Source organism: Oncorhynchus nerka, linkage group LG6, assembly GCF_034236695.1.
Source record: "Oncorhynchus nerka isolate Pitt River linkage group LG6, Oner_Uvic_2.0, whole genome shotgun sequence".
NCBI lineage: Eukaryota > Metazoa > Chordata > Actinopteri > Salmoniformes > Salmonidae > Oncorhynchus > Oncorhynchus nerka.
Genome location: NC_088401.1, coordinates 68,478,174 through 68,600,069, shown reverse-complemented (window position 1 = coordinate 68,600,069; position 121,896 = coordinate 68,478,174). Strand labels below are relative to the sequence as shown.

At 46.0% G+C, this 121,896-nt stretch overlaps 1 protein-coding gene across 1 annotated transcript; it reads left to right on the top strand.

Annotated features, from left to right (window-relative positions):
- The first annotated feature begins 533 nt into the window (after positions 1-533).
- LOC115130881 (GDNF family receptor alpha-4-like) lies at positions 534-108,943 on the top strand. The gene is made up of 8 exons (XM_029662437.2): positions 534-978; positions 94,730-95,005; positions 96,131-96,211; positions 102,326-102,671; positions 103,460-103,569; positions 104,796-104,930; positions 107,089-107,252; positions 107,572-108,943. The coding sequence occupies exons 1-8, from the start codon at positions 936-938 to the stop codon at positions 107,710-107,712; spliced, it is 1,296 nt and encodes a 431-aa protein (XP_029518297.1). The 5' UTR covers positions 534-935; the 3' UTR covers positions 107,713-108,943.
- The last annotated feature ends 12,953 nt before the right edge of the window (positions 108,944-121,896 follow it).

Here is a 121,896-nt window from a genome sequence, read left to right as displayed (position 1 = left end):
AATTACACATTTATTTTCCCTCTTGCATGTTTTCTTATCATTCTGTCACAGTGTAATTTAATGCTTTATTGTGTGTAGACCTATTTACAATTGTCTTCAATCTGAATAAACAATGCTGGCCTTGCCAGTTGCCACGCAAAGTTGGGATAATAAAACATTTAAAAAAATATTTAAATTCAACACCACTCCTAAAGTACAGGGACATTTGTATGCATCTTGTTGAATTCAGTCAGACTATCTATTATGGTGTTGTTCATCCATCATTGTTAGTCAGTTTCACTTAATTGGTAGGTATATCTTCTTTTCCAATCGGGACTGAGAAAAATTGGGAAACAAATAGTACAATATAACTTGACCTACATGCCTGTAGCATTGTAGAGGCGATATTATGCTGCGTGATTTTTTTACACGAGCATTGCATGTCATGTGTCACTGTCCCTACCACTCTACGTAACCCCTTTTGCTCCCCCACCCTCTCCCATTCCCTCATGCTCACCTACGTCGCTCTCAGCAGTTAGTCCATCCGAGCCACTCTCTTTCCCACTTACCAACAGAAAATACGTTCGAAGAGGACTTGCTTTCGGCGGAGAAAGAACAGCGGCGGGCAACCACAAACTCTCACATACCTGATCCTAGATGAAGCCTAGATAACTTTTCAGGGTCTATAACACGTTTTACATGATCGTTTACATAACGATTACGCCCGTATTCTAATTTATTTATGTCCATGACATTTGATTAATCCATCCACTTTTCGGGAAACTTATGGAATTCTGAAACATTTAGTGAACAAGGAGTTATTTTGGTTATCAATCCCTTTGTAACAATTCAGTCCACTTGTACAGGAGGATGTATTTGAGTGTAATTTCAAAGGTGTAGGTGTAGTGGTGCGTTACCTGGAATCATTTAAACAGAATTTTACATCGGAAATCAAAATGGATCTTTGGGGAGTTTACCTATTTCATCTCGTCTTCTTCGGTAAGTAAACATGCGTACTTTCTACCTGTACTGCCCTACGAGATATTGCAATTCATGAGTATTGATAGACACGTTCCTCTGATAAAGATTTAATGGAATACAGAAACCAAGGAGATTTTCAGTTTTGCAACCTGTTCGCAATATGCAGCAAACCCGCATATTTGGATAACTCTTTCTGTTGAGCAAATAGGCTACTAAAGTATATTTAGGAAAAATCAAGTATGCTTTTATTTTCTATCACTGACCTATGTATATTTCAATAAAAAAATGATCCCACTAGCACAATTATATATTTCGGTGGAAGTTGATTTTATGGTAGAAATTATGAGGAGTGATTTAGTTGTTGCAATGCAATAATTTAGCTTACATTTTAGTTGTCGGATATTATGTTTACGCCATTTGGAGAATCTGTGATGACTTCCTTGCAATGTATGCCACATTGAATCTCAATATGAGGTCGAAATTTAGTGACTGACTAGCACTTCATAAGTGTTCTATGGTGTCCTGATACCTATATAAATAATTTATATGGCCCAATAATCCGCATACACCATTATGACGGGATATTGTCAACATGTAGGCTATTGTAGGAACTCATTGAAATTGTGTGTGTACGTGCGTGTGTGTACATCAACTACTCTCTGACAACATTAGGCTACAACCTAGCCCAAAGACCTGCAGATGATGATAATGAGTTGTTTCATTTTAGCATTCAAACAGGGCCAGATTAAGAAATTGCCTGACCACCACCCCTGTAAACAAATCCATGCATCAAAATGCAATTCGATGGGTAGTATATTTACTGTTGAAGAGAAAGCCACTTTATAATAAAGCCATAATAAAAATCTGCCTTTTTAAAAACGCATGTCATGCAATTCTACCTCATGTACATGACAGAACACATTAACTGAATGTTTTTAATACCACAACTTGATTTAATGGCTGGGGGAAAAAACGGGGAAAATTCGCACACTTTTTTTTTAATGAAACACCATTTTCCACCACCATGCAAGAGTGGCTAATGCTACTTCCAGATTTTGTGCCCGCTTTCAGCCAGGGGTAAACAACAGACCACTGCGACCTGATTGGCTGAACGCAATACGCAACATCCTGTGCTATCATTCTTAGGCATTAACCACTCTATCATTATGGTTGAAAATGGTGTTTCATAAAGAAAGTATGCATATTCTTCCTGTTTTTTTTTCTGCATTCGCACCATTCAATCGAGTTAAGGAGGCAATCGAAGCCTTTTTAGCCCGAATGGAGAATGGTTAATGTACGAATTGGTCCACGGGGATACGAGTCTTGTCCAATCTAGCTGTAGCATTCATAGGACTCTATGAATCCTATGAATATCTTTCTATCTAATACTACTTGGGCATATATTTACTCAATTCAACAAGATACATCACATTTTTCCTTCACTTTATGAGTGGTGCTGGTGAAACCTTCACAATTTACTGGTACCCACATTTACTGCCACGGCATTGAACTGTTCTACTGATCGTTTGACTGCTCTACACTGAACTGTTCTACTGATCGTTTGACTGCTCTACACTGAACTGTTCTACTGAACGTTTGACTGCTCTACACTGAACTGTTCTACTGATCGTTTGACTGCTCTACACTGAACTGTTCTACTGAACGTTTGACTGCTCTACACTGAACTGTTCTACTGAACGTTTGACTGCTCTACACTGAACTGTTCTACTGAACGTTTGACTGCTCTACACTGAACTGTTCTACTGATCGTTTGACTGCTCTACACTGAACTGTTCTACTGAACGTTTGACTGCTCTACACTGAACTGTTCTACTGAACGTTTGACTGCTCTACACTGAACTGTTCTACTGATCGTTTGACTGCTCTACACTGAACTGTTCTACTGAACGTTTGACTGCTCTACACTGAACTGTTCTACTGAACGTTTGACTGCTCTACACTGAACTGTTCTACTGATCGTTTGACTGCTCTACACTGAACTGTTCTACTGAACGTTTGACTGCTCTACACTGAACTGTTCTACTGAACGTTTGACTGCTCTACACTGAACTGTTCTACTGAACGTTTGACTGCTCTACACTGAACTGTTCTACTGATCGTTTGACTGCTCTACACTGAACTGTTCTACTGATCGTTTGACTGCTCTACACTGAACTGTTCTACTGAACGTTTGACTGCTCTACACTGAACTGTTCTACTGAACGTTTGACTGCTCTACACTGAACTGTTCTACTGAACGTTTGACTGCTCTACACTGAACTCTTCTACTGATCGTTTGACTGCTCTACACTGAACTGTTCTACTGAACGTTTGACTGATTTCAGAGTAACAGTATAGAAAAGGTGACACATTCCCCCATATTAATAATTTCAACCAATTTCACAGAGGTACCTGGGTGGCTTCGTCATCATTGTTGAATGGCAGACTCTCTCAGTGTGATTGGATGAAGTCGCTATCGATTTTTTGCCTCTGATGCGTGCAAGTGAGAAAGGAGAGCCACAAGTTGTAAACTATCAATGTCTATTAGTCAAGACAACACTGACATGTTAATCCTGACCTTGTTGCAAGGCGGGGGTAATACCATTATGGTTATTGACACGGCCATGACACCAGAGTTGATCATTCCTATCTCAATTGGGAACTGGCATTCCCAACTTATCAACAGCTGGCTAACAGGAGAACAGACATTTACACGAAATCCTGCCTCAGTATTGATATTCTCTTCAGCAACTCCAGGACTGTCTTCATTAGAGAAATGAAGGGGTTGGAGGTGGGGAATTCTGAAAGGAAAGGAATACAGTTATGCATTGAGAATCATAACATGATATGATTCAATGTCTATTCAATAGACATAAAGTGGAGAAGAGGTCTGTTTAAGCCAATTGGATGGTCTGCCATTTTCTTCTCTGAAAACGCAAGGTCAATGGTCTGAAGATCCTTGAAACTAACCACATCATGTAATTATGCACAAGCGATAGTTAGTTCCTTTGGGTTAGTGTATACCAGCCTTTGAATTTGATTTTGAATTCAAGGTAAGGTAGCTAGAACTGATGAAGAAATGAGGTGTTTGCAGTTGTCATTGATAACAGATGGATCTTGCCGGTATGCATCCACAACTGTAGCTTTACCTCAACAGAAGCATAATGGTGCAATTTTCCAGCTTAAGTATTCAATCATTGTCTTTTGTTCTCACACAAACTTGCTGTATTTTAGGTGTTTTGTATTTACATTGGCACATTTCTGAGGTAATTGCATTGTTGTTGAGCCACTTGTCCAACCTAACGAGCACAGGCAACAATTCACAGCACAGGCACAGTGTACATAGATCACAATTTCTGTAGATGACATTATGCATTTATGTGGCCTACTGACGAGGCAGCAGTGTGGTTGATAAGACTGGGGTTTAACTCACATAACCATGTCCAACAACAACATATTGATAGAACAGCCTGTTTGATCAAACTGCTCCCATTGCACATCGCTAACACTGGGGATTCATAATGATGTCAATTTCCAGGAATGCAATAAAAGAGCACATACTGTACTAAAGGAAACACTCGGTCTGGGATGGAATCAGTGACCATCTGTAAGAACTAGACCTACACATATTACCATCTTTACATTTCCACGGAGAGCATTATGACAATATATGGTTAAATATAGAAGAATATTCTACAGCTGAATTTACACTGAGTGTACAAGACATTAAGAATACCTGCTCTTTCGATGACAGACTGACCAGGTGAAAGCTATGATCCCTTATTGATGTCACTTGTTAAATCCACTTCAATCAGTGTAGATGAAGGGGAAGAGAGAGGTTAAAGAAGGATTTTTAAGCCTTGAGACAATTGAGACATGGATTGTGTATGTGTGCCATTTAGAATATTTAGAATATAAAATAATATAAATATAAAATATTTAAGTGCCTTTGAACAGGGTATGGTAGTAGGTGCCAGGCGCACCTGTTTGAGTGTGTCAAGAACTGAAACGCTGCTGTGATTTTCACTCGCAACAGTTTCCCGTGTGTATTAAAAATGGTCCACCACCCAAAGGACAACCAGCCAACTTGATATAACTGTCGGAAGCATTGGAGTCAACATGGGCCAGAATCCCTGTGGAACGCTTTCGACACCTTCTCGAGTCCATGCCCCGACGAATTGAGGCTGTTATGAGGGCAAAAGGGGGTGCAAGTCAATATTAGGAAGATGTTCCTATTGTTCTGTACACTCAATGTACAGTATATACAGTGCCTTCATAAAGTATTCACACCCCTTAACTTTATCCACATTTCAAATCAAATCCAATTTTATTTGTCACATACACATGGTTAGCAGATGTTAATGCGAGCGTAGCGAAATGCTTGCGCTTCTAGTTCCGACAATTCCAAAACTACTACCTTATACACACAAGTGTAAAGGGATAAAGAATATGTACATAAAGATATAAGAATGAGTGATGGTACAGAACGGCATAGGGAAGATGCAGTAGATGGTATCGAGTACAGTATATACATATGAGATGAGTAATGTAGGGTATGTAAACAAAGTGGCATAGTTTAAAGTGGCTAGTGATACATGTATTACATAAAGATGCAGTAGGTGATATAGAGTACAGTATATACATATACATATGAGATGAGTAATGTAGGGTATGTAAACATGATATTAAGTAGCATTGTTTAATGTGGCTAGTGATATATTTTTACATCAATTTCCATCCATTTCCATTATTAAAGTGGCTGGAGTTGAGTCAGTGTGTTGGCAGCAGCCATTCAATGTTAGTGGTGGCTGTTTAACAGTCTGATGGCCTTGAGATAGAAGCTGTTTTTCAGTTTCTCGGTCCCTGCTTTGATGCACCTGTACTGACCTCGCCTTCTGGATAATAGTGGGGTGAACAGGCAGTGGCTCGGGTGGTTGTTGTCCTTGATGATCTTTATGGCCTTCCTGTGACATCGGGTGGTGTAGGTGTCCTGGAGGGCAGGTAGTTTGCCCCCATTTTGTTATGTTACAAAGTGGCAATCAAATAGATTTAATTGTCATTTTTTTGTCAACTTGGAAGATTTTGGATGTATTATAATTTTTATTCATGGAAAACGAAACACTTCATTAGAGAAGTTTTCAACCCCCTGAGTCGATACATGTTAAAATCACTTTCAGCAGCGATTACAACTGTGAGTCTTTCTGGATATGTCTCTAAGAGCTTTGCACACCTGGATTGTACAATAATTGCCCATTATTCTATAAAAAATGTGTCAAGCTCTGTCAAGTTGGTTGTTGATCATTGCTAGACAGGCATTTTCAAGTCTTGCCATATATTTTCAAGTTGATTTAAGTCAAAACTGTAACTAGGCCACTCGGGAACATTCAATGTAGTCTTGGTATGCAACTCCAATGTATATTTATTTGCCTTTTGTTTTAGGTTATTCTGCTGAAAGGTGAATTTGTCTCTGAACCAGGTTTTCCTCCAGGATTTTGCCTGTGCTTAGCTCTGTTCTGTTTCTTAGACTCCCTAGTCCTTACTGATGACAAGCATACCCATATCATGATGCAGCCACCACCATTCTTGAAAATATGAAGAATGGTACTCAGTGATGTGTTCTGTTGGATTTGCCCCAAGCATAGCGTTTTATATTTAAGACAAAGAGTTCATTGCTTTGACACATTTTTCGCAGTATTACTTGTATTAAATGTTTTATAATATTTTTTATTCTGTACTGGCTTCCTTCTTTTCACTCTGTCATTTATGTTAGTATTGTGTAGTTACTACAATGTTGTTGATGCATCATCATTTTTCTCTTATCACAGCCATTAAACTCTGTAACAGTTTTAAAGTCACCATTGTCCTCATGTATAAATCCTTTCTCTCCAGCAAATGAGTTAGGAAGGACGCATGTATCTTTGTTGTGACCTGGTGTATTGATACACCTTCCAAAATGTAAAATGAATAACTGCACCGTGCTCAAAGGGATATTCAATGTCAGGTTTCCATCTTTGCGAACCATACGAAGACCTCCCTGGTCTTTGTGGTTGTGTGCTTGAAATTCACTGCTCGATTTAGGGACGTTACAATTATCTGTATGTGTGGGTTACAGAGATGGGATAGTCATTTAAAAATCATGTTAAACACTATTATTGCACAAAAGTTAGGTCCATGCAACTCATTATGTGACTTGTTAGCACGTTTTTACTCCTGAAGTTATTTAGGCCATAACAAAAAGGTTGAATACTTACTGACTCAAGACATTTAATTTCTAATTAATTTGTAAACACTTCTAAAAACACAATTCCTCTTTAACATTATTGTGTGTAGATCAGAGACACAAAATTTGTAACACAGCAACATTTGGAAAAGTCAAGCGGTGTGTGAATACTTTCTGAAGGCACTATGTGTGTGTGTATGTATGTATATACACTGCTCAAAAAAATAAAGGGAACACTTAAACAACACAATGTAACTCCAAGTCAATCACACTTCTGTGAAATCAAACTGTCCACTTAGGAAGCAACACTGATTGACAATACATTTCACATGCTGTTGTGCAAATGGAATAGACAACAGGTGGAAATTATAGGCAATTAGCAAGACACCCCCAATAAAGGAGTGGTTCTGCAGGTGGTGACCACAGACCACTTCTCAGTTCCTATGCTTCCTGGCTGATGTTTTGGTCACTTTTGAATGCTGGCGGTGCTTTCACTCTAGTGGTAGCATGAGACGGAGTCTACAACCCACACAAGTGGCTCAGGTAGTGCAGCTCATCCAGGATGACACATCAATGCGAGCTGTGACAAAATCAAATCAAATCAAATGTATTTATATAGCCCTTCGTACATCAGCTGATATCTCAAAGTGCTGTACAGAAACCCAGCCTAAAACCCCAAACAGCAAGCAATGCAGGTGTAGAGGGACGGTGGCTAGGAAAAACTCCCTAGAAAGGCCAAAACCTAGGAAGAAACCTAGAGAGGAACCAGGCTATGTGGGCTGGCCAGTCCTCTTCTGGCTGTGCCGGGTGGAGATTATAACAGAACATGGCCAAGATGTTCAAATGTTAATAAATGACCAGCATGGTCGAATAATAATAAGGCAGAACAGTTGAAACTGGAGCAGCAGCACGGTCAGGTGGTCTGGGGACAGCAAGGAGTCATCATGTCAGGTAGTCCTGGGGCATGGTCCTAGGGCTCAGGTCCTCCGAGAGAGAGAAAGAAAGAGAGAAGGAGAGAATTAGAGAACACACACTTAGATTCACACAGGACACCGAATAGGACAGGAGAAGTACTCCAGATAACAAACTGACCCTAGCCCCCCGACACATAAACTACTGCAGCGTAAATACTGGAGGCTGAGACAGGAGGGGTCAGGAGACACTGTGGCCCCATCCGAGGACACCCCCGGACAGGGCCAAACAGGAAGGATATAACCCCACCCACTTTGCCAAAGCACAGCCCCCACACCACTAGAGGGATATCTTCAACCACCAACTTACCATCCTGAGACAAGGCTGAGTATAGCCCACAAAGATCTCCGCCATGGCACAACCCAAGGGGGGGCGCCAACCCAGACAGGATGACCACATCAGTGAATCAACCCACTCAGGTGACGCACCCCTTCCAGGGACGTAATGAAAGAGCCCCAGTAAGCCAGTGACTCAGCCCCTGTAATAGGGTTAGAGGCAGAGAATCCCAGTGGAAAGAGGGGAACCGGCCAGGCAGAGACAGCAAAGGCGGTTCGTTGCTCCAGAGCTTTTCCGTTCACCTTCCCACTCCTGGGCCAGACTACACTCAATCTTATGACCCACTGAAGAGATGAGTCTTCAGTAAAGACTTAAAGGTTGAGACCGAGTTTGCGTCTCTGACATGGGTTTGCTGTGTCTGTCAGCGTAGTGTCCAGAGCATGGAGGCGCTACCAGGAGACAGGCCAGTACATCAGGAGACATGGAGGAGGCCGTAGGAGGGCAACAACCCAGCAGCAGGACCGCTACCTCTGCCTTTGTGCAAGGAGGAGCAGGAGGAGCACTGCCAGAGCCCTGCAAAATGACCTCCAGCAGGCCACAAATGTGCATGTGTCTGCTCAAACGGTCAGAAACAGACTCCATGAGGGTGGTATGAGGGCCCGACGTCCACAGGTGGGGGTTGAGCTTACAGCCCAACACCGTGCAGGACGTTTGGCATTTGCCAGAGAACACCAAGATTGGCAAATTCGCCACTGGCGCCCTGTGCTCTTCACAGATGAAAGCAGGTTCACACTAAGCACATGTGACAGACGTGACAGACGTGAGTCTGGAGACGCCGTGGAGAACGTTCTGCTGCCTGCAACATCCTCCAGCATGACCGGCTTGGCGGTGGGTCAGTCATGGTGTGGGGTGGCATTTCTTTGGGGGGCCATGTGCTCGCCAGAGGTAGCCTGACTGCCATTAGGTACCGAGATGAGATCCTCAGACCCCTTATGAGACCATATGCTGGTGCGGTTGGCCCTGGGTTCCTCCTAATGCAAGACAATGCTAGACCTCATGTGGCTGGAGTGTGTCAGCAGTTCCTGCAAGAGGAAGGCATTGATGCTATGGACTGGCCTGCCCGTTCCCCAGACCTGAATCCAATTGAGCACATCTGGGACATCATGTCTCGCTCCATCCACCAACGCCACGTTGCACCACAGACTGTCCAAGAGTTGGCGGATGCTTTAGTCCAGGTCTGGGAGGAGATCCCTCAGGAGACCATCCGCCACCTCATCAGGAGCATGCCCAGGCGTTGTAGGGAGGTCATACAGGCACGTGGAGGCCACACACACTACTGAGCCTCATTTGGACTTGTTTTAAGGACATTACATCAAAGTTGGATCAGCCTGTAGTGTGGTTTTCCACTTTAATTTTGAGTGTGACTCCAAATCCAGACCTCCATGGTAGGATAAATTTGATTTCCATTGATAATTTTTGTGTGATTTTGTTGTCAGCACATTCAACTATGTAAAGAAAAAAGTATTTAATAAGAATATTTCATTCATTCAGATCTAGGATGTGTTATTTTAGTGTTCCCTTTATTTTTTTGAGCAGTGTATATATATATATATATATTCCTGACTATTCTACAGTATTTCGATATATATATAATAATTTCGATATATATATAATATATCGAAATACCGTATCTTAGGTTGCTGTAAACCTGATGACTCATTAAGACTAGCTGGTTTTGTGAAACTACAGTAATCTCTACCTCTTTGGGTTCGAGAGAGATGTAGACCAAGAGGGATGATGATCTTCCTTCCAGGGCCTAGGGTCTCAAAGAAGACATTCATCTAACAGGAAGGCCAGATACTGCATTCAGATGAGTTGGAGCTCAGTGTGAATAACCACCTTGTCCACCCCAATGAGAAAGGAGAAGAATTTAAAAAGCCAGAATAGACTGTCCAAGCATTGATAGTATCTGCATGATGAATGTGCACACGGTTTGCCTTTGACAGATCCATATGGGGGCCAAAACGATACAGGATTGAATACGTTTGTGCAATGCAATGTTCCCTTTTTGGTTTTTCTATTTATTCGCCCACCATGTTAACTTAGAGATACCATCTATGGTACATCAGTCAGATCACTACCATTTGATATCAAGGAGCCAAGTCCAACTGTAGCGCAAGGTGATTGCATTGAATATTATTGGTTCATATTGAATGGGTAAGAAATGATATCGGGTGGCATCGAGACTAGGAACCATTTCAATTTGAAAATGATTGACAACTACTCCATAGCAGGAGTGAGAGTTTTGAATTGGTAGGGATTAATCTAATGGCTGCAAATTAGCTTTAAACTATCAAATTTATGACATTTCTGCTTTAGAAAAATACAACAGGCACTAATCACGGATAAATGAGCACTTTTACAGTGTGTAATGTTCACACCTGATTCTGTCTGCTTTTCAATATGAGTCAGACGAACCGAAATGCAGACAGAATCGCTTCTAATGGATTCAATGGGTTCCTCACTATTCTAATGGAGTCAATGGGTTCCTTACTATTCTAATGGAGTCAATGGGTTCCTTACTATTCTAATGGAGTCAATGGGTTCCTGACTATTCTAATGGAGTCAATGGGTTCCTGACTATTCTAATGGAGTCAATGGGTTCCTGACTATTCTAATGGAGTCAATGCGTTCCTTACTATTCTAATGGAGTCAATGGGTTCCTGACTATTCTAATGGTGTCAATGGGTACCTCACTATTCTATCATATAGGTAATGTGAGGTTTAAGGGTTTTGACATTGTGGGGCATGACTCGTGTCTTTAATGGAGACAGATAAGCCATCCCCAAGCATGCTATCACCAAGCATATTGGCTGTGCTCTTGTAAGGGATTTGTCACAAATCTCATTTGAGGCAGGTATTACCCATGATGAGCATATAGCAGATGTGCACGGCTTTCTCATGTGGGAGAAATGGCCAAGTCATTACAATCACATCAGATGCTCATATGTATCATTGTTGATGATAAAAAAAACAACTCCTATTGTTGTCTTCATAATAAGACTTGTCCTCGGGAGTAGGTGTGACCCTTTGTCCTTGTGAGGTAGAACAATAGAAAATGCATCACTAAAAACTGCAACTGATCTTCACATTATAAAGAAATATTAGGAAGATATCAATTTCAATATTGGATTGTAATGCCTATAATAACCAATATAACAATATTATACTATTGTCACAAGCGTCACATCATAAAATGATGTGATTTTGATGTCTTTGAGTAGGTCACATGAACAGATTTCATTCAGATCTTGTTTTTATACAGTAGTGGAAACAATTTCCTCCTCAGATTTGTATCATTTCAGTTAAGTACCGTAGCCGTTTCATCCCATGAATAAAAATAAAATCATCAAAAGGATACATACTGTAGCATCCACCTAGTTATCCACCCATCCAGACCCAGTCATTAGTGTTTGAGATGTGATCATCATAATGTTCTTCCTGGTAGAACCTGACGTTAAAAGCTGTTAGCTGCCTCTGTTCCCTTGCTATTGTCTGGGCCTTATAGATGCTTTAAAACCCATTGTCTGGGCCTTATAGATGCTTTAAAACCTATTGTCTGGGCCATATAGATGCTTTAAAACCTATTGTCTGGGCCTTATAGATGCTTTGAAACCGATTGTCTGGGCCTTATAGATGCTTTAAAACCTATTGTCTGGGCCATATAGATGCTTTAAAACCTATTGTCTGGGCCTTATAGATGCTTTGAAACCGATTGTCTGGGCCTTATAGATGCTTTGAAAACAATTGTCTGGGCCTTTTAGATGCTTTAAAACCAATTGTCTGGGCCTTATAGATGTTTTAAAGCCTATTGTCTGGGCCTTATAGATGTTTTAAAGCCTATTGTCTGGGCCTTATAGATGTTTTAAAGCCTATTGTCTGGGCCTTATAGATGTTTTAAAGCCTATTGTCTGGGCCTTATAGATGTTTTAAAACCTATTGTCTGGGCCTTATAGATGCTTTAAAACCTATTGTCTGGGCCTTATAGATGCTTTAAAACCTATTGTCTGGGCCTTATAGATGCTTTAAAACCTATTGTCTGGGCCTTATAAATGCTTTAAAACCTATTGTCTGGGCCTTATAGACGCTTTAAACCTTGTGATCTTCATGATGTTCTTCCTGGTAGAACCTGACGTTAAAAGCTGTTAGCTGCCTCTGTTCCCTTGCTATTGTCTGGGCCTTATAGATGCTTTAAAACCCATTGTCTGGGCCTTATAGATGCTTTAAAACCTATTGTCTGGGCCTTATAGATGCTTTAAAACCCATTGTCTGGGCCTTATAGATGCTTTAAAACCTATTGTCTGGGCCTTATAGATGCTTTAAAACCCATTGTCTGGGCCTTATAGATGCTTTAAAACCTATTGTCTGGGCCTTATAGATGCTTTGAAACCGATTGTCTGGGCCTTATAGATGCTTTGAAAACAATTGTCTGGGCCTTTTAGATGCTTTAAAACCAATTGTCTGGGCCTTATAGATGTTTTAAAGCCTATTGTCTGGGCCTTATAGATGTTTTAAAACCTATTGTCTGGGCCTTATAGATGCTTTAAAACCTATTGTCTGGGCCTTATAGATGCTTTAAAACCTATTGTCTGGGCCTTATAGATGCTTTAAAACCTATTGTCTGGGCCTTATAGATGCTTTACAACCTATTGTCTGGGCCTTAGAGATGCTTTAAAACCTATTGTCTGGGCCTTATAGATGCTTTAAAACCTATTGTCTGGGCCTTATAGATGCTTTAAAACCTATTGTCTGGGCCTTATAGATGCTTTAAACCCTATTGTCTGGGCCTTATAGATGCTTTAAAACCTATTGTCTGTGCCTTATAGATGCTTTAAAACCTATTGTCTGGGCCGTATAGATGCTTTAAAACCTATTGTCTGGGCCTTATAGATGCTTTAAAACCTTTTGTCTGGGCTTTATAGATGCTTTAAAACCTATTGTCTGGGCCTTATAGATGCTTTAAAACCTATTGTCTGGGCCTTATAGATGCTTTGAAACCGATTGTCTGGGCCTTATAGATGCTTTGAAAACAATTGTCTGGGCCTTTTAGATGCTTTAAAACCAATTGTCTGGGCCTTATAGATGTTTTAAAGCCTATTGTCTGGGCCTTATAGATGTTTTAAAACCTATTGTCTGGGCCTTATAGATGTTTTAAAACCTATTGTCTGGGCCTTATAGATGCTTTAAAACCTATTGTCTGGGCCTTATAGATGCTTTAAAACCTATTGTCTGGGCCTTATAGATGCTTTACAACCTATTGTCTGGGCCTTAGAGATGCTTTAAAACCTATTGTCTGGGCCTTATAGATGCTTTAAAACCTATTGTCTGGGCCTTATAGATGCTTTAAACCCTATTGTCTGGGCCTTATAGATGCTTTAAAACCTATTGTCTGGGCCTTATAGATGCTTTAAAACCTATTGTCTGGGCCTTATAGATGCTTTAAAACCTATTGTCTGGGCCTTATAGATGCTTTAAAACCTTTTGTCTGGGCTTTATAGATGCTTTAAAACCTATTGTCTGGGCCTTATAGATGCTTTAAAACCTATTGTCTGGGCCTTATAGATGCTTTAAAACCTATTGTCTGGGCCTTATAAATGCTTTAAAACCTATTTTCTGGGCCTTATAGACACTTTAAACCTTGCTGCCCGGAACTTTGCCATTCATTTAGTGTCAATCAGCTTGATGGCTTTGACCTTTCCTCCTGACATTATTCAATACTACACGTAATCATCTGCCTACAATATTAAACCCTACTAGCTCCAGACAGCACATCATGAAAGGAGTTAGGAGCGAGTCACAGTTGAAGAACTCCTGAGGTCCTTGGCTCAGGATTCATCTTTGTGGTCATTTGGAAATGACTGTTGATACCGGAGCTAAAAATGCGAAGTTGGACTGAAATGGTACTTGTTAAAAGTAGGGCTCTTGGTAGGGCTAAAAGCTGTGGCTCTCACCTCACCAGGCCTGTTAAGAAATTCAGGAGATGGCTCTGGGGTTATAGACATACAGTGGCCTCCAAGGGCCAAACAGAGCCTCATTAGTTCGGAGTCTGTCGGCGGTTATCCAGAGAGAAAGCCTGTTCCAGACAGGTAGACACAGCTCCTTTGTGACACAACTTCAAATGGAGGGCTTAAGCTCGGCTACCAAATAGCTACCCAGTCTGCCACTGTGTTTCTGGGACATAGCTATCTTGGGATGACTGACTGAAGTTTTATTTAGGTAGATAGGTTTGTTGGAAAGAGAATGGCCGTCAATTGTCCAAGGACTTACATTTCAAAGTTCCTGTAGTAAGCTGTGAAATGTATATTTAGATTGCACCTAATGTAGACAATATGGTCTTTGAGTGAGAATGAGTATGTTTACCTAATATTCCATCTGTGATGAAGAGGAAATGTGAGGAAGTGTTTCAAGGAAGACTGACTCCCCTTCAGATGTGACATCAGCAGCCGGTTTACCTGCGTCAATCGGAAACAGAGCTGCGGACCTATGGTCCACTATAGTTTTGTAAGATCCTCAGAGAAATAATTTATTTAATTAAATGTCAGACTTGAAATTGCAGACTGTTACTGGTTTAAAAAAGGTGAGATTGGAGGTGAAACCATGGACCTCTTTCTGTTCCTGCTGGGATAAATTTGGACTCTTTTGATAACTTTCATCATAGTGTTGTTTCAATGGAGTTATTTTTGTTTCACGTTCCTTTTAACTTCTCTTGCATCAGTAAACATGAGAGGTACTGTGTACAGTTGGTATCTTTAGGATTACATTTTTGTTTTCACCAGGTATCCCTCTCATCTTTACTACCAGAAAATCTAAAACGATTTATGACAGTATTCATCCTTTCTTCATCCCTTTTTAATCCCTGAAGTTTTGGAGATGTAAGCCAAAGAAATTGAGGAAACAGGGGGAAGAATACACAAAATACATAATTGAAAAACGGGAGATAGAGCCCGGGAGTGAGCTCTAAGAAGACATCGCTGGCAAAGCCGTGATGGATGCAGCTGTCTAATTTCATTGTGGTCGCAACACAGCTTTTATGACAGGCAGGATGAATGGGATCCACTAACTGAACAGGTTTTATATCCATCACTATGCATGTATTATTTGGTTTGTTATTATTTTATTAAACATAAATGTGGCCTCAATCTCCATGGCATGTAATTACTATGGGGCCGTTCAAATGTTTGCCTACATGCACAGTGAAGTGAATTACACTGCAGTTCAGCAACCCAATAAAATCCAGTCTAGTCAGTAGGCACAGCCAGAATACCAGTGGCACCAAATAGTTTTTTGCCGAAATTAATCCAGTGACGTTTATTTTCATGAGGGGCTCTTCAGTTAATCAAATCCATTAAACCAGTCTAGTGGCCTCATTGTGGTTGTAGATATAAAGTCTGATCTGAAATGTTTGTCTCCAAATAATAAATCGTATCAGTACTGTCTGGCCTGTACCAAGAAATCAGAGATCTTAGCTTGACAGCAGCCCAAATACAGGAAATGGCATAATGGCAACAAGAGGCAGACATACCGGTAATCCTTTGACCCCACAGGCCGAACTGTCTTTACTCTGGCCTCTCAGTAATTGTAGCCGTTATAAAGCGGAGTCATAGGACACCACTGCCAGCATTGGAAATGCTGTATAACCTTGTAATGTGGAGATGATAGAGGTTGGAGTGGTGCTGCCTGATTTCTCCAGTGTTCCAGGAAAGGAAACAAACCATTACCAAGGCAGCAGACAGGAACCGGCTGGAGGGCACCTGTCTCTGGAAGATTCCGTGGATTTACAACATCTGGTCCATGCAGGAGAGGCTGCCACCTCCGCTCACCGCTACTTGATTCATTATTTCAGACTCAGGGAAGAGGAGGCAAACTGTAATTACAAATCCTCTATGCACAGAACACGTCTTCCTCTTGTTCAACATTGGGATGTGGCCTAAATATTTCTAAAACTAAAGCATTGTATTTGGGACAAATCATTCACTAAACCCTAAACCTCAACTAAATCTTGTAATAAATCATGTGTAAATTGAGCAAGTTGAGGTGACTAAAATGCTTGGATCTACCCTGGATTGTGAACTGTCATGGTCAAAACATATTGATACAACGGTAGCTAAGATGGGGAGAAATCTGTCCATAATAAGGTGCTGCTCTACCTTCTTAAAAGCACTGTCAACAAGGCAGGTCCTACAGGCCCTAGTTTTGTCACACCTGGACTACTGTTCAGTCGTGTGGTCAGGTGCCACAAAAAAGGAAAATTGCCATTGGTTCAGAACAGGGCAGCACGGCAGGCCCTTGGATGTACACAGAGAGCTAACATTAATAATATGCATGCCAATCTCTCCTGGCACAAAGCGGAGGAGAGATTGACTTCATCACGGCTTGTAGTTATGAGAGGTATTGACATGTTGAATGCACCGAGCTGTCTGTTTGAACTACTGGCGCACAGCTCGGACACCCATGCATACCCCTCAAGACATGCCACAAGAGGTCTCTTCACCGTCCCCAAGTCCAGAACAGACTATGGAAGGCATACAGTACCAAATAGAACCATGACTAGATGGAACTCTATTCCACATCAAGTAACTCATGCAAGCAGTAAAATTAGACTTAAAAAACAGATAAAAAACACCTTATGGAACAGCTGGGACTGAAGGAACACTAACATAGGCACAGACACATACGATAACATACGCACTATACACACACGTACACATGGATTTTGTACTTTGTATATGTGGTAGTGGTGGGGCCTAAGGGCACACAGTCTGTGAATGTATTGTAATGTATTTTATTATTGTATAAACTGCCTTAATTTTGCTAGACCCCAAGCTGCCAAGGCAGCAGCTAATGGGGATCCATAATAAATAAAAATACTTTAAAAAATATTATGTCGCAGCTATGCTCTTTGTTTCAGTTTGGTGACTGTTTCACAAAGCCATGCAGTGCGTTCATAGCATTACTATAACTGTGATTAGAAATTTAAGCACTCTACCAAAGTATTACAGGGGGAGAAAGCCCAGATTTCCCACAGACGTCACCAGCAAATGTATCCTCTAGGTGAGCCAAGGCACATGACACGAGCCACCAAGTTCCTTCAGCCACCTCATTACTGGGCATCCTCTGAAATGCTGACGGTTGGATCTGTAAAAGGGTTGTGCCTCTGCCATCACTCCGTACCCAATCCCACCCATTCCCATAGCTTGTTAGGCCCTAATTAATTGGATTGAGAGAATGTCAGTAAGCATTTGACAGGTCTGTGTGAGTGGCGGCTAAGAACACAGGCCCACTACCAGGGTTCTGCCCCTGGAGAAGATCACTCCATATTAGGCCCATTGACTCTCTCTCGTTCTCAGAGGCAGGGGATATAACACAGATTTCGTGTTAACCAGTCAAATGAAGCAGCACCAACCACACTTTGTTTGCTAATGACTTTCATGACTGGCTTGCGATATAGGTATCAACAATTATGGTCTGGATGACTGGTCATAATGATGGTAATATTAGAGGGCAGATACTGTATGCTTTTTTCATGCAAGAACCAAGATTGTTGATAAAGTTCGACAGATTGTGTGATTTTGCACAAATGTATACTTTAATTGCACCGTACAGTCAGTGCTTCTGATCTTCTCGAAAGACGTGAGGAGGAATGACATTTCACAGATTGGAGGTAAGCCATGCGTGACCAATCCTATGGTCCATATACAGTGCATGGCATCCATCCATATAAGGCAGTAGCTGAGGAAGTTTGGGAGGCCCTCGTGCCAGCCTGGGTCTGCCACCGAGTTAGACTCGATAACATTACCGGTAGGAGCTGTGACATCACATGGGGAAAAGCCTTCGGCAACCAATCCTTTCATCAGCCTCCCAAAAATGGGCAGTGGAAACTACAAGAGCCTGAGTCTCAGTCCAAGTTTTTGCCAGCTTTGTTATTTCTTTGCGGGGGTTGATCCATTGCCCTGCATTGTAATGAGTCTGCGCCTCATATTCCAGCTCACAGCATCACACTCAGGGAAAAAAGGGCGTGCAGTGCCTGAGCCATGTTGGAGGAAGGCAGCAGTGTGGATGAGCCATGTTGGAGGGAGGCAGCCGTGTGGATGAGCCATGTTGGAGGAAGAAAGCAGTGTGGATGAGCCATGTTGGAGGGAGGCAGCAGTGTGGATGAGCCATGTTGGAGGGAGGCAGCAGTGTGGATGAGCCATGTTGGAGGGAGGCAGCAGTGTGGATGAGCCATGTTGGAGGGAAGCAGCAGTGTGGATGAGCCATGTTGGAGGAAGGCAGCAGTGTGGATGAGCCATGTTGGAGGGAGGCAGCAGTGTAGATGAGCCATGTTGGAGGAAGGCAGCAGTGTGGATGAGCCATGTTGGAGGGAGGCAGCAGTGTGGATGAGCCATGTTGGAGGGAGGCAGCAGTGTGGATGAGCCATGTTGGAGGGAGGCAGCAGTGTTGGATGAGCCATGTTGGAGGAAGGCAGCAGTGTGGATGAGCCATGTTGGAGGGAGGCAGCAGTGTGGATGAGCCATGTTGGAGGGAGGCAGCAGTGTAGATGAGCCATGTTGGAGGGAGGCAGCAGTGTAGATGAGCAATGTTGGAGGGAGGCAGCAGTGTAGATGAGCCATGTTGGAGGGAGGCAGCAGTGTAGATGAGCCATGTTGGAGGGAGGCAGCAGTGTAGATGAGCCATGTTGTAGGGAAGCAGCAGTGTGGATGAGCCATGTTGGAGGAAGGCAGCAGTGTGGATGAGCCATGTTGGAGGAATGCAGCAGTGTGGATGAGCCATGTTGGAGGGAGGCAGCAGTGTGGATGAGCCATGTTGGAGGAAGGCAGCAGTGTGGATGAGCCATGTTGGAGGGAGGCAGCAGTGTGGATGAGCCATGTTGTAGGGAAGCAGCAGTGTGGATGAGCCATGTTGGAGGAAGGCAGCAGTGTGGATGAGCCATGTTGGAGGGAGGCAGCAGTGTAGATGAGCCATGTTGGAGGAAGGCAGCAGTGTAGATGAGCAATGTTGGAGGAAGGCAGCAGTGTGGATGAGCCATGTTGGAGGAAGGCAGCAGTGTAGCTGAGCCATGTTGGAGGAAGGCAGCAGTGTGGATGAGCCATGTTGGAGGAAGGCAGCAGTGTGGATGAGCCATGTTGGAGGGAGGCAGCAGTGTGGATGAGCCATGTTGGGGGGAGGCAGCAGTGTAGATGAACCATGTTGGAGGGAGGCAGCATTGTAGATGAGCCATGTTGGAGGAAGGCAGCAGTGTAGATGAGCCATGTTGGAGGGAGGCAGCAGTGTAGATGAGCCATGTTGGAGGAATGCAGCAGTGTAGATGAGCCATGTTGGAGGGAGGCAGCAGTGTAGATGAGCCATGTTGGAGGGAGGCAGCAGTGTGGATGAGCCATGTTGGAGGGAGGCAGCAGTGTGGATGAGCCATGTTGGAGGGAGGCAGCAGTGTGCCTGAGCCATGTTGGAGGGAGGCAGCAGTGTGGATGAGCCATGTTGGAGGGAAGCAGCAGTGTGGATGAGCCATGTTGGAGGAAGGCAGCAGTGTGGATGAGCCATGTTGGAGGGAGGCAGCAGTGTAGATGAGCCATGTTGGAGGAAGGCAGCAGTGTGGATGAGCCATGTTGGAGGGAGGCAGCAGTGTGGATGAGCCATGTTGGAGGGAGGCAGCAGTGTTGATGAGCCATGTTGGAGGAAGGCAGCAGTGTGGATGAGCCATGTTGGAGGGAGGCAGCAGTGTGGATGAGCCATGTTGGAGGGAGGCAGCAGTGTAGATGAGCCATGTTGGAGGGAGGCAGCAGTGTAGATGAGCCATGTTGGAGGAGGCAGCAGTGTAGATGAGCCATGTTGGAGGAGGCAGCAGTGTGGATGAGCCATGTTGGAGGGAGGCAGCAGTGTGGATGAGCCATGTTGGAGGAGGCAGCAGTGTGCCTGAGCCATGTTGGAGGGAGGCAGCAGTGTGGATGAGCCATGTTGGAGGAAGCAGCAGTGTGGATGAGCCATGTTGGAGGAAGGCAGCAGTGTGGATGAGCCATGTTGGAGGGAGGCAGCAGTGTAGATGAGCCATGTTGGAGGAAGGCAGCAGTGTGGATGAGCCATGTTGGAGGGAGGCAGCAGTGTGGATGAGCCATGTTGGAGGGAGGCAGCAGTGTTGATGAGCCATGTTGGAGGAAGGCAGAAGTGTGGATGAGCCATGTTGGAGGGAGGCAGCAGTGTGGATGAGCCATGTTGGAGGGAGGCAGCAGTGTAGATGAGCCATGTTGGAGGGAGGCAGCAGTGTAGATGAGCCATGTTGGAGGGAGGCAGCAGTGTAGATGAGCCATGTTGGAGGGAGGCAGCAGTGTAGATGAGCCATGTTGGAGGGAGGCAGCAGTGTAGATGAGCCATGTTGTAGGGAAGCAGCAGTGTGGATGAGCCATGTTGGAGGAAGGCAGCAGTGTGGATGAGCCATGTTGGGGGAGGCAGCAGTGTGGATGAGCCATGTTGGGGGGAGGCAGCAGTGTAGATGAACCATGTTGGAGGGAGGCAGCATTGTAGATGAGCCATGTTGGAGGAAGGCAGCAGTGTAGATGAGCCATGTTGGAGGGAGGCAGCAGTGTAGATGAGCCATGTTGGAGGAATGCAGCAGTGTAGATGAGCCATGTTGGAGGGAGGCAGCAGTGTAGATGAGCCATGTTGGAGGGAGGCAGCAGTGTAGATGAGCCATGTTGGAGGAATGCAGCAGTGTAGATGAGCCATGTTGGAGGGAGGCAGCAGTGTAGATGAGCCATGTTGGAGGGAGGCAGCAGTGTAGATGAGCCATGTTGGAGGAAGGCAGCAGTGTAGATGAGCCATGTTGGAGGAAGGCAGCAGTGTAGATGAGCCATGTTGGAGGGAGGCAGCAGTGTAGATTAGCCATGTTGGAGGAAGGCAGCAGTGTGGATGAGCCATGTTTGAAGAAGGCAGCAGTGTAGATGAGCCATGTTGGAGGAAGGCAGCAGTGTAGATGAGCCATGTTGGAGGAAGGCAGCAGTGTAGATGAGCCATGTTGGGGGGAGGCAGCAGTGTAGATGAGCCATGTTGGAGGAAGGCAGCAGTGTAGATGAGCCATGTTGGAGGAATGCAGCAGTGTAGATGAGCCATGTTGGAGGAAGGCAGCAGTGTAGATGAGCCATGTTGGAGGAGGCAGCAGTGTGGATGAGCCATGTTGGAGGGAGGCAGCAGTGTGGATGAGCCATGTTGGGGGGAGGCAGCAGTGTAGATGAGCCATGTTGGAGGGAGGCAGCAGTGTAGATGAGCCATGTTGGAGGAAGGCAGTTGTGTAGATGAGCCATGTTGGAGGGAGGCAGCAGTGTAGATGAGCCATGTTGGAGGAATGCAGCAGTGTAGATGAGCCATGTTGGAGGGAGGCAGCAGTGTAGATGAGCCATGTTGGAGGAGGCAGCAGTGTAGATGAGCCATGTTGGAGGAAGGCAGCAGTGTAGATGAGCCATGTTGGAGGGAGGCAGCAGTGTAGATGAGCCATGTTGGAGGAAGGCAGCAGTGTAGATGAGCCATGTTGGAGGAGGCAGCAGTGTAGATGAGCCATGTTGGAGGAATGCAGCAGTGTAGATGAGCCATGTTGGAGGAGGCAGCAGTGTAGATGAGCCATGTTGGAGGAGGCAGCAGTGTAGATGAGCCATGTTGGAGGAGGCAGCAGTGTAGATGAGCCATGTTGGAGGGAGGCAGCAGTGTGGATGAGCCATGTTGGAGGGAAGCAGCAGTGTGGATGAGCCATGTTGGAGGAAGCAGCAGTGTGGATGAGCCATGTTGGAGGAAGGCAGCAGTGTGGATGAGCCATGTTGGAGGAGGCAGCAGTGTAGATGAGCCATGTTGGAGGGAGGCAGCAGTGTAGATGAGCCATGTTGGAGGGAGGCAGCAGTGTAGATGAGCCATGTTGGAGGGAGGCAGCAGTGTAGATGAGCCATGTTGGAGGAATGCAGCAGTGTAGATGAGCCATGTTGGAGGGAGGCAGCAGTGTAGATGAGCCATGTTGGAGGAGGCAGCAGTGTAGATGAGCCATGTTGGAGGAGGCAGCAGTGTAGATGAGCCATGTTGGAGGAGGCAGCAGTGTGGATGAGCCATGTTGGAGGGAAGCAGCAGTGTGGATGAGCCATGTTGGAGGAAGGCAGCAGTGTGGATGAGCCATGTTGGAGGGAGGCAGCAGTGTAGATGAGCCATGTTGGAGGAAGGCAGTTGTGTAGATGAGCCATGTTGGAGGGAGGCAGCAGTGTAGATGAGCCATGTTGGAGGAATGCAGCAGTGTAGATGAGCCATGTTGGAGGGAGGCAGCAGTGTAGATGAGCCATGTTGGAGGGAGGCAGCAGTGTAGATGAGCCATGTTGGAGGAAGGCAGCAGTGTAGATGAGCCATGTTGGAGGGAGGCAGCAGTGTAGATGAGCCATGTTGGAGGAAGGCAGCAGTGTAGATGAGCCATGTTGGAGGGAGGCAGCAGTGTAGATGAGCCATGTTGGAGGAATGCAGCAGTGTAGATGAGCCATGTTGGAGGGAGGCAGCAGTGTAGATGAGCCATGTTGGAGGGAGGCAGCAGTGTAGATGAGCCATGTTGGAGGGAGGCAGCAGTGTAGATGAGCCATGTTGGAGGGAGGCAGCAGTGTGGATGAGCCATGTTGGAGGGAAGCAGCAGTGTGGATGAGCCATGTTGGAGGGAAGCAGCAGTGTGGATGAGCCATGTTGGAGGAAGGCAGCAGTGTGGATGAGCCATGTTGGAGGGAGGCAGCAGTGTAGATGAGCCATGTTGGAGGGAGGCAGCAGTGTAGATGAGCCATGTTGGAGGGAGGCAGCAGTGTAGATGAGCCATGTTGGAGGGAGGCAGCAGTGTAGATGAGCCATGTTGGAGGAATGCAGCAGTGTAGATGAGCCATGTTGGAGGGAGGCAGCAGTGTAGATGAGCCATGTTGGAGGGAGGCAGCAGTGTAGATGAGCCATGTTGGAGGGAGGCAGCAGTGTAGATGAGCCATGTTGGAGGGAGGCAGCAGTGTGGATGAGCCATGTTGGAGGGAAGCAGCAGTGTGGATGAGCCATGTTGGAGGAAGGCAGCAGTGTGGATGAGCCATGTTGGAGGGAGGCAGCAGTGTAGATGAGCCATGTTGGAGGGAGGCAGCAGTGTAGATGAGCCATGTTGGAGGAGGCAGCAGTGTAGATGAGCCATGTTGGAGGAAGGCAGCAGTGTAGATGAGCCATGTTGTAGGGAAGCAGCAGTGTGGATGAGCCATGTTGGAGGAAGGCAGCAGTGTGGATGAGCCATGTTGGAGGGAGGCAGCAGTGTAGATGAGCCATGTTGTAGGGAAGCAGCAGTGTGGATGAGCCATGTTGGAGGAAGGCAGCAGTGTGGATGAGCCATGTTGGAGGGAAGCAGCAGTGTGGATGAGCCATGTTGGAGGAAGGCAGCAGTGTGGATGAGCCATGTTGGAGGAAGGCAGCAGTGTGGGTGAGCCATGTTGGAGGGAAGCAGCAGTGTGGATGAGCCATGTTGGAGGAAGGCAGCAGTGTAGATGAGCCATGTTGGAGGGAGGCAGCAGTGTAGATGAGCCATGTTGGAGGAAGGCAGCAGTGTAGATGAGCCATGTTGGAGGAATGCAGCAGTATAGATGAGCCATGTTGGAGGAAGGCAGCAGTGTAGATGAGCCATGTTGGAGGGAGGCAGCAGTGTGGATGAGCCATGTTGGAGGGAGGCAGCAGTGTGGATGTGCCATGTTGGGGGAGGCAGCAGTGTAGATGAGCCATGTTGGAGGGAGGCAGCAGTGTAGATGAGCCATGTTGGAGGGAGGCAGCAGTGTAGATGAGCCATGTTGGAGGAATGCAGCAGTGTAATTGAGCCATGTTGGAGGGAGGCAGCAGTGTAGATGAGCAATGTTGGAGGAAGGCAGCAGTGTAGATGAGCCATGTTGGAGGAAGGCAGCAGTGTGGATGAGCCATGTTGGAGGAAGGCAGCAGTGTAGATGAGCCATGTTGGAGGAATGCAGCAGTGTAGATGAGCCATGTTGGAGGAAGGCAGCAGTGTGGATGAGCCATGTTGGAGGAGGCAGCAGTGTAGATGAGCCATGTTGGAGGGAGGCAGCAGTGTAGATGAGCCATGTTGGAGGAGGCAGCAGTGTAGATGAGCCATGTTGGAGGGAAGGCAGCAGTGTAGATGAGCCATGTTGGAGGGAGGCAGCAGTGTAGATGAGCCATGTTGGAGGAAGGCAGCAGTGTAGATGAGCCATGTTGGAGGGAGGCAGCAGTGTAGATGAGCCATGTTGGAGGGAGGCAGCAGTGTAGATGAGCCATGTTGGAGGAATGCAGCAGTGTAGATGAGCCATGTTGGAGGGAGGCAGCAGTGTAGATGAGCCATGTTGGAGGGAGGCAGCAGTGTAGATGAGCCATGTTGGAGGAAGGCAGCAGTGTAGATGAGCCATGTTGGAGGAAGGCAGCAGTGTAGATGAGCCATGTTGGAGGGAGGCAGCAGTGTAGATTAGCCATGTTGGAGGAAGGCAGCAGTGTGGATGAGCCATGTTTGAAGAAGGCAGCAGTGTAGATGAGCCATGTTGGAGGAAGGCAGCAGTGTAGATGAGCCATGTTGGAGGAAGGCAGCAGTGTAGATGAGCCATGTTGGGGGGAGGCAGCAGTGTAGATGAGCCATGTTGGAGGAAGGCAGCAGTGTAGATGAGCCATGTTGGAGGAATGCAGCAGTGTAGATGAGCCATGTTGGAGGAAGGCAGCAGTGTAGATGAGCCATGTTGGAGGGAGGCAGCAGTGTGGATGTGCCATGTTGGAGGAGGCAGCAGTGTGGATGAGCCATGTTGGGGGAGGCAGCAGTGTGGATGTGCCATGTTGGGGGGAGGCAGCAGTGTAGATGAGCCATGTTGGAGGGAGGCAGCAGTGTAGATGAGCCATGTTGGAGGAAGGCAGCAGTGTAGATGAGCCATGTTGGAGGAAGGCAGCAGTGTGGATGAGCCATGTTGGAGGAAGGCAGCAGTGTGGATGAGCCATGTTGGAGGAAGGCAGCAGTGTGGATGAGCCATGTTGGAGGGAGGCAGCAGTGTGGATGAGCCATGTTGGGGGAGGCAGCAGTGTAGATGAGCCATGTTGGAGGAGGCAGCAGTGTAGATGAGCCATGTTGCAGCAGTGTAGATGAGCCATGTTGGAGGAGGCAGCAGTGTAGATGAGCCATGTTGGAGGAATGCAGCAGTGTAGATGAGCCATGTTGGAGGGAGGCAGCAGTGTAGATGAGCCATGTTGGAGGGAGGCAGCAGTGTAGATGAGCCATGTTGGAGGGAGGCAGCAGTGTAGATGAGCCATGTTGGAGGGAGGCAGCAGTGTAGATGAGCCATGTTGGAGGGAGGCAGCAGTGTGGATGAGCCATGTTGGAGGGAAGCAGCAGTGTGGATGAGCCATGTTGGAGGGAAGCAGCAGTGTGGATGAGCCATGTTGGAGGAAGGCAGCAGTGTGGATGAGCCATGTTGGAGGGAGGCAGCAGTGTAGATGAGCCATGTTGGAGGGAGGCAGCAGTGTAGATGAGCCATGTTGGAGGGAGGCAGCAGTGTAGATGAGCCATGTTGGAGGAATGCAGCAGTGTAGATGAGCCATGTTGGAGGGAGGCAGCAGTGTAGATGAGCCATGTTGGAGGGAGGCAGCAGTGTAGATGAGCCATGTTGGAGGGAGGCAGCAGTGTAGATGAGCCATGTTGGAGGGAGGCAGCAGTGTGGATGAGCCATGTTGGAGGGAAGCAGCAGTGTGGATGAGCCATGTTGGAGGAAGGCAGCAGTGTGGATGAGCCATGTTGGAGGGAGGCAGCAGTGTGGGTGAGCCATGTTGGAGGGAAGCAGCAGTGTGGATGATCCATGTTGGAGGAAGGCAGCAGTGTAGATGAGCCATGTTGGAGGAATGCAGCAGTGTAATTGAGCCATGTTGGAGGGAGGCAGCAGTGTAGATGAGCAATGTTGGAGGAAGGCAGCAGTGTAGATGAGCCATGTTGGAGGGAGGCAGCAGTGTGGATGAGCCATGTTGGAGGGAGGCAGCAGTGTGGATGTGCCATGTTGGGGGGAGGCAGCAGTGTAGATGAGCCATGTTGGAGGGAGGCAGCAGTGTAGATGAGCCATGTTGGAGGGAGGCAGCAGTGTAGATGAGCCATGTTGGAGGAATGCAGCAGTGTAATTGAGCCATGTTGGAGGGAGGCAGCAGTGTAGATGAGCAATGTTGGAGGAAGGCAGCAGTGTAGATGAGCCATGTTGGAGGAAGGCAGCAGTGTGGATGAGCCATGTTGGAGGAAGGCAGCAGTGTAGATGAGCCATGTTGGAGGAATGCAGCAGTGTAGATGAGCCATGTTGGAGGAAGGCAGCAGTGTGGATGAGCCATGTTGGAGGGAGGCAGCAGTGTAGATGAGCCATGTTGGAGGGAGGCAGCAGTGTAGATGAGCCATGTTGGAGGGAGGCAGCAGTGTAGATGAGCCATGTTGGATGAAGGCAGCAGTGTAGATGAGCCATGTTGGAGGGAGGCAGCAGTGTAGATGAGCCATGTTGGAGGAAGGCAGCAGTGTAGATGAGCCATGTTGGAGGGAGGCAGCAGTGTAGATGAGCCATGTTGGAGGGAGGCAGCAGTGTAGATGAGCCATGTTGGAGGAATGCAGCAGTGTAGATGAGCCATGTTGGAGGGAGGCAGCAGTGTAGATGAGCCATGTTGGAGGGAGGCAGCAGTGTAGATGAGCCATGTTGGAGGAAGGCAGCAGTGTAGATGAGCCATGTTGGAGGAAGGCAGCAGTGTAGATGAGCCATGTTGGAGGGAGGCAGCAGTGTAGATTAGCCATGTTGGAGGAAGGCAGCAGTGTGGATGAGCCATGTTTGAAGAAGGCAGCAGTGTAGATGAGCCATGTTGGAGGAAGGCAGCAGTGTAGATGAGCCATGTTGGAGGAAGGCAGCAGTGTAGATGAGCCATGTTGGGGGGAGGCAGCAGTGTAGATGAGCCATGTTGGAGGAAGGCAGCAGTGTAGATGAGCCATGTTGGAGGAATGCAGCAGTGTAGATGAGCCATGTTGGAGGGAGGCAGCAGTGTAGATGAGCCATGTTGGAGGGAGGCAGCAGTGTGGATGTGCCATGTTGGAGGGAGGCAGCAGTGTGGATGAGCCATGTTGGGGGGAGGCAGCAGTGTGGATGTGCCATGTTGGGGGGAGGCAGCAGTGTAGATGAGCCATGTTGGAGGGAGGCAGCAGTGTAGATGAGCCATGTTGGAGGAAGGCAGCAGTGTAGATGAGCCATGTTGGAGGAAGGCAGCAGTGTGGATGAGCCATGTTGGAGGAAGGCAGCAGTGTGGATGAGCCATGTTGGAGGAAGGCAGCAGTGTGGATGAGCCATGTTGGAGGGAGGCAGCAGTGTGGATGAGCCATGTTGGGGGGAGGCAGCAGTGTAGATGAGCCATGTTGGAGGGAGGCAGCAGTGTAGATGAGCCATGTTGGAGGAAGGCAGCAGTGTAGATGAGCCATGTTGGAGGGAGGCAGCAGTGTAGATGAGCCATGTTGGAGGAATGCAGCAGTGTAGATGAGCCATGTTGGAGGGAGGCAGCAGTGTAGATGAGCCATGTTGGAGGGAGGCAGCAGTGTAGATGAGCCATGTTGGAGGAGGCAGCAGTGTAGATGAGCCATGTTGGGGAGGCAGCAGTGTAGATGAGCCATGTTGGAGGAGGCAGCAGTGTAGATGAGCCATGTTGGAGGGAGGCAGCAGTGTGGATGAGCCATGTTGGAGGAAGGCAGCAGTGTGGATGAGCCATGTTGGAGGGAAGCAGCAGTGTGGATGAGCCATGTTGGAGGAAGGCAGCAGTGTGGATGAGCCATGTTGGAGGGAGGCAGCAGTGTAGATGAGCCATGTTGGAGGGAGGCAGCAGTGTAGATGAGCCATGTTGGAGGGAGGCAGCAGTGTAGATGAGCCATGTTGGAGGAGGGAGGATGAGCCATGTTGCAGCAGTGTAGATGAGCCATGTTGGAGGGAGGCAGCAGTGTAGATGAGCCATGTTGGAGGAGGCAGCAGTGTAGATGAGCCATGTTGGAGGAGGAGGCAGCAGTGTAGATGAGCCATGTTGGAGGGAGGCAGCAGTGTGGATGAGCCATGTTGGAGGGAAGCAGCAGTGTGGATGAGCCATGTTGGAGGGAGGCAGCAGTGTGGATGAGCCATGTTGGAGGGAGGCAGCAGTGTAGATGAGCCATGTTGGAGGGAGGCAGCAGTGTAGATGAGCCATGTTGGAGGGAGGCAGCAGTGTAGATGAGCCATGTTGGAGGAATGCAGCAGTGTAGATGAGCCATGTTGGAGGAGGCAGCAGTGTAGATGAGCCATGTTGGAGGAAGGCAGCAGTGTAGATGAGCCATGTTGGAGGGAGGCAGCAGTGTAGATGAGCCATGTTGGAGGGAGGCAGCAGTGTAGATGAGCCATGTTGGAGGAGGCAGCAGTGTAGATGAGCCATGTTGGAGGAAGGCAGCAGTGTAGATGAGCCATGTTGGAGGAAGGCAGCAGTGTGGATGAGCCATGTTGGAGGAAGGCAGCAGTGTGATGAGATGTTGGAGGAGCCATGTTGGATGTTGGGGAGGCAGCAGTGTGGATGAGCCATGTTGGAGGAAGGCAGCAGTGTAGATGAGCCATGTTGGAGGGAGGCAGCAGTGTAGATGAGCCATGTTGGAGGAAGGCAGCAGTGTAGATGAGCCATGTTGGAGGAAGGCAGCAGTGTAGATGAGCCATGTTGGAGGAAGGCAGCAGTGTAGATGAGCCATGTTGGAGGAGGCAGAGTGGATGAGCCATGTTGGAGGAAGGCAGCAGTGTGGATGAGCCATGTTGGAGGAAGGCAGCAGTGTGGATGAGCCATGTTGGAGGGAGGCAGCAGTGTGGATGAGCCATGTTGGAGGGAGAGCCAGTGTAGATGAGCCATGTTGGAGGGAGGCAGCAGTGTAGATGAGCCATGTTGGAGGAGGCAGCAGTGTAGATGAGCCATGTTGGAGGAATGCAGCAGTGTAGATGAGCCATGTTGGAGGAGGCAGCAGTGTAGATGAGCCATGTTGGAGGAAGGCAGCAGTGTAGATGAGCCATGTTGGAGGGCCATGTTGGCAGCAGTGTAGATGAGCCATGTTGGAGGGAGGCAGCAGTGTGGATGAGCCATGTTGGAGGGAGGCAGCAGTGTGGATGAGCCATGTTGGAGGAAGGCAGCAGTGTGGATGAGCCATGTTGGAAGGCAGCAGTGTGGATGAGCCATGTTGGGGAGGCAGCAGTGTAGATGAGCCATGTTTGGAGGGGAGGCAGCAGTGTAGATGAGCCATGTTGGAGGGAGGCAGCAGTGTAGATGAGCCATGTTGGAGGAAGGCAGCAGTGTAGATGAGCCATGTTGTAGGGAAGCAGCAGTGTGGATGAGCCATGTTGGAGGAAGGCAGCAGTGTGGATGAGCCATGTTGGAGGGAGGCAGCAGTGTAGATGAGCCATGTTGTAGGGAAGCAGCAGTGTGGATGAGCCATGTTGGAGGAAGGCAGCAGTGTGGATGAGCCATGTTGGAGGGAAGCAGCAGTGTGGATGAGCCATGTTGGAGGAAGGCAGCAGTGTGGATGAGCCATGTTGGAGGAAGGCAGCAGTGTGGGTGAGCCATGTTGGAGGGAAGCAGCAGTGTGGATGAGCCATGTTGGAGGGAGGCAGCAGTGTAGATGAGCCATGTTGGATGAAGGCAGCAGTGTAGATGAGCCATGTTGGAGGGAGGCAGCAGTGTAGATGAGCCATGTTGGAGGAAGGCAGCAGTGTAGATGAGCCATGTTGGAGGGAGGCAGCAGTGTAGATGAGCCATGTTGGAGGAATGTAGCAGTGTAGATGAGCCATGTTGGAGGGAGGCAGCAGTGTAGATGAGCCATGTTGGAGGGAGGCAGCAGTGTAGATGAGCCATGTTGGAGGAAGGCAGCAGTGTAGATGAGCCATGTTGGAGGAAGGCAGCAGTGTAGATGAGCCATGTTGGAGGGAGGCAGCAGTGTAGATTAGCCATGTTGGAGGAAGGCAGCAGTGTGGATGAGCCATGTTTGAAGAAGGCAGCAGTGTAGATGAGCCATGTTGGAGGAAGGCAGCAGTGTAGATGAGCCATGTTGGAGGAAGGCAGCAGTGTAGATGAGCCATGTTGGATGAAGGCAGCAGTGTAGATGAGCCATGTTGGAGGGAGGCAGCAGTGTAGATTAGCCATGTTGGAGGAAGGCAGCAGTGTGGATGAGCCATGTTTGAAGAAGGCAGCAGTGTAGATGAGCCATGTTGGAGGAAGGCAGCAGTGTAGATGAGCCATGTTGGAGGAATGCAGCAGTGTAGATGAGCCATGTTGGAGGGAGGCAGCAGTGTAGATGAGCCATGTTGGAGGGAGGCAGCAGTGTAGATGAGCCATGTTGGAGGGAGGCAGCAGTGTGGATGAGCCATGTTGGAGGAAGGCAGCAGTGTGGATGAGCCATGTTGGAGGGAGTCAGCAGTGTAGATGAGCCATGTTGTAGGGAAGCAGCAGTGTGGATGAGCCATGTTGGAGGAAGGCAGCAGTGTGGATGAGCCATGTTGGAGGGAAGCAGCAGTGTGGATGAGCCATGTTGGAGGAAGGCAGCAGTGTGGATGAGCCATGTTGGAGGAAGGCAGCAGTGTGGGTGAGCCATGTTGGAGGGAAGCAGCAGTGTGGATGAGCCATGTTGGAGGAAGGCAGCAGTGTAGATGAGCCATGTTGGAGGGAGGCAGCAGTGTGGATGAGCCATGTTGGAGGAAGGCAGCAGTGTAGATGAGCCATGTTGGAGGGAGGCAGCAGTGTAGATGAGCCATGTTGGAGGAAGGCAGCAGTGTAGATGAGCCATGTTGGAGGAATGCAGCAGTATAGATGAGCCATGTTGGAGGAAGGCAGCAGTGTAGATGAGCCATGTTGGAGGGAGGCAGCAGTGTGGATGAGCCATGTTGGAGGGAGGCAGCAGTGTGGATGTGCCATGTTGGGGGGAGGCAGCAGTGTAGATGAGCCATGTTGGAGGGAGGCAGCAGTGTAGATGAGCCATGTTGGAGGGAGGCAGCAGTGTAGATGAGCCATGTTGGAGGAATGCAGCAGTGTAATTGAGCCATGTTGGAGGGAGGCAGCAGTGTAGATGAGCAATGTTGGAGGAAGGCAGCAGTGTAGATGAGCCATGTTGGAGGAAGGCAGCAGTGTGGATGAGCCATGTTGGAGGAAGGCAGCAGTGTAGATGAGCCATGTTGGAGGAATGCAGCAGTGTGGATGAGCCATGTTTGAAGAAGGCAGCAGTGTAGATGAGCCATGTTGGAGGAAGGCAGCAGTGTAGATGAGCCATGTTGGAGGAAGGCAGCAGTGTAGATGAGCCATGTTGGATGAAGGCAGCAGTGTAGATGAGCCATGTTGGAGGGAGGCAGCAGTGTAGATTAGCCATGTTGGAGGAAGGCAGCAGTGTGGATGAGCCATGTTTGAAGAAGGCAGCAGTGTAGATGAGCCATGTTGGAGGAAGGCAGCAGTGTAGATGAGCCATGTTGGAGGAATGCAGCAGTGTAGATGAGCCATGTTGGAGGGAGGCAGCAGTGTAGATGAGCCATGTTGGAGGGAGGCAGCAGTGTAGATGAGCCATGTTGGAGGAGGCAGCAGTGTGGATGAGCCATGTTGGAGGAAGCAGCAGTGTGGATGAGCCATGTTGGAGGAAGGCAGCAGTGTGGATGAGCCATGTTGGAGGAGGCAGCAGTGTAGATGAGCCATGTTTGGAGGGAGGCAGCAGTGTAGATGAGCCATGTTGGAGGGAGGCAGCAGTGTAGATGAGCCATGTTGGAGGAAGGCAGCAGTGTAGATGAGCCATGTTGTAGGGAAGCAGCAGTGTGGATGAGCCATGTTGGAGGAAGGCAGCAGTGTGGATGAGCCATGTTGGAGGGAGTCAGCAGTGTAGATGAGCCATGTTGGAGGAAGGCAGCAGTGTGGATGAGCCATGTTGGAGGAAGGCAGCAGTGTGGATGAGCCATGTTGGAGGAAGCAGCAGTGTGGATGAGCCATGTTGGAGGAAGGCAGCAGTGTGGATGAGCCATGTTGGAGGAAGGCAGCAGTGTGGATGAGCCATGTTGGAGGGAAGCAGCAGTGTGGATGAGCCATGTTGGAGGAAGGCAGCAGTGTAGATGAGCCATGTTGGAGGGAGGCAGCAGTGTGGATGAGCCATGTTGGAGGAAGGCAGCAGTGTAGATGAGCCATGTTGGAGGGAGGCAGCAGTGTAGATGAGCCATGTTGGAGGAAGGCAGCAGTGTAGATGAGCCATGTTGGAGGAATGCAGCAGTATAGATGAGCCATGTTGGAGGAAGGCAGCAGTGTAGATGAGCCATGTTGGAGGGAGGCAGCAGTGTGGATGAGCCATGTTGGAGGGAGGCAGCAGTGTGGATGTGCCATGTTGGGGGGAGGCAGCAGTGTAGATGAGCCATGTTGGAGGGAGGCAGCAGTGTAGATGAGCCATGTTGGAGGGAGGCAGCAGTGTAGATGAGCCATGTTGGAGGAAGGCAGCAGTGTAGATGAGCCATGTTGGAGGAAGGCAGCAGTGTGGATGAGCCATGTTGGAGGAAGGCAGCAGTGTAGATGAGCCATGTTGGAGGAATGCAGCAGTGTAGATGAGCCATGTTGGAGGAAGGCAGCAGTGTGGATGAGCCATGTTGGAGGGAGGCAGCAGTGTAGATGAGCCATGTTGGAGGGAGGCAGCAGTGTAGATGAGCCATGTTGGAGGGAGGCAGCAGTGTAGATGAGCCATGTTGGAGGGAGGCAGCAGTGTAGATGAGCCATGTTGGATGAAGGCAGCAGTGTAGATGAGCCATGTTGGAGGAGGCAGCAGTGTAGATGAGCCATGTTGGAGGAAGGCAGCAGTGTAGATGAGCCATGTTGGAGGGAGGCAGCAGTGTAGATGAGCCATGTTGGAGGAATGCAGCAGTGTAGATGAGCCATGTTGGAGGGAGGCAGCAGTGTAGATGAGCCATGTTGGAGGGAGGCAGCAGTGTAGATGAGCCATGTTGGAGGAAGGCAGCAGTGTAGATGAGCCATGTTGGAGGAAGGCAGCAGTGTAGATGAGCCATGTTGGAGGGAGGCAGCAGTGTAGATTAGCCATGTTGGAGGAAGGCAGCAGTGTGGATGAGCCATGTTTGAAGAAGGCAGCAGTGTAGATGAGCCATGTTGGAGGAAGGCAGCAGTGTAGATGAGCCATGTTGGGGGGAGGCAGCAGTGTAGATGAGCCATGTTGGAGGAAGGCAGCAGTGTAGATGAGCCATGTTGGAGGAATGCAGCAGTGTAGATGAGCCATGTTGGAGGAAGGCAGCAGTGTAGATGAGCCATGTTGGAGGGAGGCAGCAGTGTGGATGTGCCATGTTGGAGGGAGGCAGCAGTGTGGATGAGCCATGTTGGGGGGAGGCAGCAGTGTAGATGAGCCATGTTGGAGGGAGGCAGCAGTGTAGATGAGCCATGTTGGAGGAGGCAGCAGTGTAGATGAGCCATGTTGGAGGGAGGCAGCAGTGTAGATGAGCCATGTTGGAGGAATGCAGCAGTGTAGATGAGCCATGTTGGAGGGAGGCAGCAGTGTAGATGAGCCATGTTGGAGGGAGGCAGCAGTGTGGATGAGCCATGTTGGAGGGAAGCAGCAGTGTGGATGAGCCATGTTGGAGGAAGGCAGCAGTGTGGATGAGCCATGTTGGAGGGAGGCAGCAGTGTAGATGAGCCATGTTTGGAGGGAGGCAGCAGTGTAGATGAGCCATGTTGGAGGGAGGCAGCAGTGTAGATGAGCCATGTTGGAGGAAGGCAGCAGTGTAGATGAGCCATGTTGTAGGGAAGCAGCAGTGTGGATGAGCCATGTTGGAGGAAGGCAGCAGTGTGGATGAGCCATGTTGGAGGGAGGCAGCAGTGTAGATGAGCCATGTTGTAGGGAAGCAGCAGTGTGGATGAGCCATGTTGGAGGAAGGCAGCAGTGTGGATGAGCCATGTTGGAGGGAAGCAGCAGTGTGGATGAGCCATGTTGGAGGAAGGCAGCAGTGTGGATGAGCCATGTTGGAGGAAGGCAGCAGTGTGGGTGAGCCATGTTGGAGGGAAGCAGCAGTGTGGATGATCCATGTTGGAGGAAGGCAGCAGTGTAGATGAGCCATGTTGGAGGGAGGCAGCAGTGTAGATGAGCCATGTTGGAGGAAGGCAGCAGTGTAGATGAGCCATGTTGGAGGAATGCAGCAGTATAGATGAGCCATGTTGGAGGAAGGCAGCAGTGTAGATGAGCCATGTTGGAGGAAGGCAGCAGTGTAGATGAGCCATGTTGGAGGGAGGCAGCAGTGTAGATGAGCCATGTTGGAGGAATGCAGCAGTGTAGATGAGCCATGTTGGAGGGAGGCAGCAGTGTAGATGAGCCATGTTGGAGGGAGGCAGCAGTGTAGATGAGCCATGTTGGAGGAAGGCAGCAGTGTAGATGAGCCATGTTGGAGGAAGGCAGCAGTGTAGATGAGCCATGTTGGAGGGAGGCAGCAGTGTAGATTAGCCATGTTGGAGGAAGGCAGCAGTGTGGATGAGCCATGTTTGAAGAATGCAGCAGTGTAGATGAGCCATGTTGGAGGAAGGCAGCAGTGTAGATGAGCCATGTTGGAGGAAGGCAGCAGTGTAGATGAGCCATGTTGGGGGGAGGCAGCAGTGTAGATGAGCCATGTTGGAGGAAGGCAGCAGTGTAGATGAGCCATGTTGGAGGAATGCAGCAGTGTAGATGAGCCATGTTGGAGGAAGGCAGCAGTGTAGATGAGCCATGTTGGAGGGAGGCAGCAGTGTGGATGAGCCATGTTGGAGGGAGGCAGCAGTGTAGATGAGCCATGTTGGAGGAAGGCAGCAGTGTAGATGAGCCATGTTGGAGGGAGGCAGCAGTGTAGATGAGCCATGTTGGAGGAATGTAGCAGTGTAGATGAGCCATGTTGGAGGGAGGCAGCAGTGTAGATTAGCCATGTTGGAGGAAGGCAGCAGTGTGGATGAGCCATGTTTGAAGAAGGCAGCAGTGTAGATGAGCCATGTTGGAGGAAGGCAGCAGTGTAGATGAGCCATGTTGGAGGAAGGCAGCAGTGTAGATGAGCCATGTTGGGGGGAGGCAGCAGTGTAGATGAGCCATGTTGGAGGAAGGCAGCAGTGTAGATGAGCCATGTTGGAGAAATGCAGCAGTGTAGATGAGCCATGTTGGAGGAAGGCAGCAGTGTAGATGAGCCATGTTGGAGGGAGGCAGCAGTGTGGATGAGCCATGTTGGAGGGAGGCAGCAGTGTAGATGAGCCATGTTGGAGGAAGGCAGCAGTGTAGATGAGCCATGTTGGAGGAGGCAGCAGTGTAGATGAGCCATGTTGGAGGAATGTAGCAGTGTAGATGAGCCATGTTGGAGGGAGGCAGCAGTGTAGATGAGCCATGTTGGAGGGAGGCAGCAGTGTAGATGAGCCATGTTGGAGGAAGGCAGCAGTGTAGATGAGCCATGTTGGAGGAAAGCAGCAGTGTAGATGAGCCATGTTGGAGGGAGGCAGCAGTGTAGATTAGCCATGTTGGAGGAAGGCAGCAGTGTGGATGAGCCATGTTTGAAGAAGGCAGCAGTGTAGATGAGCCATGTTGGAGGAAGGCAGCAGTGTAGATGAGCCATGTTGGAGGAATGTAGCAGTGTAGATGAGCCATGTTGGAGGGAGGCAGCAGTGTAGATGAGCCATGTTGGAGGGAGGCAGCAGTGTAGATGAGCCATGTTGGAGGGAGGCAGCAGGGTGGATGAGCCATGTTGGAGGAGGCAGCAGTGTGGATGAGCCATGTTGGAGGGAAGCAGCAGTGTGGATGAGCCATGTTGGAGGGAAGCAGCAGTGTGGATGAGCCATGTTGGAGGAAGGCAGCAGTGTGGATGAGCCATGTTGGAGGGAGGCAGCAGTGTAGATGAGCCATGTTGGAGGGAGGCAGCAGTGTAGATGAGCCATGTTGGAGGAGGCAGCAGTGTAGATGAGCCATGTTGGAGGGAGGCAGCAGTGTAGATGAGCCATGTTGGAGGAATGCAGCAGTGTAGATGAGCCATGTTGGAGGGAGGCAGCAGTGTAGATGAGCCATGTTGGAGGGAGGCAGCAGTGTAGATGAGCCATGTTGGAGGGAGGCAGCAGTGTAGATGAGCCATGTTGGAGGGAGGCAGCAGTGTAGATGAGCCATGTTGGAGGGAGGCAGCAGTGTGGATGAGCCATGTTGGAGGGAAGCAGCAGTGTGGATGAGCCATGTTGGAGGGAAGCAGCAGTGTGGATGAGCCATGTTGGAGGAAGGCAGCAGTGTGGATGAGCCATGTTGGAGGAGGCAGCAGTGTAGATGAGCCATGTTGGAGGGGAGGCAGCAGTGTAGATGAGCCATGTTGGAGGGAGGCAGCAGTGTAGATGAGCCATGTTGGAGGAATGCAGCAGTGTAGATGAGCCATGTTGGAGGAGGCAGCAGTGTAGATGAGCCATGTTGGAGGAGGCAGCAGTGTAGATGAGCCATGTTGGAGGGAGGCAGCAGTGTAGATGAGCCATGTTGGAGGGAGGCAGCAGTGTGGATGAGCCATGTTGGAGGAAGCAGCAGTGTGGATGAGCCATGTTGGAGGAAGGCAGCAGTGTGGATGAGCCATGTTGGAGGAGGCAGCAGTGTAGATGAGCCATGTTTGGAGGAGGCAGCAGTGTAGATGAGCCATGTTGGAGGAGGCAGCAGTGTAGATGAGCCATGTTGGAGGAAGGCAGCAGTGTAGATGAGCCATGTTGTAGGAAGCAGCAGTGTGGATGAGCCATGTTGGAGGAAGGCAGCAGTGTGGATGAGCCATGTTGGAGGAGGCAGCAGTGTAGATGAGCCATGTTGTAGGAAGCAGCAGTGTGGATGAGCCATGTTGGAGGAAGGCAGCAGTGTGGATGAGCCATGTTGGAGGAAGCAGCAGTGTGGATGAGCCATGTTGGAGGAAGGCAGCAGTGTGGATGAGCCATGTTGGAGGAAGGCAGCAGTGTGGGTGAGCCATGTTGGAGGGAAGCAGCAGTGTGGATGATCCATGTTGGAGGAAGGCAGCAGTGTAGATGAGCCATGTTGGAGGGGAGGCAGCAGTGTAGATGAGCCATGTTGGAGGAAGGCAGCAGTGTAGATGAGCCATGTTGGAGGAATGCAGCAGTATAGATGAGCCATGTTGGAGGAAGGCAGCAGTGTAGATGAGCCATGTTGGAGGGAGGCAGCAGTGTGGATGAGCCATGTTGGAGGGAGGCAGCAGTGTGGATGTGCCATGTTGGGGGGAGGCAGCAGTGTAGATGAGCCATGTTGGAGGAGGCAGCAGTGTAGATGAGCCATGTTGGAGGGGAGGCAGCAGTGTAGATGAGCCATGTTGGAGGGAGGCAGCAGTGTAGATGAGCCATGTTGGAGGAATGCAGCAGTGTAATTGAGCCATGTTGGAGGGAGGCAGCAGTGTAGATGAGCAATGTTGGAGGAAGGCAGCAGTGTAGATGAGCCATGTTGGAGGAAGGCAGCAGTGTGGATGAGCCATGTTGGAGGAAGGCAGCAGTGTAGATGAGCCATGTTGGAGGAATGCAGCAGTGTAGATGAGCCATGTTGGAGGAAGGCAGCAGTGTGGATGAGCCATGTTGGAGGGAGGCAGCAGTGTAGATGAGCCATGTTGGAGGGAGGCAGCAGTGTAGATGAGCCATGTTGGAGGGAGGCAGCAGTGTAGATGAGCCATGTTGGAGGGAGGCAGCAGTGTAGATTAGCCATGTTGGAGGAAGGCAGCAGTGTGGATGAGCCATGTTTGAAGAAGGCAGCAGTGTAGATGAGCCATGTTGGAGGAAGGCAGCAGTGTAGATGAGCCATGTTGGAGGTATGCAGCAGTGTAGATGAGCCATGTTGGAGGGAGGCAGCAGTGTAGATGAGCCATGTTGGAGGGAGGCAGCAGTGTAGATGAGCCATGTTGGAGGGAGGCAGCAGTGTGGATGAGCCATGTTGGAGGGAGGCAGCAGTGTGGATGAGCCATGTTGGAGGGAAGCAGCAGTGTGGATGAGCCATGTTGGAGGAAGCAGCAGTGTGGATGAGCCATGTTGGAGGAAGGCAGCAGTGTGGATGAGCCATGTTGGAGGGAGGCAGCAGTGTAGATGAGCCATGTTGGAGGAGGCAGCAGTGTAGATGAGCCATGTTGGAGGAGGCAGCAGTGTAGATGAGCCATGTTGGAGGGAGGCAGCAGTGTAGATGAGCCATGTTGGATGAATGCAGCAGTGTAGATGAGCCATGTTGGAGGGAGGCAGCAGTGTAGATGAGCCATGTTGGAGGGAGGCAGCAGTGTAGATGAGCCATGTTGGAGGGAGGCAGCAGTGTAGATGAGCCATGTTGGAGGGAGGCAGCAGTGTGGATGAGCCATGTTGGAGGGAAGCAGCAGTGTGGATGAGCCATGTTGGAGGAAGGCAGCAGTGTGGATGAGCCATGTTGGAGGGAGGCAGCAGTGTAGATGAGCCATGTTGGAGGGAGGCAGCAGTGTAGATGAGCCATGTTGGAGGGAGGCAGCAGTATGGATGCGGAAAACCGGCTGCTGCTTGAGATTACCTGCCTCAGTAGTCTTGTACATGCCCTTTGAACCTGAGAATCACCTGTTTGAGGTTAGAGACAACATATGGCAGTGGTGTGCGAAACAAAAGGTCATGTTGAATTTGCCAAAGCTTTCTCCCTTTTCTGTAAGGCCGTTGGTGAAGCAACAAACCTTCCAGACTGGTGTTACTGCTCCTGAAAGAAAGTTCAGTATTCTTGGTCGATGTGAGAAAACAAACTAACGAGTCCAAAAGTTAAGAATAGCTATTTAAGAGTTGATTGCTGTTTACCATCATTTTATGACGCAGGTCTAATCAAATCAAATCTAATTTATTTATATAGCCCTTCGTACATCAGCTGATATCTCAAAGTGCTGTACAGAAACCCAGCCTAAAACCCCAAACAGCAAGCAATGCAGGTGTAGAAGCACGGTGGCTAGGAAAAACTCCCTAGAAAGGCCAAAACCTAGGAAGAAACCTAGAGAGGAACCAGGCTATGTGGGGTGGCCAGTCCTCTTCTGGCTGTGCCGGGTGGAGATTATAACAGAACATGGCCAAGATGTTCAAATGTTCATAAATGACCAGCATGGTCGAATAATAATAAGGCAGAACAGTTGAAACTGGAGCAGCAGCACAGTCAGGTGGAAGTTGAAACTGGAACAGCAGCATGGCCAGGTGGACTGGGGACGGCAAGGAGTCATCATGTCAGGTAGTCCTGGGGCATGGTCCTAGGGCTCAGGTCAGTTGAAACTGGAACAGCAGCATGGCCAGGTGGACTGGGGAGAGCAAGGAGTCATCATGTCAGGTGGTCCTGTGGCATGGTCCTAGGGCTCAGGTCCTCCGAGAGAGAGAAAGAAAGAGAGAAGGAGAGAATTAGAGAACGCACACTTAGATTCACACAGGACACCGAATAGGACAGGAGAAGTACTCCAGATATAACAAACTGACCCTAGCCCCCCGACACATAAACTACTGCAGCATAAATACTGGAGGCTGAGACAGGAGGGGTCAGGAGACACTGTGGCCCCATCCGAGGACACCCCCGGACCGGGCCAAACAGGAAGGATATAACCCCACCCACTTTGCCAAAGCACAGCCCCCACACCACTAGAGGGATATCTTCAACCACCAACTTACCATCCTGAGACAAGGCTGAGTATAGCCCACAAAGATCTCCGCCACGGCACAACCCAAGGGGGGGGCGCCAACCCAGACAGGATGGCCACAACAGTGAATCAACCCACTCAGGTGACGCACCCCCTCCAGGGACGGCATGAGAGAGCCCCAGTAAGCCAGTGACTCAGCCCCTGTAATAGGGTTAGAGGCAGAGAATCCCAGTGGAAAGAGGGGAACCGGCCAGGCAGAGGCAGCAAGGGGAGAAATGTGTCAGGTAAATGTTGGTTGCTGGCTAGCTTGCATTTGCTTAGATTCTTGCTCAAAGCTCTTGCTTTACCTCATTTGGTGACTCGCTGTGGGCAGTGATGGACATTCATTTATCTGGTCTGTTACAATGATGCAGTCATTACGCAAGTGGCAAAACTAAAACAAACGAAATAGTCCCATATGTTCCTCGTTTGACCTGCTGTTTCCAAGGTTAGGTGGAAAACAACTATATTGGTGAGAGATCCTTGAGTTAGCTAGTGACCTACCTAGCTTGCTAGCTGCAGAGGTGCACAAAGCAAGCTAACAATGAGTTTTCTTTCCAGTGAATAAAATGGGTGTGTGTTAGTATTATCTTCTGCTGCAAGTAGCTGCGTTATAATCAACACTGGGCTGTGCAATTAAATACAAAATAAAGGCAACCATTTTGGGTTACGATTCGGCATCATTTCGGGGGAGCCATATCACATCCGCGTTGTGGTATAGTTAAGCAATAAGGTCCGAGGGGGTGTGGTATATTTAAGCAATAAGGCACGGGGAGGGGGGGGGGGGGGGAATATGGCCAATATACCACGGCCAAGTGCTGTTCTTAGGCACAAACCCCCGAGGTGCATTATTGCTATTATAAACTGGTTACCAAATTAATTAAAGTAATACAATTAAATGTTTTGTCATACACGTGGTATACGGTCTGATAAACCATAGCTTTGAGCCAATCAGAATTCAGGGTTCAAACCACCCAGTTTATAATGGCCATTATATCAATGTTAAAGACTGTTCTTACACATGGCGCGAAGTGGAGTGACTGGATCCAGACTTTAGCCGTGGTATATTGGCCATAAACCACAAAACCCTAGAGGTGCCTTTTTGCTATTATGAACTGGTTGCCATCATAAATATAACACTTAACAAGTATTTTTTCATCATACCAATGGTATATTCAATGTTTTGTCATTCCCGTGGTATACGGTCTGATATACCACGGATGTCAGCCAATCAGCATTCAGGGCTCGAACCGCCCAGTTTATAATGTTTGATATTCCACAGCTTTCAGCCAATTCAGCATCCAAGACCCAAACTACCCATTTTATAATTTTATAGAACTGCCCAGCTTGCTGTCTTATAGTAAAAGGTTCTAGGTTATAGTAAAGGGTTCTAAGTTATAGTAAAGGGTTCTAAATTATGGTAAAACCGGAATGCACTGTGCAGGTCAGAATGTACTGGAAGCTACAGTATGAATACGACATAATTTTTTTATGCTTTATCCACATACCCAAGGATGAAGAGTTGAAAATACATCAAGAGGAGTTATTTTGTTTATATATATATATATAAACAGTATATTTTTTAATCTAGACCCCCCCCCCACCACCACCCCTACCCTGATTGGAGTATACTAACGGACAACAATACTTATTCTGATACTTACATCAAGAAGAGTTGAAGGTTTCAAATGTTTAAAATAAGAATAGGATTATCTGTATGAATTTTAATTGACAAAACATCCTTTACATCATTAAAAAGTATCAAATGAAGGAGGACCATATAAAATAGTATTATATACACAGATAACTTAGAACCCTCATATACATTCAAGTTTCAATACCCAGAATCCTTGAAAGGCTGCAGAGGCCTCAAATAAATATGAGCTATAGCCTTGACAGCCTCTGTATTCATGGACAAAGAACCCATGCGGGAAAGCAATCTATGTGATTATCATAAAATTGTAATATAGAGGCAAATTAAATTAAACCAACTAACCTGTCGGCTGAAGTACAAAATACCATTTTATAGATTTCATTTGAATAGAAGACCATATTTACATTGATTTTCATTGTATAAGAGTTGGTTGGAAAGTATAGAACCAGTCATAAGTTTGGACACAACTACTAATTTCAGGGTTTTTCTTTATTTTTAGTATTTTCTACATTGTAGAATAATAATTAAGACATCAATACTATGAAATAACACATAAAGAGGAGGACATACAGAAGTCAGAAGTTTACATACACCTTAGGCAAATACATTTAAACTCAGTTTTTCACCATTCCTGACATTTAATCCTAGTAAACATTCCCTGTCTTAGGTCAGTTAGGATCACCACTTCATTTTAAGAATGTGAAATGTCAGAATAATAGTAGAGAGAATGATTTATTTCAGCTTTTATTTATTTCATCACATTCACAGTGGGTCAGAAGTTTACATACAGCCAATTAATATTTGGTACCATTATTGCCTTTAAATTGTTTAACTTGGGTCAAATGTTTTAGGTAGCCTTCCACAAGCTTCCAACAATAAGTTGGGTGAATTTTGGCCAATTCCTCCTGACAGTGCTGGTGTAACTGAGTCAGGTTTGTAGGCCTCCTTGCTCGTACACGCTTTATCACTTCTGCCCACAGATTTTCCATAGGATTGAGGTCAGGGCATTGTGATGGCCACTCCAATACCTTGACTTTGTTGTCCTTAAGCCATTTTGCCACAACTTTGGAAGTATGCTTGGGGTCATTGTCCATTTGGAAGACCCATTTGCGACCAAGCTATAACTTCCGGACTGATGTCCTGAGATGTTGCTTCAATATATCATTTTCCTACCTCATGATGCCATCTATTTTGTGAAGTGAACCAGTCCCTCATGCAGCAAAGCACCCCCACAACATGATGCTGCCACCCCGTGCCTCACGGTTGGGATGTGTTCTTCGGCTTGCAAGCCTCGCCCTTTTTTCCTCCAAATATAACGATGGTCATTATGGCCAAACAGTTCTATTTTTGTTTCATCAGACCAGAGGACATTTCTCCAAAAAGTGCAATCTTTTCCCCATGTGCAGTTGCAAACCATAGTTTTGGAGCAATGTCTTCTTCCTTGCTGAGCGGCCTTTCAGGTTATGTCGATATAGGACTCGTTTTACTGTGGATAAAGATACCTTTGTACTTGTTTTCTCCAGCATCATCACAAGGTCCTTTGCTGTTGTTCTGGGATTGATTTGCACTTTTTGCACCAAAGTACGTTCATCTCTAGGAGACAGAACATGTCTCCTTCCTGAGCGGTATGACGGCTGCGTGGTCCCATGGTGTTTATACTTGCGTACTATTGTTTGTACAGATGAACATGGTACCTTGAGGCATTTGGAAATTGCTCCCAAGGATGAAACAGACTTGTTGAGGTCTCCAATTTTTTTTCTGAGGTCTTGGCTGATTTCTTTAGATTTTCCCATGATGACAAGCAGAGAGAAAAATTACTTGTCATGCACAAAGTAGGTGTCCTAACCGACTTGCCAAAACTATAGTTTGTTAACAAGAAATTTGTGGAGTGAAAATCGAGTTTTAATGACTTTCAACCTAAGTGTATGTAAACTTCCGACTTCAACTGTATGTAATCATGTAGTAACCAAAAAATATATTTTATATTTGAGATTCTTCAAAGTAGCCACTCTTTGCCTTGATGACAGATTTGCACACTCTTGGCATTCTCTCAACCAGCTTCACCTGGAATACTTTTCCAACAGTCTTGAAGGAGTTCCCACATATGCTGAACACTTGTTGGCTGCTTTTCCTTCACTCTGCGGTCCAACTCATCCCAAACCATCTCAATTGGGTTGAGGTTGGGTGATTGTGGAGGCCAGATCATCTGATGCAGCACTCAATCACTCTCCTTCGTTGTCAAATAGCTCTTACACAGCCTGGAGGTGTTTTGGGTCATTGTCCTGTTGAAAAACAAATGATAATCCCACTAAGCACAAACCAGATGGGATGGCGTATCGCTGCAGAATGCTGTGGTAGCCATGCTGGTTAAGTGTGCCTTGAATTGTAAATAAATCACTGATAGTGTCACTAACAAAGCACCATCACACCTCCTCCTCCATGCTTCACAGTTGGAACCACACATGTGGAGATAATCCATTCTCCTACTCTGTGTCTCACAAAGACAGCGGTTGTAACCAAGAATCTCAAATTTGGACTCATCAGACTTCTTATTGGTGTCCTTTAGTAGTGGTTTCTTTGCAGTAATTCGACCATGAAGGCTTGATTCACCCAGTCTCCTCTGAACAGCTGATGTTGTCACGTTCTGAACTTTATTCCCTTTGTTTTGTATTTATTTAGTATGGTCAGGGCGTGAGTTGGGTGGGCCGTCTATGTTTGTTTTTCTATGGTTTGGGGTATTTCTATGTTTCGGCCTAGTATGGTTCTCAATCAGAGGCACGTTCTACGTTTATTGTTTTGTAGTGTTCATGTTTATCTGTTTTTATTAAACATGAATCAATATAACCACGCTGCGTTTTGGTCCGCCTCTACTTCACCACAGGAAAACCCTTACAGAATCACCCACCGCAACAGGACCAAGCGGCGTGGTAACGGGCAACGGCAAAAGCAGCAGCAGGAGAAGGAACAGAGGCAGCAGCAACAGGAGCAGCAGCAGCAGTGGGAGAGGCTGCACTACTTGGAGAAATGGACTTGGGAGGAGATTCTAGACGGGAAAGGACCCTGGGCAGAGCCAGGAGAATATTGCCGCCCCAAGGCCGAGCTGGAGGCAGCAAAAGCAGAGAGGCGGCATTATGAGGAACTAGCACGGCAGAGCGGATGGAAGCCCGAGAGTCAGCCCCAAAAATTTCTTGGGGGGGGTCTCAGGGAGTATGGCTATGCCAGGTAGGAGACCTGAGCCAACTTCCTGTGGATACCGGGGGGCTAGAGAGACCGGGCAGGCACCGTGTTATGCTGTGGAGCGCACGGTGTCCCCAGTGCGGGTGCACAGCCCGGTGCGGTACATTCCAGCTCCGCGTATCGGCCGGGCTAGAGTGGGCATCGAGCCAAGTGCCATGAAGCCGGCTCTACGCATCTGGTCTCCAGTGCGTCTCCTTGGGCCGGCTTACATGGCACCAGCCTTGCGCACGGTGTCCCCGGTTCGCCTGCATAGCCCAGTGCGGGCTATTCCACCTCGCCGCACTGGCAGGGCGACCGGGACCATTCAAACGGGTAAGGTTGGGCAGGCTCGGTGCTCAACAACTCCAGTGCGCCTGCATGGCCCGGTCTATCCGTCACCACCTCCACGCACCAGCCCTCCGGTGGCAGCCTCCCGCAGCAGGCTGTCTCTCAGGCTCATCCTTACAGGGGCTCCCGCCTGTCCAGCGCTGCCGGAGCCTTCCTCCTCTCCAGCGCTACCAGAGCTACTCAGTCCGGCGCTACCAGAGCCTTCCTCCTCTCCAGCGCTGCCGGAGTCTCCCGCCTCTCCGGCGCTACCAGAGCTTTCCTCCTCTCCAGCTGATAGAGGAAAATATGGTTGAAATGACTAATTATGTATACATTCCAATCAGAAACTGACTAGTCCAAATGCTATAATGTACGGTACATGTGAGTTTTCCCTCTTGCTCCCTTTCCCAATTGTATATAATGTAGTCAGGAGTTAGTAACAATATAGGTCTGTTCCTTAGTTCATTCAGTTGTACAAATCTCCAGGTGGTGGGAACGGGCCATCTCCAAATGGTCGGGAATGTTGATTTATGCTGACTGGCCTTGACTTCGTGCTGATAACGTGGAGGCTTGAGAGTTAAGAGGGGCCCTCTGTTTGTGAAACGGAACGTTTGGAAAACGCTGACGTCATTTTCAGTTTATAACCTGTGGAAATGTGTGTAAGCATTCAGTACTCTCTCGTAATAAACGCTCTTTACCTGGCTTTTAAGACTGGTCTCGATCTACTTCATGCATAATTAATGAACTTACAATTCATTAATGAATTAGAAATGAGTGCTAATTGATTTTGGCAATTAAAGCATAAAGGAATTTAGAATTCCTCTATCACCAGCGCTGCCGGAGTCTCCCGCCTGCCCGGCGCTGCTGCCGGAGTCTGAGGCACCAGAGCCCCTCAGCCCAGAGGCGCCAGAGCCCCTGCCCCTCTGTCCCGAGCTGCCCCTCGGCCCAGAGCTTCTGCCCCTCTGTCCAGAGCTTCTGCCCCTCTGTCCAGAGCTTCCGCCCCTCTGTCCCGAGCTGCCCCTCTGTCCAGTGGGGTCATTGAGAGGGGTGGCCATGGTTAGAAAACAAGGCACACCTGTTAATTGAAATGCATTCCAGGTGACTACCTTATGAAGCTGGTTGAGAGAACACTTTTTTGGTTACTACATGATTTATTTCATAGCTTTAATGTCTTCACTCTTAGTCTACAGTGTAGAAAATAGTAAAATAAAGAAAAACCCTGAAATGTGTAGGTCTCTCCAAACCTTTGACTGATACTGTACTTTACTGTCTCTTATCTGGTCACTTCAGATGTTGATTATGACATCATAATGTATGCATCTACACTATATCTACACTGATTGTACAAAATAATATGAACACCTGCTTTTTAGAAATCCAGCTATGCCCTCCGACGAACCATCAAACAGGAAAAGCGTCAATACAGGGCTAAGATTGAATTGTACGCTCCTCGGATGTGGCAGGGCTTGCAAACTATTATGGACTACAAAGGGAAGCACAGCAGTGAGCTGCCCAGTAACACAAGCCTACCAGATGAGCTAAATAACTTCTATGCTCATTTCGAGGCAAGCAGCACTGAAGAATGCATGAGAGCATCAGCTGTTCCGGATGACTGTGTGATCACGCTCTCCGTTGCCAATGTGAGTAAGACCTTTAAACAAGTCAACATTCACAAGGTCGCAGGGCGAGACGGATTGCCAGGACGTGTACTCCAGGCCTGCGCTGACCAACTTGCAAGTATCTTCACTGACATTTTCAACCTGTCCCTAACCGAGTCTGTAATACCAACATGTTTCAAGCAGACCACCATAGTCTCTGTGCCCAAGAACACCAAGGTAACCTAATGCAATCTCTTTTGCTCTCCACACTGCCCTCTCCCACCTGGACAAAAGGAACACCTATGTGAGAATGCTACTCATTGAGTACAGCTCAGCGTTCAACACCAGAGTGCCCTCAAAGCTCATCACTAAGCTAAGGACCCTGGGAGTAAACACCTCCCTCTGCAACTGGATCCTGGACTTCCTGACGGGCCGCCCCCAGGTGGTAAGGGTAAGTAACAACACATCCGCCACGCTGATCCTCATCACAGGAGGCCCTCAGGGATGCGTGCTCAGTGCCCTCATGTACTCCCTGTTCACCCATGACTGCATGACCAAGCACAACAACACCATCATTAAGTTTGCCGACGACACAACAGTGGTAGGCCTGATCACTGACAACGATGAGATCTGGCAGTGTGGTGCCAGGATAACAACCTCTCCCTCAACGTGATCAAGACGAAAGAGATGATTGTGGATTACAGAAAAAGGAGGACCGAGCACGCCCCCATTCTCATCAACGGGGCTGTAGTGGAGCAGGTTGAGAGCTTCAAGTTCCTTGGTGTCCACATCATCAACAAACCGTCATGGTCCAAACACACCAAGACAGTTGTGAAGAGCGCACTACAATGCCTATTCCACCTCAGGAGACTGAAAATATTTGGCATGGGTCCTCAGATCCTCAAAATGTTCTACAGCTGCACCATTAAAACCTGTTGTGACTAGGGGACAGTATTTTCATTTTTGGAGAAAAAAAACGTGCTAGAATATGCATATAATTGACAGCTTAGGGTAGAAAACACTCTAAAGTTTCCAAAACTGTAAAAATATTGTCTGTGAGTATAACAGAACTGATGTTGCAGGCGAAAGCCTGAGAAAAATCCAATCCGGAAGTGCCTCATGTTTTGAAAGCACTGCGTTCCAATGTGTCCCTATTGAGCAGTGAATGGGCTATCAACCAGATTACTCTTTCTCCGTATTCCCGAAGGTGTCTACAGCATTGTGACGTAGTTTTACGCATTTATGTTGAAGAATACCCGAAAGCGGCTACATTGCGCAAGGGGTCACCTGATGCTCCCAGAGAGATTCTCGCGTAAAATACAGAGGTAGCCATTACTCCAATCGGTCCTACTGAAAAACGAATTGTCCCGATGGATATATTATCTAATATATATTTGAAAAACAACTTTAGGATTGATTATAAACAACGTTTGCCATGTTTCTGTCGATACTATGGAGCTAATTTGGAATATTTTTCGCCGTTTTTGTGACTGCATTTTCCGGGCGATTTCTCAGCCAAACGTGAAGAACAAACGGCGCTATTTCGCCTACAAAAATAATATTTTTGGAAAAAAGGCACATTTGCTATCTAACTGGGAGTCTCGTGAGTGAAAACATCCGAAGCTCATCAAAGGTAAACGATTTAATTTGATTGCTTTTCTGATTTCCGTGACCAAGTTATCTGCTGCTAGCTGGACAAAATGCTAGGCTATCGATAAACTTACACAAATGCTTGTCTAGCTTTGGCTGTAAAGCATATTTTGAAAATCTGAGATGACAGGGTGGGATTAACAAAAGGGTAAGCTGTGTCTCAATATATTTCATTTGTGATTTTCATGAATAGGAATATTTTCGAGGAATATTTATGTCCGTTGCGTTATGCTAATTAGTGTCAGGCGATGATTACGCCTCATGCGGGATGGGGAGTCATTAGAGGTATATAAGAGCACTGGTTGCATCACCGCCTGGTATGTTAACTGCTCGGCCTCCGACCGCAAGGCACTACAGAGGGTAGGGCAAACGGCCCAGTACATCACTGGGGCCAAGCTTCCTGCCATCCAGGACCACAAAACCAGGCGGTGTCAGAGGAAGGCCCAAAAAATTGCCAAGGACTCCAGCCACCATAGTCATAGACTGTTTACCTCTACCTACATGTACTATACATATTACCTCAATTACCCCCGCACATTGACCAGAACCCCCTGTATATAGCCTTGCTATTGTTATTTTATTGTTATATTATTAATTGTTATTAGTTATATTTCAATTTTTCTTTTTTTAAATTAAACTGCATTTTTGGTTAAAGGCTTGTAAGTAATAATTCCACTGTAAAGTCTACACCTGTTGTATTTGGCACAACATTTTATTTTATTTTATTAGATTTTTACTTGACAAACACTGACCAGTTGGATCCAGGTGAAAGCTACAGTACATCAAAATGGGACTGACAGGTAAATACATCTGGTTAGGCTTTAGTGATGCTAACGATGGTGCTTTTCTCTCTCTAAAAAAAACACACACACACACACACATATACACACACACACACATATACACAGACACACACACACATATACACACACACACACACACACACACACATATACACACACACACACATATACACACACACACATATACACACACACACACACACTAAAACAGAAAAACTGACTATAACATTAACTAAGCAATTCACCCGGATCACAAAGGGGTGGTGAGGAGTTGAGGCTTGTTATGAAACAGCTGTTTGATGCTTTTCTGTTAATTTAACTGTCCTATTCTGGGCATTCACAAAGATTTCTGGTTTCATTTTGCCATTCTGGTGCAAACACTATAATTAGTCAACCACTGGATGATTTTTAAATGTCTTATCTTGACCTCTACCAAAACACATTGATAGCGTTAAACCAACCACTTACGGTATCTGCTTATGGTAAAACTTAAGTTAATTTTAAGCTACAATGTAGATAATGTGAACCGCCTACCATTGCATAGCTGAGCTCCAAGTACTATTATATAGCTGAGCTCCAGGTACCATTATATAGCTGAGCTTCTGGTACCATTATGTAGCTGAGTTCCTGGTACCATTATATAGCTGCGCTCCAGGTACCATTATATAGCTGAGCTCCTGGTACCATTATATAGCTGCGCTCCAGGTACCATTATATAGCTGAGCTTCTGGTACCATTATATAGCTGCGCTCCAGGTACCATTATATAGCTGAGCTTCTGGTACCATTATATAGCCGAGTTCCTGGTACCATTATATAGCTGAGCTCCAGGTACCATTATATAGCTGAGCTTCTGGTACCATTATATAGCTGAGTTCCTGGTACCATTATATAGCTGCGCTCCAGGTACCATTATATAGCTGAGCTCCTGGTACCATTATATAGCTGAGCTTCTGGTACCATTATATAGCTGAGCTTCTGGTACCATTATATAGCTGAGTTCCTGGTACCATTATATAGCTGAGCTCCAGGTACCATTATATAGCTGAGCTCCAGGTACCATTATATAGCTGAGCTCCAGGTACCATTATATAGCTGAGCTCCAGGTACCATTATATAGCTGAGCTTCTGGTACCATTATATAGCTGAGCTCCAGGTACCATTATATAGCTGAGCTCCAGGTACCATTATATAGCTGAGCTTCTGGTACCATTATATAGCTGAGTTCCTGGTACCATTATATAGCTGAGCCCCAGGTACCATTATATAGCTGAGCTCCAGGTACCATTATATAGCTGAGCTCCAGGTACCATTATATAGCTGAGCTCCAGGTACCATTATATAGCTGAGCTCCAGGTACCATTATATAGCTGAGCTTCTGGTACCATTATATAGCTGAGCTCCAGGTACCATTATATAGCTGAGCTCCAGGTACCATTATATAGCTGAGCTTCTGGTACCATTATATAGCTGAGCTTCTGGTACCATTATATAGCTGAGCTCCAGGTACCATTATATAGCTGAGCTCCAGGTACCATTATATAGCTGAGCTTCTGGTACCATTATATAGCTGAGCTCCAGGTACCATTATATAGCTGAGCTTCTGGTACCATTATATAGCTGAGCTTCTGGTACCATTATATAGCTGAGCTCCAGGTACCATTATATAGCTGAGCTCCAGGTACCATTATATAGCTGAGCTTCTGGTACCATTATATAGCTGAGCTCCAGGTACCATTATATAGCTGAGCTCCAGGTACCATTATATAGCTGAGCTTCTGGTACCATTATATAGGTGAGCTTCTGGTACCATTATATAGCTGAGCTTCTGGTACCATTATATAGCTGAGCTTCTGGTACCATTATATAGCTGAGCTTCTGGTACTATGCTTTATATTTCATTCTCTTTATTATTAGAAGGCACTCCTTGTCTGCTCCTTGCTGTTTGACATTATTTCATTTTTTTGACGAAGGAAGCCCGTTAGAGAGCAAAGAGGTCAAATATATAGCTAGTTCCATGTTGAAGTATATTGCAGTGAGTTAAAAAACAACAACAAACAAAAGTTGTTAATTTTCTGTATTGTTGGTGATTCTAGACTTTTCGCAAAACATATAATTGGGCCTTGGCATGTGAATGCATAGCTGCATAGTTGGATCGATGCTTTGTGTTTACAACAGACTATAAAGTAACTGTGAGATTAAAATTGAAAATCAATCCAGAGCCAGAAGATTTAAAAAACTACCCTCTCCTTTCGTTTTTACCTGAATGGTTCACTTTCAGAGGCAAGTTTGATCATGTTGATTTATCATGTATATAATTCTGAGAAATGTCAATGATCTTTGTCATATAAAAAAGGGGGAATAATGATATGCGTAGGAAATTATCCTGAAACTAGTCGTTGGCTTTTCATCCCAACAAAATGCACCGAAAATACTTAGAGGAACAGTAACTCAACCACCTGTCTAAAACTCACAGTGACCAGGTGGCTTCTGTCACATCTCCATGTTATGAATCACTTTCATGTTATGCTAATGAGGAGAGGGGAAACTTTGGACTCCATTTTCTCTCTGAGCCAGTTTATGATCTCAGCATGCTTTTGTGTTTAACTCAAAAAAAAATTGTCACTCCTGAATGAGATTCATGTTTTCCTCCTTAAATAATAGAATCGGTTATCATTCATTCCTTAACTGCACTTTATGATACCGCACCACATTAAATAATCTGTTTGATCAAACAGCCCGATTGACTGACCTCCTCTTGGCCAGACTTTAAAGAAGAGTTTAGAATGTCTTGTACAAAAGCTACTCTGACTCAACTTCTCTGACCTCTGATTCCAGCTCGTATTGACTCAGTGAAGTACTTCCTTTTTGATCTTGAGGCTAAAGTTGTATTGGCCCTGCGATCAGTGCTTGACCCTTTCCGTGGGGAGCTCTAATGCAGTGAATCACGAGAGACCCCAGAGGGCCCCCGTGATGGACAATCTCTTCCTCTATATGCCCTCCACTGGATGACCTCACCCATTGAGGGAGACATTGTTTCCTCCAGTGATTGGGCAACTCTCATGCCGTCTGACTGGTCAATTATCTTCTTTTTTTTTACCGCGTCCTGGTGTTGACCCAGTTGGAAATGATACTAAACAAAGTCCCAAGTTGAAGCTCCCTGTGCACAATAGGGTTGTTATATAGAGATGACATGGTGTTGTACAGTAAAAATGTCTTGTTAGATAGACAGTGGGGGACATGAGAAAAGGAATAAAGCCATGGTGCTACGAGTGAATATTAAGGCCCTGGAATATCTTTGAGCTTTCAGACCGAACCAGATCAAGACAGATTCTACATTGCCTGACCTCAATTAAAGCTGAGTGTCATCAAGCCTCATAAATGAAGAGTATCGCAATTGTCCCTCTCTCTTTTTACCCCAAACACACAAACTTACAGGTATTACCCTGGTTGCAACTTTTTTTATCTAAATGGATATAAATCCAGGCAATCAACTGAAAAGCCCTTTCTCAAGATCCATGTGAATGGCCCAATCGTTTCCCCCGACCCCACCATCACATTATGTCTGCTGCCGGTTCCATAGCTTGCGGGCCCTTTACCCAGCATGCTCTGTGGCCAGGGGACCACATAGGGCTATGACGGCGCAAAGTGAAGAGTCTCATCAAGATGTAATGGTGTCTGGCTCCTCCCTCCCACTGCAGCCGCAGCTGAAGGCCACGATGGCTCTGTCTTGACACATCACAGACCAGAAGGTCATCACTCGTATAGGAGAACTCAGGACTGAGCTTTTTTTGTGTGTGTTTGTGTGCCACAACCTGTGACATTAAATCATGGTTCTTCTTGGATGTGATTGGAAAAATGTGACTTGCTCTGTGCCTGTCACATCACACACAGGGTGAAAGCAATTTACCAATTTAGGGCAAATGATGTCAGACTAAATCTATAACTGTTTAAATCGTGAAAGGTTATTTTATGAGTGTCATTCAGAAGACCCATTAGAGACCCATTGAGGTCGGAAGTGAATAGTGATTAGGCTACTCCTAATGGAATGATTAATGATATAGACAAAGATCACTTGTGGCATATTTTAGTGAGGAAACATAGCGGTCTCATTATAAATGTGGGTGTTAATTGCCCTCCGCTTACTGTATGTTAATATGTGCAAATGCTCTATTGATGATTCAGGGTTAGTGTGAACGTCAGATTCCGAAAGCCTTCATCTTGGCAGTCCAAATAACTGGTGCTCTGGATAGCATGTGTCCCTCTGTTTTGTGCTGGTGGGCGTTCAGTACTTTAACAGGAAGAAATGCGGTGAGTCACGCTCTCACCCTCCTGAACGAAGGACGATACGCTGATAAGTTAATTGCGACCATTACGAACCAATAGACTACGCTGTTATAATGTCACTGTTCCCTGTCTTGAGATAAAGTGCCTTTGTGGCGTGACATTGAGACTGAACTTGACAAGCCATCACACACTCAGCATAAGAATTGGCCTTCACTTTCTGCCATCAGACACTTTTTATATCACTGTCGTTTTTTAAATAAATCTGACAAAATGAATCAAATTAAAATCTGAAGAAAATGTGCTCTATTTTGCATAGAAAAATGTATGCTTCCACGCTTTCACATTCTCATTAACGATTAGTTGTGTCTCCTCGTTAATAAAATGTCAGCAGCTTGTTTCTGCTTTAAAGGGGAGTTACAATGTGAAAGGATCCAGGTAGCAATTACAGATATAGGATCTTAATTTAAACCAGTTTGCTACAGCAGGAAAATAATCCTGCAGCAACAGGAAATGTCAATTATTATGTGGATTATAATTAATGGACATTTTTGTCTTTTTTCGTAAGGGAAAATCAAGCCTGATATTTCTACGAGGAAATCACAAACTTCAGAAGCCTTTTTCAACCGCAAATACACTACACGTTTTACATTTCCTGCATTGTAGGAAATTTCTCCTGCAACAGGGTGATCAGATTAATATCTTACATCTGTACTGTTGGTCTAGATGTTCTCTGAATATGTTCCTGTTAACAAATCAACAGGGCTTGAATGAATATCTAATCAAGGGCCACAGATAGCATATCTGTGGCCCTTGATTAGATATTCATTCAAGCCCTGTTGATTTGCATCACACAATACTCCTCCAATATCTCATGAGAAGAAACACCCTCGCCTTTATTATTACGTGACATTTTATTCATGTTTTCTTCTCTTCCATTTTTTCCTCAAATACATGTATCTTGATGAACTGTTTCATGCATCTTTCTCTGTTCTCCGCATTGCATTACTAATTCAGACGCTTCCTTTGCATTGACGTGCTCTGCCATGCCACGTAATGCTCTCATGTACCATTCTCTAGTACAGTACATAAACCATTGAGCCATTGTGCGCACCTGCTCTGTCCTCTCATCACCTCATGTATGCCTTTTAGACGGGGGAGATAAATGTTTGCTGTCACAGTCCAACCTCCTACCTATTAGCTTTAGCAAAATGGCTGTGAATGTAGCTCGTTGTCTCACCCTTCTAGGTCGCAAATTGTCTGTTGTTAATTGTATATACAGTGGCCAGTGTGCCTATCCCATGGAGACCGGAGTCTTCCTTACAGGACAATAAAAGCGAAGGTGGTTCCGAGAGTTATTAGCCTATCATCTCAGAATGAAGGCTAGGTTTGCTGATGTGCTTTTGTGAGTTGTCCTGTGCTGTGTGTTTGATTCTGCTTGGCAACAAGCCCAGGGCACCCTGACCAGGAGCAGCCAGCCTGTGATATAAGCCCCTGGCAGTTCGGAGACCTTTGGAAAACACCTGAAGGGGAACTGGGGGTTAAGGCTTGGGCACACAGGTTGTTACTTGTGTGCACATATGGCAGACTCTACAAACACTCCAACTAGCCGTGCATGAGGCCGGTTACACGGCAACACCGTCAATCATTCATAATCTAGCGTTTGGATCAAGCTGACATGGATGCTTGTTTGAAGCACGCAGTTCAGGTGGAATAATAACCGACATCTCAAGAGTGTCTCTCAATATAATATTTTGTTTACGTTCACACAATTTCAAAGCAGCCAGGGCATTACAAAGCAATTTATAGGCATTTTTGAATGTGCACTGGGGTCTGAAATTTGGAATTTGTTGAATCTTATCAGGGAAAGCGTGCCATGTAGAAAATCAACAGGAAAAGATAGCGAGGTACAGGTGTTTTTTCCTAGTCCTAGAAGAGCCTAGTTCTGTATGTATCGAGTCCTTGTAATGGTAGCATGAGATTATGGCAACGACATGCTCCTGCCTCCAGTGATGGGCCATGATTAATAACTAGGACCATGTTTGTCAATGCCAGAAAGCTGTGGGGAAAAGACATAAGAGCATGAACAGAATTAAAGGAGTGGAAGGGGGCAGGACAGCGGTTCATTCCCTGCTACTTTTTATTACCTAATCATTACATGGATGTGCAGTATTGTGCATTTTCAATATGGCTTATTATGGAAGGACTTGAATACCCCACGGTAATGTAACACAGCTGCACACACCCAGGGATTGTGCTTGTCTGCTTTTCCATGGTACTCCTTTCTGCAGACTCGAAGGTAACGTTTGGAGATATGAACGCTGTGTGTATTTCAGGTCCGCTTCCTATTGACAAAACCATTGCCTTTCAAATGAAAGCACCTCTCAGCAAAGACTGGAGCTAGAGAACAGAGATTAGCAGAGACCTACACAGTCACCATTCTTGACATGATGATCTTATCAAGGTGGAGTGTAAAACGTCAATTAGGGGAATCAAGATCTTTCAATGCCTCTCATTCTTCACCGGACGTGTTGGGGATGTCTGTGGGGGTTTGGTGAGAGTGCGCGTCTGGACGCGTTCGTGTGAGCATGTGCGTGTGTTGTTACGATGTCTCAAGCTGCCATCTTTCAAATGGGCCGATGATCTCAAACTTCTAGATTGCATGGACTACAGTACCATTTCATTTTCAGATGGTTAATCGCTTTGATTCATATGGCTGTCCATGCCCATCACACAGTCATCCTTCATTTCTGGATTGCCTTTGTACGAGATCAAAAGCATAGTAGCAATGCTGAAAGTCACAGCACCATTGAATGGCTATACTTTATGAGTGCATCATTTTTTTCAAGAAACTAAGCAATGTTACAGTTGACGAAGAGCTTTTTCGCAAATCTGCTGTGTAATGTCGCATTAGAACACATTTCTCCCTGAAAGTCAGCGTGAAAAATAATTGCTTCTCTGTAAAAACAATGCCAGGTTAATCTGTCTTTCCTACCTCTCTCATACCAGAATATGTTTGATGTTGAATATGAAGATTGAGGAGAGCTGACATTGCCTCCTTTTTAAGAGAACTTCCGTATTTTGCTGTCTCAGTTCTCCAACATCAATCTATTTGCCTTTGATGTCTGTAATTTATGTTTTTTTTGTGCCAGAAATGCAAATATTGTTGTCTTATCCTGTGCGCTAATTCACAAGACTTACTTTACAAGAAACATCCCCCCCCCAAGTGAACCCTTCGTGGCCAGACAGTATCATATTACTTTACGGTAGAGAGGAGGTGCAGAAAACTCTATGCAGTAAGTCATTTGTTTTTTTGCAGCACCTCTTTACTGTAAAGTATCCTGATTGATTCATTGAATTCATTAAATAATTAAAAAGTAGTATGTTACTCCAGCCTGAAGAAAACATTGCATACATAAAAAATTATCAAGGACATAACACAACATAATAAAGGCTGACGGCTTTTTGGCCACAAAGGGTTAATACTCTGTCTGTACTAAACATTAAGAATAGCTTCCTAATATTGAGTTGCACCCCCTTTTGCCCCCCAGAACAGCCTCAATTTGTTGGGGCAGGACGCTGGCCCATGTTGACTCCAATGCTTCCCACAGTTGTGTTAAGTTGGCTGGCTAGATGTCCACGGGAAGCTGTTGAGCGTGAAAAACCAGCAGTGTTGCCGTTCTTGACACACTCAAACCGGTGCCCCTGGCACATACTACCATACCCCGTTCAAAGTCACTTCATATTTTGTCTTGCACATTCTCCTCTCCTTCATCTACACTGACTGAAGTAGATTTAACAATTGGCTTCAATAAAGGATCATAGCTTTCACCTGGGTTCCCCTTGTCACTTTATGCCATGGAAAGAGCAGGTGTCCTTAATGCAAGGTTTTATTTTTAACAATCTCTGCAGATTACATTAATTGGGAATTCAAACAAAAAGGAAATTAATGATTCAATCAAACATGCAGCACCATTTTGAGTTAGCATCACCAATTGGATTCAGGAATTGATATCAGGTAGATCCCTCACAGATGTTTCTAGTTCTCTAAGTTAGACACATGTCAGAAAGCACATAGCTAAATATTTCAGGACTCTGAAGTGGTGCTTGTGGATATAATTGTAGATTATGGTACCCATGATTAGATGCCTTTAAGCTCAAAGCATTCTGGGAAAGCTCAATAACCTTTGTAAGATTCATCATCAGTCACTCAAGTATTTTAATTTGTTTTTCCAGTGGCTTAATACTATTATTATTAAGGACTTCAATAAGACCAGCAGGCAATCTGAAGTTGGATTGATGAAAAGTCTACTCAGTACTTCCACCCCTTGCCATTATAATAATACTGCATTTGCCGGTTGTGACAGCAACCGGAACTGACTTTTCGTAGCAGGTTAGGATAGCATTTTAGCTATCCCTAACCCTTTTCTTAACCTTAACCGAAGCCTCCTAACCTGCCATGTTAATTATCCTAACCCGTGGAGTAAATTCTCTAACCTGCTACGAAAAAGTAACTTCCGGTCTTAGCTGTGCTCCCTCTGATCAAAATCAAATTAGTCTTTGCCCGGTTTCCAAAAAGCATCTTAAGGCTAGGTTCATTGTTACAACCATCGTCAAATCTCCCAGCTGTTTCGCAAAACCCTACTGTTTGCCTATTTTTTGTTTGTTGTCATTTAGCAGACACTCTACTTACAGTAGTGAGTGCATGGATTTTCATACAGGTCCCCTGTGGGAATCAAACCCACAACCCTAGCGTTGCAAGCACCATGCTCTACCAACTGAGCTACACGGGACATTGTACTGGAAAACTCTCGTATTTTAACGAGACCACTCATAGAACAGCTAAGCGTGTCCATTGATTATTTCTTGCTGTCCCGTGTCAATTTATACACAGAAATCTCGGCTAAACATAGAATCACATGGTTTATCCGTCTTTGTGACTGCCGATGACTACAATACAAAGTTGCCAATGTCTTTGCAAATGATTCAAATAAGCTAAGTATAAAAATATGCTTCAGATGAAAACCTAGAAGACTGCATTAAAATAAACAGTAGGCTATAGGCCTATTTCAATCATATTGAAATACATTTCATGTTCAATCAATTGAGTTATATGTTGCTACTTGTAGGCTACTGTCTGTATTTGTATCAATATATTTCATGATGTGTAGTCTAACGTGAGCAATGATGTGCCAAATCTTGATGTAGTACAATATAATAGGATAAGCATTAGAATAAGCCGCCTCAATATTTGCAGCCGTACGTGGTAATCTCTCGAGGAGTTGATCCGTCATCAGTATTGTGAAATAATTCTAAGATTCGAATAGAGAAAGCTGATCCAAGAGCAGCACTCCCTTTTCTTTCGATCCTATCAGTATCGACACATGCTCCAGCGACGCACTTAGCGACCGTTCTCTCTGCATGCTGTTTTGGGAAACACATGTAGCAACTTCGGCTGTTGTAGGAAAGATGAATTGTTAAAACAAACGTAAGCCTAAATTCCATCGCTATCGTTAAGGTCTCATTTGTCTTCTGACCTCAATGGGACTTCCTGGATAAAAAAGGGTTAAAAAAACGTATTTTCGTGACATGTCAGATATTCACACGTGACATGACATAACGGTAAACTAAATTAAATAAAATGACACACAGATCCAACATTGTTTATTTGCATTTGGATGGTGATGAAATATTTATTTCACTGGTACTTTATGTCAATGTCGGTAATTGTATATTCAGTGTTGAAACTCTTTCTGATAGGCATTAAGTACACTGATGCATTACCTCTTCCTCACAGCCGTACTGCCTTGCAGGTATATTGTAAAGAGGGATAGGCTAGGCTTAACATTCCACCAGAGTTCATTAAGCTTCATTTTCCATTTTATCTCTTCTGAAGTGGGCCATTAAATGCGTCTGGGTAACTGATCGGTTAATCTCCCAATGATTTATGTGGCAGACAAACTGAGGACTTAACCAAGGCTCCGAAGGCATTGATTACTGACATGGTTAATTGGCTAAACCCACTGGTACATTGAGACAGGATTATTGGAAATGTCAAATCAAGCGCCTCATTTGCATTCCTGATGTATGGTGTCTATTCCAGCTTCTGCCCAGGAAGCACAACTTGACACAAACCATAGAGAAAGGCTGGGAGTTCTGCCTCAAATTTGCAACTGATCATCTGTCCTACTGAGATGTTGGCTCACTTGAGATTTCATATTTTTTTTTTTGCAACAAGAGCTAACATCCCTCTGTCCAATGAACTTAGTTGACTTGGGTTGAATAGAGGACAAGTGTTGGGAGTATCCATGCTATGACTCAGGGTCAATACTTTTATAGGGGAACAGTGTTGTTACACTTAAACCTGACCGTTTTAGGTGTCCTTCATCGAACAGTGTGTTGTTCGAAAATCGATAGAACTCTCATGGTGCAATTTTGCTCCACAATTACCCACAGTGTAGAATGGGAGGAAGTTCAGAAGCATGTTCAAATGGAGCATTGTTGTTGACAGGTGTATAAAATCGAGCACACAGCCAAGTCAGTTCGTCAAATTTCTTTCCTGCTAGAGTTGCCCCGGTCAACTGTAAGTGCTGTTATTGTGGAAACGTCTAGGAGCAACAATGGCTCAGCTGTGAAGTGGTAGGCCACACAAGCTCACAGAATGGGATCGCCGGGTGCTGAAGCACGTAGCGAGTAAACATTTTCAGTCCTCTGTTGCAACACTCACTACCGAGTTCTAAACTGCCTCTGGAAGCAACGTCAGCACAAGAACTGTTCATCGGGAGCTTCATGAAATGGGTTTCTATAGCCAAACATCAGTGCCTGACCTCACTAATGCTCTTGTGGCTGAATGGAAGCAAGTCCCTGCAGCAATGTTCCAACATCTAGTGGAAAGCCTTCCCAGAAGAGTGGAGGCTGTTATAGCAGCAAAGATGGGACCAACTCCATATTAATGCCCATGATTTTGGAATGAGATGTTTGACGAACAGGTGTCAACATACTTTTGGTCACGTAGTGTAGGTGGTGTTATTGTTGTGGCACCACTTGTCATTTCAGGAAGTTACTGTAGTTCCACACAAGCTGTCTCACATGCCTTGAGGGCATGAGGTAAACTTTCCTTGTAGAGACAAAACAAATGATTTATTTCACAATGTAACAAACTCATCATCTAAAACTACAATTTTCTCTATGGATTTGGTATCCATAGAACCTCTGTGAAGTATGTGGAGCTTTCGTGACTGACTGGGTTCAACTTGATATCTGTATGCCACAAGACTTTGTAAGTCCACTAAATGAATGACTAGATGTTAGGTCGGGGAGCTAACCCAATTCTTCAGGTCTCCAGCAACACAGTACCACCTGGGTTCCCCTTCACCCCCCCCCGTTGACCTACACTTCACAGAGAACCATCTGGGTCACCCTTCACCCCCCATTGACCTACACTTACATTTACATTTACATTTCACAGAGAACCATCTGGGTTCCCCTTCACCCCCCGTTAACCTCCACTTCACAGAGAATCATCTGGGTTCCCCTTCACCCCCCGTTGACCTACACTTCACAGAGAACCATCCGGGTTCCCCTTCACCCCCCGTTAACCTCCACTTCACAGAGAACCATCTGGGTTCCCCTTCACCCCCGTTGACCTACACTTCACAGAGAACCATCTGGGTCACCCTTCACCCCCGTTGACCTACACTTCACAGAGAACCATCTGGGTTCCCCTTCACCCCCTGTTAACCTCCACTTCACAGAGAACCATCTGGGTTCCCCTTCACCCCCCGTTAACCTCCACTTCACAGAGAACCATCTGGGTTCCCCTTCACCCCCCGTTAACCTCCACTTCACAGAGAATCATCTGGGTCAAGGCACAGGGTTCTTGTGTTTGCCAGCTGAGCTAAAGCCTAGGCATGAGCTCGGGGAACTAAAGGCATGAGCTCAGGGAGCTAAAGGCATGAGCTCAGGGAACTAAAGCCTAGGCATGAGCTCAGGGAACTACAGCATAGGCATGAGCTCAGGGAACTAAAGGCATGAGCTCAGGGAACTAAAGCCTAGGCATGAGCTCAGGGAACTACAGCATAGGCATGAGCTCAGGGAACTACAGCATAGGCATGAGCTCAGGGAACTAAAGCCTGCACTCTTAAAAATAATTGTGGCATCTAGAACCTAAAATGGTTCTTGGACTGTCCCCATAGGAGAACCCTTTGAAGAACCCTTTTTGCTTACTTTAAAGTACTACTTCAAATCAAATCAAATTTTATTTGTCACATACACATGGTTAGCAGATGTTAATGCGAGTGTAGCGAAATGCTTGTGCTTCTAGTTCTGACAATGCAGTAATAACCAACAAGTAATCTAACTAACAATTCCAAAGGGGATAAAGAATATGTACATAAGATATATGAATGAGTGATGGTACATAGCAGCATAGGCAAGATACAGTAGATGGTATCGAGTACAGTATATACATTTGAGATGAGTATGTAAACAAAGTGGCATAGTTAAAGTGGCTAGTGATACATGTATTACATAAGGATGCAGTAGATGATATAAAGTACAGTATATACGTATACATATGAGATTAATAATGTAGGGTATGTAAACATTATATTAGGTAGCATTGTTTAAAGTGGCTAGTGATATATTTTACATCATTTCCCATCAATTCCCATTATTAAAGTAGCTGGAGTTGAGTCAGTGTGTTGGCAGCAGCCACTCAATGTTAGTGGTGGCTGTTTAACAGTCTGATGGCCTTGAGATAGAAGCTGTTTTTCAGTCTCTCGGTCCCAGCTTTGATGCACCTGTACTGACCTCGCCTTCTGGATGATAGCGGGGTGAACAGGCAGTGGCTCGGGTGGTTGTTGTCCTTGATGATCTTTATGGCCTTCCTGTAACATCGGGTGGTGTAGGTGTCCTGGAGGGCAGGTAGTTTGCCCCCGGTGATGTGTTGTGCAGACCTCACTACCCTCTGGAGAGCCTTACGGTTGTGGGCGGAGCAGTTGCCGTACCAGGCGGTGATACAGCCCGCCAGGATGCTCTCGATTGTGCATCGGTAGAAGTTTGTGAGTGCTTTTGGTGACAAGCCGAATTTCTTCAGCCTCCTGAGGTTGAAGAGGCGCTGCTGCGCCTTCTTCACGATGCTGTCTGTGTGAGTGGACCAATTCAGTTTGACTGTGATGTGTATGCCGAGGAACTTAAAACTTACTACCCTCTCCACTACTGTTCCATCGATGTGGATAGGGGGGTGTTCCCTCTGCTGTTTCCTGAAGTCCACAATCATCTCCTTAGTTTTGTTGACGTTGAGTGTGAGGTTATTTTCCTGACACCACACTCCGAGGGCCCTCACCTCCTCCCTGTAGGCCGCCTCGTCGTTGTTGGTAATCAAGCCTACCACTGTTGTGTCGTCCGCAAACTTGATGATTGAGTTGGAGGCGTGCGTGGCCACACAGTCGTGGGTGAACAGGGAGTACAGGAGAGGGCTCAGAACGCACCCTTGTGGAGCCCCCGTGTTGAGGATCAGGGGTGGAGATGTTGTTGCCTACCCTCACCACCTGGGGGCAGCCCGTCAGGAAGTCCAGTACCCAGTTGCACAGGGCGGGGTCGAGACCCAGGGTCTCGAGCTTGATGACGAGCTTGGAGGGTACTATGGTGTTGAATGCCGAGCTGTAGTCGATGAACAGCATTCTCACATAGGTATTCCTCTTGTCCAGATGGGTTAGGGCAGTGTGCAGTGTGGTTGAGATTGCATCGTCTGTGGACCTATTTGGGCGGTAAGCAAATTGGAGTGGGTCTAGGGTGTCAGGTAGGGTGGAGGTGATATGGTCCTTGACTAGTCTCTCAAAGCACTTCATGATGACGGAAGTGAGTGCTACGGGGCGGTAGTCGTTTAGCTCAGTTACCTTAGCTTTCTTGGGAACAGGAACAATGGTGGCCCTCTTGAAGCATGTGGGAACAGCAGACTGGTATAGGGATTGATTGAATATGTCCGTAAACACACCGGCCAGCTGGTCTGCGCATGCTCTGAGGGCGCGGCTGGGGATGCCGTCTGGGCCTGCAGCCTTGCGAGGGTTAACACGTTTAAATGTTTTACTCACCTCGGCTGCAGTGAAGGAGAGTCCGCATGTTTTCGTTGCAGGCCGTGTCAGTGGCAATGTATTGTCCTCAAAGCGGGCAAAAAAGTTATTTAGTCTGCCTGGGAGCAAGACATCCTGGTCCGTGACTGGGCTGGTTTTCTTCTTGTAGTCCGTGATTGACTGTAGACCCTGCCACATACCTCTTGTGTCTGAGCCATTGAATTGAGATTCTACTTTGTCTCTATACTGACGCTTAGCTTGTTTGATAGCTTTGCGGAGGGAATAGCTGCACTGTTTGTATTCGGTCATGTTACCAGTCACCTTGCCCTGATTAAAAGCAGTGGTTCGCGCTTTCAGTTTCACGCGAATGCTGCCATCAATCCACGGTTTCTGGTTAGGGAATGTTTTAATCGTTGCTATGGGAACGACATCTTCAACGCACGTTCTAATGAACTCGCACACCGAATCAGCGTGTTGTTATCTGACGCAATACGAAACATATCCCAGTCCACGTGATGGAAGCAGTCTTGGAGTGTGGAATCAGCTTGGTCGGACCAGCGTTGGACAGACCTCAGCGTGGGAGCTTCTTGTTTTAGTTTCTGTCTGTAGACAGAGAAATACAAATTAAAAGAGTATGAAGAGTAGGTTAATGATTGTATTTGAAAATCCCTCATTAATATAATTCAAAGCAGTGTGGAATAGAGAGGGAATGAGGAAGTCGGGTATAAATAATGCATTATCTCATCATGTTTCATTTGATGAGTGCACCACCGGCCAGGGTTGTATCAAATACGGTTATCCCTCCTTAATCCTCTACACTCTTAGAAAAAAAGGTGTTATCTAGAACCTAAAATGGTACTTTAGCTGTCCTCATAGGAGAACCCTTTGAATAACTCTTTTTGGTTCCAGGTAGAACCCTTTTGGTTCCAGGTACAATCATTTTGTGTTTTATGTAGAACCATTTCCACAGAGGGCTCTACATGGAACCCAAAAGGGTTCTACCTGGAACCAAAATGTGTTCTCCTATGGGGACAGCCGAATAACCATATTGGAACCCTTTTTTCTAAGAGTGTAAAGAAACAGCAGATTCAGAAGAACACTTGAAGAAGATAGAAGCCTAATTTTGCCAGCTGTCTTTTCATTGTATTGAGACAGATAGAGAGCTGTAAAATTACTTGGGGCAGGCTCCCCAAAGCAGAGATAGATTGTTATGGGGGAGTTGGCCCCACAATAGTATATGCATTGGTGGAAGCTCAATATTAGATCCAAATCACCCTACCATATCTAAGCCAATATGACACCAGGGTCGATGAAAATTTGATTGGAGGTACACAACACACTCCCTGCCTCTCAGCCATTACAGAGAGACACATACCAGATTTTTAACAGGTTTGTTAGCATTAGGAAATATCTAGGCGTCGGATAAGAACGAGACTGCAGCGTCCATAAAGTGACCATTAGACTTACCTCCTTTCGGACTGAATAAGTTTGTAGGGGCAACAGTTTTGATTAAATGTATAGTTTATCACTCTCACGTGCTCATTTCTGTTCGTTAAGAACCAAATATATACTACCTTTTTTTGTAGCATTTCTGACAAGGCTAAAACAAATTCAGCGGAATCTCAGATTTCTAAAACCAGACAAATGAACTTGGGTTGTGCAGCAACAGAGCTAGTAGCTAGCTAAAACCAGTCAAATGAGAGGCAAGCTACAAGCATAGAAAGCTAGCTATATTTGGCTATGGAAGCTTTTCCCCATTGCTGAAGTCATCTGTGTCAACTGTTTGCCTTGACACTTCCGTGTAATCAGAGCACAATCAAATAAGCTCAGATAAGATGGCGAACGTCCTTGGCTGCTATTGCCAGTTAGCTAGCTACAAGCCAACAAGACTGTAACATTACCTGTATGGACAGATTGCGATGCACTAGCACAACTCAATATTTACAACATCTCCCACATTCTTCCACAAAGTACAGCTAGTTGCTAGCAAGCTAGCTAAGTAAAGTTCATAGTCAACACCAAACTTTGGAAAACTGCCACGCTCCTAGTGTATTATACATGCAATGGGCATTGCTCATCTAGCGTTAGCGTTAGCTAACATTTCTCCATACGCTAATCAACCTGGCTTGCTTATCAATGTAGCAAGCTAACATTACAGCTCTTACCTTATGCATTGATTCAGTCCACTCCCTCCTGTCAATGCATTTTTTTCTTGTCTTTATAATCCACATATGCGCTGACTGATTAACACAGTGTGAAGATACTATGCAATGTATTCCTGAAAACCTGAAGTTGCCCTCCAAGTGAAAGGTAGCCAGGGGGGTGCAGGGGCAGCCAGGTTAAACAACACCAACATCATTGCTTGCTTGCGTGACCTTTGTCCAATCAAAATAACTTGGTTAGCTATATGACTGTTTTCAACACATCAACTGTTTAAGTCCCCCAAAAAATAGCAAGCAAAAAAAAAGTGTTCAGTCAGTACTGAGGAATTGAACAACAAGAAAACCTTCCTGTCATCACCAGACTTTCTCCAGATATTGCGTTCGTGACAGTGTTCATAGCATAAGCGTTAACGTCACCACCATGGAATCTGAAGGTCCATGGTTTGCCTCTTGGAGAAGATATTTTGACCATTGTTTTGACACCCCTCTCCCAGTCCCGACACACACACACTGGCCCGCACACGCATGGTGTGTGCTTATTCCCCCCCCACCCCGAGCACGCCATTTTCATGCTTGTGTGACACTTTTGATATTCTGGATGTCCCCTGATTGTCTATGCAATTAAAATGGAGGTCAAAATAAAAGGGAAATAAAAGTATTATCTGAGTTTTGGAGGGGGGCGAAGGACACTGTCTCCCGGTGTCCCAGCTAGCTACCGGTTTTTGCCCCCACCTCCTACCTGCTGTGTACTGGAGTCCTTCTAGCTAGCTAACTAGCTGGCTAGCTAGTTAACTAACTAGCACACTGTGTCCTTTGCTCCCGCCTGTCCTCGCCGTTGTTAAAAGAACTGCGGGAAAGCAGTGCTCAACAGGCGGGGGTGAAGGAAACTGTCTACTGACGTCTTAGCTATCGTTAGTTAGCTAGCTACCTATCCCGCCTGCCCTGTACCAGAGTCCAAGCTAGCTAACTAGCACCCAGTGTCTTTTGCTAATGTCTGCCGAACACCTGCCCTCGCCGTCGAAAACATGCCCGAAAGGCGAGAGGGAAGGACATCTTGGCCATGTTCTGTTATAATCTCCACCCGGCACAGCCAGAAGAGGACTGGCCACCCCACATAGCCTGGTTCCTCTCTAGGTTTCTTCCTAGGTTTTGGCCTTTCTAGGGAGTTTTTCCTAGCCACCGTGTTTCTACACCTGCATTGCTTGCTGTTTGGGGTTTTAGGCTGGGTTTCTGTACAGCACTTTGAGATATCAGCTGATGTACAAAGGGCTATATAAATAAATTTGATTTGATTTGATTTGAGAAGGTGTTCCGGTGGAAACAGACCAACAGAGAAAGGGTTCCGGTGGTATTACAGCAGACAAACAGAGAATGGGTTCCGCTGATAGTTCAGTGGACCAACAGAGAAAGGATTCCGGTGGTAATAGACCAACAAAGAAAGGCTCCTGGTGTTAATCCAGTAGAGCAAGTGAGAAGGGGTTCTGGTGGTAATAGACCAACAGAGAAAGTGTTCCTGTGGTAAGACAGTAGACCAATAGAGACATGGTTCTAGTGGTACTAGACCAACACAGAAACGGTTCCGGTGGCAAGATAGTAGACCAACAGATAAATGGTTCCGCTGGTAATACAGTAGACCAATAGAGAAAGAGTTCCAGTGGTAATCGACCAACAGAGCAAGGGTTCCGGTGGTAATAGACCAACAAAGAAATGCTCCCGGTGTTAATCCAGTAGAGCAACAGAGAAGGGGTTCTGGTGGTAATAGACCAACAAAGAAAGGCTCCCGGTGTTAATCCAGTAGAGCAACAGAGAAGGGGTTCTGGTGGTAATAGACCAACAGAATAAGGCTTCCAGTGTTACTACATGAGACCAACAGAGAAAGCGTTACTGTGTTAATACAGTAAACCAGCAGAGATAGTGTTCCTGTGGTAATACAGTAAACCAACAGAAAAGGGTTCTGGTGGTAATAGACCAGCAGAGAAAGTGTTCCAGTGGTAATACAGTAGACAAATAGAGACATGGTTCCACTGGTTTTACAGTAGACCAACAGAGAAAGGGTTCAGGTGGTAATAGACCAACATAGAAAGGGTTCTGGTGGTGATGCAGTAGACATACAGAGAAAGGGTTCCCCTGGTTATACAGTAGACCAACAGAGAAAAGGTTCCGCTGCTAATACATTAGCCCAACACTGATACGGTTCCGGTGGCAATACAGTAGACCAACAGATAAAGAGTTCCACTGGTAATACAGTAGACCAACAGAGAAGGCGTTCCGGTGGAAATAGACCAACAGAGAAAGGGTTCCGGTGGTATTACAGCAGACAAACAGAGAATGGGTTCCGCTGATAGTACAGTGGACCAACAGAGAAAGGGTTCCGGTGGTAATAGACCAACAAAGAAAGGCTCCCGGTGTTAATCCAGTAGAGCAACAGAGAAGGGGTTCTGGTGGTAATAGACCAACAGCATAAGGCTTCCGGTGTTACTACATGAGACCAACAGAGAAAGCGTTCCTGTGTTAATAGACCAACAGAGAAAGGGTTCCGGTGGAAATAGACCAACAGAGAAAGGGTTCCGGTGGTATAGACCAACAAAGAAAGGCTCCCGGTGTTAATTCAGTAGAGCAACAGAGAAGGGGTTCTGGTGGTAATAGACCAACAGAGAAAGGCTCCCGGTGTTAATTCAGTAGAGCAACAGAGAAGGGGTTCTGGTGGTAATAGACCAACAGAATAAGGCTTCCGGTGTTACTACATGAGACCTACAGAGAAAGCGTTCCTGTGTTAATACAGTAGACCAACAGAGAAAGGGTTCCGCTGGTAATACTGTAAACCAACAGAGATAGTGTTCCTGTGGTAATACAATAGACCAATAGAGACATGGTTCTGGTGGTACTAGACCAACACAGAAACTGTTCCGGTGGCAAGATAGTAGACCAACAGATAAATGGTTCCGCTGGTAATACAGTAGCCCAATAGAGACATGGTTCCACTGGTTTTACAATAGACCAACAGAGAAAGGGTTCAGGTGGTAATAGACAAACATAGAAAGGGTTCTGGTGGTGATGCAGTAGACATACAGAGAAAGTGTTCCCCTGGTTATACAGTAGACCAACAGAGAAAAGGTTCCACTGCTAATACAGTAGCCCAACACTGATACGGTTCCAGTGGCAATACAGTAGACCAACAGATAAAGAGTTCCACTGGTAATACAGTAGATCAACAGAGAAGGCGTTCCGGTGGAAATAGACCAACAGAGAAAGGGTTCCGGTGGTATTACAGCAGACAAACAGAGAATGGGTTCCGCTGATAGTACAGTGGACCAACAGAGAAAGGGTTCCGGTGGTATTACAGCAGACCAACAGAGAAAGGGTTCCGCTGGTAATACTGTAAACCAACAGAGATAGTGTTCCTGTGGTAATACAGTAAACCAACAGAAAAGGGTTCTGGTGCTAATAGACCAACAGAGAAAGTGTTCCTGTGGTAATACAGTAGACCAATAGAGACATGGTTCTGGTGGTACTAGACCAACACAGAAACTGTTCCGGTGGCAAGATAGTAGACCAACAGATAAATGTTTCCGCTGGTAATACAGTAGACCAATAGAGAAAGAGTTCCAGTGGTAATATACCAACAGAGAAAGGGTTACGGTGGTAATACAGTAGCCCAACATAGAAAGGGTTCTGGTGGTGATGCAGTAGACATACAGAGAAAGGGTTCCCCTGGTTATACAGTAGACCAACAGAGAAAAGGTTCTGCCGCTAATACAGTAGCCCAACACTAACACAGTAGCCCAACACTGATAACCTCCAAGATGGCGTAGCAGTCGGACGTGTGTTTTGTCTTGTCCCGTCCTGTATAGTGTAAATATAGTTTTTTTCCTCTTTTTTTTCCGTATATATTTCGTACATATTTTAATCTCACTTCCCAACCACAGGCTGAATATACTCTCCTGCAACCCGCATCACCCAATGTGGTACGGATCTGCTTTTTCTATGCTTTAGAAACGGAACCCTCATCAGAAGCTAGCCGCTAACTAGCTACTAGCTAGCGGTCTTCAACGCTAACTAGGACACCAGCGCGACATCTACCCAAAGCATATCAGACTGCTTTTTCTCTACCACATCTCCGGATTCCTACCGCAAGCTCTGAAGCTTTATACCGGATCATCGTAAATAGCTAGCTGCAATCCGAGTGGCTACTCCTGGCTAACGTCTCTGTCCCAGAGCAAGCACCAGTTAGCCTGGAGCTAGCCTCGAGCTAAGCCCATCTCCCGACTACCGAAGAGGTCCAAAAATACCTAATTTGCCAATTGGCCTGGACCCTCTACTGACCCTCTACTGCCGACACGTAGCCCCGCCGATCCATCACGACTGGTCCGCCGACATAATCGTCCGAGGGGGTTTCAACAGGCTTTTCCGCTGCGACATCGCCAAAGATCCGTCTGCTGGCCAAGGCCCGCGAGCTTTCTGAATCGCTGTATCTCCAGCTCACCGCATGAAGAGGAATAAACAGACTCACCCCATCGCGTCCCCCAAAGGTTAACTCTCTAGCCCTCGCTATCTCCCTGCTTGCTAATTCGGCCTGCTAACGGCTAGCTTGTCAAGCTCCGGTCCGCTAACTGCTACCTTGTCTAGCTCGGGCCTACGAACTGTTAGCTTGTTAGCACAGGCCTGCTAACCGTCTGTACCACCGCGTCCCAATCACTCTCTGACCCCATTTACTTTCTATCTCTTTTTGATTTTTAATTTGTTTATACCTTCCGGAAACCTGCCTCACCCAATGTGATACGGAATCGCTATTACTTTTACTCTTATTTTTATTTTTATGACACACTCAAGAACCTCCAGACGCTAACCAGCTAACTAGCTACAAGCTAGTTAGTCATTGTTAGTTTAAAAAAAAAAAAAAAAAAACCTGGATAACACTCGCCAGCCCAGCCCCCCTGCCCATCCACCACCGCTGCCCCCTGGACACTGATCTCTTGGCTACATAGCTGACGCACGCTGGACTGTCCATTAATCACGGTACTCCTTTCTGCTTGTTTGTCTTACCTGTCGGCCCCGTTGCCTAGTCAACGCCATTTTACCTGCTGTTTGTTGTGCTAGCGGATTAGCCTCGCCTACTGTTTTTAGCTAGCTTTCCAAATTCAACACCTGTGATTACTGTATGCCTCGCTGTATGTCTCTCTCAGATGTCAATATGCCTTGTATACTGTTGTTCAGGTTAGTTATAATTGTTTTAGTTCACAATGGAGCCCCTAGACCCACTCTGCATACCCCTGTTACCTCCTTTGTCCCACCTCCCACACATGCAGTGACCTCACCCATTACAACCAGCATGTCCAGAGATACAACCTGTCTCATCATCACCCAGTGCCTGGGCTTACCTCCGCTGTACCCGCACCCCACCATACCCCTGTCTGTGCATTATGCCCTGAATATATTCTACCATGCCCAGAAACCTGCTCCTCTTATCCTCTGCCCCCAACGCTCTAGGCGACCAGTTTTGATAGCCTTTAGCCGCACCCTCATACTACTCTTTCTCTGTTCCGCGGGTGATGTGGAGGTAAACCCAGGCCCTGCATGTCCCCAGGTACCCTCATTTGTTGACTTCTGTGATCGAAAAAGCCTTGGTTTTATGCATGTCAACATCAGAAGCCTCCTCCCTAAGTTTGTTTTACTCACTGCTTTAGCACACTCTGCTAACCCTGATGTCCTTGCCGTGTCTGAATCCTGGCTCAGGAAGGCCACCAAAAATTCAGAGATTTCCATACCCAACTATAACATCTTCCGTCAAGATAGAACTACCAAAGGGGGCGGAGTTGCAGTCTACTGCAGAGATAGCCTGCAAAGTAACGTCATACTTTCCAGGTCCATACCCAAACAGTTCGAACTACTAATTTTGAAAATTACCCTCTCCAGAAATAAGTCTCTCACTGTTGCCGCCTGCTACCGGCCACCCTCAGCTCCCAGCTGTGCCCTGGACACCATTTGTGAATTGATCGCCCCCATCTAGCTTCAGAGTTTGTTCTGTTAGGTGACCTAAACTGGGATATGCTTAACACCCCGGCAGTCCTACAATGTAAGCTAGATGCCCTCAATCTCACTCAAATCATCAAGGAACCCACCAGGTACAACCCTAACTCTGTAAACAAGGGCACCCTCATAGACGTCATCCTGACCAACTGGCCCTCCAAATACACCTCCGCTGTCTTCAACCAGGATCTCAGCGATCACTGCCTCATTGCCTGTATCCGCCACGGAGCCGCAGTCAAACGACCACCCCTCATCACTGTCAAACGCTCCCTAAAACACTTCTGTGAGCAGGCCTTTCTAATCGACCTGGCCCGGGTATCCTGGAAGGACATTGACCTCATCCCGTCAGTTGAGGATGCCTGGTCATTCTTTAAAAGTAACTTCCTCACCATTTTAGATAAGCATGCTCCGTTCAAAAAATGCAGAACCAAGAACAGATACAGCCCTTGGTTCACTCCAGACCTGACTGCCCTCGACCAGCACAAAAACATCCTGTGGCGGACTGCAATAGCATCGAATAGCCCCGTGATATGCAACTGTTCAGGAAGTCAGGAACCAATACACGCAGTCAGTCAGGAAAGCTAAGGCCAGCTTCTTCAGGCAGAAGTTTGCATCCTGTAGCTCCAACTCCAAAAGTTCTGGGACACTGTGAAGTCCATGGAGAACAAGAGTACCTCCTCCCAGCTGCCCACTGCACTGAGGCTAGGTAACACGGTCTCCACCGATAAATCCACGATTATCGAAAGCTTCAATAAGCACTTCTCAACGGCTGGCCATGCCTTCCGCCTGGCTACTCCAACCTCGGCCAACAGCTCCGCCCCCCGCAGCTCCTCGCCCAAGCCTCTCCAGGTTCTCCTTTACCCAAATCCAGATAGCAGATGTTCTGAAAGAGCTGCAAAACCTAGACCCGTACAAATCAGCTGGGCTTGACAATCTGGACCCTCTATTTCTGAAACTATCTGCCGCCATTGTCGCAACCCCTATTACCAGCCTGTTCAACCTCTCTTTCATATCGTCTGAGATCCCCAAGGATTGAAAGCTGCCGCAGTCATCCCCCTCTTCAAAGGGGAGACACCCTGGACCCAAACTGCTATAGACCTATATCCATCCTGCCCTGCCTATCTAAGGTCTTGAAAGCCAAGTCAACAAACAGGTCACTGACCATCTCGAATCCCACCGTACCTTCTCTGCTGTGCAATCTGGTTTCCGAGCCGGTCACGGGTGCACCTCAGCCACGCTCAAGGTACTAAACGATATCATAACCGCTATCGATAAAAGACAGTACTGTGCAGCCGTCTTCATCGACCTCGCCAAGGCTTTCGACTCTGTCAATCACCATATTCTTATCGGCAGACTCAATAGCCTCGGTTTCTCGGATGACTGCCTTGCCTGGTTCACCAATTACATTGCAGACAGAGTTCAGTGTGTCAAATCGGAGGGCATGCTGTCCGGTCCTCTGGCAGTCTCTATGGGGGTGCCACAGGGTTCAATTTTCGGGCCGACTCTTTTCTCTGTATATATCAATGATGTTGCTCTTGCTGCGGGCGATTCCCTGATCCACCTCTACGCAGACGACACCATTCTATATACTTTCGGCCCGTCATTGGACACTGTACTATCTAACCTCCAAACGAGCTTCAATGCCATACAGCACTCCTTCTGTGGCCTCCAACTGCTCCTAAACGCGAGTAAAACCAAATGCATGCTTTTCAACCGATCGCTGCCTGCACCCGCATGCCCGACTAGCATCACCACCCTGGATGGTTCTGACCTTGAATATGTGGACATCTATAAGTACCTAGGTGTCTGGCTAGACTGCAAACTCTCCTTCCAGACTCACATCAAACATCTCCAATCAAAAATCAAATCAAGAGTCGGCTTTCTATTCCGCAACAAAGCCTCCTTCACTCACGCCGCCAAGCTTACCCTAGTAAAACTGACTATCCTACCGATCCTCGATTTCGGCGATGTCATCTACAAAATGGCTTCCAACACTCTACTCAGCAAACTGGATGCAGTCTATCATAGTGCCATCCGTTTTGTCACCAAAGCACCTTATACCACCCACCACTGCGACTTGTATGCTCTAGTCGGCTGGCCTCGCTACATATTCGTCGCCAGACCCACTGGCTCCAGGTCATCTACAAGTCCATGCTAGGTAAAGCTCCGCCTTATCTCAGTTCACTGGTCACGATGGCAACACCCATCCGTAGCACACGCTCCAGCAGGTGTATCTCACTGATCATCCCTAAAGCCAACACCTCATTTGGCCGCCTTTCGTTCCAGTACTCTGCTGCCTGTGACTGGAATGAACTGCAAAAATCGCTGAAGTTGGAGACTTTTATCTCCCTCACCAACTTCAAACATCAGCTATCCGAGCAGCTAACCGATCGCTGCAGCTGTACATAGTCTATTGGTAAATAGCCCACCCATTTTCACCTACCTCATCCCCATACTGTTTTTATACTGTTTTTTTATTTTATTTATTTATTTATTTACTTTTCTGCTCTTTTGCACACCAATATCTCTACCTGTACATGACCATCTGATCATTTATCACCCCAGTGTTAATCTGCAAAATTGTATTATTCGCCTACCTCCTCATGCCTTTTGCACACATTGTATATAGACTGCCCATTTTTTTTCTACTGTGTTATTGACTTGTTAATTGCTTACTCCATGTGTAACTCTGTGTTGTCTGTTCACACTGCTATGCTTTATCTTGGCCAGGTCGCAGTTGCAAATGAGAACTTGTTCTCAACTAGCCTACCTGGTTAAATAAAGGTGAAATAAAAAAATTAAATAAATACGGTTCCGGTGGCAATACAGTAGACCAACAGAGAAGGCGTTCCGGTGGAAATAGACCAACAGAGAAAGGGTTCCGGTGGTATTACAGCAGACAAACAGAGAATGGGTTCCACTGATAGTACAGTGGACAAACAGAGAAAGGGTTCCGGTGGTAATAGACCAACAAAGAAAGGCTCCTGGTGTTAATCCAGTAGAGCAACAGGGAAGGGGTTCTGGTGGTAATAGACCAACAAAGAAAGGCTCCTGGTGTTAATCCAGTAGAGCAACAGAGAAGGGGTTCTGGTGGTAATAGACCAACAGAATAAGGCTTCCGGCATTACTACATGAGACCAACAGAGAAAGCGTTCCTGTGTTAATACAGTAGACCAACAGAGAAAGGGTTCCGCTGGTAATACTGTAAACCAACAGAGATAGTGTTCCTGTGTTAATACAGTAGACCAACAGATAAAGAGTTCCACTGGTTTTACAGTAGACCAACAGAGAAGGCGTTCCGGTGGAAATAGACCAACAGAGAAAGGGTTCCGGTGGTATTACAGCAGACAAACAGAGAATGGGTTCCGCTGATAGTACAGTGGACCAACAGAGAAAGGGTTCCGGTGGTAATAGACCAACAAAGAAAGGCTCCCGGTGTTAATCCAGTAGAGCAACAGAGAAGGGGTTCTGGTGGTAATAGACCAACAGCATAAGGCTTCCGGTGTTACTACATGAGACCAACAGAGAAAGCGTTCCTGTGTTAATAGACCAACAGAGAAAGGGTCCCGGGGGAAATAGACCAACAGAGAAAGGGTTCCGGTGGTAATAGACCAACAAAGAAAGGCTCCCGGTGTTAATCCAGTAGACCAACAGAGAAAAGGTTCCGCTGGTAATACTGTAAACCAACAGAGATAGTGTTCCTGTGGTAATACAGTAAACCAACAGAAAAGGGTTCTGGTGCTAATAGACCAACAGAGAAAGTGTTCCTGTGGTAATACAGTAGACCAATAGAGACATGGTTCTGGTGGTACTAGACCAACACAGAAACTGTTCCGGTGGCAAGATAGTAGACCAACAGATAAATGGTTCCGCTGGTAATACACTAGACCAATAGAGAAAGAGTTCCAGTGGGAATATACCAACAGAGAAAGGGTTACGGTGGTAATACAGTAGCCCAACATAGAAAGGGTTCTGGTGGTGATGCAGTAGACATACAGAGAAAGGGTTCCCCTGGTTATACAGTAGACCAACAGAGAAAAGGTTCTGCCGCTAATACAGTAGCCCAACACTGATACGGTTCCGGTGGCAATACAGTAGACCAACAGAGAAGGCGTTCCGGTGGAAATAGACCAACAGAGAAAGGGTTCCGGTGGTATTACAGCAGACAAACAGAGAATGGGTTCCGCTGATAGTACAGTGGACCAACAGAGAAAGGGTTCCGGTGGTAATAGACCAACAAAGAAAGGCTCCTGGTGTTAATCCAGTAGAGCAACAGAGAAGGGGTTCCGGTGGTAATAGACCAACAGAATAAGGCTACCGGTGTTACTACATGAGACCAACAGAGAAAGCGTTCCTGTGTTAATACACCAACAGAGAAAGGCTCTTGGTGTTAATCCAGTAGAGCAACAGAGAAGGGGTTCCGGTGGAAATAGACCAACAGAGAACGGGTTCCGCTGGTAATACAGTAAACCAACAGAGATAGTGTTCCTGTGGTAATACAGTAAACCAACAGAAAAGGGTTCTGGTGCTAATAGACCAACAGAGAAAGTGTTCCTGTGGTAATACAGTAGACCAATAGAGACATGGTTCTGGTGGTACTAGACCAACACAGAAACTGTTCCGGTGGCAAGATATTAGACCAACAGATAAATGGTTCCGCTGGTAATACAGTAGACCAATAGAGAAAGAGTTCCAGTGGTAATATACCAACAGAGAAAGGGTTACGGTGGTAATACAGTAGCCCAACATAGAAAGGGTTCTGGTGGTGATGCAGTAGACATACGGAGAAAGGGTTCCCCTGGTTATACAGTAGACCAACAGAGAAAAGGTTCCGCTGCTAATACAGTAGCCCAACACTGATACGGTTCCGGTGGCAATACAGTAGACCAACAGAGAAGGCGTTCCGGTGGTATTACAGCAGACAAACAGAGAATGGGTTCCGCTGATAGTACAGTGGACCAACAGAGAAAGGGTTCCGGTGGTAATAGACCAACAAAGAAAGGCTCCTGGTGTTAATCCAGTAGAGCAACAGAGAAGGGGTTCTGGTGGTAATAGACCAACAGAATAAGGCTTCCGGTGTTAATACATGAGACCAACAGAGAAAGCGTTCCTGTGTTAATAGACCAACAGAGAAAGGTTTCCGCTGGTAATAATGTAAACCAACAGAGATAGTGTTCCTGTGGTAATATAGTAGACCAACAGAGAAGGCGTTCCGGTGGAAATAGACCAAAAGAGAAAGGGTTCCGGTGGTATTACAGCAGACAAACAGAGAATGGGTTCCGCTGATAGTACAGTGGACCAACAGAGAAAGCGTTCCGGTGGTATTACAGCAGACAAACAGAGAAAGGGTTCCGCTGGTAATACTGTAAACCAGCAGAGATAGTGTTCCTGTGGTAATACAGTAAACCAACAGAAAAGGGTTCTGGTGCTAATAGACCAACAGAGAAAGTGTTCCTGTGGTAATACAGTAGACCAATAGAGACATGGTTCTGGTGGTACTAGACCAACAGAATAAGGCTTCCGGCATTACTACATGAGACCAACAGAGAAAGCGTTCCTGTGTTAATACAGTAGACCAACAGAGAAAGGGTTCCGCTGGTAATACTGTAAACCAATAGAGAAAGAGTTCCAGTGGTAATATACCAACAGAGAAAGGGTTCTGGTGCTAATAGACCAACAGAGAAAGTGTTCCTGTGGTAATACAGTAGACCAATAGAGACATGGTTCTGGTGGTACTAGACCAACACAGAAACTGTTCCGGTGGCAAGATAGTAGACCAACAGATAAATGGTTCCGCTGGTAATACAGTAGACCAATAGAGAAAGAGTTCCAGTGGTAATATACCAACAGAGAAAGGGTTACGGTGGTAATACAGTAGCCCAACATAGAAAGGGTTCTGGTGGTGATGCAGTAGACATACAGAGAAAGGGTTCCCCTGGTTATACAGTAGACCAACAGAGAAAAGGTTCTGCCGCTAATACAGTAGCCCAACACTGATACGGTTCCGGTGGCAATACAGTAGACCAACAGAGAAGGCGTTCCGGTGGAAATAGACCGACAGAGAAAGGGTTCCGGTGGTATTACAGCAGACAAACAGAGAATGGGTTCCGCTGATAGTACAGTGGACCAACAGCGAAAGGGTTCCGGTGGTAATAGACCAACAAAGAAAGGCTACTGGTGTTAATCCAATAGAGCAACAGAGAAGGGGTTCTGGTGGTAATAGACCAACAGAATAAGGCTTCCGGTGTTACTACATCAGACCAACAGAGAAAGCGTTCCTGTGTTAATACAGTAGACCAACAGAGAAAGGGTTCCACTGTTAATACTGTAAACCAACAGAGATATTGTTCCTGTGGTAATACAGTAAACCAACAGAAAAGGGTTCTGGTGGTAATAGACCAGCAGAGAAAGTGTTCCTGTGGTAATACAGTAGACCAATAGAGACATGGTTCCACTGGTTTTACAGTAGACCAACAGAGAAAGGGTTCAGGTGGTAATAGACCAACATAGAAAGGGTTCTGGTGGTGATGCAGTAGACATACAGAGAAAGGGTTCCCCTGGTTATACAGTAGACCAACAGAGAAAAGGTTCCGCTGCTAATACAGTAGATCAACAGAGAAGGCGTTCCGGTGGAAATAGACCAACAGAGAAAGGGTTCCGGTGGTATTACAGCAGACAAACAGAGAATGGGTTCCGCTGATAGTACAGTGGTCCAACAGAGAAAGAGTTCCGGTGGTAATAGACCAACAGAGAAAGGGTTCCGGTGGAAATAGACCAACAGAGAAAGGCTCCCGGTGTTAATCCAGTAGAGCAACAGAGAAGAGGTTCTGGTGGTAATAGACCAACAAAGAAAGGCTCCCGGTGTTAATCCAGTAGAGCAACAGAGAAGGGGTTCTGGTGGTAATAGACCAACAGAATAAGGCTTCCAGTGTTACTACATGAGACCAACAGAGAAAGCGTTCCTGTGTTAATACAGTAAACCAGCAGAGATAGTGTTCCTGTGGTAATACAGTAAACCAACAGAAAAGGGTTCTGGTGGTAATAGACCAGCAGAGAAAGTGTTCCAGTGGTAATACAGTAGACCAATAGAGACATGGTTCCACTGGTTTTACAGTAGACCAACAGAGAAAGGGTTCAGGTGGTAATAGACCAACATAGAAAGGGTTCTGGTGGTGATGCAGTAGACATTCAGAGAAAGGGTTCCCCTGGTTATACAGTAGACCAACAGAGAAAAGGTTCCGCTGCTAATACATTAGCCCAACACTGATACGGTTCCGGTGGCAATACAGTAGACCAACAGAGATAGTGTTCCTGTGTTAATACAGTAGACCAACAGATAAAGAGTTCCACTGGTTTTACAGTAGACCAACAGAGAAGGCGGTGGTATTACAGCAGACAAACGAGTGGAAATAGACCAACAGAGAAAGGGTTCCGGTGGTATTACAGGCTCGGTGCAGACAAACAGAGAATGGGTTCCGCTGATAGTACAGTGGACCAACAGAGAAAGGGTTCCGGTGGTAATAGAGCAACAGAGAAGGGGTTCTGGTGGTTGAGACCAACAGAGAAAGCGTTCCTGTGTTAATAGACCAACAGAGAAAGACCAACAAAAGAAAGGCTCCAAAGAAGGTGTTAATCCAGTAGAGCAACAGAGAAGGGGTTCTGGTGGTAATAGACCAACAGAAAAGGCTCCCGGTGTTAATCCAGTAGAGCAACAGAGAAGGGTTCTGGTGGTAATAGACCAACAGAATAAGGCTTCGGTGAGAAAGCGTTCCTGTGTTAATACAGTAGACCAACAGAGAAAGGGTTCCGCTGGTAATACTGTAAACCAACAGAGATAGTGTTCCTGTGGTAATACAATAGACCAATAGAGACATGGTTCTGGTGGTACTAGACCAACAGAGCAAGATAGTAGACCAACAGATAAATGGTTCGCTGGTAATACAGTAGCCCAATAGAGACATGGTTACTCTGGTTTACAATAGACCAACAGAGAAAGGGTTCAGGTGGTAATAGACAAACATAGAAAGGGTTCTGGTGGTCATGCAGTAGACATACAGAGAAAGTGTTCCCCTGGTTATACAGTAGACCAACAGAGAAAGGTTCCACTGCTAATACAGTAGCCCAACACTGATACGGTTCCAGTGGCAATACAGTAGACCAACAGATAAAGAGTTCCACTGGTAATACAGTAGACCAACAGAGAAGGTGTTCCGGTGGAAATAGACCAACAGAGAAAGGGTTCCGGTGGTATTACAGCAGACAAACAGAGAATGGGTTCCGCTGATAGTACAGTGGACCAACAGAGAAAGGGTTCCGGTGGTAATAGACCAACAAAGAAAGGATCCTGGTGTTATTCCAGTAGAGCAACAGAGAAGGGGTTCTGGTGGTAATAGACCAACAAAGAAAGGCTCCTGGTGTTAATCCAGTAGAGCAACAGAGAAGGGGTTCTGGTGGTAATAGACCAACAGAATAAGGCTTCCGGCATTACTACATGAGACCAACAGAGAAAGCGTTCCTGTGTTAATACAGTAGACCAACAGAGAAAGGGTTCCGCTGGTAATACTGTAAACCAACAGAGATAGTGTTCCTGTGGTAATACAGTAAACCAACAGAAAAGGGTTCTGGTGCTAATAGACCAACAGAGAAAGTGTTCCTGTGGTAATACAGTAGACCAATAGAGACATGGTTCTGGTGGTACTAGACCAACACAGAAACTGTTCCGGTGGCAAGATAGTAGACCAACAGATAAATGGTTCCGCTGGTAATACACTAGACCAATAGAGAAAGAGTTCCAGTGGGAATATACCAACAGAGAAAGGGTTACGGTGGTAATACAGTAGCCCAACATAGAAAGGGTTCTGGTGGTGATGCAGTAGACATACAGAGAAAGGGTTCACCTGGTTATACAGTAGACCAACAGAGAAAAGGTTATGCCGCTAATACAGTAGCCCAACACTGATATGGTTCCGGTGGCAATACAGTAGACCAACAGAGAAGGCGTTCCGGTGGAAATAGACCAACAGAGAAAGGGTTCCGGTGGTATTACAGCAGACAAACAGAGAATGGGTTCCGCTGATAGTACAGTGGACCAACAGAGAAAGGGTTCCGGTGGTAATAGACCAACAAAGAAAGGCTCCTGGTGTTAATCCAGTAGAGCAACAGGAAAGGGGTTCTGGTGGTAATAGACCAACAAAGAAAGGCTCCTGGTGTTAATCCAGTAGAGCAACAGAGAAGGGGTTCTGGTGGTAATAGACCAACAGAATAAGGCTTCCGGCATTACTACATGAGACCAACAGAGAAAGCGTTCCTGTGTTAATACAGTAGACCAACAGAGAAAGGGTTCCGCTGGTAATACTGTAAACCAACAGAGATAGTGTTCCTGTGTTAATACAGTAGACCAACAGATAAAGAGTTCCACTGGTTTTACAGTAGACCAACAGAGAAGGCGTTCCGGTGGAAATAGACCAACAGAGAAAGGGTTCCGGTGGTATTGCAGCAGACAAACAGAGAATGGGTTCCGCTGATAGTACAGTGGACCAACAGAGAAAGGGTTCCGGTGGTAATAGACCAACAAAGAAAGGGTCCCGGTGTTAATCCAGTAGAGCAACAGAGAAGGGGTTCTGGTGGTAATAGACCAACAGCATAAGGCTTCCGGTGTTACTACATGAGACCAACAGAGAAAGCGTTCCTGTGTTAATAGACCAACAGAGAAAGGGTTCCGGTGGTAATAGACCAACAAAGAAAGGCTCCCGGTGTTAATCCAGTAGAGCAACAGAGAAGGGGTTCTGGTGGTAATAGACCAACAGAGAAAGGCTCCCGGTGTTAATCCAGTAGAGCAACAGAGAAGGGGTTCTGGTGGTAATAGACCAACAGAATAAGGCTTCCGGTGTTACTACATGAGACCAACAGAGAAAGCGTTCCTGTGTTAATACAGTAGACCAACAGAGAAAGGGTTCCGCTGGTAATACTGTAAACCAACAGAGATAGTGTTCCTGTGGTAATACAATAGACCAATAGAGACATGGTTCTGGTGGTACTAGACCAACACAGAAACTGTTCCGGTGGCAAGATAGTAGACCAACAGATAAATGGTTCCGCTGGTAATATAGTAGCCCAATAGAGACATGGTTACTCTGGTTTTACAATAGACCAACAGAGAAAGGGTTCAGGTGGTAATAGACAAACATAGAAAGGGTTCTGGTGGTGATGCAGTAGACATACAGAGAAAGTGTTCCCCTGGTTATACAGTAGACCAACAGAGAAAAGGTTCCACTGCTAATACAGTAGCCCAACACTGATACGGTTCCAGTGGCAATACAGTAGACCAACAGATAAAGAGTTCCACTGGTAATACAGTAGACCAACAGAGAAGGTGTTCCGGTGGAAATAGACCAACAGAGAAAGGGTTCCGGTGGTATTACAGCAGACAAACAGAGAATGGGTTCCGCTGATAGTACAGTGGACCAACAGAGAAAGAGTTCCGGTGGTAATAGACCAACAAAGAAAGGATCCTGGTGTTAATCCAGTAGAGCAACAGAGAAGGGGTTCTGGTGGTAATAGACCAACAAAGAAAGGCTCCTGGTGTTAATCCAGTAGAGCAACAGAGAAGGGGTTCTGGTGGTAATAGACCAACAGAATAAGGCTTCCGGCATTACTACATGAGACCAACAGAGAAAGCGTTCCTGTGTTAATACAGTAGACCAACAGAGAAAGGGTTCCGCTGGTAATACTGTAAACCAACAGAGATAGTGTTCCTGTGGTAATACAGTAGACCAATAGAGACATGGTTCTGGTGGTACTAGACCAACACAGAAACTGTTCCGGTGGCAAGATAGTAGACCAACAGATAAATGGTTCCGCTGGTAATACACTAGACCAATAGAGAAAGAGTTCCAGTGGGAATATACCAACAGAGAAAGGGTTACGGTGGTAATACAGTAGCCCAACATAGAAAGGGTTCTGGTGGTGATGCAGTAGACATACAGAGAAAGGGTTCCCCTGGTTATACAGTAGACCAACAGAGAAAAGGTTCTGCCGCTAATACAGTAGCCCAACACTGATACGGTTCCGGTGGCAATACAGTAGACCAACAGAGAAGGCGTTCCGGTGGAAATAGACCAACAGAGAAAGGGTTCCGGTGGTATTACAGCAGACAAACAGAGAATGGGTTCCGCTGATAGTACAGTGGACCAACAGAGAAAGGGTTCCGGTGGTAATAGACCAACAAAGAAAGGCTCCTGGTGTTAATCCAGTAGAGCAACAGGAAAGGGGTTCTGGTGGTAATAGACCAACAAAGAAAGGCTCCTGGTGTTAATCCAGTAGAGCAACAGAGAAGGGGTTCTGGTGGTAATAGACCAACAGAATAAGGCTTCCGGCATTACTACATGAGACCAACAGAGAAAGCGTTCCTGTGTTAATACAGTAGACCAACAGAGAAAGGGTTCCGCTGGTAATACTGTAAACCAACAGAGATAGTGTTCCTGTGTTAATACAGTAGACCAACAGATAAAGAGTTCCACTGGTTTTACAGTAGACCAACAGAGAAGGCGTTCCGGTGGAAATAGACCAACAGAGAAAGGGTTCCGGTGGTATTACAGCAGACAAACAGAGAATGGGTTCCGCTGATAGTACAGTGGATCAACAGAGAAAGGGTTCCGCTGGTAATAGACCAACAAAGAAAGGCTCCCGGTGTTAATCCAGTAGAGCAACAGAGAAGGGGTTCTGGTGGTAATAGACCAACAGCATAAGGCTTCCGGTGTTACTACATGAGACCAACAGAGAAAGCGTTCCTGTGTTAATAGACCAACAGAGAAAGGGTTCCGGTGGAAATAGACCAACAGAGAAAGGGTTCCGGTGGTAATAGACCAACAGAGAAAGGCTCCCGGTGTTAATCCAGTAGACCAACAGAGAAAGGGTTCCGCTGGTAATACTGTAAACCAACAGAGATAGTGTTCCTGCGCCGACAGAGATGGCCGCCTCGCTTCGCGTTCCTAGGAAACTATGCAGTTTTTTGTTTTTTTACGTGTTATTTCTTACATTAGTACCCCAGGTCATCTTAGGTTTCCTTACATACAGTCGAGAAGAACTACTGAATATAAGATCAGCGTCAACTCACCATCAGTACGACCAAGAATATGTTTTCCGCGACGCGGATCCTGTGTTCTGCCTTACAAACAGGACAACGGAATGGATCGCATGCAGCGACCCAAGGAAACGACTCCGAAAAAGAGGGAAACGTAGCGGTCTTCTGGTCAGACTTCGGACAAGGGCACATCGCGCACCACTCCCCAGCATACTTCTTGCCAATGTCCAGTCTCTTGACAACAAGGTTGATGAAATCCGAGCAAGGGTAGCATTCCAGAGGGACATCAGAGACTGCAACGTTCTCTGCTTCACGGAAACATGGCTTACTGGGAAGACGCTATCCGATGCGGTGCAGCCAACGGGTTTCTCCACGCATCGCGCAGACAGAAACAAACACCTTTCTGGTAAGAAGAGCGGCGGGGGCGTATGCCTCATGACTAACGAGACATGGTGTGATGAAGGAAACATACAGGAACTCAAATCCTTCTGTTCACCTGATTTAGAATTCCTCACAATCAAATGTAGACCGCATTATCTTCCAAGAGAATTCTCTTCGATTATAATCACAGCCGTATATATCCCCCCCCAAGCAGACACATTGATGGCTCTGAACGAACTTTATTTAACTCTTTGCAAACTGGAAACCATTTATCCGGAGGCTGCATTCATTGTAGCTGGGGATTTTAACAAAGCTAATCTGAATACAAGACTCCCTAAATTTTATCAGCATATCGATTGCGCAACCAGGGGTGGTAAAACCTTGGATCATTGTTACTCTAACTTCCGCGACGCATATAAGGCCCTGCCCCGCCCCCCTTTCGGAAAAGCTGACCACGACTCCATTTTGTTGATCCCTGCCTACAGGCAGAAACTTAAACAAGAGGCTCGCACGCTGAGGTCTGTCCAACGCTGGTCAGACCAAGCTGACTCCACACTCCAAGACTGCTTCCATCACGTAGACTGGGACATGTTTCGTATTGCGTCAGATAAAAATATTGACGAATACGCTGATTCGGTGTGCGAGTTCATTAGAACGTGCGTTGAAGATGTCGTTCCCATAGCAACGATAAAAACATTCCCTAACCAGAAACCGTGGATTGATGGCAGCATTCGTGTGAAACTGAAAGCGCGAACCACTGCTTTTAATCAGGGCAAGGTGTCTGGCAACATGACCGAATACAAACAGTGCAGCTATTCCCTCCGCAAGGCTATTAAACAAGCTAAGCGTCAGTACAGAGACAAAGTAGAATCTCAATTCAACGGCTCAGACACAAGAGGCATGTGGCAGGGTCTACAGTCAATCACGGACTACAAGAAGAAACCCAGCCCAGTCACGGACCAGGATGTCTTGCTCCCAGGCAGACTAAATAACTTTTTTGCCCGCTTTGAGGACAATACAGTGCCACTGACACGGCCTGCAACGAAAACATGTGGTCTCTCCTTCACTGCAGCCGAGGTGAGTAAGACATTTAAACGTGTTAACCCTCGCAAGGCTGCAGGCCCAGACGGCATCCCCAGCCGCGCCCTCAGAGCATGCGCAGACCAGCTGGCTGGTGTGTTTACGGACATATTCAATCAATCCCTATACCAGTCTGCTGTTCCCACATGCTTCAAGAGGGCCACCATTGTTCCTGTTCCCAAGAAAGCTAAGGTAACTGAGCTAAACGACTACCGCCCCGTAGCACTCACTTCCGTCATCATGAAGTGCTTTGAGAGACTAGTCAAGGACCATATCATCTCCACCCTACCTGACACCCTAGACCCACTCCAATTTGCTTACCGCCCAAATAGGTCCACAGACGACGCAATCTCAACCACACTGCACACTGCCCTAACCCACCTGGACAAGAGGAATACCTATGTGAGAATGCTGTTCATCGACTACAGCTCGGCATTCAACACCATAGTACCCTCCAAGCTCGTCATCAAGCTCGAGACCCTGGGTCTCGACCCCGCCCTGTGCAACTGGGTACTGGACTTCCTGACGGGCCGCCCCCAGGTGGTGAGGGTAGGCAACAACATCTCCTCCCCGCTGATCCTCAACACGGGGGCCCCACAAGGGTGCGTTCTGAGCCCTCTCCTGTACTCCCTGTTCACCCACGACTGCGTGGCCACGCACGCCTCCAACTCAATCATCAAGTTTGCGGACGACACAACAGTGGTAGGCTTGATTACCAACAACGACGAGACGGCCTACAGGGAGGAGGTGAGGGCCCTCAGAGTGTGTTGTCAGGAAAATAACCTCACACTCAACGTCAACAAAACTAAGGAGATGATTGTGGACTTCAGGAAACAGCAGAGGGAACACCCTCCTATCCACATCGATGGAACAGTAGTGGAGAGGGTAGCAAGTTTTAAGTTCCTCGGCATACACATCACAGACAAACTGAATTGGTCCACTCACACTGACAGCGTCGTGAAGAAGGCGCAGCAGCGCCTCTTCAACCTCAGGAGGCTGAAGAAATTCGGCTTGTCACCAAAAGCACTCACAAACTTCTACAGATGCACAATCAAGAGCATCCTGGCGGGCTGTATCACCGCCTGGTACGGCAACTGCTCCGCCCTCAACCGTAAGGCTCTCCAGAGGGTAGTGAGGTCTGCACAACGCATCACCGGGGCAAACTACCTGCCCTCCAGGACACCTACACCACCCGATGTTACAGGAAGGCCATAAAGATCATCAAGGACATCAACCACCCGAACCACTGCCTGTTCACCCCGCTATCATCCAGAAGGCGAGGTCAGTACAGGTGCATCAAAGCTGGGACCGAGAGACTGAAAAACAGCTTCTATCTCAAGGCCATCAGACTGTTAAACAGCCACCACTAACATTGAGTGGCTGCTGCCAACACACTGTCATTGACACTGACCCAACTCCAGCCACTTTAATAATGGGAATTGATGGGAAATGATGTAAATATATCACTAGCCACTTTAAACAATGCTACCTTATATAATGTTACTTACCCTACATTATTAATCTCATATGCATACGTATATACTGTACTCTACATCATCGACTGCATCCTTATGTAATACATGTATCACTAGCCACTTTAACTATGCCACTTTGTTTACTTTGTCTACATACTCATCTCATATGTATATACTGTACTCGATACCATCTACTGTATGCTGCTCTGTACCATCACTCATTCATATATCCTTATGTACATATTCTTTATCCCCTTACACTGTGTATAAGACAGTAGTTTTAGAATTGTTAGTTAGATTACTTGTTGGTTATCACTGCATTGTCGGAACTAGAAGCACAAGCATTTCGCTACACTCGCATTAACATCTGCTAACCATGTGTATGTGACAAATACATTTGATTTGATTTGATTTGTGGTAATACAGTAAACCAACAGAAAAGGGTTCTGGTGCTAATAGACCAACAGAGAAAGTGTTCCTGTGGTAATACAATAGACCAATAGAGACATGGTTCTGGTGGTACTAGACCAACACAGAAACTGTTCCGGTGGCAAGATAGTAGACCAACAGATAAATGGTTCCGCTGGTAATACAGTAGCCCAATAGAGACATGGTTCCACTGGTTTTACAATAGACCAACAGAGAAAGGGTTCAGGTGGTAATAGACCAACATAGAAAGGGTTCTGGTGGTGATGCAGTAGACATACAGAGAAAGGGTTCCCCTGGTTATACAGTAGACCAACAGAGAAAAGGTTCCACTGCTAATACAGTAGCCCAACACTGATACGGTTCCAGTGGCAATACAGTAGACCAACAGATAAAGAGTTCGACTGGTAATACAGTAGACCAACAGAGAAGGCGTTCCGGTGGAAATAGACCAACAGAGAAAGGGTTCCGGTGGTATTACAGCAGACAAACAGAGAATGGGTTCCGCTGATAGTACAGTGGACCAACAGAGAAAGGGTTCCGGTGGTAATAGACCAACAAAGAAAGGCTCCTGGTGTTAATCCAGTAGAGCAACAGAGAAGGGGTTCTGGTGGTAATAGACCAACAGAATAAGGCTTCCGGTGTTACTACATGAGACCAACAGAGAAAGCGTTCCTGTGTTAATACACCAACAGAGAAAGGCTCCTGGTGTTAATCCAGTAGAGCAACAGAGAAGGGGTTCCGGTGGAAATAGACCAACAGAGAACGGGTTCCGCTGGTAATACAGTAAACCAACAGAGATAGTGTTCCTGTGGTAATACAGTAAACCAACAGAAAAGGGTTCTGGTGCTAATAGACCAACAGAGAACGTGTTCCTGTGGTAATACAGTAGACCAATAGAGACATGGTTCTGGTGGTACTAGACCAACACAGAAACTGTTCCGGTGGCAAGATATTAGACCAACAGATAAATGGTTCCGCTGACAGTACAGTGGACCAACAGAGAAAGGGTTCCGGTGGTAATAGACCAACAAAGAAAGGCTCCTGGTGTTAATCCAGTAGAGCAACAGAAAAGGGGTTCTGGTGGTAATAGACCAACAGAATAAGGCTTCCGGTGTTACTACATGAGACCAACAGAGAAAGCGTTCCTGTGTTAATAGACCAACAGAGAAAGGTTTCCGCTGGTAATACTGTAAACCAACAGAGATAGTGTTCCTGTGGTAATACAGTAAACCAACAGAAAAGGGTTCTGGTGCTAATAGACCAACAGAGAAAGTGTTCCTGTGGTAATACAGTAGACCAATAGAGACATGGTTCTGGTGTTACTAGACCAACACAGAAACTGTTCCGGTGGCAAGATAGTAGACCAACAGATAAATGGTTCCGCTGGTAATACACTAGACCAATAGAGAAAGAGTTCCAGTGGTAATATACCAACAGAGAAAGGGTTACGGTGGTAATACAGTAGCCCAACATAGAAAGGGTTCTGGTGGTGATGCAGTAGACATACAGAGAAAGGGTTCCCCTGGTTATACAGTAGACCAACAGAGAAAAGGTTCCGCCGCTAATACAGTAGCCCAACACTGATACGGTTCCGGTGGCAATACAGTAGACCAACAGAGAAGGCGTTCCGGTGGAAATAGACCAACAGAGAAGGCGTTCCGGTGGAAATAGACCAACAGAGATAGTGTTCCTGTGTTAATACAGTAGACCAACAGATAAAGAGTTCCACTGGTAATACAGTAGACCAACAGAGAAGGCGTTCCGGTGGAAATAGACCAACAGAGAAAGGGTTCCGGTGGTATTACAGCAGACAAACAGAGAATGGGTTCCGCTGATAGTACAGTGGACCAACAGAGAAAGGGTTCCGGTGGTAATAGACCAACAAAGAAAGGCTCCTGGTGTTAATCCAGTAGAGCAACAGAGAAGGGGTTCTTGGGATAATAGACCAACAGAATAAGGCTTCCGGTGTTACTACATGAGACCAACAGAGAAAGCGTTCCTGTGTTAATACACCAACAGAGAAAGGCTCCTGGTGTTAATCCAGTAGAGCAACAGAGAAGGGGTTCCGGTGGAAATAGACCAACAGAGAACGGGTTCCGCTGGTAATACAGTAAACCAACAGAGATAGTGTTCCTGTGGTAATACAGTAAACCAACAGAAAAGGGTTCTGGTGCTAATAGACCAACAGAGAACGTGTTCCTGTGGTAATACAGTAGACCAATAGAGACATGGTTCTGGTGGTACTAGACCAACACAGAAACTGTTCCGGTGGCAAGATATTAGACCAACAGATAAATGGTTCCGCTGACAGTACAGTGGACCAACAGAGAAAGGGTTCCGGTGGTAATAGACCAACAAAGAAAGGCTCCTGGTGTTAATCCAGTAGAGCAACAGAAAAGGGGTTCTGGTGGTAATAGACCAACAGAATAAGGCTTCCGGTGTTACTACATGAGACCAACAGAGAAAGCGTTCCTGTGTTAATAGACCAACAGAGAAAGGTTTCCCCTGGTAATACTGTAAACCAACAGAGATAGTGTTCCTGTGGTAATACAGTAAACCAACAGAAAAGGGTTCTGGTGCTAATAGACCAACAGAGAAAGTGTTCCTGTGGTAATACAGTAGACCAATAGAGACATGGTTCTGGTGTTACTAGACCAACACAGAAACTGTTCCGGTGGCAAGATAGTAGACCAACAGATAAATGGTTCCGCTGGTAATACACTAGACCAATAGAGAAAGAGTTCCAGTGGTAATATACCAACAGAGAAAGGGTTACGGTGGTAATACAGTAGCCCAACATAGAAAGGGTTCTGGTGGTGATGCAGTAGACATACAGAGAAAGGGTTCCCCTGGTTATACAGTAGACCAACAGAGAAAAGGTTCCGCCGCTAATACAGTAGCCCAACACTGATACGGTTCCGGTGGCAATACAGTAGACCAACAGAGAAGGCGTTCCGGTGGAAATAGACCAACAGAGAAGGCGTTCCGGTGGAAATAGACCAACAGAGATAGTGTTCCTGTGTTAATACAGTAGACCAACAGATAAAGAGTTCCACTGGTAATACAGTAGACCAACAGAGAAGGCGTTCCGGTGGAAATAGACCAACAGAGAAAGGGTTCCGGTGGTATTACAGCAGACAAACAGAGAATGGGTTCCGCTGATAGTACAGTGGACCAACAGAGAAAGGGTTCCGGTGGTAATAGACCAACAAAGAAAGGCTCCTGGTGTTAATCCAGTAGAGCAACAGAGAAGGGGTTCTTGGGATAATAGACCAACAGAATAAGGCTTCCGGTGTTACTACATGAGACCAACAGAGAAAGCGTTCCTGTGTTAATACAGTAGACCAACAGAGAAAGGGTTCCGCTGGTAATACTGTAAACCAACAGAAAAGGGTTCTGGTGCTAATAGACCAACAGAGAAAGTGTTCCTGTGGTAATACAGTAGACCAATAGATAAATGGTTCCGCTGGTAATACAGTAGACCAATAGAGAAAGAGTTCCAGTGGTGATAGACCAACAGAGAAAGGGTTACGGTGGTAATACAGTAGCCCAACATAGAAAGGGTTCTGGTGGTGATGCAGTAGACATACAGAGAAAGGGTACCCCTGGTTATACATTAGACCAACAGAGAAAAGGTTCCGCCGCTAATACAGTAGCCCAACACTGATACGGTTCCGGTGGCAATACAGTAGACCAACAGAGAAGGCGTTCCGGTGGAAATAGACCAACAGAGAAAGGGTTCCGGTGGTCTTACAGCAGACAAACAGAGAATGGGTTCCGCTGATAGTACAGTGGACCAACAGCGAAAGGGTTCCGGTGGTAATAGACCAACAAAGAAAGGCTCCTGGTGTTAATCCAGTAGAGCAACAGAGAAGGGGTTCTGGTGGTAATAGACCAACAGAATAAGGCTTCCGGTGTTACTACATCAGACCAACAGAGAAAGCGTTCCTGTGTTAATACAGTAGACCAACAGAGAAAGGGTTCCACTGTTAATACTGTAAACCAACAGAGATAGTGTTCCTGTGGTAATACAGTAAACCAACAGAGATCGTGTTCCTTTGGTAATACAGTAAACCAACAGAAAAGGGTTCTGGTGCTAATAGACCAACAGAGAAGGCGTTCCGGTGGAAATAGACCAACAGAGAAAGGGTTCCGGTGGTCTTACAGCAGACAAACAGAGAAAGGGTTCCGCTGGTAATACTGTAAACCAACAGAGATCGTGTTCCTTTGGTAATACAGTAAACCAACAGAAAAGGGTTCTGGTGCTAATAGACCAACAGAGAAAGTGTTCCTGTGGTAATACAGTAGCCCAACACTGATACGGTTCCGGTGGCAATACAGTAGACCAACAGATAAAGAGTTCCGGTGGAAATAGACCAAAAGAGAAAGGGTTCCGGTGGTAATAGACCAGCAGAGAAATTGTTCCTGTGGTAATACCATAGACCAATAGAGACATGGTTCCACTGGTTTTACAGTAGACCAACAGAGAAGGGAATCTGGTGGTAATACAGTAGACATACAGAGAAAGGGTTCCGCTGGTAATAAAGTAGACCAACAGAGAAGGGAATCTGGTGGTAATACAGTAGACATACAGAGAAAGGGTTCCGCTGGTAATACGGTAGACCGACAGAGAAAGTGTTCCGCTGGTAACACAGTAGCCCAACATAGAAAGGGTTCCATTGGTACTAGACAAACAGAGAAAGTGTTCCGGTGGCAATACAGTAGACCAATAGATAAAGGGTTCCACTGGTAATCCAGTAGACCAACAGAGAATGTGTTCTTGTGGTAATACAGTAGACCAATAGAGACATGGTTCCACTGGTAAGACAGTAGACCAACAGAGAAAGGTTCGGCTGGTATTACATTAAACCAACAGAGAAAGGGTTCTTGTGGCATTACAGCAGACCAACAGAGAATGGGTTCTGGTGGTTTTAGACAAACAGAGAAAGGGCTCCGCTGGTAGTACAGTCGACCAACAGTGATAGGGTTTCAGTGGTAATTTACCAACAGAGAACGGGTTCCGGTGATAATATAGTAGACCAACCGAGAAAGGGTTCTCGTTATTTTTTAAATATTTTTTTTTACCTTTATTTAACCAGGCAAGTCAGTTAAGAACAAATTCTTATTTTCAATGACGGCCTAGGAACAGTGGGTTAACTGCCTGTTCAGGGACAGAACGGCAGATTTGTACCTTGTCAGCTCGGGGGTTTGAACTTGCAACCTTCCGGTTACTAGTCCAACGCTCTAAACACTAAGCTACCCTGCCGCCCCGTAGACCAACAGAGAAAGGGTAATACCAACAGAGAAAGGGTTCCTGTGGTAACACTTCCTCTGTTGGTCTCATGTAGTAACACCGGAAGCCTTATTCTGTTGGTCTATTACCACCAGAACCCCTTCTCTGTTGCTCTACTGGATTAACAACGGGAGCCTTTCTCTGTTGGTCTATTACCACCATACCCCCTTCTCTGTTGGTCTACTGTATTTCTACCGGAACCCTTTCTCTGTTGGTCTACTGTATTACCACCATACCCCCTTCTCTGTTGGTCTACTGTATTTCTACCGGAACCCTTTCTCTGTTGGTCTACTGTGTTATAACCGGAACCCTTTCTCTGTTGGTCTACTGTATTACCACCGGAACCCTTTCTCTGTTGGTCTATTACCACCAGAACTCTTTCTCTGTTGGTGTAATACCACCGGAACCCTTTATCTGTTTGTTAACTGTATTACCAGTGGAACCCTTTCTCTGTTGGTCTACTGTATTATCACCGGAACCCGTTCTCTGTTGGTCTACTGTATTACCACCGGAACCCTTTCTCTATTAGTCTACTGTATTATAACCAGAAACCTTTCTCTGTTGGTCTATTACCACAAGAACCCTTTCTCTGGTGGTCTACTGTATTACCACCTGAACCCTTTCTCTGTTGGTCTACTCTAATACCAGCAGAACCCTTTCTCTGTTGTTCAACTGTACTACGACAGGAACACTTTCGCTGTTGGTCTACTTCCACCGGAACCCTTTCTCTGTTGGTCTACTGTATAACCAGCGGAGCCCTTTCTCTGTTGGTCTACTGTATTACCACCGGAACCCTTTTGTTCATGGTCTATTACCACTGAAACCCTTTTTCTGTTGGTCTAATACCACCAGAACCCTTTCTCTGTTTGTTAACTGTATTACCAGCAGTGGTAATAGACCAATAGAGAAATGATTCCGGTGGTAGTACAGTAGACCAACAGAGAATGGGTTGCCGTGGTAATTTACCAACAGAGAATGGGTTGCCGTGGTAATACAGTAGATGAACAGAGAAAGGGTTCCGGTGGTAATAGAACAACAGAGAAAGGGTTCCGGTGGCAATGCAGTAGACCCACAGAGAATGGGTTTCGGTGATAATACAGTAGACCCACAGAGATATGGTTCCGCTGTATTTCAGTAGACAAACAGAGAAACGGTTCCGGTGGTAATAGACAAACAGAGAAAGGGTTCCAGTGGTAATAGACCAACAGAGAAAGGGTTTCCGCTGGTAATACAGTAATCAAACAGAGAAAGGGTTCCGGTGTTATTAGACCAAAAGAGAAAGGGTTCCGGTGGTAATAGACCAACAGAGAAAGGGTTTCGGTGGTATTACAGTAATCTAACAGAGAAAGGGTTCCGGTTGTAATAGACCAAAAGAGAAAGGGTTCCATTGGTAATACAGTAGACCAACAGAGGAATGGTTCCACTGGTAATAGACCATCAGAAAAAGGGTTCCAGTGGTAATAGACCAACAGATAAAGGGTTCTGGTGGTAATACAGTAGGCCAACAGAGAAAGGGTTCCGGTGGTAATACAGTAGACCACTCGACGAAATCGAGTGGCCTGCTCCAAGAAGCCATTCTTGTGATTATTGTGACTTTGCCATTGTCATTGTTTGTAAGCTTGTGTAGTCAAATGAATTTATGATCATATGCTATCCATTTGTTGTTTGTATGCTGTTCTTTGTATGACATTTTAATATTTGATAATTAACCAATGATATTAGGCCACTCTTGGCCATGATTACAGACACCTGTGTCTTTTGACACTACATAAACGAGTCATCCCGCAGTGTTAGTGATTATACCCTGATGAAGATAGCTTGGCTGTCGAAACGTTGGTAATTACATATTTGCATCTGAGCTCCTAGAGTGTGCGGCTCTCTTTTATTTTCAAGTTTTCTACTCCGCTAGCCAGCACCTCGCCTAAATAGGTGTGCGTTTCTTTTTCTTCAAGACCTATTCTTAGCATATCTATAAAGTACATCTTAATTATCCTCGACTTTCTTCCCCTCCACCCTCCCCCTCCCCTCCTCTGACCTGTAGCCCTGCAGGTAGTTCTGTCAGCAGGCAGAGACTGTCTGGTGGCGGGGGACTCGTGCTCCAGCGACGAGACCTGCAGCCCACGTCTGCGGACCCTGCGTCAGTGCGTAGCGGGCAATGGTAGCATGAAGCTGGGCCCCGGGGCCCGGAGCCAGTGCGCCAACGCCGTGTCGGCACTGCTCTCCAGCCCCCTGCATGGATGCCAGTGCAAGCGAGGCATGAAGAAGGAGAAGAACTGCCTCAGCATCTACTGGAGTCTCCATCAGTCTGTCATACACGGTGAGCAATTTAGCCAGGTGCTCGGTCATTTGTATTGGATGGGACAACGGCCAAGTCCAATTATGTAACACAGGTTACAGATTTAACTCTCTACACAGAACATAATGTGACTGATGCAGCTTAGTCATGATGCCTGGCAAACAGAAAGCTATCAGTCACTACACCTGGTGTCACTGTGGAACAATTGACTGAAGGTCCTTGGAGAGGGGTATTCTGTATTAACCTGCACGAGAGCTAGTAAACTACTACAGGAAATTAATAATGTGTGAATTAGCCTTGGCCATTATCCAGAGTGTCATGCCTTCATACTGACCTTATGCTATACCGGGATATTCAGTAATACCAGCCCTGTTTTCAAACCCCATTGATACTCTGTAATCCGAAGGTCAGCATTGCCAACAACTACATGTAAAATCTCATAGAGAATGCTAACTAAATGTTAATGAGCGCATTGCGAATATTTTGTACAGTTTCTGACCTAAACTATACAATTAACTCAAACATGCTACCCACAGTTTGCTGCACGCACCAAATAAATATTAGCCAGCAAGGCTCTTGATCCAGGAGGGGATTCTCTGCTGTTGGAAGAAGCTAACCACTTAGCTAGATAGCTATCTAGTTACTAAATTAGCATGCCAAATGCACAACTGAAGAGCATTTAGCACATTTTAGACAGTTAACTTAATAGTTCTACGATATCCAGCTGGAAAACTTTTAGTAGAGAATTCTATACCTTAATTATATCATCTGGTGCATGCTGCACAACAGTGAGTAACTCACAAGGCTCCGGTCGCTAGTCTGAACCCCACGTGACTGTGGACTACCGTAAGCTTCATAATAATGACTGATGAAATGAAGAACACAATGTTCTTTCTCTCCTATTGCACAAGTTGACTGCAGGTATTTATTTAAAAAGTAGCTACAAATATTAAAATGTCCCCAACATTTTTTAAATAAATAGTTTCAATGGTATTGACAAACCATCCCATGGCTTATTCCAAATACCCCTGTATACTGTATATATACGGTATACCATCCAATCCTAGCGTGAATCCAGTTCATTAGCTCCAAAGGGATAATGTGTCATTACCGTGTCATGCAATGTGTCATTCCATATACTCTCAGGACTCAACCTGGTAGAGAGTTACCCTTATGAAGCCATGGAGAGAGACTACGACTACGTTCGTCTGGCCTCCATCACAGCTGGTAAGTACAGTGACCTCGGTTCGTTTTGATCTTACCTCAACCTTTTCACCATGAACCAAAGGATTAATGTTGAAAAGAACCCGTCTTGTATCGTTTAGGTCCCCTGGAAGGCAGCCTTAGGCATAGAATAGTCCACATTGTGTCCTGGAGGCATAGTTAAAAATGAAAGCATTTTCCAAGAGTCTGAACACAATTAGCAATATTACAAATAATATGTTTCAAAGACCCTCATTTACATCTGATTTATCATTTAATTTTGAGGAAGACAAGTACAGAAGAACAATGAACCAGACCAATAGAGGAACTAGATTAGAAATGATTCATACCCCTTCACTTTTCCACATTTTGTTGTGTTACAGTCTGAATTCATTACATAATGACAAAGTGAAAACATGTTTTTAGAAATGATTGCAAATTTATTGAGAATGAAATACTTAAATATTACATTTACATACGGTACCAGTCAAAAGTTTGAACACACCTATTCAACACCAATGGAATAATGTATTTACCAAAAAAGTGTTAAACAAATCAAAATCGATTTTATATTTGAGATTCATCAAAGTATCCAACATTTGCCAAGAGTCTCTGGACTACAGACTGTCGCTGGAGGCTCTGGACCGCAGACCGTTGTTGGAGGCTCTAGACTGCCAACCGTTGCTGGAGGCTCTGGACTGCAGACTGTCGCTGGAGACTCTGGACTGCAGACCGTCGCTGGAGGCTCCGGGCCATGGATCGTCTCTGGAGGCTCCGGGCCATGGATCATCACTGGACTCTCCGGGCCATGGATCATAACTGGAGACTCCGGGCCATGGATCATCACTGTAGGCTTCGGGCCATGGATCATCACTGGAGGCTTCGGGCCATGGATCATCACTGGAGGCTCCGGGCCATGGATCATCACTAGAGGCTTCGGGCCATGGATCATCACTGGAGGCTCTGGGCCATGGATCATCACTGGAGGCTCCGGGCCATGGATCATCACTGGAGGCTCCGGGCTATGGATAATCACTGGAGGCTTCGGGCCATGTATCATCACTGGAGGCTTCGGGCCATGGATCATCACTGGAGGCTTTGTGCCATGTATCATCACTGGAGGATTCGTGCGTGGAGCTGGCACAGGACGTACCAGGCTGGAGACAAGCACTGGAGGCTGGGTGCATGGAGCTGGCACAGGATATACTGGACCGTGGAGGCGCACTGGAGGTCAGGATCGTAGAGCTGGCACAATGCGTCCTGGACAAATGACCACCCTCGCACAGCAAGTGCGGGGAGCTAGCACAGGACGCACTGGGCTGTTAAGGCGCACTGGAGACACAGTACGTATGACCGGCACAGGATATACAGGGCCGTGGAGGCGCACTGGAGGTCTGGAGCATAGAGCTGGCACAACGCATCCTGGACAAAGGACCACCTTCGCACGGCAAATGCGGGGAGCTGGCACAGGACGCACTGGGCTGTGAAGGCGCACCGGAGATACAGCGCGTAGAGCCGGCGCAGGATATCCTGGACACTGGAGACCAGGAGCGCTGAGCCGGCACAACCCGTCCTGAACAGATACCCACTTTAGCACAACAAGTGCGGGGGGTTGGCACAGAATGCACCAGGCTATGGAGGCGGACTGGAGACACGGTGCGTGGAACCGGAAAACATGGCATCTGAACGGTGACCAACTCCACACGGTGAGTACAGGGAGTTGGTTCTGGTTCCCATCTTGGCTCCGCCAGCCACCCCGTGTGCCCACCCAAATCCTCTCGGGCTTCCGTCGTGGTCGCGAACCCCAGTGTCGTCGTTGTTCCTCCCTCGCTGCTTCCGACTGCTCCCATGGCAGGCTTTCGTGTCTTGCCAAGACTTCCTCCCAAGTCCAGGATATTCTCTCCTCAACCTCCTCCAAAGACCAGGATGCCATGTCCTCCCGGGCACGCTGCTTGGTCCAGTTGTGGTGGGATCTTCTGTCACGCTTGTTGAAATGAGTGGACCAAGGCACAGCGTGCGTAGAGTTCCACATTATATTTAATAGTGAAACTTACAACAAAAACAACAAAGAATTTAATAAACGTGCAGTATTGCAGTGCTCAAGGCAACTATACACAAACAAGATACCACAACAAATAGGTGGGAAAAGGCTGTCTAAATATGATCCCCAATCTGCCTCTGATTGGGAACCATACCTGGCTAACATAGAAATAACAAAACTAGAATGCCCACCCTAGTCGCACCCTGACCTAACCAAAATAGAGAATACAAAGGCTCTCTAAGGTCAGGGCGTGACAATTAGCAAACAGGAAAACGCTTATCCAGAGGGGGAGCTCCTAGTGGCCGGGGACTTTAATGCAGGGAATCTTATCAGCATGTTAAATGTGCAACCAGCGGGAAAAAGTTCTAGATCACCTTTACTACACACACAGAGATGCGTACAAAGCTCTTTGCTTACAAGCGAAAATTAAAGCAGGAAGTACCAGTGACTCTGTCTATAAAAAAGTGGTCAGATGAAACAAATTCTAAACTGCTTTGCTAGCTTTGCTAGCACAGACTGTTCCGGGATTCTTCCGATGGCATTGAGGAGTACACCACATCAGTCACTGGCTTTATCAATAAGTGCATTGAGGATGTTGTCCCCACTGTGTATGTACATACCCCAACCCGAAGCCATGGATTACAGGCAACATTCGCACTGAGCTAAAGGGAAGAGCTGCCTCTTTCAAGGAGCGGGACTCTAACCCGGAAGCTGATAAGAAATCCTGCTATGCCCTCCAACAAACCATCAAACAGGCAAAGAGTCAATACAGGACTAAGATCGAATCGTAGTCCACCGGCTCCGATGCTCGTCGGATGTGGCAGGGCTTGCAAACTATTACAGACTACAAAGGGGAGCACAGCCGAGAGCTGCCCAGTGACACGAACCTACCAGACGAGCTAAATAACTTCTATGCTCGCTTCGAGGCAAGTAACACTGAAACATGCAAGAGAGCATCAGCTGTTCCGGACCACTGTGCGATCACGCTCTCCACAGCTGATGTGAATAAGACCTTCAAACAGGTCAGCATTCATAAGGTCGCAGAGCCAGAGGAATTACCAGGACGTGTACTTCGAGCAGGCACTGACCAACTGGCAAGTGTCTTCGCTGACATTTTCAACCTCTCCCTATCTGAGTCTGTAATACCAACATGTTTCAAGCAGACTACCATAGTCCCTGTGGCCAAGAACACTAAGGTAACCTGCCTAAATGACTACCGACCTGTAGCGCTCATGTCTGTAGCCATGAAATGCTTTGAAAGGCTGGTCATGGCTTACATCAACACCATTATCCCAGAAACCTTAGACCCACTCCAATTTGCATACCGCACAAACAGATTCACAGATGATGCAATCTCTATTGCACTCCACACTACCCTTTCACACCTGGACAAAAGGAACACCTATGTAAGAATGCTATTCATTGACTACAGATCAGAGTTCAACACCATAGTTCCCTCAAAGCTCATCACTAAGCTAAGGACCCTGGGACAAAACACCTCCGTCTGAAACTGGATCCTGGACTTCCTGATGGGCTGCCCCCAGGTGGTGAGGGTAGGTAACAACACATCCGCCATGCTGATCCTCAACACGGGGGCCTCTCAGGTGTGTGAGCTCAGCCCCCCCTGTACTCCCTGTTCACCCATGACTGCACAGCCAGGCATGACTCCAACACCATCATTAAGTTTGCTGATGACACAACAGTGGTAGGCCTGATCACCGACAACGATCAGACAGCCTGTAGGGAGGAGGTCAGAGATCTGACCATGTGGTGCAAAGATAACAACCTCTCCCTCAACGTAATCAAGACAAAGAAGATGATTGTGGACTACAGGAAAAGGAGGACCGAGCATGCCCCCATTCTCATCAACGGGGCTGTAGTGGAGCAGGTTGAGAGCTTAAATGTCCTTGGTGTCCACATCATCAACAAACTAAAATGGTCCAAGCACACCAAGACAGTCGTGAAGAGGGCATGACAAAACCTATCCCCCCTCAGATCCTCAAAAGGTTTTACAGCTGCACCATCAAGAGCATATTGACTGCTTGCATCACTGCCTGGTATGGCAACTGCTCGGCCTCCGACCACAAAGCACTACAGAGGGTTGTGCGTACGGCCCAGTACAGCACTGGGGCCAAGCTTCCTGCAATCCAGGACATCTATACCAGGCGGTGTCAGAGGAAGGCCCTAAAAGTTGTCAAAGACTCCAGCCACCCTAGTCATAGACTGTTCTCTCTGCTACCGCACGGCAAGCGGTACCAGAGCACCAAGTCCAGGTCCAAGAAGCTCCTAAAAAGCTTCTATTCCCAAGCCACAAGACTCCTGAACAGCTAATCAAATGGCTACCTAGTAGGTGACCGGATGATCTCCGCATGTGTGGTTCCCACTGTGAAGCATGGAGGAGAAAGTGTGACACTGTCTATGATTTATTTAGAATTCAAGGCACACTTAACCAGCATGGATACCACAGTCTTCTGCAGCGATACTCCATCCTACCTGGTTTGCGCTTAGTAGGACTATCATTTGTTTTTCAACAGGACAATGACCTAACACATCTCCAGGCTGTGTAAGGGCTATTTGACCAAGGAGAGTGATGGAGTGCTGCATCAGATGACCTGACCTCAACCAAATTGAGATGGTTTGGGATGAGTTGGAACGCAGAGTGAAGGAAAAGCAGCCAACATGTAACGTGTGCGCTGGGAGTCGGGAAGCAAGATCAGGGAGTGAATAATTTAATAAATAAATTAAACATAATACAAAACAAGAAACACGAACAACACACAGACAGGAAACTGAAAGAGAAACAATAACACCTGGGAAGGAACCAAAGGGAGTGACATATATAGGGAAGGTAATCAGGCACGCGCTGGTGTGTGCAATGATGGTGACAGGTGTGCGCCATAACAAGCAGCCTGTTGACCTAGAGGCCAGAGAGGGAGTATACGTGACACAACAAGTGCTCAGTATATGTGGGAACTCCTTCAAGACTGTTGGAAAAGCATTCCAGGTGAAGCTGGTTGACAGAATGCCAAGAGTGTGCAAAGCTGTCATCAAGGCAAAGGGTGGCTACTTAAAAGAATCTCAAATATAAAATTGATTTGATTTGTTAAACACTTTTTTGGTTACTACATGATTCCATATGTGTTATTTCATAGTTTTGATGTCTTTACTATAATTCTGCAATGTAAAAAACAGTAAAAATAAAGAGAAACTCTTGAATGAGTAGGTGTGTCCAAACTTGACTGGTACTGTAAGTAAAATGCACCTTTGGCAGTGATTACAGCTGTGAGGCTTTCTGGGTAGGTCTTTAAGAACTTTTCACATGTTGATTGTGTAACATTTGCCCAGTATTCTTTTCAAAATACTTCAAGCTCTGTCAACTTGGTTGTTGATCATTGCTAGACAACGATTTTCAGGACCTGCCGTAGATTTAAATCAAAACTGTAACTCGACCACTCAAACATTCACTGTGTTCTTGGTAAGCAACTCCAGTGTAGATTTGGCCTTGTGTTTTCAGTTATTGTCCTGCTTAAATGTGAACTCATCTCCCAATGTCTTGTGGAAAGCAGACTGAACCAGGTTTTCCTCTGCACTCTGTGGTCCAACTCAAAATCTAGGATTTTGCCTGTGCTTAGCTCCAGTCCTTAACGATTACAACAATAGCCATAACATAATGCAGCTACCACTGCAGAGATGAGGTAGTCATTCTAAAATAGTGTTAAACACTATTATTTCACACAGAGTGAGTCCATGCAACTTATTATGTGACTTGCTAAGCACATTTTTACTCCTGAACTTATACAATAACAAAGGTGTCAAATACTTATTGACTCAAGACATTTCAGCTTTTAATTTTTAATTAATTTGTAAAAAATAAATAAAAACATGATTCCACTTTGACATTATAGGGTATTGTGTGTAGGCCAGTAACCCCCCCCCAAAAAAATCTAAATTGAATCACAACAAAATGTTGAAAAAGTCCCATTTCTGAAGGCACTGTATCACTGATAGGTGATATACCATTTACCCAAAAAGTATTTTTATGTCTTTCTCTTGTTATTGTATGGTTCTCTGATCCCTCCTTCCCCTTCCGCCAACAGACTCCGAGGCTGGTATGGTGACGGTGAACCGCTGCCTGGATGCAGCCAAGGCATGTAATGTCGACGACCTGTGCCAGAAGCTCCGCACAGAGTACGTATCTGCCTGCATCAAGCCCTCGGCCAAGTCTGGCCTCTGCAACAAGGCCAAGTGCAGCAAGGCCTTACGCCGGTTCTTTGATCGCATCCCTCCAGACTACACGCATGAGCTACTCTTCTGCCCCTGCACGGACACTGCGTGCGCAGAGCGACGCAGGCAGACCATAGTTCCCGGCTGCTCCTTCGAGGGCTCAGAAAAACCCAGCTGCCTGACACAGATGCGTATTTGCAAGGCTGACTATGTGTGCAGGTGAGTGAGACGCTCCAGTAACACAACATACTGACTTATATCCTTTGGGACATAGAGCACAATGAGCTGTTACTGTACCACATCTTTCTGTTCTTGGTCAAGTTGTGCCTCAGCTCGCTCCCAGAGAGGTAGATCTCTGCCAGCTCATCTCTTCCAGTCTTGTACTCTCAGAGTATAAGATGTTTAACAGTGGCTCCCAAACTTGTTGTCACTTTTAAAGAAAAACTGTGACCCACCAACTCAACCAAACCAAGACATTCTTTAGTCCTGACCCAGACAGTACCAGCTGTGACCAACCAGTGGGGCCATGACCCATTATTTGGGAACCACCACTCTATCAACACACAAAACAGAACAAGCAAACCACTCAATCAACAAAATGGTTCAATAGTCTACCCCCAACCCCCCTGGAGAGTGTGCTGCAATAACACATCAAATATTTAACACAGATAAAACATAAGATGGATTAGAGTTATCGCTCATTGCAATTGTTGGTCATGAACATTATTTTCACCCCCCCTTTTACTGCTCTGGGGCTGAACTAATGATTCTGGCTTGTGGAATGAAACAAATCAAATAAACCAATGCCCCTCACTGCAGTTTGCCACATAGCCTTAAACATACGAGTGTTGTACCAAATCTATAGCACATGGAGATAGCGAAACCCTCTCTTCCTCCAGTGAAAACCATTCAATAAAACATGCTATCTTTACGGTATGCCATCATTGTAATTGGTGTCCGGCCCTTGCTCACTGCTAAACAGTGCTAGTTGTATTGGCTCTGTATAGGTCCCGCCTGGCTCAGTTCCAGTACGACTGCCAACCAGCCGAGTCGTCTGCCAACGGTTGCAAGCAGGGGAACTATGGAGCCTGTCTACTCGCCTACACAGGCCTGATAGGTGGGTACAGAGATGGAGAGAGCGAATGTGAAACGGATGGGAGAAAGCCGAACATGTGGAGGAAAGGGTAAATCGATGAATAAAGAACAGGAGAAAGAGAAAATTAAGTGTTTAACATACAGAATGTGAGTGGAGAAAATGTAACTAGCCTACAGTGTACTGAAATGGAGAAAGAAGTTAGATACAGGGGAAATGAGGAGTGAGGGAAGGATAGAAAAGGTAAACTAATGAATAAAGAACAGGAGAAAGAGTGAAAGGAAATTATTACTTTGGCGGGGAAGTGAAAGTTGCTATTTAAAGGAGCTACATGTAACGATTTAGCAATAATTCAGATTCCCTTGTGGTTTTCAAAATATATCTTAGAAATAGCATAAATAGCTTATCCACTGCTTTCTGACCTTATCATAACCCAAATTACATCTGCTGCATGGGGGAAAGGTAATGTTATGTTGTTTATGTTTGCAACCTTACGAACGAGAACCAATCATGAAACAGGAAGATGCTGATGCATGTACCTACACGGAAACTATTTTCTATTTGCAGGTGGAAATGCTTTAATACTGTAGGCCTATAATGAATGAGTTTGAGTAGGATTTGAGTAGATCTTATTTGTGGAGGTTTAAAGCAGTACAGATATAGGATCTTAATTTGAACCGTATTGTCGTAGAAAAACAATCCTGCAGCAACAGGATTTCAAAGTTTAGTCCATAACGTTGCTTGATCAGTGATTAGGCTATTAGCTTTGTTTTATGCACTCGCTCAAAGAACGTCCGCTTCTTTTTCATGCTCTTCAAAAGAGCACAAAGCGACCTAATGCATTTCAAGAGCTTCCTATGGTGCCCTTCAGCACAAACAAACACTTGGCATTTTCATTCCTGGCCTGTATTTATTAAGCACTTGAAAACTTTCCACTCCATTTCAGAACTTGGGAGAGAAATGGCACAACAAACACTTCTAAACGTTTTCAAAGGAAGCACAAATTGAAGCGTCTTTGACTTCATAAAAACAAGCAACAGATAACTGGCAAGAATTACCCTCAACACACTTGCATTTCTGCTAATTTCTTGAACAGTATTCCACCTTACATTGTGCGAGTGAACTGTGAATTGCAAATACTGTTCATAAATGTTTTAGTTTCTATAACATTGTAAAAACAGTCTTGTAACAATCGGTCTTTGGAGGGAATAAATATTTGATACTGAACTGAGCACACATTGTTTCTACAGGCAGCTCGATAACTCCCAACTATGTGGATAACTCCACGTCTAGCGTGGCCCCATGGTGCTCCTGCTCTGCCAGTGGGAACCAGAGAGAAGAGTGCTCCGACTTCCTGGAATACTTCACCGACAACGTCTGTCTCAGTGAGTGGCTCCCAATGGCTCCTAATCCATCAAGTCATCACTGAAAGCAGTCTCCAGTGACTTAGGCTGGAGGTTCCATAGGGCTCTGGTCAAAAGCAGTGCACTATATAGGGAGTAGGGTTTAATATGGGATGCAGCCTTAGTGTAGGGTTGTGTTCACTAGGCATGAAATGAAGGAAAACAGCCCAAGGTACTATCTGAACTTTTGGAAATATTTTGAAACAGTTTGCTATGGTGTTCCCTAATGAACATGTTTGCAAGGTTTAGACTGGGGAAGAACAAGAGCAACATCATCTTGTATCTCAAAAAAGCGCTATTTCTATAAAGTATTGTTCCTTACGTTCTAATGGTACATGATATGGGGCGGTTTCGTGGAAGGTAGTGATCACTCACAGTTGAATAGCCATCGTGATTGTTAGCGTGAATGTGTGACATCTGTAGCAGGTTTTAGGGGATAAAGCAGAACTCCATGAGTTCTGGGGATTTTTCCTGTCAGTAGCCTACATTCTTAGAAAAAAGCGTTCCAAATGGTTCTTCGGCTGTCCCCATAGGAGAACCCTTTTTTGGTCCCAGGTAGAACTATTTTGGGTTCCATGTAGAACCCTCTGGGGAAAGGGTTCTACATGGAACCAAAAGTGTTAGGTTGGTTATTAGCACCTATTTATTCTAACTATGTACTGGTAAATGTATTTACAATACTTGATTTAGATTTTTGCTTAGATTTATTTTCTCTCTGAGGAATGATTCATCCAACACTATGGTTTTCTATTACAATAATTGGTCTGTGCAACAATGCCTTTGGAATGATTCAACTTGTTTTTTTCTTGATGATGGAAATAAGGGATGATGTTACTCCTTGTTGAACCTAGCCTATTTTCATTGATGAATGCCTGCTGTATCCTTGGTAATTCCACCTGGGTGTTCACAGTGCCTTCCCTGAGTGAAAAGGAAATAGGTTATCCCTGTGATTCTGAAGTAATCACTTATTTATGAATTCACCCTCTCCGTCTTAACGACTTGTGCATTTATTCCTGTTTTAACAGTTGATGTAAATATTGGCATAGAAGACTCAACCTACAAATTTAACCCATAATGGCACAGTAATAATTGCGTTATTACATGTAATAAGTGTAATATCACCTCACATGATGAGAGGCAAGCTAGTTCCACCATGGTTTACAGAAAGGGAAACAAGGATGAAAGACAATATGGTGCTTGTGCGATATGTATATGATCCCTTGTAGAAGATGAAGAGTGCTTTCAACCACATGAACCAGACCTTCACTTTCAGCTTTGTTTCAGGAGCATCATGCGTCAGCACCGTGACTCAGTACACACATTTCCCTGGGATTTTTTCTCTCTCATCCTAATGGTCTTCCATCTCTATTCCAATTTTGCTTATGCCCTTTCTATGTAGTGAATACTTAATTGTCCTTATTATTGACTTTGCTACAGTGTTTTTCATCTGACCTGTTTAAACAGACAGGGGCTATCTTCCTCCCGGAGAGTGCAAGGTAAATCTGGTTTCCACCTGATAGTATGGGCACAAAGTCAAAATTAGCTTTTTGGTCTTCATTTAAGGTTAGAGAGAGACATAAGGTTTGAAGCATGGATAAGGTTATGGTTAAGGTTAGGTTTAAAATGAAATTGTAGAAATAGGCAGGCTTTATGACTTTGTGGCTGTGGTAAATGGTGACGACCAGTAACTCTAAAGCCATCAAATAGCCTCTCCTCTCCTCTCTCCTCTCCTCTCCTCTCCTCTCCTCTCCTCTCCTCTCCTCTCCTCTCCTCTCCTCGTGACCTCTCCTCTCCTCAGTGGCCTCTCCTCGGTGGCCTCTTCTCTCCATGACAAAAAAATACACAGAGCGAGGTTCCAGTCTTGTTTGGCCAATGCCACTCGTCTGTGAGTTAATGAGAGGATGTGGAGAGGCAGGTGCAGTTGGGGAACCTGAAGAGAATACTGAGTATTCGCCTTTTCTTCTCCACCGAGCAAATCCAAACTTGCCAGAGCCAAGCCACTCAGGCAGAATGCAGAATGGGTGCAGTAACTGAATGTGGGCGTGATTGGAAATTGGTGAAGACGTGTCAGGTCCATTTCGGGAGCCTTGAGTCAAATTGTCTCTTTTCAAACTGTGGCTGTTGTCATCTTGTTAAACAGGGAATGCCCTCCTGGCATTTGGGAGCGGGACAGATATGGCGCCCACTCCCAGTCTATCGGGACTGCTCAGCCCTGCCGCAGGCAGAGAGAACCATGCCACCACCCCTCTGCCTGCTACCGTGGAGACCACACGGAATGTTCCGGACCCAATTATACCAACACAGGTGTGGTGATTGTTTCATCAGGGTCAGAGCTAGAATGGGATAAAATAGATACTTGTTCAGTTGTTTGTACAGTATAAAGATTTGCCAAGAGTTGAAACCTTTGCCAGTTAAGTTCAGGGAGGTTACAGTTGCATATTTACAGTACTCCCACCCGATCACCTTTGACCTTTGAAATTTGAATCAGAATGATGGAGCATATCTTAGATTTGGCCCTCGACAGTGAATAATACCTCTCTAGTTTTGTTCTGTTCTGTTTCAGGCTAACCATGTGGGCTTGAATGTTTTTTGGTCAACATTGATTTCTCTTTCTCACCCTTAGGCCAGCGGAAATGACCGACTGTGGGGAGATTCTACCCTCCCATTGGATGGGCTCCCAAACTCTGCCCCCGCACTTGGCCTTCTGCCTCCAACGGCCTTTACCGGCCTTGTGCTCCTACCTTTGCTCTTATATGGACATTAAAGGAGGAAGCACTGCCAAGGACCACCCATAGAGCAGATGGGATGATTTGTTGACAAATTCTAGAGAAATTTGACTCTTTGGCCAATAGGCTTCTCCTCCTCCGAAACATGTACAGCATAGTCGTTTTTATATTTTTGTGTCTTAGTGGTTCAACTGCATCTGCGAGCCCTTTAAGTGTACAGAGAGGGACTGAGACAGATTGAAACCAATCTGTACACTTGTACATTGTTATCGCTTCAAGTCAAGATAAAAGTACTTTTTATGTGGACTAACCTACCATCCAGCTATCCAAGCACATCCATTGTTTTCAAGAGTGAATTTAAAAAGCACCATTGGAAACTACGCGGTTATCCATTAAGATCTATATATAAATGGAAAGCTCTTAGCTAAAATGTTGTCAATGAACTGCGAAACTTTGTCTTTATTTGGTACTCAACTGCACAAACTGATTGGAAAAGACCCTTGAGGATATAAGTGCTTTAATACCGTTCGCTTTGACTTGACTGAAGGAGGAACATTATTTCTAATCGATACTGGAATGGTAGAGATGGACAATGGAGCTACGGCTTATTCAGCCATTCTGGACAAATACCCTGACTCAGATCATTCCGAGTGCTGTCGGCTACAAGAGATGTGGACACCTCAGAATACCTGGACCTAATGATTATTATGCCCGCAGTGAAGATTGGGCTCTTTGTCTACTGCCAATTCATTTGTTCTCACTAATGATTAGCTAAGTGTTCATTATAAAACACTTTCTTCTCCTTTGTTGAAATGAAGTTATGAGCAAACAGATTCTCTTTGTGTACAGTACCATTGTTCTGCGTTTGTGTGGAAGCACTGCCCTCTGTTCCTCATTGTGTAAATGGACATTGTTTAAAGGGTGTCGGAATCGGTGTGCCATATTGGAAGAAAGACTTGCGTCTCAACATTTCGGGCTAAATTTGACCCTTTTCACACTACTGAGCCTAGCCAAGAGAAGCCGAGCTGTACTGTGCTGGCCTCAACGCAGCCACCATAGTTGCTGAAACCATGCTGGAATGCACAATGTGAAAAGAAAATGCCAGAGCCAAAAGCAGAGTACAGTTTGGGTCAGCACAATAGTGTGAAATGCGGTATATATTACCTGTTCATAATAAAAGATGGTCATGAATGATGTTATCGGGAGGACGGAAATGTTCCAATGTCATAGGAATCATTTGAATTGCTGCCAATAAAAGCTGTCAGAAAATCCAATGCTTCTCTCTTTCCGAATATACAGTAAATGTCCTGTTCAGTGATTGGACAATAAACATCCTTATCAGTTCTTCAAAAAAGCAATTAGATTATGACAATTCAAGCAGATTTCTATCCCATAGAGCTTTTGCTGAGTACAGTAATATGTCTATTTGTTTATGTTTGTTGGAATATTAATTGGACCATAGGGGTATGGGTTGGACGCAATTAACGGCTTGATTAATTAAAGTTGAAAAGTTGAGGTCTTATCAGGCACCGTATACGCAAAGAACACTAATGACAACTCTAAGTATTCTGCACATTTCAATAATGGAAGAGAAGGATGCCTTGGAGAGCGCCATGATTAGAAAATAAACAGAAGTAGCTGTGAGGTAGAATCAGTCAGGTGAATCCAAGCCGTTTCACTCTCAAAAACAACCATCTGGTGGCCAGCTCTTCTATGAAAAATTATTTGGAAACCAGGGAGTGGGTTGGCAGTGTGTATTACTACTGTAAGCAAAGGGCTTTATACAGAAATTCAGCTTTACAGTGTGATTGAAATTTAAAGGCAATCCCTCTCATTGCTAATGGAGCAGTGCACACACTCCGGCACTCCACATTCTTTAAACCGCTCTGCTCTCACATGAAAAAAACTGCTGCTCCGAAATCACCTGTACTAACTTCAAATGAGTCGTAGAGCAAAATGGAGAACACCATTGTGTTTGTGAGATTCTCATCTTTCCGTAGACGGGTTATAATAGTTTGAAGGCCAAACCGTTCGGACGCTATAGATGATTTTGTGTGAAGACCGATTTTTGGGATGTCTCATGGTCTGAATCACATTTCACCGCAGATGCGGCAATTGTCACATCTGCTCCTGCCACACACCCTAGTGACATCCGTTGTCTGCAGCCATTCCCCTAGTTCTCCCTCTCTGCGTGTGATTGTGTGGTTGGAGACAGGTGTGCTGGAGTCAGAGCAGTTCCCCACCAGCTGCAACCCGTTCCATAATCAAGACCTCTACAAATACTCAGTCCTGCCACTTCCACTCTGCCAGATCGTAATCTCTGTTCAGTCAGTCATGCTTCTAGGTGTTTGTTATTATTTAAGATCCTGTATCTTGCTGTGCCGGTTTCCTTGCCTGAGACTGTTTCTCCTCTTACTACAGTCTTGCTACTCTGACTCTGGTTCCTGTCTCCTGTTCCACATCTCACCATCCCGCTACCCTGTTCTGGATTCAGCTCACCATCACTCCCTTGGATTCCCCTCCGGACCTGTTTAGCCTGTCCCAACACAGCTCACTCCAACCTCAGCCTCCACATCTGGTTTCCTACAACTCATCTGAACTTCCCTGGATCTGCACTTCATCTCTCCCTGTTACAATAAATATCTTGGTTCATTCATCCCTGTTTTCTGGTCTGAGTCTGCTCTTGGGTTCCCCTGTGCTGCTCCACCTAACAGATGTGATACAAAAGTGGATTTGGTGGATTGAGACGCAGCCAATGCAAAAAAAAAAACAGATATCTCTAGTTTAAATTGACAGATTTTCATGTTTTTTAATTATTATAATACTAATTCTATTTCCACGGGAGGCGTGGATATCAACTCAACCATAGGGAGTTCAACATTTCATTGTATTAAATCATTATAGTCAATAAATTGTGCAAATAGGCTGTGACTTGGAATTAAATACAAATTAAGCAAAAAATGCCTTATTAGGCTTAGTCTACAGTGCCTTTGAATTCATTTGTAGAAACAAGAGTTTGGCCAGAGTCTGTGGCTTGAAGCTCATGCGATGGTGTCTAGAGAGCAGGCCAGCAGCTGAGAATATCCTCTCTATGCTTGCAGAGCCACTGGGGATGCTAAACACCTACAGGTGTAACCCTATCAAAATGGAAAGTTCCTTGAAAGTGGGAATAAAGATTGGCTTGTCAATACCTAGTCAGTTGAACAACTGAATGCATTCAACTGAAATGTGTCTTCCACATTTAACCCAACCCCTCTGAATCAGCTGCCTTAATCGTCACCCACGTCATCGGTGCCTGGGGAACAGTGTGCCTTGCTCAGGGATGTCAAGCTTATTGGGCCAAAGTCAATTTTGTCCTATTGTATAGATAATAGAACAAAAATTAACAAACATTTTAAGAGATCTGAGTTTTTAGTTATAAATACAATGATGAACTTAATTAGCTACCAACCTCGTTCCTTTCTGTTAACATGTGCATGTAGTAAGTACACCATCATGCTATTTCGCGAACTCCGTGACAGTAGCTGAAGCAAGGGGCTATAGCCGCACACAAGTACACTACAAATGCATGCTGGGTCGGGTATGCCCTGAGCTCGTGAAGTGAGCGCTACTGGAGCGAAATTGAAGCTGGCGAGAAGGCCGACACACTCCAGTCAAATTGGGCTCACTCCGTTCCTCGCTCTGCTCTAGTTCCGCTCACATACTCTGTCGGAGACTGCATTCAAGGTTAACGCTGCATACAAGGGTTCTTCCTTTAAAAGTTACAAGCTTATGCCGCAACCGTTAGTTGTAGATAGTGGCATTCTGTCATTGCACCACACTATCACAAGGGGGAGGTAGAGCGCTGATCTATTGATAGTATAAACGGTGGCACAAATGTTTGTAAATTAATGGAGGCATTTTAAGAGTCTCTTCTCTGGCACTGGAGTCCTGCATCAGGCAACAACAACAAAAATGGTCGGCGGTCCTGAAGTTTTAAGAGAGAACTTGTGTAAATACAATGGAGGAATAACACTTGACATGTGGACTGACGATTTTCGAAAAATAGGCACGGTGGGCTTTTGGTTTCTCTCCCTCTAAAAACAGAAATAAATCATTCTAAATAACGAACTGCCTTTATCTACAAATTAGTAAGAATGTCTCATCCCATGTTCAAGAATGGCCTTTTTCCCTTTATTAAGATTACAAGCGCTCACTTTTGGTTATTTGAAAACAAAATCATCTCCAAAATATCGTTATTTTTTAAACAAGCCATAGAAAGTTGGTTGCAAATTCAGTTGATCCATCAGAAAATACAGAACAAATAATACAACAAATGTTGTGGTTAAACTCAAATATACTAATTGATTAAGTTAAAAAAACATTATCAATTGGAACCTTTATCAAGTGGAAGGGGGAAATAGTAAGGAACTTGTCTGTCGGCCCTGAATTAAAGACCAACATTTGTTTAAGAAAATTGTGATAAATAAAACTGTATACCAGTTTCATTTAAGGGCCAAAAAATTGACAGCTGTGCCGTATAGATTGCAAAATGGTTGGGAAGAGATTTTCGATGTACCGATTCCATGGCACATGGTTTATGAATTGACACGCAATGTTCCGTTTATTATAACCTACTGCAGGCCAAAAACCTATGGGTTTAACCTTCTGAATTAATGATTATATTGAAGATAGAAGCCGCCTCTTCATGAGTTCCGAGAGATGATCTGTTATCCATCGATTATTATCATTATTAACCCTGCAGTATAATTATATAAAAGCCCCTTATATATTCTGTGTTTTTATTTACAGTAGTGATGGACAGCTGGAGGCATTTTGTTTTTCACAAGCGTAGCAGGCTGTGAATTCTGCAAACAACATTTCCAGGATGGGCTATTAGCAGGACAATAGACTCTTCAACCTTTACAAAAGGATCATCTAATAGCTTGGCTATTGTAGGAGTGAAAAACAATCTCCCCAACTTGCAATGTATTAAGTACTCTAAAGTTTTACATTTCTAACTGTCATGAGTCCGACCGAGGATGCCTTCCCTTCCCGGTCAGGTGGCGCTCGGCGGTCGTTGTCACTGGCCTATTAGCTGCCACTGATTGTCTTTCTTCCCCCTCCTTGTATGTTTATTGGTAGCACCTGTTTGTGATGATTAGTTGGGCTTCTTTAGACAGCCGACCCGCCTGTTTGTTGTGCGGGATTAATTATTGTAACCTTCGGCTCTGTAGTAGAGGAACGTGTTTGTTCCTGGTCGTGCATTTTCAGTTGTACATTTTTCATTCCCCGTGTTTGGGGCCGTTATTATTGTGAGCACCCTGTGGTGCATTGGTGCATTAAAAAGCACATCATTGCACTCTCTGTCTCCTGCGTTTGACTCCACACCCACGACACCCGGAGCATTACAGAATCCTGCACCAAAAGATTGAATGGAGTCAGCAGGAGCAGCAGCCAACCCTCTCCCATCGATGGAGGAACGGGTTCTCCACCACACCACCGTCCTCCATCGGATCGGATCCGCGATGGATCAAGTGATGGAGAGAATGGACCGATGGGAGAGGAGTGGTCTCCTCTCTCCACCTTCGGCACCCCCGGCTCCGGACTCCCCTTCACCCGACTCCAGCACCCTCCGTCTGACACTACCGAGGGCTTATGATGGAGCGGCGGCGGGTTGCCAGGGGTTTTTGCTTCAGCTGGAGCTATACCTGGCCACCGTCAGACCCACTCCCTCGGGAGCGGAGAGGGTTAGTGTCCTCAACTCCTGCCTCACGGGTCGTGCTCTGGAGTGGGCGAACGCAGTCTGGAATGGCCCAGACTCAGCGCGGGAGCACTACCCAGAGTTTGTGGGAGAATGACTATTTCATCTCAGGCAGGAGAGGAGGAGCGCCCAGGATTACGCGCTGGAGTTCCGGACCTTGGCAGCAGGATCTGGGTGGAACAACAGGGCCCTTATTGACCACTACAGGTGTAGTCTCCGGGAGGACGTCCGCAGGGAGTTAGCGTGTCGGGACACCGATCTTTCCCTGGATGAGCTGATTGACATGTCCATTCGACTGGACAATCTGCTGGCTGCCCGCGGGCGTTCGGAGAGGGTCCTGTGCGTTCCACCACCCAGCCCCTCCGCTCCCATTCTGATGGAGTTGGGAGGGGTTGTGCCGAGGGGTACCGGAGGAGGAGGCCTTCCCTGCATCAACTGTGGTCGGAGAGGACACACGTCTGATCGGTGCTGGGGGGGCCGTCTGGGAGAAGAGGCCCCAGATGGCCCCATCACCCCAGGTGAGTCAGCATCAAACTCACCCAGAACCCCTTGTTGGCCACTTGTTTGTCTTAACTTTTTTCCTTCACTTTTTTCCCTCTTCCCAGCATAGGGCGCTAGTCGATTCAGGCGCAGCTGGGAACTTTATGGATCGTGGACTCGCCCTTAAGTTAGGGGTTCCGATAGATTCTCCTTTTCCCGTGCACTCCCTAGATAGCCGGCCATTAGGGTCAGGGATGGTCAGGGAGACCACGGTCCCACTGGACATGGTGACGCAGGGGAATCACAGGGAGCGTATCAGTCTTTTTATTATTGATTCGCCTGCATTTCCAGTGGTGCTGGGGATTCCCTGGCTGGTCCGGCACAATCCTAAAATTTCGTGGAGACAGGGGGTTCTCCAGGGGTGGTCAGAGGAGTGTTCTGGAAGGTGTTTGGGAGTTTCCATCGGTGCCACGTCGGTGGAGAGTCCAGACCAGGGTTCCACCGTGTGCATTCCCCCGAGTATGCCGATTTGGCAATCGCTTTCAGTACCGGGAAGGGATTGTACGATAGATCTCCAGGTAAACGCTGCGCTTCCCAAGAGTCACGTGTACCCATTGTCCCAGGAGGAGACGTTGGCGATGGAGACATATGTCACGGAGTCGCTGGGACAGGGGTACATTCGGCCCTCCATCTCACCCGTCTCCTCGAGTTTCTTTTTTGCGAGGAAAAAGGAGGGAGGTTTGCGTCCGTGTATTGATTATAGAGGTCTAAAAGCCATCACAGTGGGGTATAGTTACCCTCTACCTCTCATCGCTACGGCAGTGGAATCATTTCACGGAGCGCAGTTCTTCACAAAACTGGATCTCAGGAGCGCGTATAGTCTGGTGCGTATTCGGAAGGGAGACGAGTGGAAAACCGCATTTAGTACCACATCAGGCCACTATGAGTACCTCGTCATGCCGTATGGGTTAAAGAATTCTCCAGCCGTCTTCCAATCCTTCGTAGACGAGATTCTCAGGGACCTGTGCAGACAGGGAGTGGTGGTTTATATCGATGACATTCTGATCTACTTGGCCACTCACACCGTGCATGTGTCTCTGGTACGTAAGGTGCTTGGTAGATTGCTGGAGCATGACCTATACGTAAAGGCTGAGAAATGCGTGTTCTCTAAACGAGCCGTCTCCTTTCTGGGTTATCGCATTTCCACCTCGGGGTTGGTGATGGACCGCATTAGGGCCGTGCGTAATTGGCCGACTCCGACCACGGTAAAGGAGGTGCAGCAGTTTTTGGGTTTTGCCAACTACTACCGGAGGTTTATCCGGGGTTTTGGCCAGATAGTGGCTCCCATTACCTCACTGCTGAAGGGGGGCCCGGTGCGGTTGCAGTGGTCAGCAGAGGCGAACAGAGCTTTCAACAAGTTGAAGGCGCTGTTCACTGATGCGCCCGTGTTGGCGCATCCGGACCCCTCTCTAGCATTCATAGTGGAGGTGGACGCGTCCGAGGCTGGGTTGGGTGCCGTGCTATCACAGCGCAAAACTCCGCCCCTGCGCTTTTTTCTCAAGGAAGCTCAGCCCAGCGGAGCGTAACTATGATGTGGGGGACCGGGAGTTGCTAGCGGTGGTTAGAGCTCTGAAGGTGTGGAGACACTGGCTTGAGGGGGCTAAGCACCCCTTTCTCATCTGGACCGACCACCAGAATCTGGAGTATATTCGGGCAGCTAGGAGACTTAACCCACGTCAGGCAAGGTGGGCCATATTCTTCACCCGGTTCCGGTTTACATTGTCATATAGACCGGGCTCCCAGAACGTAAAGGCTGACGCACTGTCCCGTCTTTACGACACGGAGGATGGGTCCACCGAACCTACTCCCATCCTTCCCGCCTCAAAATTGGTAGCACCAGTGGTATGGGAGGTAGACTCGGACATCGAGCGGGCGGAACCCGCGCCTCCTCAGTGTCCGGCGGGGCGTAAGTACGTGCTGTTTGGTGTTCGGGACAAACTGATTCGGTGGGCTCACGTCCTACCCTCCTCGGGTCACCCTGGGGTGACGAGGACAGTGGGGAGCCTTCGGGGGAGGTATTGGTGGCCTACTTTGGCAAAGGACGTTAAGGGTTATGTCTCCTCCTGTTCGGTGTGCGCCCAGAGTAAGGCTCCTAGGCACCTTCCTAGAGGGAAGTTACAACCCCTTACCGTTCCACAACGGGGTACTGTCACGAGTCCGACCGAGGATGGCTTCCCTTCCCGGTCCGGTGGCGCTCGGCGGTCGTTGTCACCGGCCTATTAGCTGCCACTGATTGTCTTTCTTCCCCCTCCTTGTATGTTTATTGGTAGCACCTGTTTGTGATGATTAGTTGGGCTTCTTTAGACAGCCGGCCCGCCTGTTTGTTGTGCGGGATTAATTATTGTAACCTTCGGCTCTGTAGTAGAGGAACGTGTTTGTTCCTGGTCGTGCATTTTCAGTTGTACATTTTTCATTCCCCGTGTTTGGGGCCGTTATTATTGTGAGCACCCTGTTGGTGCATTAAAGAGCACAGCATTGCACTCTCTGTCTCCGGCGTTTGACTCCACACCCACGACACCCGGAGCATTACACTAACTCCAAACCTCATGCAACCGCAAATGTTGGATCAAGCATATACTGTATTGTATTTATGCTTTCATTAATAAAATAATGATAAAAATACTCTTTCAAAATGCAGATGTTTATTTCAACTATCAGCAGGATAATATGGAATACATATCACTGAATGACAGAGCATGGGGACTGGTCTTAATAAATCAATCAGATTTTTATTTGGAAATGTTAGGATTATTTTGCTCTTCCTTTGCAGTCACTTAGTAGCTTAGGCCTACTCCCAACCGGTCCCGCTGTACAGCGCCATATTTTCTTTACTGAAACCCTTAATTAAATCGCTTTTCCTGTGATTGTAAAATGAATCATCTGATGCATTGGCCCAGAGCCAGGTGGTATTGGCAGAGAGTCACTCATCATCGGCTGAGAGTCAGGTGGCATTGGCGGAGAATGACGCGTTGAAGAAGGCGAGGAACGAGATGTCGTCTAAATCGGAAATTACCTTACTCTTCTATCGCTCAATCTGTAACGCTTCAGCAATCCAGATTGGATAGAGCCCTAAATCAAGGATATCTCAATGTGAGATTGTGGCAAGGTTATCAGTGGTTAAACCACTCTCAAGAGGTGACTTCCAAAAGACTAGTACTACAGGGAAAACCCCTGTTCGCATTTGTAGGCCTACTTTGTTGATATGAAACAGATTGTAGCAATCAATATGAATACTCAGTTGGAGTGGTACGGATGATTTCTAGTGAGAGGGATGTATTGGCTTGGTGCGACTGTATACTCAAATCATCACATAGCATGACTGATGGCTTTTAATTTAACGTTCTGTGAGAAAAACATGGAATAGGTCCACATGGCTTACCTTGAATGACCTGGCTACAATTGTATTCAATGGATTTTGTATCCCAGAAAAGAGGTCTCTCTCTCTCCAAAAAAAGAATTACACTGACCTTTCATTGTGGTGTATCATGCCATGCGGCCATAACACACCACAAAATATAACAATGGTGTGGCTATGATTCTGAATGCAGTTGATAGTAATATTGGAAGTGCGGTGTTGAGAGGATATCAGCGCTGCCAGGTTTGTATCACCGTACACCACTGGACTTGGCTGCACTCCCAGGTATGCGTCGGCATTTCTTTCACTATCCTCTCTGACAATGCTTTTGATTAGCCCAAGAAAACATGTATGGCGTGATAAGGAATGAAGAAAGCCCACAACATCAGAGGGAATATAAAAAGAACATTTATAATTTTTATGATGAGTCTAGGCCTCAATTTTTTTTTTACTGAGCAGAAAATTGCTTTTGACATTTAAAGACTACAGAAGTAATAGACGTCCTCTGAGAATGTGAATAGGCTGTTTCCCATTTATTTTTGTGGATCCGTTTTACTTTCGGCTTCCGTTGCAAACACAAATGCACAAAAATGTCAGGGGAGGAAGAGATAAGAGTAGTCTTTGAACCCAGAGAGCTTACTGAAAGAGCTGCCGTAGAACCATAGAACCAACATAAAAACTTGGTTGGAAGTCGCCGAAAGTAGACTTTTACTTTAAAATAAAAGAATCAATTGATATTGACATTGAAATGGCTTAATATTCATTGGGATACACAAGTGTAAACACAAATTAAATGTATGCTTGCTTTTTTAAAATAGAATTTGATAGACATTACTCATCCCAAAATTCCCAAACCAGAATATGTAGTTTTGTGTAGCCAAGAATCCTAGGAAACATTCACTGTATCATATTTATCTTGTCCAATATTGAAAAGCATTTTTTTTAAAGAGTTACCTGAATTACAACAATATGGGCAGAGTTTAATTAATTGGATAGCTGCAAAACTGCAATCAAAGTCTGTTGGTGGGTTACAAACTTCACAAGTAATTGAAATGGTTATGCTATCTCCCATGTTAGAGCTCCAAAGGAATGTGCAATTAATGGACATTTCATGGTATGACTTCAGTTATGGATTGATGTTGCTACACATGGAATCCCTCAATTACTTATTACCAGACAGTGCAGTGACACTGCTCTGGCCTCCCTTTAAGATGGGTCTAATATTTCATGATTTTGGTACCACATGGTGATGACGTGACCCTCTGCAAGAAGATACAACCTATATACAGTACTCTACAGGATGAGGGAATATTGCCACAGCACTTGTTTTAGCCCGACAGTGATGAAACTCAGTGGCAGCTAGTGACCTACAAATTTCCGGAGGATGATGGGATGAAAAATATTTTGAAGAATAATAAAGCTAATGGGGTCGCAATCTTTCATGTTCCAAGCCACCCTCTTTCAATCTTTCATGTTCCAAGCCACCCTCTCCAATCTTTCATGTTCCAAGCCACCCTCTTTCAATCTTTCATGTTCCAAGCCACCCTCTTTCAATCTTTCATGTTCCAAGCCACCCTCTTTCAATCTTTCATGTTCCAAGCCACCCTCTTTCAATTTTCATGTTCCAAGCCACCCTCTCCAATCTTTCATGTTCCAAGCCACCCTCTTTCAATCTTTCATGTTCCAAGCCACCCTCTTTCAATCTTTCATGTTCCAAGCCACCCTCTTTCAATCTTTCATGTTCCAAGCCACCCTCTTTCAATCTTTCATGTTCCAAGCCACCCTCTTTCAATCTTTCATGTTCCAAGCCACCCTCTTTCAATCTTTCATGTTCCAAGCCACCCTCTCCAATCTTTCATGTTCCAAGCCACCCTCTTTCAATCTTTCATGTTCCAAGCCACCCTCTTTCAATCTTTCATGTTCCAAGCCACCCTCTTTCAATCTTTCATGTTCCAAGCCACCCTCTTTCAATCTTTCATGTTCCAAGCCACCCTCTCCAATCTTTCATGTTCCAAGCCACCCTCTTTCAATCTTTCATGTTCCAAGCCACCCTCTTTCAATCTTTCATGTTCCAAGCCACCCTCTTTCAATCTTTCATGTTCCAAGCCACCCTCTTTCAATCTTTCATGTTCCAAGCCACCCTCTTTCAATCTTTCATGTTCCAAGCCACCCTCTTTCAATCTTTCATGTTCCAAGCCACCCTCTTTCAATCTTTCATGTTCCAAGCCACCCTCTCCAATCTTTCATGTTCCAAGCCACCCTCTTTCAATCTTTCATGTTCCAAGCCACCCTCTTTCAATCTTTCATGTTCCAAGCCACCCTCTTTCAATCTTTCATGTTCCAAGCCACCCTCTCCAATCTTTCATGTTCCAAGCCACCCTCTTTCAATCTTTCATGTTCCAAGCCACCCTCTTTCAATCTTTCATGTTCCAAGCCACCCTCTTTCAATCTTTCATGTTCCAAGCCACCCTCTTTCAATCTTTCATGTTCCAAGCCACCCTCTTTCAATCTTTCATGTTCCAAGCCACCCTCTTTCAATCTTTCATGTTCCAAGCCACCCTCTTTCAATCTTTCATGTTCCAAGCCACCCTCTCCAATCTTTCATGTTCCAAGCCACCCTCTTTCAATCTTTCATGTTCCAAGCCACCCTCTTTCAATCTTTCATGTTCCAAGCCACCCTCTTTCAATCTTTCATTTTCCAAGCCACCCTCTCCAATCTTTCATGTTCCAAGCCACCCTCTTTCAATCTTTCATTTTCCAAGCCACCCTCTCCAATCTTTCATGTTCCAAGCCACCCTCTTTCAATCTTTCATGTTCCAAGCAGCTATCTAGAATTACAAATAAGAATACAAATTGAAGACTGACACATAAACAGCTAGGTGAAAGAAAAGAACAGTAATTATTTGTACCTGACCTTTTCCTTCTGCCATTCCCTTGCTTCCAATATACATGTATTCCCCCCAAAAGCTGCAGGGACCTTTGGGACTATCAGTTGGGCCAATGCCCGATTCACCTCAATTTCTACCCAATGACGGTTTCGAATTCAGACACCATCAATGGAAACAATCGAGTATTGCCCTGGGAGTCTTGCAACCCATTGCCATTTATTGCAGAGTCCCGAGTTCACCTGCAAATATATACCCAGGGTTTTTTACCAATCATATTTTTGTATTCCAAGGAGTTGCTTGCTTTTTCCATTACCTTCTAAAGCCCGCCTTTGCAAAGGAGAATTGGGATCGATTTGGCCCAGCTCATTGCTGTAAACACTGCAACAAAGTAGAGCCTGTGTTCATGAAACATGTCAACTTAACTTTCTCTGAGCTCTACTCTCCTGAGTAATGACTTGTTTGTAGCCATTTTATGAGTTCAACCCCTAACAATGAAACACAGAGGTAAACCCCATTGCTTGCCTTCTTTAAAGCCTGTGACAAATGCTCACATCAACTTAGTATTTACTCTCAATTTAGAAATTGGGGAAAGGTAATACTATATTATACTATATAATACTATATATTACTATACCTTGTACGTACACAAAAAAAACACATTCAAAACCATGCCCCTGTTTTCATTGTCATCCATTGAGATGGGTGAGTTATGTTTGCTTGGCACAGTTTATCACATTTCCGTCATACACTCAAATAACTAATTGAACTTCATTGAGATGGTGTGAGTTTTATGTGTTTTGCACAGCTTTCATCGTAAATTATGATAACTATTTTCTCTAGTTGTCTAATGAGGACACACAGAGTAAAGCTGTGCCTTTGTGTTTGAGCTTTATTTGGTTGAAAATGTAATCCACATACTGTAGCCTGTTTGCACAGTTTGGCTTTAATCAGTCCAACTCAGTGTTAATAATCTGTCTGAAGGGCATTGTTGTGTTTCCCAAGCAGGAGCTTCATCTCTGCTCTAGCTCAGTCCTCAACACTGACTGAGTTGAGGCTAATGCAAACCTGTTACTGCACTGCACAGTCTAGAACAATCAACTAGCATTCAATGACATTTGAAACTAAGTATTTTTGGAACATCAGCCTACTGTAGTCGACCTGGGTCACATGCATGTCAAACGTGTTAAAATATTTGTGCTGAGCTTTGAGTTGGTTTTGTCACGGATCCCTCCGGAACTTTCATTACGCACACCTGTCCCCTATTCCCACTGATTGTATTTGTATAAATGTGCCCTTTGTTTCACCATTGGGCAGTCGATTATTGTTACAATGTCCGATGGTCGTGTGAGTATCTGTGCCTTGTTGTTTTGGCTTTTGTGCCATTGTGGAGTGTGCAGATGATTACTGGTCTCGTCCCGTGTGTTAATAATCATTGTGTGCTTGTGTTATTTATTCAGTGTACTTCTCGCTCTTTTGTTTGGTTTTCAACCCTTTGTTTTTGTTACGTGTTTGTTTGGTCTTCGTCCCCGTGCCTTTACACAGCATTCCGTAACTTGGGCTAAATAAAAAATCCTATTATGCATTCCTGCGCCTGTCTCCTGAATCATTCATACCAACGTGACAAAATAATTGACCATTAAGGGAGACAGCTGGAATGACCCATCCGACGATGCTGCGACTGGTCCATCCGGCACAG

Excerpts from the sequence above, each read along its gene's own strand:
- LOC115130881 (XM_029662437.2), top strand. The coding sequence starts at position 936 with ATGGATCTTTGGGGAGTTTACCTATTTCATCTCGTCTTCTTCG. Across the intron at positions 979-94,729 it reads ATTTCATCTCGTCTTCTTCG|CCCTGCAGGTAGTTCTGTCA; the intron begins GTAAGTAAACAT and ends TCTGACCTGTAG. Across the intron at positions 95,006-96,130 it reads CCATCAGTCTGTCATACACG|GACTCAACCTGGTAGAGAGT; the intron begins GTGAGCAATTTA and ends ATATACTCTCAG.